This window comes from Gopherus evgoodei, chromosome 7 (genome assembly GCF_007399415.2).
Source record: "Gopherus evgoodei ecotype Sinaloan lineage chromosome 7, rGopEvg1_v1.p, whole genome shotgun sequence".
NCBI lineage: Eukaryota > Metazoa > Chordata > Testudines > Testudinidae > Gopherus > Gopherus evgoodei.
The window spans coordinates 76680178-76824356 of record NC_044328.1 but is presented as its reverse complement, the minus strand read 5'-3'; the positions used below and the strand labels follow the sequence as shown (position 1 = coordinate 76824356).

General features: G+C 46.1%; 2 protein-coding genes across 3 annotated transcripts in view; one reads left to right on the top strand and one right to left on the bottom strand.

Annotated features, from left to right (window-relative positions):
• LOC115654802 (E3 ubiquitin-protein ligase TRIM39-like) overlaps positions 1 to 8604 on the top strand; it is a 26655-nt gene extending 18051 nt beyond the window's left edge. Inside the window, 5 exon segments of the mRNA XM_030569594.1 lie at positions 1781 to 1803; positions 2411 to 2523; positions 6197 to 6256; positions 7027 to 7086; positions 7089 to 8604. Coding sequence (XP_030425454.1) covers positions 1781 to 1803; positions 2411 to 2523; positions 6197 to 6256; positions 7027 to 7086; positions 7089 to 7582 — 750 coding nt within the window. The 3' untranslated portion in view covers positions 7583 to 8604.
• Positions 8605 to 62464: 53860 nt separating this feature from the next.
• Positions 62465 to 135655, bottom strand: LOC115655341. Of its 2 annotated transcripts, none has more exons than XM_030570691.1 (8): positions 135283 to 135655; positions 105647 to 106470; positions 85271 to 85432; positions 80637 to 80790; positions 78415 to 78569; positions 75032 to 75058; positions 73211 to 73329; positions 62465 to 62580 (listed from the first exon to the last, which is right to left on the bottom strand). In XM_030570691.1, exons 1-8 carry the CDS (start codon positions 135329 to 135331, stop codon positions 62484 to 62486), a joined length of 1587 nt encoding a protein of 528 aa, XP_030426551.1. In that variant the 5' UTR covers positions 135332 to 135655; the 3' UTR covers positions 62465 to 62483. The 2 variants fall into 2 exon arrangements, with proteins under 2 accessions (XP_030426551.1, XP_030426550.1); XM_030570690.1 differs by having other exon boundaries at positions 105647 to 106473; positions 135283 to 135654.
• Between the last annotated feature and the right edge of the window lie 8524 nt (positions 135656 to 144179).

The window sequence follows — 144179 nt, the reverse complement described above, 5'->3', positions numbered from 1 at the left end:
CATTAGATCTAGACCATGGACTTGTGGAATGAAAGATTAATGCAAGTAAGTGTGCTCTATCTAAAATTATAGTTTATTAGTTTTAAGCACCGACATAAGCAATAGGTTTAGAACATCCAAATACTTTAAACCTAAAGTCTGGAATGGTATTGAGTAATTAACGGCAGATACGCAGTGGCCAGTTGCTCACCTGTCGGGGAGTAAAAGTGTCAGGAAAATCGTCTCTCTTAGGATGGCTTCAGAGGGCTGTTCCAACGTGCACTCTATTATCTAGACTTTTTATAAGTAACTTCTACAAAACACATAGATCATAATGACCCCTAAGAGATCATTATTTTTCCTAACTTTCAATAAACTTCTAATATCAGCGGCACCCAGACTCAAGGTCTTCCATCCACTTATCTTCCTTCAGGCTCAATTATTTACTTTTTTCTCCTCTCCTTTGAGCTTGCCTCTAAAAAGCCTGTTTCAGATTAACCCTTAACTATGTGGTGTTCTATTTTATTAATTCATGGTGGCTGAATGCATATAATATGGTTCCAATTAGCTCGATCACATACTGGGTTACACCCCCTCCCTCCAATCCAGGGCAACAGCCCTAGCCAACATACATCTCCCATGTAGATACAGATATGCCAACAAAAAAGTGCTTCTGTCGGCGTAGCTCATGTTGTTCAGGGAGGTGGTATTCATATATTGGTGGGAAAACTGCTTCTGTCATTGTATGCTGAGTCTACAAGAGGGGGCTATTCCGGGATAGACTCTGTAGTATAGACATAGCTAAAGTTTGGCTGACTCTCAGGTGAGAGCTGAAAGAGAGAAAGGCAAGGGAACTGCTGATGGAGGCAGGGCAGAGTTGTCTTTCTTTCTAAAGGGAGGTGTCTGTGCGAATTCTATGGGCTGGTCTGCACCTGAAAAGTTACATTGGCATAGCTTCGTCTCTCAGGGGTGTGAAAAATCCACAACTGACTTAACCCCCGGTATAGACAGAGCAAGATAGATGTAAGAATTCTTCCATCAACCTAGCTGCCACCTCTCAGGAAGGTGGATTAACAACAGTGACACGAGAAAGCCTTTCATCACTGTAGTAAATGTCTACACTGAAGCACTATGTCAATGCAGCTGCAGAGCTGCAGCTGTGCCACCGTAGTATTTTAAGTGTAGATATAGCCTGTCACCACCTGTGCTTGAAGAAACAGGGCTTGTGTACATTTGGTAAATAAATAACATCCCAAAAATACCTGGCTCCACATCACCCGTTTCTGCTCCAAATGTGAAACAGACCTGTGAGGCCCCCCCAAATCTGCTGTAGCCCAGAGTCAATGATACTCTTTTTCCATGGATAAAATCACCAAATAGAAAAGGCAATGGGTGGTTATGTTGAAGATCTGCCCTTCTACCAGACTTCATTATTAATTCAACCAATGATCCTCAGACAAATATATATGTTAAGGTGAAGTCATGGTTGATATTACAAATTTCTCAATTAAGAGTAAAAATCCTTCAAAAACATTGTAAGAAAGAAACAAACAAAAACATTAAACAACCAGAAATACAGTGTTAAATGTGAAGAAGCTACTCAGAGTCTGGAAAGTCATAGCAAACACCACCGACTTTAACTCTGCACTTTTCATAATGTCTTGAGAGACTCGGAGCACTGTATCCATCCATAACAAAACTTCACCATAACAATAACCACAAAGATCTGATTTTAAGAACTAAATTTTTGCTAACTACAGCATATACATTGAGCTTCCCTCTCTCTTTCTCTCTCCTCTAGGAGGACAGCAGCGTCTTGAGCAGGTAGGTGTCATCTCCTTAAATGTCAGTAGGATGGGAAGGGTTATTAACATGAAATATTTTCCCAGTAAAGTCCATCCTTGGAGGACTGTCTTCCTTGGGAGTCCAGGGATGAAATATGGGCTTTTCACCTATAGGCCACTGGATCCTGCCCAACTCAGCAGGGATCCAGAATGTTTAGAGAATTGTGAAGTATACTAGGGAGCAGAACTGGGGGGTCTTACTCCAGTACCCGGTGGGCAGGTGTCCACAGAAAAAAAGAGCACCAGAAATATGATAACAGAGAGTGAGAGATTTTTAAGGATGAAAGGGGGAGATAGGCACCAAATTGTCTTTGCTGCCTTTGAAGAGGTCCTCTCATATTATTCGGAAAAACACAGAGCTCAAAAGTAAATTGGCTTTGGAGACTGAATTTTTTTCTTATCCCTAGAGCTGGATTCTCATGGGTAAGGTTGAGGTATCATGATGGGACACCATGGGAAAAGCCTACACTGCAATTGCCTGAGCTATACTCGCTCTAAGGCTGGCGTAAACCAAGTAATTCATTCCCTAGTCTCCTTAGGCCAGTAACTTTCTCTGTCATGAATAACAGTCTTATTATTTTCTCTAGGCATGTGGAGGCGAAGCTCCAGCACCAAGTGGAGATTTCTCCTGAACTGTCTGAGAGCCTCAATACTTATAACCAAAGTGATGCTCTAATGGAGACTCAGGGGGAATTCAAAGGTACCGAGAAGGGGAGCTAGAAGGATTCAGTGGGACTACTCATTTCCTTAAAGTTAGGCACATGCACAAGTTAGCAAGATCTTCTCTTTAGAAATTATGCTGGAAATTTTGGACGTTAGCCTCTCTGTGTCAAATCTTGAAACCTTGGAATCTTGATTCCCACATCTTAAAATCAGTGATGATAATATCATGAAAGTAGCACAGTAGTACAGATTGTGCAGCTAATGGAGATTTAGTGCGCATTAAGGGTTTGCATTTTGCGTGTCAGCCATTTCAATGTGTACTAACTCTGTGTAGAGAAGCCCTTAAAGAATGTTGGTTATCATGTCATGAGCTTAAAAGAAAACAGAAGATCCATTTAAGAGGGCAAGTGAAAGCAACAAGTTAAAGAAAAGAACATATAACAAATGGGATGTGGGAAGGAACTGACATTTGATAAGGGAAGCTACAAATATTCATGAAAAATCTATGACAATAATGACAATCCGAAGGATTTAAAGAAAAATAAAGTAGAAACAAATGAGATAATAGCAATGGTGTAAATCTATAATCAAATGGATATGGTGAAATACTTCATGATAAGTACTGGAACAGGTTACCTAGGGAGGTTGTGGAATTCCCATCACTGGAGGTTTTTAAGAACATTTTAGACAAACACTTGTCAGGGATAGGCTAGGTATTGATTAATTTTTCCTCAGCACAATATGATTCTTGAGGTCCCTTCCTGACTTACATTTCTATGATTCTATGAAACAGACAAGGAAGATGTATTCAGTAAATACTTCTGTTCTTTATTTGGAAAGAAGCTGGATGATATATTCACAGTATTTAATGGTGATTCTAACAGGTTAGAATCTAATGGTGGGGTCTAAATTAGCTGTTACCACACAAGAAAGAGATCTTGGAGGTATTGTGGATAGTTCCCTGAAAACATCCACTCAATGTGCAGCAGCAGTCAAAAAGGGGAACAGAATGTTGGGAATCATTAAGAAAGAAAAAGATAAGACAGAAAATATCATATTGCCTCTATATAAATCCATGGTACACCCACATTGTGAATACTGCATGCAGATGTGGTTGCCCCATCTCAAAAAAGTTATACTGGAATTGGAAAAGGTTCAGAAAAGGGCAAGAAAAATTATTAGGGTCATGGAACAGCTTCCATATGAGGAGAGATTAATAAGACTGGGAATTTTCAGCTTGGAAAAGAGATGACTAAGGGGGAATATGACTGAGGTCTATAACATCATGACTGGTGTGGAGAAAGTAAATAAGGAAGTGTTGTTTACTCCTTCTCATAGCACAAGAACTAGGAGTCACCAAATGAAATTAATAGGCAGAAGGTTTAAAGCAAACAAAAGGAAGTATTTCTTCACACAACGCACAGTCAGCCTCTGTGGAACTCTTTGCCAGAGGATGTTGTGAAGGCCAAAACTATAACAGGGTTCACAAAATAACTAGATAAATTCATGGAGGATAGGTCTATCAAAGGCTATTAGCCAGGATGGGCAGGGATTGTGTTCCTAACCTCTGTTTGCCAAAAGCTGGGAATGGACCACAGGGGATGGATCACTTGATAATTGCCTGTTCTGTTCATTCCCTGAAGCACCTGGGATTGGCCATTGTCAGAAGATAGGAAACTGGGTTAGATGGAACTTTGGTATGACCCAGTATGGCCGTTCTTTTTTTATGTTCTGGGTTCTCTTTCCTTTCTGGCTACTCACAGTCAGGGTAGTTAACACTTGTCTGTCCCCCATTATCCTGGTGTCTGAGCCCCTCACAGTTCAGTGTATGTATCCTCACAGCACTCCTGTGAGATAGGGAAATGCTATTATCTCTTTCTGTACAGATGGGGAACTGAGACACAGAGTGACTAAGGGTATGGCTACACCACAAACTAAGGTGGAACTGTAGCATGGACAGGTATACCTGTGCTAGCTCCAGGGCATGTCTACATGCTGTAGCAATGCACAGAAGAGGGCTGATTTCTAAAACGCACCAATGCTCTGTTGTGCACTAATTGGTCCATGCAGACCCTGCTGGTGCACACTAAATGTTTCCTAGAGCACTCTAACGTAATGCAGTTTGAAACAATAGTTCACTAAAGCACACTAGGAGCGTTTTAGTGTGCACCAGCAGGGTCTGCACACACCACTTATTGTGCAACACACATTAGTACACTTTAGAAATTACGCTCCTGTAGTGTGCATTGATGCACCATGTACCTTTAATCTGCCAAGCGCAGGTAACAGTAGCTGTGAAAACACAGCACCATGGACCAGCAACCTGAGTACATAACTAGGGCCCCCAGCAGGCTTGTACTGGGTGGGGAGCCCATGCTGAAGTCCATGCGACCACATCTTAATTACTCTTGTTGTCCATGTTAGCTAGCCTACCCATGTTACAGTTATACCTTAGTTTGCAGTGCACATGTACCCACAGCGTTCCAAGACTACACAGGAAGTCTAGAGCGAAGCAGAGAAACTAAACCTAGATCTCCCAAGTCCATGGCTAATGCCCTAACCACTGGACCATGCTTCCCCTCACCAAAGCTGTCTCCATTTTTGCTCCAGAGTCTCTCTGTGTATTTTGTCCCTATCTGCTCCTCTCTGTCTGTAACGTGCCTTGCTTCACTTCTGCTATATTAACAAATAACTAACAATAAAACAAAATAAGACATAACTGTAAAATAATTAGGGCTGTCGATCACAGTTAACACAACTCAAAACAAATTAATCCCTTAACTCGATTAAAAAAATAATTGTGATTTAATCGCTTTATTCGGAGTGTTAAACAATAATAGAATACCACTTTAAATTTTATAAATATTTTTGGATGTTTTCTACATTTTCAAATATATTGATTTCAATTACAACACAGAATACAAGCTGTACAGTGCTCACTTTATATTATTATTTGCACTGTAAAAAGATAAAAGAAATAGTATTTTTCAATTCCCCATAAAGAGATTGCACTACAGTACTTGTATGAGGTGAATTGAAAAAAACTGTTTCTCTTGTTCTTTTTTTATAGTGCAAATATTTAATCAAAAATAATAATATAAAGTGAGCACTGTACACTTTGCATTCTGTGCTGTAACTGAAATCAATATATTTGAAAATATAGAAATAATCCAAAATATTTAAATAAATGATATATTATTTAACAGTGCAATTAAAACTGAGATTAATCGCAATTATTTTTTTTAATCTCACAATTGTGATTAATTTTTTTAATCGCTTGACAGCCCTAAAAATAATCCAATGTTCTTCCTCAGTGGAACAATTTAACATGGGGCTGGGGTGGGTTCTCCATCAGCAGAAGAGAGAATGCTATAGTCCAGCCACAAGTTATTGAAACCCAAGTGGGAATAACTGGGTGATGTTCTCTAGCCTGAGTTCTGCAGATAGTCAGACTACATCATCCTAATGGGCCCCTCTGGCATTTTAAATCTATGGGATGCTAGAACGAATGGGGAACTAGAAATGAAAAATTGTTTAATTTTAATCCGGCCTCACTAGAAAAAATTGTCTTTCTTCATTTCTCAATCTCTGTCTGTTTCTTTCTATGCTCCTATCTATGGGCCTCCAAAAGACAAGTTTGTTAATAGAGGGGATAAAATTACAAATGTATCGACATAATATCTGATTTCTGTCAACATTTTTTTTTCCAGACAATCTGACAACTGAATTAGAGAAAAAAATATTTCAATCTATGGGACCAGATGAGAAAGGTAAGTCCTCACGTGGATTTTTTTCTTCAAAATCTGGTAAAATTCTCACAAAAATCCTAATTAATTTATAAATTCCCTAAATACAAATTAAGCTGAAACAGAGCAAAACACCCCACTGAAATTAAAAAGAAAACATAAAAAATTAAATTTTAAGGCAATCATCAGTTAAATTCCCACAGTAACAGACTCAGCTAGCACTCAAACAACCTTAATTCTGTCCCTCTGCTTCTGACAGAGCATTGGGGTAAATGAGCACAGAGTCTTGCTTCTCAAGGTCTGCTACATCCTTCAGTCCCCTTCCTGGACTCTCCCCTGCTCTCTCTCTTTACCTTAGGATTGGAAGAGAAGCTTGGGGTCACTGCTTTCTGGAGTGGGGAAAGGATCTTTCCCCTGTGCCACTTCCTCGGCTGTTTTCCCTGCCCCAGGTATTGCTGGTGGCTTCACTGAATGTTGTAGGCAACTCCAGCTCTGCTACCTCTCAGCTCTGTCTCTGCAGCTAGGAGTGTGGCAGCCCCACAGGGGGAACAAGGAGCAGCTTGAAGGGATCTGCACTCATAACAGCAGCTACAACAGTACCCCTATTGATTGTAGGATGGAAGCTGCAGTGAGATCCCTGCCCAGCCAACCAGGGAGGCAGCTCCCTGTGACAGAAGCAGAAAATCAGGCAGTGTTCCAGTTGGAACAGAGCTGCCAGGGAGTGTGAGAAATGGCCCCCAGCCTCCCCCAGGGCTGAGCTCTGCCTCTAACGCTCTGATTCTCTCTATCCTCAGTGAATGTGACTCTGGATCCAGACACGGCTCATCCCCGACTCGTCCTCTCTGAGGATCAGAAAGCGTGAGATGGGGATTCACACGGCAGAATCTGCCCAACAATCTGGAGAGATTTGACAATGATCCCTTTGTGTTGGGTTGTGAGGGATTCACCTCGGGGAGACATTGTTGGGAGGTGGAGGTGGGGGAAGCAAGAAGCTGGGTTTTGGGGGTTGCCAGAGAGTCTGTGAGCAGGAAGGGAAGGATCAGTGTTAGCCCTGAGCAGGGCTTCTGGGCTTTGCGGCGGAGCGGGGCAGGGTGGTTGGTGGCTTACACTTCCCCTGAGGGGACCCACCTCCCTTTTGCTGATAAACCCAGGAGGATCCGGGTGTCTCTGGACTACGAACAGGGGCAGGTGACATTTTTTGATGTTGATAATGAGGCCCTGATCTTCACTTTCCCACCGGCCTCTTTCTCTGGGGACAAAATCCGCCCTTTTTTCTCAGTTGGGGAAAGAGGAATATACACATCTTTCTCATACCTGTGTGGGCCATCCCATATCACAGTGTGTCCCTGAGACATGAGGGAAAATATCCCAATGACACTCGAGAACGTCACGAGGTGGAGGACTCTAGCAGTCTTCAGTGGCAGAAAATGAGAGAAGTGGAGTCCAGGGAGAGAAGGTGCTATGGGGAGTGTGAAGGTGGAGTGTGGAGAGGGGCAAACCTATAGAGAAGATGTTTGGGAGTGGAGAGGTGAAACTGGCTAAGGAGATAGCAGGGGAGGGTCAGTTACCCAGCAGAACAAAATACACAAACCTTAACATGCATTGGAGAAGGGGAAACCAATATGGAATAAATGTAATTCTCTTGCAAAAAAGAATGGAAAATGTTTTAAGGAAGAAATTAGGAAGAAATCCTTCTTTGAGCCAATTTTATCTTCACTGTACTTTGCTTTGTCTGTATCATTTCAACAGATCTTTAATGTCAAAATAAGTTCTGGCAGTTCAGTTAACACTCTGCCTTTTAGTACCTGGCATGTCTGGCAGTGTCTGTCACCCACCCCCATTCAGCATGGTGCTCTGTCCACTTCTAGCAGTAGCGGGAGAGATTGTTGATCCTGCTACAGCCTTAGCTAACAGAGCTGGGTCTCATAGCTCAGGCAGTGGTGGCTCATGCTTTAAGATCCAGAGAGCACTACTTCCAGCTGACAATAACTTCCCCCCCCACCCCTGCAAGGCATGGCATAATATAAACATAGTGGGCCAAATTCAGCCATTGTGATCAACCTCTTCAGCATCATTGCTGCTGGCAATTGGAGACACTGGGAGGGGAATTTGAATCAAGATTTAAAAAAAAATACAAAAATTCTGGTTTGCTGCAGAGCACGTCTTTTGTGACCAGTATGAGAAAAAGAAGCATGTTCACTTTGTCCAGATGAACTTGAACCTCAAATAAAAACAGACATTTGAAAGTCCTGGTGTCCTATTTGTGATCTCAGGAAATGTCATCATGAGAAATACAGGAGAGACGCTATGTTCTGTGGTAAGGAATCCAGAAGAGAGACTGAGATACCAGACATTATTTTGGAGAGGTACAGCGAAACCCCGCTATAACGCGATGTTTTGGGGTCCAAAAAATTCCATCGCGATAAATGCAGGGTCGCTGTATAGCAGGGTTTCAAGCCGGTCAGTTTTAAGTCAGTGGTCCACAACGCGGTGCACTGATGGCACCGCCTAGTGCCCGTAGTGCCCAGCAGGGAAGAGAAGCCACGGCCCTTTGCCTGCTGGGGACAGAGAACTCCGAGGCCGCGGACGCCAGTGTTCTCTGTCCCCGGCAGGCGCGGGGCCATGGCTCCTCGAAGCCGGAGAGAAGCCGCAGCCCTGCACCTGCCGGGGACAGAGAGCACCGGCGCTCGCAGCCTGGGAGTTCTCTGTCCCTGGCAGGCGTAGGGCCGCAGCTTCTCTCCCCTGCTGGGCACTAGGCGGTGGCACATCAATGTCCCGGCAGGTGCCATGGCGTTGGGGACCACTGGTATTAGGCCTTAAACGGGAGCCAACTTATAATCACGTTATATGCGATTTCACGTTATGGCAGGGCCGTTATTGCGAGGTTTGACTGTAATTACAATTCACAGGAGAATATTCACTTGTCTGGGATAAAATTCACCTTGATCACTGAGTGGAAGGCTCTGGTAACATACGAGGTCTGACAGCCAGGATTCTGTCTGTAGAAACAGACAGCATACAGAGATGGGATCTGCCTGGGTTAGCGTGGCCTCATAGAAAAGTCCTTCAGAGAACACGTTAATGTCGATGCACTCTATTACATCTGAAAGTAAAGACACAGTTGTGAGTCAGATCAGTGGAGACTCTTTTCATACCAGACAGTCCCAATGTAATCAGAGATAGCTGTGAAACAATAGAACAGATTCAGTCATGGTGGCATGCCCCCATCAAAGTATTTTGTTTTTCTGCTGAAATAGTTCCATTTTGGGACATTTGTTTGATGAAAAAATAAAAAAAAGTCATGGAAAGCAGACACTTTTTATGTAAAATTTTTGTTTAATTGAAACCCAAATTTTATCAAAAATCAGTTTTTATACAAAAATTTCAACCAGCCTTACTCATGGGGCCATCCCATGAACCTTTCCATAGGTTATCTAGGCCTGCCAAGCATTTCCATTTCTTTTCATAGCTCACAATGGGCTGGCATGTTCTCAGTGGTGATCCATTGGTGGTTTGTCAGTCTTCTATGTCCAATGTGGCAAAATGAGATTTTCAAAGTCTCCAGTCCTAACGGCTTTGGACACCCAAATCAGCAAGAATCTCACTGCTTCTGTAACTCATGTAAAGGAAGCAAACCACAGAAATGTAGCCACAACCTTCACTCCAAACTATTTTTTTTATTATTATTATTATTATTTTGGTCTGTGGTTAATTAAGTACGGAAGGTGGAATTTCAACAACACCTAAGTGAGTTCAGTGCATACGTCCCATACGTACAATGGGATACGTACAGTGCATATGTACAATGGGATTTGTACTCCTAACTCCCTTAGGTACTTTTGAAAATTGCAGTCGTTAGTTGGGAGCTTCATTTTGAGAATAAGGATCCTGAAGCCTCTTAAGAACATGCTGGTTTTTGTGTATGTGAGTTATCTCTTTGAGTTCAAATTTATGCAACGGAGAAGGGTTTGCAGGGGGGAAATTGAATGGTCACTTTAAAAAAAATGAGAATTTGCATCTGGCAACTTTGCATTTATTTATTCTTTCTTCACATCAGAGCCAGGAGTCAGCACACATGCTAATGCCCTCTTTCATCCCTCCTGTCCCCTGACACTAAACGTGGGGTAAGAGAGAAATGGCTATGATGGGAGTTCTCCCGGAGCAAAGATTTCAGAGCCCATTGAGACAATGTAAGCCGTACTGTGGTCTATTCCCAGATACAGCAGGGAAATGAAACTCAGCAAACTTCACATCAAAGCGTTTCCTTGAAATTATTCTTACAGATGGGAGTTTCTGCTCCATGGATATGTCAGGGATGTTGTCCCACTGTCCCCAGGGCCGGTGCTACCATTAATGCGAACTAGGTGGTTGCCTAGGGCGCCAAGATTTGGGGGCGCCAAAAAGCGGTGCTCTCAATTTTTTATTATTTTTTTTTAACAGCGGTTCCTCCCCGAGCGCGCAGTCGCTGCTCCACTTCTCCTGCCACTCAGGCTTGCAGCCTCAATAGCTGTTTGGTGCTGCAAGCCTGGGAGGAGAATTAGAGCAGGGGCGGCGTGCTCAGGGAGGACGTGGAGCAGAGGTGAGCTGGGGTAGGGAGATGCTGCATGGCTCCCGGGGGGGAGTTGCCGTGGAGCGGGTGCTTCAGGACATAGGGGAGCTGCTACAGGGGGGGCACCTCAGGGTGGAGGGGGGTTGGGGAGCTGCCGCAGGGCTGGGGGGGGCGCAAGGTGGAAGTTTTGCCTAGGGCGCAAAACTTCCTTGCACCAGCTCTGACTGTCCCAAACCCATGGTTTCCATGATCTGTGTTGGGGGAAGAGGGATATGCCGGAGACAATGAATGGAGATCATTGCTGAGGTCCTTTCCTCTGCTCTGCTGTCTGACCTGAGGAGCAGATCTGTGCAGAGGCTGTGCAGCTAGAACCTCAGAGGCAGGTTGCACTGGCCCCTGTGTCCCCACAGAGAAGAGTCTCAGGAGCAGGCTTGTGCAATGCAGGGGACACGTGAAGGCTCCAGGGCTCTCTGCTGGTGGCCAGCTCATATTAAGGGCAATGACGATGGGCTCTCAGTTAGGGTGAAGAGAGTTTTTTGCAAACAAAGTTTCAGCAACAAACTCTGTTGTTTTCTATCACTGTGATTAAAGGAAAGAAAAGCCATTTTGGATTTTTTTCTTTCTGCACCCCAAGGATAATAATTCTTAGCAAGCAAAGGGTTAACATGCACCTTTAGCACTAGCAGTACCTGAGCCTTTAATTGAAGAGCAGCTGGTACTTCATTACTGTTATGTCTGAGGTATTTATGGTTCCTGTGTCTAGAGACAAGTGGAACAGGAAGCAAATAAAAGCGATTTCCGGCTTACTGGTTAGTGCTCTCTCTGGGGAGACCATGGCTCCAGGCCTTGCTCCAATGACTATTTGATAAAAAGTGGAACAGCTCCAAAAGGAGAGACTGCGAGAGCCCCAGCTCCCAGTGGCCAAGGAACTCCCGTCAAAGATGAGAGATCTGGGCTCAGGCCCTTGCTCCAGGCCAGGCAGAGAAGGGATTTGAGGCTGTGCATCCCTCAGGCTGGCTGAGTGTCCTCACTGCTGAGCCATAGATGATAAGGCAGCAGGGGTGAAAATAACTTAAAGGACTTACCGGTATGCCAGAGTCCTGAGCAGGTGCATGGCCTCAACCGGAAGAGGTGGGGCCTTTCAAGATTTAAAGGCCCTGGGGCTCCAGCTGTGGCTGGGAGCCCCACGACCTTTAAATCACCCCGGAGCTTCCAGCTGCAGAGGTGGCTGGGAGCCCTGGGGCTCAGGGACAAATTAAAGGGCCCAGGGCTCTGGCCACCACGGAGCTCCAGGCCCTTTAAATCACCGCGGGAGCCCTGCTGCTGCTACCCTGGGGCAGCAGGAGTTGGGCGGGAATTTAAAGGGCCCAGTGCTCCTGCCACTGCGAGGAGCCCTGGGCCCTTTAAATCGCTGCCAGAGCAGTGACAGGGCTCCAGCGATAATTTTAAGGCCCTGGGGCTCCGGTCACTGCGGGGAGCTCCGAGCTCTTTAAAGCACCACTGACCCTCTGGCAGCGGGGCTCAGGCGCTGCTTTAAAGGGACTGGGGCTCTCCACAGGGGCTGGAGCTCCAGGCCCTTAAAATCCCCGCCCGAACCCAGCTGCCAGAGCTCTGGCGGTGATTTAAAGGGCTCGGGGTACCCCGCAGCGGCTGGAGCCCTTTTAATCACTGCCGGAGAAGCTGGTCCAGTCCGGCACGGCGTACCGGCTCTTGCTGGTACACTGTACCGGACCATACCACCTTACTTTCATCTCTGCAAGGCAGGCAATGGTACCATCCTTCTCATTTCCCATGAGATGGAGTTAACCTGGTGTAGGCCCCTTGCCCTGGAACAGGGTTCATGGCTGTGAATCCAAAGTAGGGAGAGCTGCCTCTCTGCAGTTTACAGCCAGGCACCTAAGTCCCTTTGATGGACGGGGCTTAGGCCACACCGCTGTCCTTGGCATGTCCTATTGTCTGGCTGAGACAGCTTCCCACTCAGAGCGCTGTCTTTTGTGGAATCCCATTCTTAGGCCTCTAGCTCTCCCGGTGCATTGTATAGGGAGCCTGGGTGCCTAAAAATAGGTTAAAAATAGGTGCTGCAATGCTGGGTCTGAGTCCCCTTTGTGAATCTGGCCCTTTCCATCTCCCTCACACAGAAATCCCCAAATGCTGCTGGTCAAGGTTCAGGTGCAGTCCATTTGTGGAATGAAGAAAATGAAACTCAGCTCCTCTCTTCCCTGCACTGGGGCTTCTGAGAATCCAGCAAAAACCTTCCAAGCTCAACTGACCTGCTCCCTTTGCTTGGAGCTGTCCAAAAATCCAGCGAACACAGCTTGTGGGCCCAGTTTCCGCTGTGTCAGTGCAGCGAGATGTTAATGCAGAATGGTCTCACTGTGTGTGATTAGGGTGTCGAGAGGAACAACTGAGTCATAGCCACCAAAATTCACACAAATAGGCAAGACTCTGTCCACTTGGGTCAGCCCTCAGTTTCCCTGATCATAAATAAATCAGTTAAAACTTCCCTTTCTATGTGGAGGGTATTTTCTGTCATTTGTACCTCCTGATCTATTTCAGGGGTGGAATCTGTGACCCAAACACTAATAGGGACGCAGTTCCCCATTCCCAGGCTGCACTGGGGCACACTGCATTCCCAGAGGGAGAGGAGAGGGGGAACAGCAGCCATGAATAGCCTAGAACCCAGCCTCTGGGGGTGAAAAGACAGAGCCTGTGTTGGGGAAGCTGTGGGCTGAGGAGACAGCTAAGTTCAGGGACAGTATCCCCCACTCAGAGAAAGGAGAGCAGATGGGTGGCTGGATTGCAGATCATGTGCAGTGAGACCCCGTCCATGGAGAGTGAGGATGAGGGAGGTGCATGTCTGAGAACCAACTCCACCTCCTCCTCTCAGTGCCACGTCTCTTACACACCCACCTTCATTGACAAGCGACCTGAGCTCCCTGCTATCAAACTCTCCCCTTCCCTCACCCCACAAGACAAGGAGCTTGTCATCATCTCAGATCTCACAACCAGAAGTGCTGTTCTGACCTGCTGCTGCTGCTGCTGTACTGGGGCTGTGTGAGGACTCCTCACTGTGGATCAGAGGAGAAGTGAATCCCTTTTCTGTAACTCCTTCCGGTCTGTCCAGGCCCAGCCACTGAAACCCAGGAACAGGGCTTGGAAGAGACCAAGGAAGGAGTCGTCAGGGGTAGAACTGAGCAGGAATTTTTTAATGAAACTTGTTTTTTGTTGTTAACGAATGCTGATAAATCAAAACCAAACTATTCACACAACAGGACTGAGTTTGACAAATCGCCTGATTTCAATTTTTAAGTTTTGACATTGTTTAAATGTTTTGTTTCAACCTCGTTAGACCCAAAGATCCCAGCTTTCCATTTGAAATGGCTTTGTGTTTCCAAGTTTTAGCTAATTTGAGTAAAAAACACATGGGGTCAACCAGGATGGTGTGAGAAAATCCAAAAAGTTAGGGTTTGAAAAGAAATTCTCCTGTTAAACACTCACCACTCCATGAAAGGGCTCCAGCTCCCTCCATGTCCCTGCCCAGTCCTTTCCCTATTTTTATTTACTAAAACAGAAACAAACCAGAGGTGAAAGATTGTGTCTTGAGGAACAAGAGCGACCAAGCTCATTCCGAAGATCCAGAATGAAAATAAATCACTAAACTCTCTGAGGAGATTTCTTGTCTCAGGAAGCTGATCAGTGAACTAAGGGAGAAGTATCAGAAGCCAGTGAGCAAATTCCTGCAGGTGAGACTGTGTTTGAAACATCCCCGATCCCAACACAGGGACAGGACAGTCAGAGATTGCAGTGTAACTCCGTGTGGGCATTCCTGAAATGTGAATTACTATTGTTCTTTGAAGAATTACAGACAATAGATATTGGAGATGGAATTAGCCCTTTAGCTCAGCAGGGCTCCTTCCCCCCGCCATATTAGCAAAATCCTTTCCAGGGATCCCATGTGTGTCAGGTGGGACTGAGATTCCTGTCGCCCTCACATTCTCTTTCCTTCTCTGTTTTATTTCATTTAATCCAGTTTTGCATATCATTATCTCTAGCATGTGTTTGCCATTCATTTATTTCTCTGTCTCCCCTTAAATATCATAGATCATTCCAACTTTGGTTCCCAGTTTTCTCCCCTGATCTTATTCCTTCCCCACCCGCTTCCCCCTGACCTTTTCCCTTCTCAGAATTGCTTTGTTTTCCTCTTTTCATATCAGTTCCCCACGGCCGTATCCAGGACAGAAAAGCTTTCTGCGACTGGCAAAACCAACCACTATCCAGTCGGAAGCAGAGCACTTTCCATCAGCTCAAAGCTGAAGTTCAAAGGAAGATGTGAGAAATAAAAAACAAATGATGGGAGGACAAAGCAAAAGAATCCAAACATTTGCTGACAGACATGACATGCAGAGGGTTTTTCTTGTGAGACAAAAATCCTGTACGGATCAAACTCATGTAGCCTCACATCTCTGAGATCAGAAGATGGTAGTGCCCTTCTTAAAGATAACAAATCCATCAAAGACTGCTGGAAGGAACATTACCAAATGCTTCTAAATTGAGAATTGACTGTGACTCCCAATACCATTGACTCCATCCCTCAGCACCCAGTCTGGGAAACTCTTGCCAACCCACCAACATCTGAGGTCTGCAAAACAATTAAACAAATGAAGAACAATAAAACACAAAGTCCTGACGGGAAACCAGCCGAAGTACTGAAAGTTGGGGGGGGAGAAACACTGACTAACAAGCTTCACTTGCTGCTTCTCAAAATCTGGCACACTGAAGAAATCCCTGCCGACTTACGTAACGCTAACTTCATCACCATTTTCAAAAAGGGAGACGGGCAACTATCAAGGCATTGCCCTCCTCTCCATCACTGGGAAGATTCTTGCTAGAGTCTTGCTGAATCAGCTGTTAGAGGGCTTATTCCTTCACCTGCTCACTTCCCTGGTCCTTCTCGCATGAACAGAGAGCAACAATACCCAAAGTCCAAAGGTGCAAACAATTCAATGTTTATTGGGGTGAACTTCCAGCAAGCATGATTCCAGTTTCCTTCCTTAGTGTCACCCTTCCCAGCTCTGACACCACAGAGCCTTGCCTGTATCCCTGTTGCCATTTCCTCACCCTTAGCAAAACATGATTCCAATTCCCCCACCCCCATTCCCTGTTCCCATTCCCCCTCTGCCCCTTACTTCCTGATTGACTGCAGACTATGTAGTAAAACTTGAGTTCTGCGTAGCTATATCTTAACCAACCATTTTACTGAAATTTAACTAACCAATCCTAAAATATTGTAACATGGTTATTTATATCCCACCACCTTAATTGGTTTACACCCAAGAAAATTAATTATACAGCAGACAGAAACAATCAGAGAACCAGACAGCGATTATACAGATGTAACCCTTCTGCCCCTCTGAGTTGGCAGCAACAAGGGCCGGGTTCAGTATCCAGGGGTTCCGTTTCAGTAACACAATGCATAACCGGCTCGAGCCCCCACCCAGTGACCTGGGACACTCACATACCACACCCCCTTGGGCGCCTCTAGGAGGCAATACTTCCCCTCTCGCAAGCACGGAGTCTGAGTGTAGCAAAATCTTTTTAATAAAGGAAGGAATTAATGCGGCATCCCATTGGAGAAACACCACAAACAGGGTTATAACACAAACCATAAACAAAAACCCACCTCCAAGTATGTTTGGCACTGTCCTTTTTCCCCTTAGGGTTTTAAGTCCAATCACCCCAAAGTCCAACAACCCAAAAGTCTCTGGTCAATGCCACCCCAGAGTTCGAGAGTTTATCTGTAGAGGTCCCTTCCCCTAGTCTGGGTAGAAAGGGGCACCTTATGTGGTCCGGGGCCAACTGCCCTGCCTCTCCGTGGGTTCTGCTTCCACCTTTTCCACGAACTGCTCTGCTTTACCAGCCGCTCCACGCTGCTCCTCCAGCCATCCTCAGAAACTGCTCCACTACACCAGCTGCTCTGCTCCATGAGCTGCTCCAGTTCTCTCTGCAAACTGCTCGGCTCCGCTCGGCTCCACCCGTCCCACAGCTACTCTGCTCTGCCAGCCGCTCTGCTGCCACTAGCTGTCCCATAATCCGCTCCAGCCATCCCCACAATTGCTCCACTCCGCCAGCCTCTCTGTTCCACAGCATATCTTCAGGCTCCCCCACTAGTTAGCACAGTACTCAGTGCTCTCAGCTCAGTTATTTCAGCTCTTTAGTGATTTCAACTCTTAGTGATCTCAGCTCTTAGTAGGGGAGCCCCAGTGCTAGTGCACCATTAGCCCAAAGTGAGTTGAGTTCAGCTCAGTAACCTGTATTTAGATTTTTGAGGAAATAAAAAAAATCAACTCTGACATTCCACAGTGGAGAGAGGAGGGGGTGGAACTGGTGCTTCTGGCTCCACAAGGAGACTGCACCACTAGGCACAGATACCTATCCCCAGCCTCTCTCACTTCTCTGGGTTTTGGAACCCATGTCCCTTGTCTAGCAAGTACCACCCAACTGAGGGTGATTCATTTGTCACCAAGCAGTCCCACCGCTCAGCAGTCTGGGATAGGGTAGGCGTGCCTATGCAAATACACTCTCTGAAATTCTTTCCACCAGATGTCAGTGTAAAGCTTATCCTGACGCTGCTTACACAGACAAACAGCTATTGATAAGTGAGTTCTTGCCAGACAGAATGCTATCAAACTAAGTTTCCTTTTACATCTTCTAGGCTCTTCCCTTTATCTGGAGGTGATAGATCAGATCACCTTTCTAACAGCTCCAGATTGCCTTATTTCAATGTGACTAGTTTGGAATGTCACTTCCCAGCTTATGGCTGCCTCTGATGTTTAGCCAAAGGCTTAGCCTAAGAACAGGGCCTCAGACAGTCACAATAAGGGAAGGACCTTACACAGACAGATAGTGATTTTGATTCTTTCTTTTATACCTCTAGAACTAGCTTATTGATAAGAATACACCTAAATTCTTAAAGTATAGGCCTTTGCAGACAGGCCTGAATATCTATGCCTGTTCCCTGTTGCTGAGGAAGTACTTCCAGAATCCCAGTGTAGCGTCAGACCATCATGAGGCATAATCGGCAAGATTTCTGCAGCCAGGCAGATCCAGGAAAAATGTCAAGAACACCACCAGGAGCTGTATATGACCTTTATCGATCTGACCAAAGTCTTCGACTCTGTCAACCGTGAGGCTCTGTAGAAAATCATGTCAAAGTTTGGCTTCCTAAGCAAATTTATCACCATTGTAAAACTCCGCCATGACAAGATGACTGCCTCCATCTTGTGTGGTGGCTTTATCTCTAAGGCTTTTGTCATCCGAACTGGCATAAAACAAGGTTGTGTATTGGCACCCACCCTTTTCTCCATTTTCTTAGCAGCTATGAAAACACTAACCCAAGACTTTCTGCCACCTGGCATTGGCATCCAATATCGGTGTAGCGGAGTGGTTCTCCACTGCTGCTCTGAAGGGCTTAAAACAGCCCAGGAGAGGGCTGTGGCTGGGGCAAGAAGCCTGGGTTGACTGGGGAAAGTAGGCTCAGCTGTGGCCATGCCCCAGTCAGGCCCACCTGGCCCCTATAAGAGGCTATGAGCCAAAAGCCCAGGGAGTCTCCCTCTGCCTGTAGAGGGAGAAGGGACTGGCTGCAGGGAGCTAGTGGAGCAGGGCTGGGGAAAGGCAGAGGAGCTGGGGAGCTCCAGCCTGGAAAGCCCCAGGCTGCAGCCTAGCATAAGGCCAACAGGTACTGGGAGCTATAGAGGGTAGCCCAGGGATAGGCCAAGGCAGCATGTCCAAACCCAACCTTTCCAGTGATGAGTAGGCTGATACTGCAGTCTGCCCCAGGGTGCAGGGGCTAGACAATGACTGGCAGTAGCTGTATACTGAGGCAAGGTGGGGATAGAGGATTGGGGTTTCCCCAGGGAGTGGAGACCCAGGTCGGTAGGGTAATGCCAGGGGGCAGCACCCCAGTTAAAGGGTCCGGGGGGGACACAGGGGTCAGGGGAAAGGTGGGTCACCAGCCTGCAGAGGGGGCTCCAGAGCTGGAATGAGCTAATTCCTGGAAGTCACCAGCAGGAGGCACCGCAAGGGTGAGTCCGCACTCTTACAATTGGATTGATGGCAACTTCTTCAACATTTCTTGTCTCTGTGCCAGAACTAAAGTAATATTGGCAACAATAACTGAACTCCAGTGCACAGATGATTGTGCTGTAGTTGCTCACTCAAAGGAGGATCTACAAACAGCCTTAATTGTTTCACTGAAGCTTACAAAAGCTTAGAGCTAATTCTGAACATCAGCAAAAAAAAAGTTTTCCACCAGCCAGTCTCTGGTCAATCATCAGACCTCGCAAGGAAGATCTATATTGACAAAGAAAAACTGGAAAATATAGAATACTTTGCCTATCTTGCCAGCCATCTCTCACAGAGGGCAGACACAGAGGTTAAGAATTCACTGTACCAGCCTAGCCTTTGGCAAATTGTCTTGCCGGGTGTTCAACAATCACAACATCAGAACACATACTAGACTTTTGGTTTATAAAGCAGTGGTAATCCCAACTCTCCTCTGTGGCTGTGAGACTTGGGTGACCTATAGAAAACACCTGAAAAACCTGGAACACCAGCACGTGCACTTTCTTCGGAAAAGCCTCAACATAAAGTGGGAGGATCATCCTCACAGAGGCCAACATCTTCAGTGTTGAGGCCCTGATTATCCAGCACCAGCTGAGTTGGAGCAAGTACTGTGTACTCATGCCTAATGTATGCTTATTGAAACAACTGCTGTATGCCCAACTCACCAAAGGAGAAAGGAAATGAAGAGGCCAAAATAAACACTTTAAAGACACCCTCAAGATAAACATTGATAGATGTGGCATCGACACTGCACTCTGGGAGACAGCAGCTCAGGATAGGGATAACTGGTGAAAACTTGTCAGAGAGGGAACGTCCACTTTTGAGGAAAATCGCCTTGCCCTGATTGCAGAAAAGCACTGAAAAGAAAGGAAAGACAATGGTCATGCAGCAATCGTGATCCAACCCTGTCTTCCAACACCATCTGCAATATCTGCCAAGGAAGCCTGTGGCTCAAGAATTGGACTCTTCAGTCACCAAAGGAACCATGAAAAATAAAATCTGTGAAAGAGATCATCCTTGACCTCGAGGGATCACCAACGATCCCTTTTCCCAGGCTTCTCTGTTTACTCTTGTTTTGTTTCATTATGGCCTGTTTTTTTTCCCTTTCATTTCTTCTCTCCCTTCTAGTTAAACCTGCCCTATACCTGCATCTTCCATCCCCACAGCCAGCTCACCTTCATCCAAATGACATTCCCCCTCCTACACCTCCCAGCAGCTCCTTCCCACCATAACGTCCCTTCCCCAGTGACCTCCAGGTCACAGTCACCAGTCTCTGGGTCTCCATCTTCTCCATCTTCCAGCCACCTTCTTCTCAAACCTCCCAAATCCCAATTAGTTAATTCTGTGTCCCTGCAGCTGGCTTCAGTGGGAAGGGAGTTTGGAGCATGAACTGTGTCTCAAGTGGGGCAACTGGAGGGGGAGCTGCCCCAGGAGCTGGGAGGGTGGAAGGAGGCCTTCTAAGGGAAGGAGGTTCGGGAGCCATTACTTTGTCCTTGGGCTTGAAGAGTTATTATGAAATTCAGGGCCCAGGGAGCATCCCACCTCTTCCCTCCCCAGGAGGGCATCTAAGAGATGGTTCTTCTACCTCTGGGACCCACTACTGCCTACCATGGTGTGCAGACAGTTCCCATGTTTCCCCTCTCCCTCCCTGGCCCCCCTTCTATTCTCATTCTGGTCTCATTATCCTGGAGCAGGCTGTTCTGGGAGCAATCACCAGCCCATTGGCAAGTTTGTTGTCTGCTCTTAAAATGAAAATAATATCACCATTGTTGTTTTTTAATATTGAGGTTAAAAAATGCTGAATCTTTATTTTAACTGGTCCCCCAGGCCTCCTCCCCTTTTTTTTATTCAGTTCAGGTTCCATTGGTAAAACATAATTATGGTTCAGGTTTGGTTCCCATTCAAGTATGAAATACCCGCTTGAACTGGTTGTCCAGTTCCAGTGAGTGACCAGATGGACAAATGACATCAGCATCGGCCTGACTGTCCCTGTGTCAGTCTCTCTCTGTGCTTTAGATACTAGAGCCCTAGAGTTAGCTGCCATTGTGATTTGGGAGCCTGGGCTGAGCAGCTGCTGCTCCCAGAAGGGTCTATGCTAGGACAGACCATCATTAAACGTCCCTCTATGCCCAGCTGAGGGGGGACATTCTCCTGTGGCTGGAACTAGCCCCGTAGGGCAGCCTACAACTTCGCCAGCATTAGCTCCAGATGATGAGAGAGACCTGGGGGAAAGTACTGGGGACAGGCAGGAAAGTAACTCTGCACAAATGGCCCCTCTTCACCCCATCTCTGCCCCTGGGGGTATGTGAGTCCCAGAGCTGCTGCCCTCACTGGCACACCCAGACTCACACACCTGTTAGCAGTGGCAGTAGCTGTTGGAGAGGAAATGCTCACAGGAATGGTAGGACAGTAACCAGTTCTTCCATGCAGAAGGGAGAGAGGAGAGACTGAAAGAAGCAGGAGGAGCAATAAAAGTGTCCCGGTGGGAGGGATCAGGTCTGTGTTGTAATAACATCACTGAGGGTTTTCCTGGCATGGCGGAGTCTAGAGCAGGGGTGGCCAACCTGTGGCTCCGGAGCTATGTGCGGCTCTTCAGAAGTTAATATTCGGCTGCTTGTATAAGCACCAACTCCGGGGCTGGAGCTACCGGTGCCAACTTTCGAGAATGTCAGGGGGTGCTCACTGCTCAGCCCCTGGCTCTGCCACAGGCCCTGCCTCCACTCCACCCCTTTCTGCCCCTCCCCTGAGCCTGTCATGCCCTCGCTCCTCCCGCCCAGAGCCTCCTGCATGCCACGAAACAGGTGATCGGGAGGTGCAGGGAGGGAGGGGGAAGCACTGATTGGTGGGGCTGCCAGTGGGTGGGAGGCTCTGGGAGTGTGTGTTGGGGGGGGTGCTGATGGGGGCTGCTGGCATATTGCTGTGGCTCTTTGACAATGTACTTTGGTAAATTCTGGCTCCTTCTCTGGCTCAGGTTGGCCACCCCTGATCTAGAGTGTCTGTCTGCGGGGAAAGAGCCTTGGGGGAATCAGGGTTTGAAGTGGACTAACACTAATTCAGAAATCTCCCCAGTTGCCCTTCTCACACTGACAGGCTGCAGAATAAGGATCACATTTTCCTCCAGATCATCCCATCTTCCTAAGGGACGGGAAAGGGAAATGTCTGTAGTGGATCAGCTCAGGTAGAGGATTTTGGGTGGAGCTGCTGGAGAAGGTTACTGTAGAGGAGGAGGGGCAGGAAATACACAGGGTGATGCATGGAGGGGGACAGGGTGTGATAAACCTGCGGGGATATGCCTAGGGTCTGATTTTTGAACAAGCCCATTGAGGGGGGAGGTGAATATTCCCCCATTTCTAAAACAGGAAACAACGCCCCTGGACAGTGCTGGGAAAACAGACCAGAGTGTTGGAGCCTGAACCCACTAGGCAGAGACTGAAATACAAAGGGAAGGTGCTAGGATTCTCGTCCATGTTTCCTGCGCAGAGCTCTGCTTCCCATATCAGCCTGTGCTTATTAGTTGGGTGGTACATGAGAAGAACCTGCCCTCCTCTGTCTTCTCTCTGTTCTCTGGTACAGAGCATGATGGGATTCTGCTCCTCTGGCCCTCCCAGAGCTGTCCTATTTTTGTGCTTCTTCTCCCATGAATAGTGGGATTGTGGCTGGAGCAGCAGGCACTGAGTGAGGAACACTTGTTGTTTCAGATGCCAGTGACCTTTGAGGAGGTGGCTGTGTATTTCACCAATGGGCAGAGGGCTCTGCTGGATCCCGGTCAGAGAACCCTCTACAGGGATGTCATGCAGGAGAATTATGAGACGGTGACCTTTCTGGGTAAGGATTCCTGCCCCCACAGCTATTTGAAGCCATATGGCCTGCATTTCTGCATCTGGACAGGTTCTTCCCTGGTCAGTTAGATTAGAGGGGAATGGGTCTCATTGTCCACAGCCCCAGTGTGAGAGTGCTATTCACCTCCATACGTTGTTCAATGGGATAGGGGAGTCCTAGACCTAATGGACATGCTAATTCATCCCCATCCCTCCAACTTTCACGGGGGCAGAAGCAATGTATTATCCTATCTGCATTAATTCTCACTCACACAGGCTCTTTGTGCACCTCCCTTCATGGGACTAGCTCCATTTGTGAGGAGGGCTATGGACAGGGCTGGCTCCAGGCACCAGCCAAGCAAGCTCGTGCATGGGGCTGCAGAATCTAAGGGCAGCATTCCGTCCAATCCTAGGGTGGCACAGCCACACTTTTTTGTTGTTGTGTGCCGCTCTGGCCACCCTTTAGGGGGCGGCGGTGCGGAGGAGGGGAGCGCCCTGCTGGGAGCCAGCTGCGTGCGCTGTCTGCCTCAGCCGGTGCCAGGTTTGCAGCAAGCCTGGCAGCCCACGTCCTTCCCTCCCCGCAGACCGGAGAGGCGCGGATCCCTCCCGGCAGGCGGCGCGGTGCGCGGGGCCAAGTGGTGAGCGCCCTGGCTGAAGGAAGCCCTGGCCGCCCCCTTCTCTCTCTCCTTCCTGCTCCCTCTTCCCTGCTAGCCGGGGAGCACACTCCACTGCCCAGGGCACATCTGCAGCGCAGGGAGTCCCACTAGCCAAAAGTTTGCACCCTGGGTCTGGCCGCCCTGCAGGGTTGTTTTTTTGTTGTTTTTTTTGGCTTGGGGCAGCAAAAAAGCCAGAGCCAACCCTGACTCTGGAGATTTAGACATAGTTTAACACCAAAGCTGTGTGTGCCTCAGCAAGTCCCCCAGAGCCCACAGATCCTGGAAACTCCTAGTGAGAGTGTGACAACTCCCCCTTGTCCAGTCATTGGCCTCTCCCAAGGGGGCTCAGTGGCCGTGTTCCCATCTGGGTCAGTTTAAACTCAAGATGTGCCCTTTGTGACAAATAGTCCACCAGTCCTCAGTGCACTCTGGTCATGCCTGATTTCACCCCTGAGCAGTACTCCCCATTCCAAAACCTGACCTGATCTCCCGGCTGGAAGCAGGGGAAGAATGTTGGGTCCCGGATCTCCAGGCCTCCGAGGAAAGGAAGATCCCAAAACGTACCCGCACAGGGGAGGAGTCAGTGACACTGACACAGAAACTATATGGCAAATGAAGGAAGAAACTGAAAATCCCCAAAATGTGGTTTGAGCACCCTCAGTTCTGCCTCATCCTACCCAGGTCAGGCTTTGGTCAGCAAGTGTCATGTCATTATGGCAGATATTGCTCATGGCTTCCCACCCACCCTGTTAGCTCTCAGGAGTTTTCTCACTGATGCAACTTCCCTGTGAGCATTAGGATAGAATGTGGAGGCAGAATGCACGGGTATGTCTGCACTACAAAATTAGGTCGATTTTATACAGTTGATTGTGTGCGTGTCCCCACTAAGCGCATTAAGTCAGCGGAGTGCATCCTCAATACCATGACTAGCATCAACTCACGGAGCGGTGCTATCTCACAGTCCCTGTCGCAGGTGGTTTTGGGTACATGTCGTCAGTCTCCCATCCCTTCCTCCCTCCATGAAAGCAACAGCAGACAATCATTTCACACCTTTTTTCCTGGGTTACCGAGGAAGACGCCATAGCACAGCAAGCCAGGGCTGCCGGGGGGGGGCAATTGGGGCAATTTGCCCCAGGCCCTGTGCCCCACAGGGGCCCCCACGAGAATGTCAGAGGCTTCCCCCCGCCTCCACCTTCCCCCATCCCCGAGAGCCTCGGCACGCTGTGTCCAGGAGCAGCCCTGGACAGCACTGCAGTGGCGTGGCTTGGGTGGGGCCTGAAGTCGTCCTGCTCGGAGCCACATGGTAAGGGTGTGGGACTCCGAGTTCCAGTGGGCCGAGCGGCAGGAGCTCCAGGACGTGGCTCGCTGAGGATCTGCGAGAGGGGGGAGGCAGGGGTAAGCGGCATGGTAAGCCCCTCTGAGCCGGGCACCCCCCCAGCCCTGACTCCCAGCTCTGAGCCCAGCCCCTCTGAACCGGACACCTGCTGACCCCATTCCCCCCCACAGCCCTGACCCTTAGCTCTGAGCCCAGCCCCTCTGAGCTGGGCACCCCCCCCCAACCCAGACCCCAGCTCCCCACCCAGCCGTGGGCAACAGTAGAGCCACCCCCAGGCAGCGACAGCTCATTGCAACCAACCATCACCATCACCCAGCGACAGCCCATTATGTAATTGCAAATGTATACATACCATTAAAGCATTTAATGTTTTTCAATAATGTATTTTGTGTATTTTCAAATTATTAAAAATTAATTTTTGAATATATTTCACTGGTTATTTTTTACATTTCCAAATACGTTACTGTAGTGTTGCAACATTTTTTTTATGGAAGGGCCCCCCGAAATTGCTTTGGCCCTGGCCCCCTGAATCCTCTGGGTGGCCCTGCAGCAAGCATGCAGACCGCTCAGCTCACCGCTGTTATTGTGAGCATAGTAAACACCTCACGAATTATCCTGCAATATGTGAAGAACCTGGCTAGGAGCGCCAGCACAAGGATGATTGAGAGGAAGACATAGACACAGATGTTCCTGAAAGCACACGGGATGTGGAAACTGGGACATCATGGCGGCAGTGGGGCAGGTTGATGCAGTGGAATGCCGATTCTGGGCCTGGGAAACAAGCACAGATTAGTGGGACCGCATAGTGCTGCAGATATGGGATGATTCCCAGTGACTGTGAAACTTTTGCATGTGTAAGGCCACTTTCCTGGAACTTTGTGAGTTGTTCTCCCCTGCCCTGAAGCACAGGAATACTAAGATGAGAGGAGCCCTCACAATTGAGAAGCGAGTGGTGATAGCCCTGTGGAAGCTTTCAACGCCTGACTGCTACTGGTCAGTCGGGAATCAATTTGGAGTGGGCAAATATATTGTGGGTGCTGCTGTGATCCAAGTAGCGAAGGCAATCACTAACCTTCTGCTAGGAAGGGTAGTGACTCTGGGAAACGTGCAGGTCATCGTGGATGGCTTTGCTGCAATGGGGTTCCCTAACTGTGGTGGGGCGATAGAACACATATCTCTATCTTGGCACCGGACCACCTTGACAACCAGTACATAAACTGCGAGGTGTACTTCTCAATGGTGCTGCAAGCACTGGTGGATCACAAGGGACGTTTCACCGACATCAACATGGGATGGCCGGGAAAGGTGCATCATGCTTGCATCTTTAGGAATGCCAGGCTGTTTGAACATCTGCAAGAAGGGACTTACTTCCCAGACCAGAAAATTACTGTTGAGGATGTTGAAATGCCAATTGTTATCCTTAGAGATCCAGCCTATACCTTGTTCCCATGGCTCATGAAGCCATACAGAGGCAGCGTGGACAGTGTAAGGAGCAGTTCAGCTATAGCCTGTGCAAGTGCAGAATGGTGGTAGAATGTGCATCTGGACGTTTAAAAGCTCTCTGATGCTGTTTGCTAAATAGTTTAGACCTCAGCGCAACCAATGCTCCCATCATTATTGCTGCTTGCTGTGTGCTCCATAATATCTGTGAGAGTAAGAGAGAGACATTTATGGTGGGGTGGGAGGTTGAGGCAAATTGCCTGGCAGCCGATTTTGAGCAGCCAGACACCAGGGTGATTAGAAGAGCACAGCTAGGCGTGCTGCATATCAGAGAGGCTTTGAAAACCAGTTTCATGACTGGCCAGGCTATGGTGTGACAGTTGCGTGTGTTTCTCCTTGATGCAAACCCATCCCCTTTGTTGATTTTAATTCCCTGTAAGCCAACCATCTTCCCCCCTTCGATCACAGCTGGCAAAGGAAATAAAGTCACCATTGTTTTGAAACCATGCATTCTTTCTTTATTCATTAAAAAAAGTCAGATAACTGACAAGGTAGCCAGGGTGGGGCGGGGGGGGGGAGGGAAGGACAAGGGCACATTGCTTATTGTAGCCACTCTACAAATCAAAACTGTTTGAATGATAGCCTTCTGTTGCTTGGGCCACCCTCTGGAGTGAAGTGGCTGGGTGCCCGGAGCCTCCTCCCCTGTGTTCTTGAGTGTCTGGGTGAGGACGATATGGAACTTGGGGAGGAGGGCAGGCAGTTATACAGTGGATGCAGTAGCGATCTGTGCTCGTTTCCTTTCCTGCAGCTCTACTAGATGCCTGAGCATGTCTGTTTGCTCCCCCATTAGCCTCAGCATCACCTCCTGCCTCTTCTCATCGCACTCACTATAGGCCTCCATGCATTCAACTGTGCCCTATCAGTGTGGGAGGACTGCATGAGCTCGGAAAACATGTCATCGCAAGTGTGTTTTTTTCACCTTCTAATCTGCAATAACCTCTGGGACAGAGATGATAGGGAGCAAAGAAACATTTGCACCTGCGGGGAGATAAAAAGGAAGAGTAGAATTTAAGAAGATACCTTTCTGAGAACAAAAGGGAGACTCTTTCACAGTGAATCAAGCAATTCACAGCAGACAGCACACGTGCTTTAGGTACAAGGTCGCATTTTGCCTTTTATATTGAGCGCCTGCCGGTATGGTGACACATCACACACAGCTGGGCAACAGAATTCGGTTTCCAGGCAGCGATAGTAAGCCAAAGGATATGTGGGGTTGGCTTCTTCATAACATCTGGGAATGGTTTCAAACTACAGTGCCCTCCTTTTCCATAGCAAGCATTACTGTTGGGTTTGCCATTTAAAAGGAGGGGCTGCGGTTTTTGGGTGGATGTGCAGCACACCCCTCCCCTCACCCCACCGTGTGGCTATTCTCAGGGATGATCCCTTTTAGCCAAGCGCAAACAGCCCAGCATGAACGAGGGCCTTTTACTGTTCCCTTACAAAAATTTCCCTATTTCAATCAGGTGACCATGAATGACATCACTCTTCTGAGGCTAACACAGAAAGATGTAGACTGAATGTTGCTTGAATGCGACCAAAACCCAGGACCACTTGCTGCCATGCTTTGTGCTGCAATGATTCCAAACTACTTGCTATTGGCATGGTAAAGTGTCCTACCACGGAGGATGAAATAAGGCAGCCCTCCCCAGAAACCTTCTGCAAAGGCTTTCAGAGTACCTCCAGGAAAGCTTCACGGAGATGGTCCTTGCAGATTCCTGCTCCATCCTCAGACACATTAACAGACTTTTCCAGTAGCTGTACTGGCCATGAATGAATCCCAAGTCTTCAGGGCAAATCAAACATTAAACAGAATTGCTTTTAAATCCTGTAGTGTAGTTACAAATTTGCATTCACCAGAGGTGGCTTCTCCGGTTTCAGGGTCCGGGAACCCGCCTTGGGAAGGTATTGGCTCCAGGGTGATGAAAATGGTATTGGCTGCCAGGGAGAACGGATTCTCCGCTTGCCTGCTACACATCAGAGAACAGACATGGGAAAGAAACCGTTTAAATGCTTGCACTGTGGGAAAAGCTTCAGTCATCACTCAGCCCTGATTAGACATGGGAGAAGCCACACTGGAGAGAGGCTATATAAATGCCTTCAGTGTGGGAAAAGTTTCACAGACTCATCAACCCTTATTGTACATCAGACAACACACACGGGAGAGAAATCCTATAAATGTTTGGACTGTGGAAAAAGCTTCAGCTGGAGCTCAAATCTCACTGCCTGTCAAAGATTGCACGCAGGACAGAGAACCTATAAATGCTTGGACTGTGGGAAAAATATCAGTGGACCATCAGCCCTTATTGCACATCAGAGGACCCACACAGGAGAAAAAGCCTATAACTGTTTGGACTGTGAGAAAAACTTCAATCAGCGCACAGGTCTTATTAAGCATAGGAGAACCCACAAGGGGGAGAAACTGTGAAAATGCATCCACTGTGGGAAAAGTTTGTCAGAATTCACACCTTATTAGACATCAGACAATTCACACAAGAGAGAAATGGATGATAGGAAAAGCTTTAATCCCAGGTCATCAGAGAATTTACATGGGATAGAATCTATAAATGCCTCAACAGTGGAAAAAAATTCATTCGAAGATCAAACCTTACTTCACATTAGACAGTACACACAAGAGAGAGAACCCATAAATTCTTGGATTGTGGGAAAAGCTTCAATAACTGCAGGAAAAAATTCAGTCTGAACTCACACATTATTCCCCATTGGATAATTCACATAAGAAAGGGCTTTGAATGTGGGAGCATCTTCATTTGGTGCTCTCACGGCATCAAGCAGCAGCAAATACACACAGGAAAGAGCCCTTTCAGATGTCCTTAGCATGGAAAATGCTTCAGTTGGAGCTAACACCACACTGGACATCAGAGACTCCTTCACACAGGAGAGAAATTATCTCCGTATCCTCATTACTTGGTTGTGTCATTTACAAAAGTTTTAGCAGCATCGTAATGCAAAAAAGAAAAAAAGAAACAAAAACAAACCAAAGTCAAAATCTGCCCATCTCCAAATGTTCTGGACTTGGCTGGAAAAAGTCTAGAAGCCACTTTACCAATAGATGGAAATAGAGATTTAAGCTCAGAAAGCTCAAACAGAGCTTTGGGGTTCACTTGAATTCCCCCTCCAGGTCTGGGAGACTTCATCTCTATCCCTCAGAAGTCTGAGTCAGGATCAAAGAAATCAAAGTGTGATTCCTAAGCATGGAGAGCAAGGAACATTGTGGCAAGTGCCAGGCTGGGAGGAAGGGGTAGAATGGGGAGAGGATAAACTCTCCAAACCTCAGACAGAGGCTGTAGTGTTGGAGTAGAGCATTATAGTGAAGAGGGGAAGAGGAAATCCCTCCATCTCAAATGTGAAAAGGTCACAATTAAGTTACAATTTGGGCATGAAAGATAAAATGTAAAGATCTTGGGAAGGAAGGAGGACACACAGGTGCCAGTACATAATTGGTTACAATTTTTGTTATTTAGGAGTGTGAGATAATGTGATAGGTTCAGTAAATTTGAAGGAGGGAGCTAGTTTTACTTATACAATGTTAATGAAAAACAATGCTCTTTGAGAACCATTTCCAGAACACAGTTCATCATCAAGCTGCTGGAACTCTGACCCCTCTGCACGACCGTGACGTGCAGAGGCATTGCCAGGAATCCCCAGATGAATGAATCCTGACTGGCCATTGGAAATTTGTCTGTATATTGGGAGTGGTGAGAATAAGAGATGTTCTTGGTATATGTATCCTGTGTGTGTTGCTAATAAATAGATGTTTAGAGTACAGCGGTGTAAGGCTCTTTCACTGGGAAAAGGTTCTGCAGACATCTAGAGCCATGAGCCTCAAAAGAAAGGGCAGGTACTTAAATTGACCAGATTTCTTCCTGAGCCGTGTGGGTAAGGATAGGTGCATTACACCCTGAGCCCTCAGAAGGGAAAGGGTGGAGGTACGTAAATTGACTGGTTCATACCTTGAGCCCTGCATAAGCAGGGTGCCCTAAATTGACCAGGTAATGCCTTGAGCCTTTGGTAGGGTATAGGCGGGGTGCCCTAAATGCTCTGCTTATAACATTTAAAGTAGTCAATCAGGAAGTGGGAGTCCAGGATTCAATTTCCCCCTCTCTTTCATAGAGATAAAGGATCTGAACAAAAAAGTCTCCCATATCTCAGGAGAGAGCTCAAACCACTGTGCTAGGAATAAGCTTGGTAAAAGTCAATTGTTACTTTTTAAATAATTTTGATGGATAATATTCATGTTTATTTTTAAGAAAGTTTTTATTATTTTTCGTCAATTTAAATTTTCACCATTGCCCATAAATATGGATTTTGAGCGTTTTTTAATCTATTTCAATTTTCACAGTTGTGAAAATTCTGGGGGGTTGTCAGACAACATAGGTGGGGGTGAGAATTATTTCATGACATTAGACACTGAGATTCCAAATGTAAAAGCTTTATAACAGTGAAAACACAAATGTCACCAACCCATGTTTCATAGACTTTAAAGGCAGAAGGGACCATCATGATCATCTATTTTGAATGCCCCAGCACACTCTTCAAACTAAGTTTTCACTTCCTTATCTAGCACATGGCAGCCCCACTATCTACTCAGGTTTGTCCCTGGCCTGTGCCCCATTTTGGAGGGGGAACGAGGCCAAAATTGGTACTGTGACCCACATGGCACAATGCTACTCACTCAATTTTGGCCCCAGAGGGCCCTCCACCCCCACTGTCATAATGGGGGTGGGACACTGGGGCCTATCCTGAGTTTGCAGAGCACAAGTCCCAAAACCAGACTAGTTGGTGCTTCACTGCTTACCTCGGGGTAGGCAACTTATGGCAAAGGTGCCACGTGAGCTGATTTTCAGTGGCACTCACACAGCCTGGGTCCTGGCCACCGGTTCGGGAGACTCTGCATTTTAATTTTAAATGACACTTCTTAAACATTTTAAAAACCTTATTTACTTTACATACAACAATAGCTCACTTATATATTATAGACTTATAGAAAGAGACCTTCTAAAAACATTAAAATGTATTACTGGCACGTGAAACCTTAAATTAGAGTGAATAAATGAAGACTCAGCACACCACTTCTGAAAGGTTGCCAAGCCCTGTTATACAAGGTGAGAGGTAGCAACTTATGAAGAATGTAACTCCCCCCCATCAGTCACAATTAGCTCTCCATGGACCAGATGACACTAAAGGTGATGGGTAATAAATTAGGACAAATCAGCAAACAACATCCTTATGTATCAGTAATTGCTACTGGTAGCAAATTATGGCCTAGCAGAATTTCCTATCTAGGTTGCACTGAGCATGCTCGCATGAACTGAGCATGCTCAGCAACATCTGCTGAAGCCGCTGCCCTCATTCTGCCCTTACTTGGACTCAGACTCTGCTGCCTGCTCTTTAGAGGGCTTAAAAAGGGGCAAAGGGGAAAATCGGAGGAGAGGGTCAGGGTCAGAGCAGGGGGTAGAAATTTACTGGCCTGGGGGGTCTAGCAGCTGTAAGTAGTGGCAGGAGAGGGGCTGAGGGGCAAAATCAGGGAAGGGGGTAGGAGATGGGGTTAAGCATGGGGGGGAGATGCTGCCAGACCATGGCAAAGGGCAAAACCCCTGCACAGGGAGGGGCAGAGGGGGTAACAGTTACCTCAATGGAGTGAGCCACCTGTCATGTTCGCAAAAATAGGGATGGGAGGGCAGAGGGACTTTTTTTATTTCCCCTCTCACAAGACTCTACTTCTCAGCACAAGCTTCCCAGGGCTGGGTTCTCAAAGGCACAGGCATCCCAATTCCCAGATTGTCAGTGCCTAGGCACAGCAACTCCTCTCTAGCTGATATTATGTGCTGAGGCGCCATTGATGCAGTGCAATATTTCACATATACCCCCTCAAAAAGTTTGTGTCATACATTTTGAGTATTTAAAAGAATCTCTTATCACTTTATATGTCTACATGAAGTCTCATAACAGTTCACAGATTTGTCTTATCTCCTGCTGTGATTCCCTGAATTGCGCTCCCTTCCTTGTCATCCATTTTAATTATAGTTTTGTGCCTTTTAAAATGTTATTACTCTTATTACTCTGACCACTTCATCATTTATCTTTATCATTGTGCATATGCATGTCATTGTGCTATTTATTTTTTATTTTAATAGCTAATACTCATCAAAAATATTTATAAGTAAATAGTTGCTAGTAGTTTTAGAAATTCCATCTGTGTTTCTAGTATAGCACTTGCTATGTTTTTGGAGCTTTTAATTCTAACTTTTTTTCTTTTTATAGCATAAGTTTATTCTGTTGGGTCATGTGACTTCCAGTCTGATTGAAGTCTGGCCTGTTGTCAAAACTTTATTTGCATTTGATCCACCAATGGGGATTGCCTTTTGCTACACTTAGTTTGCCTCTCAGTGCAGCCTTTAGTGCTTTTTCTCCTGTTATTGCTCGTGTGTAGAACTTGATTCACAAATATTCAATAAGGGCATTATACTGTCTCATGTTACATCCTTCCCAAGGGCAAAAATCTTCTACAACTTTTGCTGAACATAACAACGGCTATAGTGGATCCGACCACTGGTCAATCTAGCCAATATCCTGTCTTCTTACAGTCGCCAATGCCAGGTGCTTCAGAGGGAATGAACAGAACTGGCAATCATCAAGTGATTAGGAACATCCAGAGAATGAGGTTGCATCCCTGGTCATCTTGGCTAATAACCATTGATAGACCTATTGTGAGGAACTGATCTAATTCTTTTTTGAACCCAGTTATAGTTTTGGCCCTCATAACATAATGAACACACATGTATAACCCCAAGATAGCTTGACAACCACAAATTTGAAAATCATGAGTTACACACCCACACATCATGATATTATAAAGAAATACACCTCTACCTCAATATAACGCTGTCTTTGGGAACCAAAAAATCTTAACACGTTATAGGTGAAACCATGTTATATTGAATTTGCTTTGATTCACCAGAGTGCGCAGTGCCCCTCCCCTGAGCACTGCTTTACCGCATTATATATCATATAACACGGTAAAGCCGCGCTCCAGGGGGGTGGTGCTGCGCACTCCGGCAGATCAAATCAAGTTCGATAGAATGCGGTTTCACCTATAAAGCGGTAAGATTTTTTGGCTCCCGAGGACAATGTTATATCAGGGTAGAGGTGTATTTAAGAGTTGATTATTGAGATAGCCACAAAGGTTTGAGAACACATTCAGAAAGGCTGCAAGAAAGATATTTTCAACTAACTTATAACTCTGTGATGCTGTGTGTCTGCACATGTGCGGCGCTATCAGTTTTCCAGAAAAAGTAGGGTGATGGCAGTTAATACACATGCTTTTTTTGGGGGGGGGGGAAGGGCAGGGAGAAGGGGACAGACATAGGCAGTTCTTGTTGTGGGCAATCCATCTTCCAGCTCCTTCCTGTGTAGTCACTTGATAGCTGAGCCAAGCAGCTCGCAAGGCAGGGAAATGTAAGAAATCAGTCATCTTAACACAGCCATGTCACCTAGTAGCTCTTCTTCCCTGCAGCAACAAGCACGTCCGCTGAGAGGGCTCATTGGGTGACAGTGCTGCTGTATTTTGAAAAGAAGGAGGAGCTGATGTTGTTATAACAACTGAAGAAGCCAGGTGTGTACAGTATGTATTATGTCCACATTATACTGCAAGGCTTAGGCCTTTTCCTGCAGCCATATTAGGAGAGCACCAGCCATGACCAAAAAAGCACAAAGTCATATCCTCATGTTCCATCTAAATTACAGTAAAATAATATAATATTGGGCAGATAAGGTGCTCCTGTCATAGCACCCACCATCACCGGATTAAAAAAACCCCAGATCTTAAGATGGTTAAAGAAAACGTTGTTCGATGGCATCCTGTTTGGCAAGAAATCAGTTATTTCTTGTGTGGGTGTGAAATCCTCATTTCTTTATTGTTTTGGCTTTATGGTCCCCACTTCTCTACTGTTTATCCATATGGTCTCTATCTGTTACATAATTAATTTTGCTAGGTGTAAATCAATTAAGGCGGTGGAGTATGATTGGTTAAAGAATTGTTTTACACTATGTTAGGATCAGTGGCGTAGCCACATTCTAACATCAGGGGGAGCGAACACAAAAAAAGGCGCCACCTGCCGCCATATCAAATTACTAGTTACATATTTTTAAATTTGTTATACATATTTATTTTGTACTTAAAAAAAACCCCACAAGAATGATATTGTTTTATAAGTACATGTGTTATTTTGCATTTAATATTTAAAAAGGTTTACAGTATTGTATATAAAATCAAAACATAAAAACATAATAGCTATGCTGGCTTTGTGCATCATGAGGCCACTCGGGAAAAAGGAGGCTGTCATAAACAGATAGCTAAGGGTTAATGTCTCTTTCACCTGAAGCCCCTGACCAGAGGACCAATCAGGAAACCGGAATTTTTTTTCAACTCTGGGTGGAGGGAAGTTTGTGTCTGAGTCTTGTTTTCTGGCTGCCTGCTTCTCTGAGCTTGGAGAAGTAGTTTCTACTTCTAGTCTTCTGTTTCTAAGTGTAGGACAAAGAGATCAGATAGTAAGTTATATGGTTTCTTTTCTTGGTATTTGCATGAATATAAGTGCTGGAGTGCTTTGATTTGTATTCTTTTGAATAAGGCTTTTATTCATTATTCTTTAAGCAATCGACCCTGTATTTTGTCACCTTAATACAAAGAGACCATTTGTATGTATTTTTTCTTTCTTTTTTATATAAAGCTTTCTTTTACGACCTGTGAGTTTTCTTTACTGGAAACATTTCTAGGAAATTTGCGTCTGTACTCACCAGGGAATTGGTGGGAGGAAGAAATCAGGGGGGAGATCTGTGTGTGTTGGATTTGCTAGCCTGTTTTTGCATTCCCTCGGGTGAAGAGGAAAGTACTTTTTGTTTCCCCTCTCTGTTCCCAGTCCTGGAGTCACTCTGTTTGGATTCACAGAGCTTGTGTCTGTGTATCTCTCCAGGAGCACCTGGAGGGGGGAAGGGAAAAAGGATATTTCCTTTGTTGTGAGACTCAAGGATTGGGTCTTGGGGTCCCCAGGGAAGGTTTTTTCAGGGGACCAGAGTGCCCCAAAACACTCTAATTTTTTGGGTGGTGGCAAGCAAGTACGAGGTCCCAGCTGGTAACTAAGCTTGAGGTTTTCATGCAACCCCCCTATTTTTGGACGCTAACGTCCAAATCTGGGACTAAGGTTATGACATGGTGTAGCCAGCGGTTGGGAGATAGACAGAATCCAGAAGCCAGTAGGAATATTATATTTTTCTTTTCTCTGCTAAGGGCTTTTAGCAGAGAGAAACAGTTTGGTTTTAAAGGGAACCAGAGAGAATTTTTTTTTCTGCTCTCTCTGGCAGTTTGTGGCTTGCATGTTAAGCAAGAAGCCATTAAGGTGCTATTAAGAGTCTTTTGTCACACAATAGCACTCCCATTGAGAGTCATTACCAGCACTATATATATGCAAATAAAGTGGTTTTTCTAGTTTACGCTAGAGGAAGAAAAGGAAAAAAGTACTGTTGCTAGGCAGACTTCAGGAGGCAACAGAGCCTGCAGTGCAGAAGATAAACACCGGAGGGCACCCCAACACAAGAAAACAGGAACCATGACTTCTAAGGCAAAAATTGAGGCCGAAGAACAAATCAAAGAAGCTGAACACAGGCGACAACTGGAAATAAAACAAAAAGAGATGGAGATGAAAGAAAGAGAAGAACAAATCAAAGAGCAGCACACAAAAGAAACTAGAAGAAGAAGAGGTGGCCTACCGAAGGAAACAAGCAGAAGAAGAGGCGGCCCACCACCGAGAAATGGAAAAACAACAAAAAGAGAATGAAGAGAAGGAAAAACAGAGAAAGCATGAACTGGACTTGGCAAAAGCTGGGCTGCATGTGCCAGCCAACCTAACATCCCGGCGCCAATTATTGCTCCACCGCACTAGGAAATTTTCCCACCTACAAGGCAGGTGATGACACGAGGCTTCTTGGAAATTTTGAAAGAGCCTGTCTTGGTACAACATCCCCGAAGACCAGACATGGTAGAATTAAGGCCACAGCTCAGTGACCTTTAGCAGAGGTGGCAGCTGAAATGCCTAAGCAGCAAATGATATGTACTATAAAACTTTTTTCAAACCAAGGCCAGATACAGAATGGGGATAACCCCAGATCATGCCCGTCGGCGCTTCAGAACCCAAAGTGGAAACCAGAGGTGTCATTTCCCAAACAGCGCTACTACATTGCAAAATACTATGAGGCCTGGATAAAGGAAACAACGTTCAAACCTGTGGAAGAACTGCACCTCCTCATACCAAATGGGGAGCAGTTCTTGGATGGTGTTCCTGAAGACATCACACGGTATATACAAGATGGAAAACCCAAGATCTCGCTGATGGCGGGGGGAGATTGGAGCCAAATGGATGGAACTGGCAGAAAGCAAGAAAGCTACTGTCAAGGGGAACGATTACCCCAGGGGGGCCACACAGACCCTAAACCCCTACAACCGACAACAGCCAAGACCCCACATACCACCCAAGTAAAGCCACAGACAAGCCAGTCTCCAGTAACTCACCTCGGCCCAGTGACCCATCAGATGGAAGATGCTTTAATGTGTAATGAACTGGGACATATCAAGGCCAAACTGTCCAAAGAACACCATGCGAGTGCAATTCATTACACCACTATCACACCAAAGATCCCACGCCCAGAGCCTCTCAATACCCTTGGAGCGAAGGGAAAATTTGAGAGTGGGCGGAAAGAAGGTTACTGCGTGGAGAGACACGGGAGCACAAGTGTCAGCTATCCACCAATCCTTCGTTGGACCCAATTTCCATCTAATCCCAAAGGCCAAAGTTACAATTTACCCCTCATGTCACAAGCTGTAGACTGCCTAGCCAGCTCAACTGCCTGTCCAGTACAAAGGCTGGTCAGGAATGTGGACATCTTTTGCAAGTCTATGACAGTTATCCTATCCCCATGCTACTGGAGGGGACGGGAGACTTGGCCCACCAGGTGAGAGCGGGGCTCAAGAGGTGGGAAGTGGTTACACGTAGCCAAACCAGGCAAGCTTCCAGACACCCATTCCTGTTCCTGAGCGTCCACAGAGGCCCCGTCTGTGTTACCAGAGACCCAGACAGAGGTAGTGGACCGGATTCCATGCCTACCACTGAAACAGCCACAGCATCTCCAGTCCCAGGCCCGGAACTGAAACAGCAACCAGCACCAGCAAGTGCAACCACATCTGCAAACTCACGTCCAGAGGGCGCCAGCGAGCCAGAACTGGCAGAAGCAAAAGACAGCCATACCCAAAAGGCTCAGCCAGAGCCTGAAATACCCTCAGGGCACCAGCAGAGAGCGGTTCACCAGCAACGGAAACAACCCCATCACCTACGTCACTTCCAGAAGGACCAGCCCAAGTCCACAGTCTGAGGAAGAACTGGTGACCCCAGCTTCAAGGGAAACAGTTCCAGTCCTGAAGCAGGAAGCGGATGACAGGCCTTCAGAAAGCTTGGGCGCAGCACGGAGCACCCCACCGCCTCTCAGCTCTTCTAATCGATCCAGGTTTGTTATAGACCAAGGACTTTTATACAAGTGTTCGGGTGGACATCGGGAAGAAGGCAGCCGCAAAAACCAGTTGGTGGTTCCAACTAAGTACCGGGGGAAGCTCTTAGCTTAGCCCATGATCACCCCAGTGGCCATGCTGGGGGTGAACAGAACCAAGGACCGGTTGGGAAGTCCTTCCACTGGGAGGGGATGGGCAAGGTGTTGCCAAGTATGTCCGGTCTTGTGAGGTATGCCAAAGAGTGGGAAAGCCTCAAGACCAGGTCAAGGCCCCTCTCCAGCCACTCCCCATAATGAGGTCCCATTTCAGCGAGTAGCGTGTGATATTCTGGGCCCTTTCCCAAAAAAGGACGCCCAGAGGAAAGCAGTACGTACTGACTTTAGTGGACTTTGCTACCCGATGGCCAGAAGCAGTCGCTCTAGGCAACACCAGGGCTAACACTGTGTGCCTGGCCCTAACAAACATCTTTGCCAGGGTAGGTTGGCCCTCCGACATCCTTACAGATTCAGGGTCTAATTTCCTGGCAGGGACCATGGAAAAACTGTGGGAAACTCATGGGGTGAATCACTTGGTTGCCACCCCGTAACACCATCAAACCAATGGCCTAGTGGAAAGGTTCAATGGAACTTTGGGGGCCATGATACGAAAATTCATCAACGAATTCTCCAATAATTGGGACCTAGTGTTGCAGCAGTTGCTGTTTGCCTACAGGGCTGTACCACATCCCAGTTTAGGGTTTTCACCGTTTGAACTTGTGTATGGTCACGAGGTTAGGGGCCATTACAGTTGGTGAGCAGCAATGGGAGGGGTTTACGCCTTCTCCAGGAACTAACATTCTGGACTTTTAAAGCAACCCTACAAAGCAACCCGCCAGCACGCTTAGCCCTTGCTAGAGAGAACCTAAAGGATGCTCAGGAAGAGCAAAAGGCCTGGTATGACAGACATGCCAGAGAACAGTCTTTTCAAGGTAGGAGACCAGTTATGGTCTTGAAGGCTTGCAACAGGCCCATAAGATGGAAGCATCATGGGAGGGCCATTCACGGTCCAAGAGCGCCTGGGAACTGTAAACTACTCATAGCATTTCCATTCCTCACTAAGCCTAAAGGTACCATGTTAATTCTCTCAAGCCTTTCTATTCCAGAGACTTATAGGTTTGTCAGTTTACAGTCCAGGGAGATGATGCTGAGTGGCCTGACGGTGTCTACTACGACGGGAAAAAAGATGGTGGCTTGGAAGAGGTGAACCTCTCAACCACCCTGGAACGTCTGCAGCGGCGACAAATCAAGGAGCTATGCACTAGCTTCGCACCATTGTTCTCAGCCACCCCAGGACGGACTGAACGGGCATACCACTCCATTGATACAGGTAATGCTCACCCAATCAGAACCCCACCCTACCGGGTGTCTCCTCATGCCCAAGCTGCTATAGAATGGGAGATCCAGAACGTGCTACAGATGGGTATAATCCGCTCATCTACCAGTGCATGGGCATCTCCAGTGGTTCTGGTACCCAAACCAGATGGAGAAATACAATTTTGCGTGGACTACCGTAAGCTAAATGCGGTAACATCGTCCGGGACAACTATCCAATGCACGCACCAATGAGCTATTGAAAAGTTGGGACGTGCCCAGTTCATCTCTACAATAGACTTAACCAAGGGGTACTGGCAAGTACCGCTAGATGAACCTGCCAAGGAGAGGTCAGCATTCGTCACCCATGCGGGGGTGTATGAATTCAATGTCCTTCCTTTCGGCCTTCGAAATGCACCCGCCACTTCCGAGGCTGGTAGATGGTCTACTAGCTGGACTGGGAGAATTTGCAGTTGCCTACCTCGATGATGTGGCCATTTTTTCAGACTCCTGGCCCAAACACCTACTACACCTGGAAAAGGTCTTTGAGCGCATCAGGCAGGCCGGACTAACTGTTAAGGCCAAAAAGTGTCAAATAGGCCAAAACAAAGTGACTTACCTGGGGCACCAGGTGGGTCGAGGAACCATAAACCCCCTACAGGCCAAAGTGGATGCTATCCAAAAGTGGCCTGTCCCACAGTCCAAGAAGCAGGTCCAATCCTTCTTAGGCTTGGCCGGATACTACAGGCGATTTGTACCACACTACAGCCAAATAGCTGCCCCACTGACCGACCTGACCAAAAAAACCCAGCCAAATGCAGTTAAGTGGACTGATGAGTGTCAAAAGGCCTTTACTCAACTTAAGGCAACGCTCATGTCTGACCCTGTGCTCAGGGCCCCGGACTTTGACAAGCCATTCCTAGTAACCACGGATGCATCTGAGCGTGGTATAGGAGCAGCGCTCATGCAGGAAGCAACAGATCACAACTTCCATCCTGTCGTGTATCTCAGCAAGAAACTGTCTGAGAGGAAAAGTCACTGGTCAGTCAGTGAAAAGGAATGCTATGCCATTGTGTATGCCCTGGAAAAGCTACGCCCATATGTTTGGGGACGGCGGTTCCAACTACAAACTGACCATGCTGCACTAAAGTGGCTTCATACTGCCAAGGGGAACAACAAGAAACTTCTTCGTTGAAGTTTAGCTCTCCAAGATTTTGATTTTAAAATTCAACACATCACAGGAGCTTCTAACAAAGTTGCTGATGCACTCTCCCGTGAGAGTTTCCCAGAATTCAGTAGTTAAAAAGTGTTCTTAAAATGCAGAAGTCTGTTAGTTATATATTTAGTAGTATATGTAAAGGTGCATGTGTTGTAGTAATCTGTTTATTTTAAAGTTCTAGAAGGAAATCGCCGCCAGTGAGCTTCCCCACTGTCTGCAATTTGGGGGGGCGTGTCATAAACAGATAGCTAAGGGTTAATGTCTCTTTCACCTGAAGCACCTGACCAGAGGACCAATCAGGAAACCGGATTTTTTCAACTCTGGGTGGAGGGAAGTTTGTGTCTGAGTCTTTGTTTTCTGGCTGCCTGCTTTCTCTGAGCTTTGGAGAAGTAGTTTCTACTTTCTAGTCTTCTGTTTCTAAGTGTAAGGACAAAGAGATCAGATAGTAAGTTATATGGTTTCTTTTCTTTGGTATTTGCATGAATATAAGTGCTGGAGTGCTTTGATTTGTATTCTTTTTGAATAAGGCTGTTTATTCAATATTCTTTTAAGCAATCGACCCTGTATTTTGTCACCTTAATACAAAGAGACCATTTGTATGTATTTTTTTCTTTCTTTTAAGACCTGTGAAGTTTTCTTTACTGGAAAATTTCAGGAAAATTGAGTCTGTACTCACCAGGGAATTGGTGGGAGGAAGAAATCAGGGGGGAGATCTGTGTGTGTTGGATTTGCTAGCCTGATTTTGCATTCCCTCTGGGTGAAGAGGAAAGTACTTTTTGTTTCCAGGACTGGGAACAGAGAGGGGGAGTCACTCTGTTTGGATTCACAGAGCTTGTGTCTGTGTATCTCTCCAGGAGCACCTGGAGGGGGGAAGGGAAAAAGGATTATTTCCCTTTGTTGTGAGACTCAAGGGATTTGGGTCTTGGGGTCCCCAGGGAAGGTTTTTCAGGGGGACCAGAGTGCCCCAAAACACTCTAATTTTTTGGGTGGTGGCAGCAAGTACGAGGTCCAAGCTGGTAACTAAGCTTGGAGGTTTTCATGCTAACCCCCATATTTTGGACGCTAAGGTCCAAATCTGGGACTAAGGTAGCAAGAGAGAGAGGCTGAGGAGGAGGTGCCCTTCCCCTCCCAGCTAGGTCTGTGAGTCCCTGATCTCACAGAGTCTCAGCACTGCAGGCACCCAGCCCCAAGGTACTGGGCTACAGTGCAAGCTAGAGGGGCTGATACAGAGAAGTCAGGACCAGTCAGAGCACTTCCCATGTCATCATGAAAACTCACTCCTGGAAAGCTGGGTGAGGTAATATGTGGGAGAGGGTAATACATATCAAGGTAGCTAAGGTGAAGTATTTTTTATTTGACAAGCTTCTGTTGGTGACAGAGACAAGCTTTTGAGCTTTCACAGAACTCTTCTTCAGGAAGAAGAAAGAAGCTTTGAGCTCTCATGGCGTTCTCTCTCACCAACAAAAGTTGATCCAATAAAAGATATTACCTCACCCACCTTGTGGCTCTAATTTCCTAGGAACAAGAAGGCTACACCAACACAGCATACAAAAATGCAAGATTCACATGAACAGCAGAGTGATCACCATCACACCAGGACACTATTTTCACAATTCATCTTAGCATAATGTCATCATCACACCAAGGAAGTAGCAATATCAGCACAAGGAGATAAATATAGCCACATGTGCATGCCAAAAATTCACAGTACAAGCACACTGGGATCCACACAGCGGGACAGTAGTGTTAGTTTAGCTCTCAGTCTCTGAATCCATCCCCACTAAACTAAGTCCAAAGTTTCAGCTAAACACAAGACAAGGGCACCTGCAAAGAGCTGTACTAACAGCAGGATCTACACTGGCACAATAGGAGGAGTTGCATGTCAGGGCACTAATTCCCAATCTCAGTGCAAGGCAATATGGGATCCAGGTACCAGGTCCTTAGAACCAGAATTTGTATTCACAGGAGAGAGTGGGATGAAATGAGAGAAGTTTCACACGGCAACTCCCAAGAAACAAGGAGTTGACCTTGTTCAACAATCATCATCAGCCATTGTGTGCAGCAACTGAATAACAGTTAGTAACTTAATGACCATCATCACCAGAGAATTACTCAACCCTGGGACTCAGCAATGCCTTCCCCTCCTCCCAACATGATCACAAGCGCTTCCCTTAGGAAACAATTCAAGTTTAACTTTTCCGAGACAGGAGAGGGGAAAATGAGGCTACACCTCCCTGCCCCCCAACATGGTGCCTGGACTTGTGTTTGCCAGAGCACATGGACTAAACTAAACACATATTACCACAGCAGATAGTTCCTTCCAGCCTTCCCTTGGGAGACAATTCCATCCACACCCCCAAAGCAGTGATTGTACTGCTATGAAGATTTCCCGATAGTCTCAGTTTTCCTCTCTTACCCACTCCTATCCCTTCCCCACTGCCTCTTCCCCTTCCACTCCCCTCCCCTCCCCTCCCTGATTAGCTGTCTGCCTCCCTCCTGCTGAGAGACAGCTAATCCGCGAGGCAGGGAGGGGGCAGAGTTTATGCAGCACACTAGGGGAAGCCAACAAAGCCTGCTGGCAGGAGCCCAGCTTGCTGGAGCTCAGTTCTTCTCCCTCCCCCCTGCACAGATCAGCTAGCTCCCTCCAGCTGGGAGACACAGCTGATCGGCGGGGTATGCAGCTAAGCCGGGGCTCTCCGACTCCGAGTCTTCCTCCTCCCACTGACTGAGCCAGCCCAGCTTGCTGCCCCCGGAGCTCAGATCTTCCCCTCCCGAACCAGCAATCAGCTATCTCCCTCCTGCTGGAAGACACAGCTGATCGGCGGGGCGGGGCAGAGTATAATGAGGCAGGCTGGGGGAAATGGGGCAGGCGGTTCAGAGCGGAGCCTGTGAGGCACCGCTTTTTTAAAAATGTGGTGAAGAGAAGCAGGTGCGTCGGATGCATCCTACTAGCTAGGCTACTGGTTAGGCTTGGTTAGTAATATTTTAGTAAAATGATTGGTTAAGGTATAGCTAAGCGAGACTTAAGTTTCACTATACACCTATACCCCGCTATAACATGGTCGTGGGGAGCCCAAAATCCCTACCGTGTTATAGCTGAAACCCGTTATATCGGGGTAGGGGCAGCAGAGCTCCGGCCCCTGCAGGGAGCCCCAGGCCCTTTAAATCGCTGGCAAGCCCTGCTGCCGCAGCCCTGGGGTAGTGGTGGCAGGGCTCCCGTGGTGATTTAAAGAGCTCCAGGCTCCAACCGCTGCAGGAAGCCCAGGCCCTTTAAATCACCAGCAAGTCCTGCTGCTGCAGTCCTGGGGTAGCAGTGGTAGGACTCCAGCGGTGATTTAAAGGGCCTGGGGCTCCCTGCAGCAGCTGGAGCCCTGGACCCTTTAAAGCGCTGCCTGAGCCCCACTGCTACCGTGCTATATGTGAACTCGTGTTATATCGGGTCACGTTATAGCAGGGTAGAGGTGTATAAGCTGGGGTCCAAAAGGAAGTTATTTGAAACCAACTCCAGGACACAGCCCTGAGATCAGAGTTGCCAGACCTCAACACCTTGCCAATCGTCATGCAGAAGCTGGAGTTCCCCAGATGACCCAGTCCTGATTGGGCATCAAAAGAAGTTCATCTGACTTATTGGGAGTGATGGGCATTGAATGCTTAGTGTGTACATTCTGTATTTGTAATTGTTAATAAATAAACATTAAGGGTATTGCTGTGTAAGACTCTTTCACTGGCAAAAGACCCCATAAACCTGCAAAAGACTACACCCTGAGACCTATGAATGGCGTATGGGTGGCTGTAGCAGAGCCGAGACTTACTGGTGAGGAGCCTCCTACTGGTTGTCTTGGGAATCAGCTCTTGTCCAGTCTGGAGTGCCCTCTGCTGGCCAGTGGCTCACCTGCCTTGGGCCCCAGGTCTCTCCGGGACCCCAGTGCTCCTTTACCTTGGGGTTCTCCATGTGGATAGGGGTCAGGACAGTCAGAGGGCAGGAAACAGGGGAGCTGAATGGGGGCAGGGATCCCTGGGGGGCAGTCAGAAAGGAGAGGAGGGGTTGGATGGGGCAGCAGGGGGCATTCGGGGCAGGGAATCTGGGGGCGGTCAGGGGACAGGGGGTGTTTATGGGGGCCATCAGGGGGCGTGTATGGGGGGGATGGGACAGGAGGGGAGACCGTCAAGGGGCAAGAAGCAAGAGGGGTTCAGATATGGGGCGAGGGCCTGGCCACTCCTGGCTGTTTGGGGGCACACAGCCTCCCCTAACCAGACTGCCATACAATTTCAGAAACCCGACGTGGCCCTCAAGCCACAAAGTTTGCCCACCCCTGCTCTAAGTCCACCTTGCCTCAGTGACTACTGCCCGTCATCATCTAGCCCCCTTTCCCTGGGGCAGACTGCAGTCTGTAAAGGCTGCTCATCATTGGCAAGAGGGTTGAATCAGCTGCCTCTGCCTCTGCCTTACCCCAGGCTGCACCTCTGCAACCCCAGTACCTGCTTGGGCCTTTAACAAGGCCCGCAGCCTGGGGATTTGCCAAGCTGGAGCTCCCCAGCTCCTCTTGCCTTTCTCCAGTGCTGCTCTACTCCTGCTACCCTGAGCTCCCAGGCAGCAGGGCTGGCGCTTCCATTGAGGCTAACTAGGCAATCGCCTAGGGCGCCAGGATTTTCAGAGGGCGGCATTTTGCCGGGGGGGGGCAGCAGGCGGCTCCGATGGACCTGCCGCAGTCATGCCTGTGAAGGGTCCATTGGTCCGCGGCTTCGGTGGAGCTGCCACAGGCATGCCTGCGGACGGTCCGCTGGTCCCGCGCAGCTCTGGTGGACCTCCCGCAGGCACGGCTGTGGCAGCTCCACCGGAGCCGCGGGCCAACGGACCCTCCGCAGAAATGGCTGCGGCAGCTCCACCGGAGTTGCGGGAGCGGCGCGCGGAGCAGCAAAATGGCCGTGTGCCTAGGGCGCAAAAAACTCTAGCACCGGTCCAGCCAGGCAGCCAGGTCCTTCTCTCTCCACCGCTAGAGAGAGACTCCTCCTCAGCTCCTCCTCCACAGCCCTCTTACCAAGGCCAGCTGGGCCCTGTTTGAGCTGTTGGATCATCTGACTTCCAATCTGACTGAAATTCTGGCCTGATCTCAAGACTTTGTTTTCATTCAATCCACCAATGGTGATTGCCTTTTGCAACTGTTATTTTGCCTCTCAATCCAATCCTTAGTGTTTTTCCACATGCCATTGTGTATAACTTGATTCTCAAATTTCAATAAAGGCAGTATACTGTCTCATGTAACATCCTTCTCAAAGGCAAAAATCTATTGTAATTTTTCTTCTGACAGCATGGAGTGCCAGGTTCTTCAGAGTGAATGAACAGAACAAGTAATCACTGAGTGAACCATCCCACTGTCCACTCTGGAAGTCAGAGGTTTAGGGACGCCCAGAGCATGGGGATGCATCCCTGATTGTCTTGGCTAATAGCTGATGCATCTATTCTGAGAACTGATCTAATTCTTTGTTGAACCCATTTATAGTTTTGTTCTTCAAAACATAACACACACACACATCTACAACTCCAAGATAGCTTGGTAACCACAACATGAGTTATACACCCTGAAATAAAGAAATTTTAATAAATACATGATATTTTGTTCTTATGTGCCTCTTTGTTTCTCAGCCTTTAGGGTACAGTAAGCAGGGCCGTCCTTAGGCATAGGCAAAATAGGCAGCCGCATAGGGCCTCACTCTGCCTGAGGGCACCACTCTGCAGGCAACCCAGACAGTGTAGAAGCAGGGCTGCTGGGTCCTAGAGAGAGCCGAATGCAGCACAGTCTGAGGAATGGGATTGGCTGCTGGGGTCTCTGGGAAGGGGAGGGCGTAGGGGTTGGGGAAGGAGCTCACCTGTGAGTGTGACTCTTTTTACCCCCGGCTGAGGTGAGGTGAGGCAGGCTCTGTGGCTCTGGAACCAGTATCCTTTGTTGTCCCCCATAATATCCATTCTTCTCCGCCCCGCCCCACGGAGCACCCCCTCCTTTCTCCTTTCTCCCCAGGAGCACCCCTCTCTCTCTTCTCCCTCCCCTCCATCAGGGCTGGGTTGGGTGAGGTGCTGGGGGATAGGTGGGGAGAGGGCTGGCTGACTGCCTGCTGAGGAATGAAAGTGAAAGTAACTCACTTACTCGGCAGGCAGCCAGGATTGGAATGTCACACAGGGCTTGGCTGGGGTTTGCCAGATGTGTGAAAAATCAGGATAGGGGATTGGGGTACAGTGATCAGATATCCCTATTTTATAGGGACAGTCCAAATTTTGGGGTCTTTTTCTTATATAGGCTCCTTTTACCCACCCCCCCATCCCTGTCCTGATTTTTCACACTTTCTGTCTAGTCACTCTAGGTGGGGGTAATTGGTGCCTATATAAGACAAAGCCCCAAATATCGGGACTGGCCCTATAAAATCAGGACATCTGGATCTGGCCACCCTAGCTGGGGAGCGCCTCTCCCCAGGGCTGGCAGCTGCCAGCGATCCATCTCATCCGGGGGGAGCTGCATAGGGCAGGATGAGCTGCTGTGGCTCCATGGATGCCCCGTCCTTGAGATCAGATGCTGTGCTAACTTCACCATGGTCCGTAAGGCTGGTGGTGGTGCCCATTGGCATGTGATTGGACCTGAGGGTTTGCTGCTGCTGTTGCCACTCTGCACCCCAAGAGGTGGATTTTGGGGTCCTGCAGTTTTCCACCTATCTCCTCCTCTACTGCAGCTGTTGGACCAGCAGGCTGGGGGGTGAGCCAAGCATGAAAGCAGTACTGTGTTGCCATTTAGATTGTCATTTAACAACTTTGTTTGCCAAAAATTCTTGCTAACAATCCTGAATCCAATTTCAATATTTTTTTTTTAAAAAAATCAATATCTTAGCCAAAAACAGAAAATTAAGTTGTTGACAATTATTAGTGACAGGTTTGGTTTGAGGCAGGGAGTGGGCCAGTTTTCATCAGAGAAACAAAAAATGTTGACAGACTTTCCTATAGCCTGTTACTCCTGATAAGACCCTCCAACAACTGTAATATGCTCATCTCCTTACTAGTGTATAAAGCAGGGGTCGGCAACCTATGGCACACGTGTCAAAGGTGGCAGGTGAGCTGATTTTTGATGGTATGCAGCAGCAGGCTGAGTGGCTCAGCCCATCACTGCTCTGGGGTTCCGGCTGCTGCCCTATTGCCAGCTGGGATACCAGCAATTGGCCCCACTCAGCACCTGCTGCTGGCCTGGGGACTCCCAAGGAACCCCAGGCTGGCAGTGGGCTGAGCAGGCCAGCTGAACCACTCAACCTGCTGTCAGCCTGGGGTTCCATTCACTCATCTGGCAGCGGGCTGAGTGGGCTGGTGGCGGGCTGAGCAGGGCCGGTGGGGGGTTGAGTGGCTCAGTCTGCTGCCAGTCTGGGGCGCCAGCAGCACTCAGCCTACTGCTACTCCGGTGTTCCAGCTGCCGACCCCTTGCCAGTCAGGAGCTCAGCCACCAGCCCCACTCTGCCTCCTGCCAGCCTGGGTGAGCAGAATCCCAGGCTGGTAGTGGGCTGAGGGGGGGTTGGCGGCCGGGATCCTGGCTGGCAGGAGTTGGTGGTCAGAACCCCAGACCAGCAGTGGGCTGAGCAGGGCCTGGGATCCTTGTCTAGGATTCCAGCCACCAGCCTGCTGCCAGTTTGGGGTTTCATTTACTCAGCTGGCAGTGGCCTGAGCAGGACCGGTGTCCAAGACCTCAGAAAATAACAATAGTTTATTTATATAATATAGACATAGAGAGAAACCTTCTACAAACATTAAAATGTATTACTGGCACGAGAAACCTTAAATTACAGTGAACTTGGCACACCACTTCTGAAAGGTTGCCGACCCCTGGTATAGAGTGACCATATGTTGTACTAAGATTCTCCTGCTTTTTTTTTCCCCTGTGAGTCAGTATAACTTTTGCCAGCCCAGAAGTTGGGCAGCCAATGTTTTACATTTTCACAATGTTTTCTCCAACTTTCATAAAGTAAATACATAGTTAATGGAACTTGGACTTCAGCCAATGGCCTGGATACCCCAGCGACTGGTGACCGGGAGGCCCAGCTTGGGAGTCATAGCCAGTTCTGGCAGTGAGAGGACAATGCGCTGTGGAGAGAGGACCCTGGTGACCTGACCAGCCGGTTCTGGCCAGAGGGGTCAAAAGACGGCTGAGAGGAGAGAAGGCCCAGGTAACCCAGCTGTAACAGAAACTAACCCCAATAAACATTGCATTGTCTGCGCTTCAGACTTCTGGTCTTTTGCTGCTTGCTGTCTACGTGACAAAAATCAGGGAAGTGGGAGGGTGAAAGGAAAGCCCTCTAAAAGAAATTATGAATTTTTGCGGTGTGGTTGTTACTGAAATATTGTTGTCACTGAAGTAAGTTTGGGAGTTGCTCTCCAGTGACAACAAAAGAGGGAATATACAGCCGGGTGGGCACTGAATGATAGTTGCCAGCCATTACTCGTTAATTGGAGTTGTAATCCAATGACAGACCATACCAGGGGTATTTATGAATAATTTCACTCTGCAAAGCCCATCAGCACCTGTCTGGGCAAGTATTTTCGAGGCACATGTACTTAAGCTCATGCATTCACCTCAATATCTTCACCCACCTTTGCTGGAAGCAACTGGACACTGGGAAGACAAACACTTCAGATCAGGAGACTGAGAAGGAGAGGGATCTAACATTATCAACCACTGAAGACTCCAGGTGTGTGCAGTATATGTTATGTCTACATTATGCAGACATAGGCCTTTTCCTCACTGATAAAAAACTAATGAAAACAAGACAAGTTAATTTTTAACAGTGAGGGAAAAGGCTCAAGAAAATGTCTCAAAAATTAAATCAGAGAGCAATGAGGCGACATGTGAGTGCCACCGTTCTAAGTGTAATTTTATGGTGATATCTTGTTGCTCCATATATGTGTAACAGTGACAAAAGTGGAAGTCTGTATAAAGCAGGGGTCGGCAACCTTTCAGAAGTGCTGTGCCGAGTCTTCATTTATTCACTCTAATTTAAGGTTTTGCGTGCCAGTAACACATTTTAACGTTTTTAGAAGGTCTCTTTCTATAAGTCTATAATATAAAACTAAACTATTGTTGTATGTAAAGTAAATAATGTTTTAAAAATGTTTAAGAAGCTTCTTTTAAAATTAAATTAAAATGCAGAGCCCCCTGGACCGGTGGCCAGGACCTGGGCAGTGTGAGTGCCACTAAAAATCAGCTTGCATGCGGCCTTCAGCACGCGTGCCATAGGTTGCCTATCCCTGGTATAAAGCATGTCAGATTTTCTGCCTATAAGTTCGCTTTCAAAAGGAATTCATAAGTATTTCAAATACTATTTATAATGGTTTTCACAACTCTCAATGTTTTGTATGCATTCAATGTTTCTTTACTAATAGACTGTATGACCTACCATGCCTTGGAAAGGGACTAATACAAAGATTTCTTTTTAAATGCTTCAACTTTCATTAAGGGTTTTTCATTCAATAGCTATGAAATTCCACTTACAAAATGTGTTTTAAATAGTTCTGAAAAGATATGAATGTGGGCTTGGTTCTCTCTACTCCAAACATTTGTTTGGTATCAAGTGTTGCCTAATAGGTACTGTGAGGATGTTGTCTAAGCATCTTCTCATATAGCTGAAGTGTCACTTATGATTTATTGAGTAATAAACATCATGCACATAAGGCTATGACACTCTGATCCCGAACTCCCCAATTAAGAATTGTCATATGATTATGAGATTTTTTTTGTACAAATGCATGCTTTTGCTTTTTAAAGGCTTTTCATGTCTGTTATCATCATGTTATCAACAGTGTGTGTTATATGGGTTTATGTATTTCAGATCCTTTCGAATTTCAGAAAACTGATTTTTCAAAAAAACCTTGACTAGGAAAGAAACTCCCTGTAATAAACATCAGTATGGCAGATAAGATGGGTAAGAAGAGGGTTTCCATATATATTTTGTTGATTTCTGAATATATTAAACAGTGTCTGCAAACATCCCTGCTTGTGGGTTTTTTTTTTTAAATTCACATTCTTGTGCTGTTATATTTTCTATCCTGAGTTACTATGATTTTACTTTGTTAAAATGTTACTGGTGATCTCATTATTTCAAGTGAAATGTGATTTCCATGGATCAAATGCTGCCAGGCTTTGTAAGCCAGAAATACTTTGAACTTATGCACATAGCTCAAATGTATTTATTTAGCCCTAGTGATTGGCCAATGAGTGATGCTGTATTGTGGAGTTTATTGAGTTTGGCTTTACCTGCTTATATGTCTGCAATTTTTATGGCATCCGTACAATGTAAACGCTGATTATTATATGCATAGATATTTGATGTTTGCAATTTTGTGAATGTTAACAGTGTGTAATGTTCTCTTCTGTGATCAATACTTAGTGAAATCTTTTGAGGAAAAAATTGCAAAGGTCTGGCATTTAAGAGGAGCAACACATATCCTGAAGGAATGAATAAAGCAGGCAGACTTAACCTGCCAACTTTTCTTTGGTAGGTAAGCAATTCTTTTTCTCATGTAATAAAGACAGAGTACACAACAGAATCTTCAGCTTACCCATGATGGTCCTGATCCTCCAACACTGGGATTATTTGAAGTGTTAAATTTACCTTCACTGGGACCAGGATTAGGATCACTAGTTTTCTTCACATTTCCAAGAAAATCTCCTTTGCCTACATATGTAGGCACTGTAACAATGTATTTCTCCGTTACATGACAAAAGAGTATGAACAATAAATATTACCAAAAAAGCCTAAATGTTTTCTTTATTTCTCAAGTATATTATCCACTATAGCCTACAAACAACAGTCCATATATGTTCATTGAGCAATGACTTCTAGTTTAAATTTTTATTTCAACATCTACTTATAATGATATATTGAAATCCCCTCCCCTCATTATCAAAGGCAGGATGACCCGTTCTGTATTCAGATATCTTGTATACGTGTATGCCTTATAATGAATCTCTGACTTTGAAAATATCTGATAATTTCTTAAGCACAACAGTTGATGTCATCACCACATCTCCATCTTCTCTGATTATCAGAGGAGACACTATTTCATTCCTCCAAAGGAAGAAAAGTTGTCGTTGTGCACACTGTGAAACAAGTCCTATAACTCTTTGAACAGTATCATGATAGTCCACGGGGTGGACATCAAGGAATAATCAAAAGTCCCACTCCCTGCAAGTCCCACTCCCTGAGCTCCTTTGTGGGTGGGGGGCAAATTCATCAACTTGCTGGCTAACCCACTTGACACATCCTATCATGTTCCAATTTAGGCCATTTTGAGGCTAAGCCAATGAAAGACCAGTATGTCGCCGATAAAATCGGCCAAGTGTGGAAAAATACAGAAGGGCATGGGAAAAAGAAAAGGGGTGATTTGGGCACATCATACAGACCTTGTGCAGCATGCAGGAACTGACAACCCTAAAAGAAACGCAACATCGTTTTCTTCTATGTGCCTCACAGCTGTTGGTTTTATGGTACTGAAACCATCAATCATGATGCACCAAGTGGAGCTAAAACTGGCCTGCTACATTGCCTGGGACTCAATGGTTAGTTCTGTGAATCACCTCGGGGAACTTGTTGGATCAGCATTGGAGAGAGCTGTAAGTCTGCATCACACAAAATGCACAGCATTAATAAACAACCATATTGCTCCCTGCATGTTCTCTGATCTCATCAAAGACATTGGTGAGTCTCAGTATTCACTGGTTATAGATGATAGCACAGACATTGCTGCAGTAAAGCAGCTTTGCATTGTATTGTGCTACTTCAGCTCCTCTTTAAACAAAATTGTGTCTACATTTTTAGGACTAGTCATTTTGGAAAGTGAAACAGCAGAAGCAATTGCTACAGCACTGATTCAGTTTCTTGCCAGTGTTGGTCTGGATTTCAGCAAGTGTATTGGGATTGAGACTGTCAGCTGTAGCATCATGGTCAGGAAGGAAAATTCCATCTACATACATCTCCTCCAAAGGCATGAGAATCTTAGGCTGGTCAAATGTGTATGTCACGCAATCCAGGTGTGTGCCAATAAAGCTGTAGAAACTCTGCCATGCAGTCTAGAGCTTTTAGTCTCCCATTCCTAAAGCTGATTTTCTCTGAGACACCGTGAATATGTAAAGATAAATCATGGTAACAAGCCACTGAAGTTCGTTCAGCTATCAGCCACTAGATGGCTCTCCATTTATGATTGTTGTGTGCACGTACTAGATCAGCGTTCTTCAAAGTTTGGGTTACGACCCAGTACTGGGTCACGGCATATAAGGCACTGGGTCGCTCTGGTCAGCACCGCTGACTGGAACATTAAAAGTCCCATTGGCAGTGCTGCCTAGCTAAGACAGGCTAGTGCCTACCTGTTCCGACACCACACTGCACCCCAGAAGTGGCCGGCAGCAAGTCCAGCTTCTAGGCAAGGGGGCCATGGGGCTCTGTGTGCTGCCCCTGCCCTGAGCACCGGCTCTGCACTCTTGGGGGCAGTGTCTGCAGGTGAAACCTCACAGAGCTGTTTGTGCACTCCGCCTGGGAGCCAGACCTCCTGCTGGCTGCTTCAGGCTTCAGTCTGCGGTGCGAGGACAGGTGGGAAGCCTGCCTCCACACCCCTGCTGCGCTGCTGACCAGGAGATTTGGGAGGTAAGTCCACCCCCCAAATCCTCGCCGTAGCCCTGAGCCCCCCAAACCTCTCATCCCCAGCCCCACCCCAGAGCCTGAACACCCAGCCCAGAGCCCTGACCCCCTCCCACACCTCAACCCTCTACCCCAGCCCTGAGCCCCCTCAAACCTGGAGCCCTTCCTGCACCCCAAACCCCTCATCCCTGGCCCCACCGTGGAGCCTGCACCCCAGCCCTGAGCCCCTCCCATACCCCAACTCTCTGCCCCAGCCTAGAGCCCCCTCCCAAATCCTGAACCCCTCATTCCTGGCCCCACCCTGCAGCCTTCAGCCCCACACCCCAACCTTCTGCCCCAGCCCTGAGCCCCTCCCACACCTCAAACCCCTCATCTCCAGCTTCATTGGGTCATGGGGATCAACAATTTTCTTCAGTTGGGTCCCCAGGAAAAAAGTTTGAAAACCACTGTACTAGACCATTGGGACAAGTTAAAGTTGCATTTCCAAGTGAGCAAAGATGAACAACAATGCTACAATGCAGAAGTTCTGTATCAGATGTATTGTGACCCTGCTAATAAATTGTATTAACAGTTTCTAACACCAATTCTGCAGGAATTTGCTAGAATCAATAACCTGTTCCAACTCGAATCTGGTGGTAATGCCTTCCAAATGCTGGACTTCCTCCAGCCTTTCTTTCGTACTCTTATATCAAGAGTGTCCCTTTCAGAAAGGATCCCTTTATCTGATGGCAAAATCCTTAAAGTCAATTTGTGTGACCCATGCAGCCACTTGCCACTGTGTGCTGTTAATTTTGGCATACTGTTTACTGTTGCTTTAGGAGATGCAAAGCTTGACAATACTGTTGAAGCTAATGTAAAGAATAGATGCCAAGACTTTCTGCTTGAAGCTGCTAAACAAGTGCAGTCGAGATTTCCAGCAAATATTAATCTGTGGAAATCTAGGTCAGCGTTCAGTCCGTCAGCTGTTCTCTCTCAGGGAAAACCTCAACTAATGACCATCTCCATGCTGAAAATTTTCAAAGGTGACTTGGGGGCCTTGGATGCACTGTATCAAGCCATCAGCTTCCAGTAATGGAAGAACACGGATGACAAAAACACAGAGCAGTTCTGGATGGAAGTATACAAATTTCAAGTCAGTAGTGGTGAATAGTGCTTTAAAGAGCTAGATCTGTTTGCACTTTCCTTGTTTGCCATGCCTCTGAGTAATGGTGATGTGGAACAAGTGTTCTCCCAGATGAACAATGTGAAGTCCAAGCACCGGAACAGGATAGATCACCAGACTCTGAGCAGTTTACTGCATGTCCGCTATGGATTAAGAAGACTGGGATTTTGTTGTAAAGATTTTGTCTCACACAGAGAGAAGCTTCAATGGTTCAACAAGGGAATGTACCATACTGAGGCTACCAAGACCAGAGAAGATGGGGAGAGCAAGGATGACCTTTTTTTGTTCTAGTTCTAGTTTTTGCTGCACACAACATTTAGTTACATATTAAAAATACGAAAACACTACATTTGTGTGTACTTACATTATTTTAAAAAAAATGGAATTCTGCTCCCTGTGGAAAGGGCTGGGCTTGTTTTTGGCTTGCTTGAAAGGGGTGGGGCTTATTTTGGGCTAATTTGGAAAGACAGCTCAATTTTTTATTCTTGCGATTCTTGGCAATGTTTCATTTGAGTGCACCCATTGACCTATTGGCTTCAATGCACAATTTCCGTTAATGCTGAGAGAAGATGCCCATGCCCAGGGGATGTGGGGCCCCCAGGAGGCAGGGTGTGGGGCCGGGGGCTGCAGTGCAACCAGTAGATCGCTGGGACCCAGGAGCCACTGGGATGCGGCTCTGGAAGCGAAGGCTGGGGTCACTCAGTCCCGGTGGCAGGAAGTCAATCTCACTCCCTGCAGTGACTGTGGGATGCTGTGGGGAGGCCACTTTTCTTGCAAGATCCCTGAGTCCCATGGGCTGTTGCTGGGGACCCTGAAGCTCTGGCTGTTGCCGAGAGAGGTGAATCTCAAGCAGTAACGTTCCCGCTGCTTCAGTGCAAAGACCCCAGCCTGGTCAGGACACCCCTTCCTGAGCCTCAGCCCCTGCTCCCAGGGAGGGCACCACTTGCAGATAAGGTAAGAGAGACCTTTCCAGTCCCCCACCCCTGAGCGGTGTCTCCCTGGCTGCAGGGGAGGGTTTGCCTGGCTTGGCTGGCTGCTCCCAGCTGAGGTGGTTGCAATTCCTTGCCCTGTGCCCAGGAAAGCTGCCACCAGCTCCCATTCTTTGCAGGGTGTGTGAAGTCAGCCTGCACAATCCACCCCACACACTAATCGACCCATGCACCCTCCACCACCACACACCCACTGTCCCCCACCAGTACATCATTTCACCTTTCCGCACTCATACACAAATACACCCATCTCCCTCCCCAACCCATCCACACATACACCACCTCCACATTCACCCATCCAACCTCCTCACACATTGACATATTTACCCAGTTCCACACATACACCCATAGACCCTCGCCCACCTATCCACCTTCCCTCACTCATACACCCATCTGCCAATCCAACTCCCCCACCCATCCACTTCTCCACCCATTTATCTTCCCCAATTCATACAACCATCACCCTCCCTCACCCATCCCCCAATACACATTTGCCCACACATACAGCCACATATCCTCTTCCACCCATTACATTCATCCACCTTCACCATACATCCACCCATCCACCTATCCCCCACCATTCAACCTCCTCAGTACACATTCACCCTGCCCCAACCATCATCAACCACCCACTCCCACATCCCAATACACATTCCTCACCAATCCACCCATCCCCATACACTCTTCTTCATGAATACACCCGCCCCCACCCATACACCACCCATATACCCTTCCTAATTATCCCATCAGTCCCCATCAACACTCTTCCACTAGTCCTCCCATTCCCCCTTCCCCAACAAACCACCCTGCTCCATACACCATCCCTGTTGCATGTACCTTCCCCTTCCACCCATCAATCCCCATCCACCCTATCAAACCTATCCACTCTTCCACCCAGCTACCCTCTTCCACCATCCAACCAAAGATCCTCATCCATCCATGCACCAATATTCTCTCCCACAACCATACACCCTCCCCTACCCATACACTGTCCATCACCTATTTCACATCTCCTCCCACCCATACACCTGTACCCATCCACTCATACACCAATAAATGCATCCAAACATACACCCACATACATCAATCTACCCACCCACCAATCCATGCTCCCCCACCCTCTGACCTATCCGCCAACTCCCAAAGCAACCATCCATCCATCCGTCCACTTAGTTACCTATGCACACTCCCCATCCCCACCCATCCACCCTCACCCAGCACCAATATCCACCCACCCATGCACGCTCTGCTACTCATCCACCTATACACCCATCCATCTTTCCGAGGTGTAACCCATAACCCCTCCCCCAACCATCCACTCATATCCATCCACCCTCCCCACTAATCCCCCAAATCACCCTTCCCCATCAATCCACCCAAACACTCATCTGCAATCCCCCACACTTACCCTCACACTCAGATTTTCCAGCAACTTTGTCATCCTAAACTATCAGTTGTACTTGGTTGAAGTGAAGAATTTTGATGAGAGATCACCCCTGAATTGTCAGGAGAGATTCCTAGTTGCTTTGAAATGTAGGTTTGCTGAGGACTTTTTGGCCCTCAATAGTTGCTTGGTTGCAATGAAGAACTTTCACGAACCAATATCCACCGAAATGGCAGGAGAGTATCTTAATGCTTTGCAATGAAGATTGAGAGCTTTTCAAATACGTGATCAACAGAGAATGATTGCTTGGTTGCAATGAAGAACTTTGATGACACACATTGTCTGAATTGTCAGGAGAGATTCCTAATTGCTTTGCAATGAGTTCTCTTATAACAGTGGTTCCCAAACATTAACAACCTGTGAACCCCTTTCACTAAAATGTCAAGTCTTGCAAACCCCCTCCTAAAAATGAATATTTCCAAGGGTTTTCTCCTTTACTTAAGTATAAATTATAAAAGAAGTGATCTTGGAAATATAAAATTTGTTTTTATGACATGCTCATTTCACACTATTAATTATTATTCCTCATTATAGTACTTTTATTATGTTATGAAAATGGCAACGCTTTTCCAAGATCTCACTTTCGTAGCTTGTATGACTTTGAATAAGCCTGTTATAAGACAAGGCTCCTATGTTTCATCAAGGGGTATCAGATGTGAAACAGCATGAAGGTATTTAAGAAGCCAACTCAAATTGTTCCTCCTGCATAAGCATTCAGGTCTTGAGCAGTACAGGTAAACAACACACATTACAACAAAGCTTAAACTTGTTCTTCATAATAATTTTTAAAATGATACTAGCTGCCTATTTAATTTTAAAAACAGCAAAAAATATCCACCTCCCTTTCAATTTCTTATAAGGAGTCATGAAGTTTAAATCTCCTCAGTATGATAGATATGCTTGATTTGATCTGCTTAGCTCTTGGAAGTCCAGGGACTCTGGGCTGCTGGCCCCATGCTGCCCAGAGTTCCTAGGGACAACTCTGTCTGCCATTAGGGAATTTTTCCCCAAGAACCCCCTGTAACATTTTGCGATCCCCCAGGGGTTCATGAACTCCAGTTTGGGAGCCACTGTCTTAGAACTTTGTCACCCTGAAGGTTCAGCAGGGATTTCTTTTTTGTTTTTAATGAAGAATTTTCATGAATCGATCACGTCTGTATTGTCAGGAAAGACAGCTAAGTAATTTCCAATGATGAACATATGGGAAATTTGTCCCCTGACAATCAGGAGTGACTCGTGGCTTGGTTATAATGAAGCATTTTTATGAACTGGTGGTGAAGGGATGAATGGAAATATGGCTGGATGGGCGGATGAAGGTGTAAGAGTGAAAGTGGAGAATGTGTATTGGTGGATGAGGGAAGCAGCCTTCTACTCAGAAAGGGTATTGTGACATCAGTTAACAGAAACATGAGACTATTGCTTCTTGTCTCATCTCTTGCTGTAAAAGGCTGTTCCGTAGCTGAGCAATAACATTGAAACGTACAAAGGTAGCTTCTAATTTTGAGCGTCTCCATTTCTGGGTTCCCCTGTAAGATGCCTTGAACCTTATTTTCAGAAATGTGCAGCAGCATCCATCGCTCCCATTGGAATTATGGATGGTTCATATTTTTGAAAATCATGTTCAAGATGGGTATCTCAGATGAGACACTCAGAATTAAAAAAATGTATCCTTCAGCTTCCCAACACTTTCATCCTGTTTCTATTTCTCTCTCTTAAAAATGCTATGATCAAATGTATTCCATAATAGCAATGTTTTTATTAAGCTCCTTACATTTGTATCACAATGCATCCTAGGATGGGGAAATACACAGTATGTTGCAGGGAATAAATATGTTTATTGCTGAGAATGTAAGAATATATTTCATATAACATCATAACAGAAGAGTGATAATTCATTTTATAAAAACTATACATAAAGTCATTTAAGTGTAAAAATACCAGTTCATTATACTGTTTATTATAACATGCATGGCTCAATTCTGCCTGGAGTCAGTGAGATTACAGAGGCTGTATATTAATGGAGGATTTGGCCCGCTGCATTAATAAAGACACAATGATTATTCACAGAATAATCAAGATAAAACCTCCCCAGCTCTGGATAAAACTGGCAGGACGTACACTGACTAACTGAAAACCAGAGTGGCAGCTGAGTTTGTTGCACAGCTGAAAGATCTATCAGAGCACCTTCTTTTGAGTGTGTTCATTTTTGGATGCTCAATCTGAGACAGTTTGTGCCCGATTTTCAGAGGTACTGAGCTTCCCATAGCTTCATATGAGTTCCCTTGGAGTTGTAGGTGCTCAGCACCTTTGAAGGCATCTCAAGATGCTCCCCCTGCCCCACCAGATTACAGAACATTCTTGGTATTTTTGGCCTGTATGTGCAAAGAGGTTCTGATAAATAACAGCTGTTTCACCTCAGGTCATTGTCTGTCATGAGAACAAAATTCTTTATAAAATATTCTCAAGTATTTGTATTAGAAATGGGCCAAAACCAGCCACAAATATGGAGTAAGTTTGGATCCAGAATTTTGTTACTAGGTTCTAAATCTAGATAAGCTGCCTGGATTTAACATCTTCTTCCTCCCCAAGTCTGGATCCTGTTCAGACTTTTGCAGCTTGGGTCCAGCTCTAGGTTGGCTAGCTTACTTTATTTACGTCTTTGGCTCTGCACTTGGGCAGAAATACTGGCAGATCCTGTCCTCCAGAGAGTTCTAACCCAGTTTTGTAGAACCAATACGTTCCTGATAGCCCAGATGAGCAGAGGAAATTCACTTAAGGTTTTGGAGAGTTATCCAAACTCTGAATCTTTTGAAGTTTGCCTGTTAGTTCTTGAGAGTGTCCTAGGGTTCCAGATATATGTGAAATTGGGGCTTTAGTTAACGTGCGCCTGTGGACTTTGTTTGCTAAACAGCTCAGCTGTCTAATTCCAATTTAGCAGACAGAATTCCCTTCTCCCAGTAGGCAAAGACTAGTTTTCACTCCATGTGGGTGAGTCTTTGGATTCTGAGCTTGTAGCAAAAAAGAAATGTGCGTTTATAGCACATGCACAGAGATGCTGCTCTAGTCATGGCTTCAATGGGACCTTTTTAACCATGGTCTGTGTCCTCTGAATCAGTTAAAGGTGGGCAATGGATGAGTGGCAACAGTGCAGCCTCCAAACAGCTGGGCATAGCCTTAAAGCTATCTAGTAGATAACAGAGGACAGGCCTATAGACCTTAGCTGGAAAAAGAACTACCCTGGCTTGTAATAGAGACTTAAAACTTTCCTTTCCATCCCCAATCTCCCCATTATTCTAACTTTCCCAGCAGAGGGAGCCCCAATCCAGCATTTGATCCACAGGCAAAGGTTTAAGTTCACTTGTCTTTTTTGCCTCTTAAATGCTATGGCACATGGTGATGCACAGGCCGCCAAACAGACCAGGAGCCTTCACCCAACGTGGCCATAACCTTTAAAAACAGGAGCCTGCATTTGGCTCCTAATAAAGTGGCCTGGCTTTCCAAAATCCTGAGTACCCAGTGGAACCAAGGACCTGGATGGGCAGCTCACTCAGCCCTTTTAAAAATCAGGCCACTTATTAGGTGCTGAACGGTTGAAGGCCCCAGTGTCCTGCAATAATCTCTGCATGGCTGTAGCCCTCTGTCTGCGTGGGGACCCACTGAGGTCAGTGAAGCTCCAGACTGGCAAAGGGGGTCACACGCACAAGACTGGCACCTAACCTTGCACTTACAAATCCAGCTTTAGAAAATCTTGGCTGGTGGCTTTGATTGAGTTGACCATTGCATGGGACCTCAGTAAAACTCCCCAATCAGTCACTGCTGGTGGAGATACCTTCAAAATGTGCAGACTTGTTAGTAATACCCACAAGTGGAGATACAAAAAATCCCTTAAGTCTTGCACTGTTGCCCATACCCAGCACTGTCTACTATATGTAGTCTCCCAATCTTTGTTTTTCCTTAAAGCACTGGTATTCTATGAGGGTCTAGCCTATTTCTGCTGAATAAAGCTCAGGAAATCAATAATACTTCACAAGCAGGAGGACTTAAGGTAGCTTGTTTATGAAATTGTATCAAACCTGCTTGATTATTATTGCTGAGATGGTAACTATATTCCTGGTATATAGCATTGTTTTAAGTTCACTTTTACATTCATGTCAAGAGTAAACTCTACTATAGCTGAGCACCCCGCCCTTCAGCAAATCTTTCTTTTACCTCTCCTCCCTCCCTGGCACCTTGATGCTGATCCTGCTGTAGAGCATAGTCTGCACAATGTAGCCTCGTGGTTTTCAATTTCATGTCCAACAGCTTCCCAGCTCATTTACCTCTGAAACAAGAATGTAGGCTGTGGAATGAAGCAGCTCATGGGGGAGAACAGAAAGGGAGGCACTCTTCTCCCTTACAGTCAATTGCTTTTCCATCACTGACCTAGAGGATGGGGTGAATCTGTTTTTATTCAGGTTTGAATATAGGGATGCTCTCAAGTGCTGAGGGATGGGGTGGATTCTCCATCACTGGATGTCACTCTGAAATATATGCTCTAGTTCAATGGCAAGTTAGTGCGTTTAATGCAGGGATTGCTGGGTGAGTATCTGAGGCCTAAGTTGTACAGGAGGGCAGACAATATGGTCAGAATGTTCATAGAATCATAGAAGATTAGGGTTGGAAGAGACCTCAGGAGGTTATCTAGTCCATCCCCTGCTCAAAGTAGGACCAATCCCAACTAAATCACCCCAGCCAGGGCTTTGTCAAGCCTGACCTTAAAAACCTCTAAGGATGGAGATTACACCACCTTCCTAGGTAACACATTCCAGTGCTTCACCACCTCCTAGTGAAACAGTTTTTCCTAATATCCAACCTAGACCTCCACAACTGCAACCTGAGACCATTACTCCTTGTTCTATCATCTGCCACCACTGAAAACAGCCTAGCTCCATCTTCTTTGGAACCCCCCTTCAGGTAGTTGAAGGCTGCTGTCAAATCTCCCCTCACTCTTCTCTTCTGCAGACTAAATAAGCCCACTTCCCTCAGCCTCTCCTCATAAGTCATGTGCCCCAGCCCCCTAATCATTTTCGTTGCCCTCCAAAGGACTCTTTCCAATTTGTCCACATCCTTTCTGTAGTGGGGGGATCAAAATTGGACACAATACTCCAGATGTGGCCTCAGCAGTGCAGAATAGAGGGGAATAATCACTTCCCTCGATCTGCTGGCAATGCTCCTACTAATGAAGCCCAATATGCAGTTAGCCTTCTTGGCAACAAGGGCACACTGCTGACTCATATCCAGCTGCTCATCCACTGTACTCCCCAAGTCCTTTTCTGCAGAACTGCCACTTAGCCAGTCGGTCCCCAGCCTGTAGCTGTGCATGGGCTCTGCACTTGCCCTTGTTGAACATCATCAGATTTCTTTTAGCCCAAATTTTCAATTTATCTAGGTCACTCTGGACCCTATCCCTACCCTCCAGTGAATCTACCTCTCCCCCCAGCTTAGTGTCATACATGAACTTGCTGAGGGTGCAATCCATCCCATCATCCAGATCATTAATGAAGATGTTGAACAAAACTGGCCCCATGACAGACCCCTGAGGCAACTAGACATTGAGCCATTGATTACTACCTGTTGTTCCTTAAAAATCTAGACAGTTTTACCTTAAATTAGTCTTCATTTTACAATAAATATACATGGGCCATATCCTCAGCTCTTGTAAATGATAGTAGTTCCATGGGCTTAGTTACTGGGGCTACATACAGCAATCAGACCTTACCCAAGTCTTTGCCCATGGAAACATAGCTTGGTAATGGGATGCAAAATCACTTCTCTGCTGGAGGAAGGAAAAAGCCTCCTCCCTGATAACTCTTTTACCTTGGTCCATTGGATTCAGATGCTCAGAAAGGCCAGATGTTTTCATTTTTTGTGCTTTGTCCCAGAACAATCATGGAGTTCCTCTCCATCTTCCTCCGATCCGAAGTCTTAACATCTGGCCTAAACCAATGGGAAAATGCTATTAATGTTTATAGGACTCAGAACATGTGGTTGTGTTTTTGCACATATTACACTGGGCCTACATGCACACATCTGAGCTACATCCAGATCTGTTATTTTCTCTAGCTCCAGTCTAAATTTCCAAAACACATGCTGTCAAAATATTTGTGGCAGCATCCAAAAATGGAGGCTATAAAATGTTCTTGCTTGGCCGTGAGTCCCAGCAAAGCAAACAGGCTGACACATCTGCAGGAAAATACGTAGTATGTCCCCACATGAGGGGTGGGGAGTGACAGGCAGAAAATATCAAATCAACCCTATTAATGGGAAGTTTCCCTTTGAAAATCCAGTTCTTTTGGTGGGCAGAAAAATGCTCTTTGGAAGGGCAAGATATATGATGTTTTGGATCAGTCTTGGCTTCAGTTTTTTTGATGTGTGTACAGCCTGATTGAAGGACCCACTGAAGTCACCATAAAGATTACCACTGATTTTGCTGGGCTTTGGATCAGGCACAGTGGGCTGGTGAAAGATTGTGGCTGAGCCAGCTGAAATTTTTTGAACTTTTTTTAAAGACTTCTTTTGAAAATGAAAATGTTCATATGTACACAGACAGAAAAATCAGTAGTGAGTGGGTCATCTCCCCCCACTCCCCAAAGTCACAGATCAGATCCAGCTCTAGACAGGATGAGTGAGGTGTGCACCTCTAAAGGCTTGTGGGTTTGCATCAGAAAAACTCAGATGCCCCTGAAAATAGCTAGGGAGATTCCATTGCTTTTAATTTTCGTGGCTGCTTCTGGGATCTAGCCCTGAGAGAAGCTGCTCTTGCTATATTTGTAGCTCTCCCAGAAGCAAGACGTATTGGCGATGCTGTGAGAGCCTATTCTGTCACTTTGCCTATCCTCAGTGGGCTAAGGAAGAGTAGGATAGAAAGCAGTCATGCTATGGAACCCTACTTGCCCCTGGAGTGGGGGAAGAGGTTAGGATGACCAGACGTCCTGATTTTATAGGAACAGTCCCGATATTCAGGGCTTTGTCTTATGTAGGCGCCTATTACCCCCCATCCCCTGTCCCCATATTTTACATTTGCTATCTGGTCACCCTAGAAGAAGTGACTATTCAGATCAAATCATAGACTACTCCTAAGGGCTTTACAGTGTTATATGGTGATGGGGGCAGATACAGTGCTCAGATACCATGGTGATGGGGGCAGTAAAAATAACAAGGCAGATTTCCAGCCCAGCTTTCCACACCTAAGATTGGATTCTACCCATAATTTTGGAAGAAGCACCAATGTTTAGCTATTTGTCTGGAGCAAATATTAGACTGTGTGAAGTTCACACATGACTTTAGAACATCTTAAATCCAATAAACCAGCCAAAGAGAAAGAGATTAGGAAGGATCTCTTCACTCCTTTGCTGAGGACCAGACCCAGGTCTGTGCACCACTTGAGTTCCCTAGTGATAGATAGGCTATGTGCACAGGGGTGAATTTCACCCTATGTGTGTAAAGAATCAGTATGAGAACTGCAAATACAAAAATCAGTCTGTTTTGGACATTATAAGGCACAGCACATTGCTCATGGCCTGGGATTTGCCTTGGCAGGAGCCCATCTCTTGCTATGTAAAGCAACGGATTCCTTTTCTAATAGGAGAATTCTTTTGCAGTTGTGAAAACACCTCAGAGCAGATTATTTATCATAACCAGAATGGGCCCATGAAAGGGGATTTGCTTTGACCTAGGTGGAAAAACAAAAACAAAAGTGACTTTCCCTATTTGCCTGAATAACTCAAGTGGGACTAAGTGTAAAAAGCTACCAGTCTTCACTTTCCTGGGAGCTATCTGTTAGTAGAGGAAATTAAGGTCTACCTTACTTCAGTTCGATATCACAGGGGACTTGTGGATGCTGGAGAAGTTAGGATAAGTGAAGATTAGATCATCACAGTTTCACTGTATTTACAAATGGGATAAAGGTCTAATGCTCCGTTTCCCATAGCTGTGGTCCCAGTGGAGACTGGGCTGGGGCCAAACCCCAGGTGTTTGTAAAAGAGCCCCCAGATTTTAAAAATATAAAAAGACTATGTTGTTTATAAATGCTGGTCAGAGATAAACTCTGCTCTTCCACCAGGAGAGGGTGCTCTGCCTTTGCTTCTGAATCTAGCCTAGCCATCTCTTCTTGCTGTGCCATGTCACCGCCTCCATCAGTGGCTGCAGGAAGTGCATCCGCAAAGAGCGCAGGAGAGATGTCTGAGTATGGTGAGAAGTGGGGGTGAAGGACTGAGAGTAGATGGGGAGCTGGAAATGGGGCGGAAAGGGGTCAAGAGTGGGCTTGGAGTGGGAAGAGGGATTTAATGGAAGGAACAGGACTGGAAAATCAACATATTTCTGGCGCTTCCCAGTTCTATCCAGATGAGACGTACTGACTGTTCTTGAGGTATCCCAGCATTTCCACTGGGTCCCAGCTGGGACCAGTAAGTGCAGCAGTGATAAAACAATTGTATAAAGAGCTATGGGACCCAGTCCTCAGCTGCTCCCATTGCATTCTGATGTACACCAGCATAATTCTTATTTATGGAGCACTGGTGATACTCTCAGCACTGCACAGAGCAGGGCAAAGACCAGGTAGGCTCTTACAGTCAGAAAGAGACAGATGTAGCCAGAACTCTTTTGAACCCTAAATGCAGTTTGGGTCCAATTCAAGTGTGGAGTAAAGATTCGGGATGGGTTGTGTTTTCTCCCTGGCTGATTTGCCCATGCCACATACTTTAGCTGAAGCTGTTTGATTTCTTCCTGCTTTGTATTTGTTTCGGTTTCCCAAAACAATAGCAGGAAGCTTGCCTGTTGTGTGGATTTGGTCCCACACTAAGTTTTTTCCAGCTGGGAAAGCCATTCTGTGAACCATTAGAGGATTTTCCAGCTGTAACTACATGGATCCTAATTCAAATATGTCTTCATAATGTAGGTGCACCCTACCTTCCAGAACACTGGGACATTCCTGAGTTAAACAGCTGTTCTGCCCGCTGAAAATTGAAAATAGCCTGCATTCTTTGCAGCAATTGCTGTCAATACTACTGAGTCCCCAGCTGAAAAAACATGGGAAGGTTGCACAGTGCCATGAAATTCTCCCGCTCTTAAGAGTAAGATATCCAGGCTTTTCCTGTTACCCAGTTATATACACAAAGCAACAGAGATTCATTGGAACAGATGAGAGAGCTTGGAAAATTAAAGGAACATCCGTGCAAGAGATGACTGGCAGTGGTGTCATAGGCCTGGTCTACACTGGTCAGTTATTTTGGAATTAGTCGAGTTAATTCGAAAAAAAAAATATTCCATCCACATGACTAAACTGTTTATTTTTTATTTAAAGGGTTATTTAATCTGATTTCTGTACTCCACCTCGGCAAGCGGAGTAGCACTTAAATTGAGATCGCAATCCCAGGTTAAAGGTATTGTGGATGCAATTCAATGTTATTGGCCTCTGGAAGCTATCCCAGAATGCGCCCTTGTGACCGCTCTGGACAACACTCTCAACTCCGATGCACTAGCCAGGTGGGCAGAAAAAGCCCTGGGACCTTTTGAATTTCATTTCCTGTTTAGTGACTATCAGCACAGGTGACCATCAGCACAGTCCACCATCACAGGCAACCATGTAGAGTCCACCATCACAAGAGATCATGCAGTCCCTGATTCGCAGATGGGCTCCAGCATGGTCCAAATGGGAGGTACTGGATCTCATTGCAGGTTGGGGAGACGAATCTGTTATGGCAGAACTACATTCCAAAAAAAGGAACGCAAATACATACGCTAAAGTCTCCAGGGCCATGACGGAAAGAGGCTACTCCAGGGACACAGAGCAGTGTCGTACAAAAATCAAGGAGCTCAGGCAAGCGTACCAAAAAGCCAGGGAGGTGAATTGGTGCTCTGGGTCACAGCCCCATACATTCCACTTCTACTGTGAGCTGCATGCAATTATGGGGGGTGACACCACCACTACCCTACCGCTGTCCGTGGACACCTGCAAAGGGGGAGTTGCACAGAGCGAGGAGGATAAGTTATTGGAGGACGAAGAGGAGGAGGAGGAGGACAGTACACAGGCGGCAAGTGGAGAATCTGTTTTCCCCCCTAGCCAGGAACTATTCTTAACGCTGGAGCCAATAGCCTCCCGCCACTCCCAAGGCAGGCTCCCAGACCATGACCCTGGAGAAAGTACTTCTGGTGAATGAAAGCCTGACTGGAGTCACGTGGTGGGGTGGGGACTGGGCTGTTCGCGTTTAGTTTAAAGGGCTCATCCCTGCTCAGAGCCTCATCGGAGCCACACGGTGGGTACAGAGCGGGAGGGGGAGTGTTGTGTGAAGCGATTATCCCGGAGAGCCTGCAGGCCCTCCCTTTATATGGCAAATCCACCAAGCATTGCTTGCTATGGGAAAGGAGGCCTAGCAGCATTGAAAGCATTGAAATGAATGTGGAAGAAGCAGAACCCCACATGCCCCTAGACTGCCTGCAAGCTGAATTCTGTTGCCCGTGTGTGATGGCTTACTAACACCAAAGTGGCAGGCACTTCAGTATAAGAGGCAAAATGCTAACTTGTACAGAAAGAACATCTGCTGTGTACTATGAATTGCCTGTTTCATGATGAAAGGTATCTTTTAAAATACTACCCTCCCTTTTTCTCCTCCCGCAGGTGCATATGTTTCAATGCGGCCCCTATTTACTCCGTCCCAGAGGCTGGTCCAGATTAGAAGGCAGAAAAAATGAATTTGGGATGACATGTTCACCGAGCTCATGCAGTCCTCCTGCACTGATAGGGCCCAGCTGAATGCATGAAGGCAAACAATTGCGGAGTCCGGTAAAGCATTACAGGAACACAAGGAGAGGAGGGACGTGCGCAATGAGAGCAGGCAGGACGCTATGGTCAAACTCATGGGGGAGCAAATTGACATGCTCCGCTGTATGGTGGATCTAATGCGGGAAAAGCATTAAAGCCATCCACAATGGTCTGCACGTTTCCCAAAGTCACTACCCTTAATAGCAGCTGGTCAATGATTGCCTTCGCTATTGCAGCACAGCAGCCCCCACAGTAGATTTGCCCACTCCAAACTGATTCCCGACTGACTAGTAGCTGTTGGGCGTTGCAAGCTTCCACGGTGCTATGGCCACATGCTTCTCAGCTGTGAGGGCTACTCTCATTTTGGTGTCTTTGCACTTCAGGGCAGAGGACAGCAAGTCACAAAGTTCCATGAAAGTGGCCCTATCCATACGAAAGTTTCGCAGCCACTGGGAATCATCCTATACCTGCAACACTATGCGGTCCCACCAGTCTGTGCTTGTTTCCCAGGCCCAGAATCGGCGTTCCACAGCATGAACATGGCCCAATGCTACCATGATCTCCCAGTTGCCACATGTTGTGCTTCTAGGAATGTCTGTGTCTATGTCCTCATCAGTATAGTAATCGTGCTGTTGTTGCTTCCGCACCCGCTTTTGCAGGTACTGCAAACACTGCTGGATAATGCGTGAATTATTTACAATGGTCAAAACTGCAGCGGAGATCTGAGCAGGCTCCATGCTTGCCGTGCTATGGTGCCTGCTCGGGTAATCCTGGAAAAAGGGCGTGAAACGTAGGAGAGCTGTTCGGTTCAAGATGGCTAATAAAAGGCGGTAAATGGTTGTCTTCTGTAGCTTTCACAGAGGCGGGAAGCTCGCTAGAGCTGCAAGTGTGGGAGAGCAGAATTTGCAGCAGAAGCTGTGTGGCTTAGTTCACGATGGCCAAAAAACAGTGGGAAATTGTTGCCTTTTGTAGCTTCCATGGGAGCCCAGGACAGACAACATGGAGAAATTAGCAAACGCTGCAAGAGCAGGAGAGCAGAGTTTGCAGTGGAAGCTGTGCTGCTCGGTTCACGGTGGCCAAAACAAGGTGGGAAATGGTTAGATAAAAGAGTAGATAGAAAGACGAGAGGACATGCGAGGTGGATTCATAGTACCAGGAGACAGGTGGTGCACCATACTGCACCATCTGCTGGCAGTATGGCATCTGCCATAGCTTTCACAGAGGGAGGAGTGAGTGATGACACACACCCCAAAACACCTGCGAGAATGTTTTTACCCCATCACGCACTGGGAGCTTAACCCAGAATTCCAGTGGGCGACGGGGACTGCGGGAACTGTGGGATCGCTACCCACAGTGCACCGCTCCAACATTCAATGCTAGCCTCGATACTGTGAATGCACTCTGCCGAATTCACATGCTTTAGTGGGGACACACAACATTGAATGTATAAAATCACTTCTGAAAATTTTAATAGAATAATTGTGAATTAATTTCATACTGTAGATGTACCCATAGTATTTGACTCATCCATACTGCATGGTGATATGTAGAGATAGGCCATGTAATATAAAGTGAATGTGTTATTAGTGTCCATCCAAGAGATCAGCACAGGTTACCTAGCAGAGGTGGGATGCTCTGCTTTCTGCCCAATTACCCAACCATAACGATGAATAGAAACCATCCAAGTACACACACAGTCAGCAAATGATTATCTGCTTCTCAGTTGAATGGAAATCTTTACACCAATTCTGATTTTTCCACTCTGCATCTCTAAACTAGGTTGGGTACAACATGGGGTTACCATTCCCTTTGAAGGGAGACACATCGGGGGACTGAAGGCAACATATAGCTCAAAAGGATTTGGAATAAAAATTAGTGTATGGACTGGATTTGAATTGGCCCTGGCCAGTTATGTGCTGTATGTCTCAGGTGAACTGTCCAGGAGTCTGAAGGTTCATAGAATCATTGAATATCAGGGTTGGAAGGGACCTCAGGAGGTCATCTAGTCCAACCCTCTGCTCAAAGCAGGACCAATTCCCAACTAAATCATCCCAGCCAGGGCTTTGTCAAGCCTGACTTTAAAAACCTCTAAGGAAGGGGATTCCACCACCTCCCTAGGTAACCCATTCCAGTACTTCACCACTCTCTGAGTGAAAAAGTTTTTCCTAATATCCAACCTAAACCTACCCCACTGCAACTTGAGACCATTACTCCTTGTTCTGTCATCAGATACCACTGAAAACAGTCTAGATCCATCCTCTTTGGAACCCCCTTTCAGGTAGTTGAAACCAGCTATCAAATCCCGCCTCATTCTTCTCTTCTGCAGACTAAACAATCCCAGTTCCCTCAGCCTCTCCTCATAAGTCATGTGCTCCAGCCCCCTCTGCCATGCTAGGAAAAAGGATCTTTTTTACAACACTTCAGTGTTATCCAGTGGCATTCACCCGGCACAGCAGGAAATCTTTACAGGCCAGATAGAAATTTAAATCCGCTGGACAAGAGAAGACACATATAACTTGTACCTTTACCAGAACTAACAGCAAACTGCAATGGCTAGAGATGAGGAGGGAGTTGTCAGGTTCAGAAAAGTACTCTCCTGCCATGATGCTATTCGAGGAAGGACTGCTAGGAACAGATGGTGTTCACCTTTTGAAGAGGGGAAAGGCCTTATTTGCGCACAGACTGGCTAACCTAGTAAGGAGGGCTTTAAACTAGGTTCGACGGGGACTGGTGAGCAAAGCCCACAGGTAAGTGGGGAACAAGACCTGGGAGATGGGTTGGAAACAGGAGGGAGCACGGGCTATAATGGCAGAGAGGAAGGAGGATCAGGGCGAAGCTGGGAGGCGAGATCAAACCAGTATCTTAGATACCTATATACAAATGCAAGAAGTATGGGTAATAAGCAGGAAGAACTGGAAGTGCTAATAAATAAATACAACTATGACATTATTGGCATTACTGAAACTTGGTGGGATAATACACACGACTGGAATGTTGGTGTGGATGGGTATAGTTTGCTCAGGAAGGATAGACAGGGGAAAAAGGGAGGAGGTGTTGCCTTATATATTAAAAATGTACACACTTGGACTGAGGTGGAGATGGACATAGGAGACAGAAGTGTGGAGAGTCTCTGGGTTAGGTTAAAAGGGATAAAAAACACAGGTGATGTCGTGCTGGGAGTCTACTACATGCCACCTAATCAGGTGGAAGAGGTGGATGAGGCTTTTTTCAAACAACTAACAAAATCATCCAAAGCCCAAGATTTGGTGGTGATGGGGGACTTCAGCTATCCAGATATATGTTGGGAAAATAACACCGCGGGGCACAGACTATCCAATAAGTTCCTGGACTGCATTGCAGACAACTTTTTGTTTCAGAAAGTTGAAAAAGCTACTAGGGGGGAAGCTGTTCTAGACTTGATTTTAACAAATAGGGAGGAACTTGTTGAGAATTTGAAAGTAGAAGGAAGCTTGGGTGAAAGTGATCATGAAATCATAGAATTTGCAATTCTAAGGAAGGGTAGAAGGGAGTACAGCAGAATAGAGACAATGGATTTCAGGAAGGCGGATTTTGGTAAGCTCAGAGAGCTGATAGGTAAGGTCCCATGGGAATTAAGACTGAGGGGGAAAACAACTGAGGAAAGTTGGCAGTTTTTCAAAGGGACGCTATTAAGGGCCCAAAAGCAAGTTATTCTGATGGTTAGGAAAGATAGAAAATGTGGCAAAAGACCATCTTGGCTTACCCTTGAGATCTTGCGTGACCTACAAAATAAAAAGGCGTCATATAAAAAATGGAAACTAGGTCAGATCACGAAGGATGAATATAGGCAAATAACACAGGAATGCAGAAGCAAGATTAGAAAAGCAAAGGCACAAAATGAGCTCAAACTAGCTATGGGAATAAAGGGAAACAAGAAGACTTTTTATCAATACATTAGAAGCAAGAGGAAGACTAAGGACAGGGTAGGCCCACTGCTCAATGAGGAGGGGGAAACAGTAACGGGAGACTTGGAAATGGCAGAGATGCTTAATGACTTCTTTGTTTCAGTCTTCACTGAGAAGTCTGAAGGAATGTCTAGTATAGTGAATGCTTACGGGAAGAGGGTAGGTTTAGAAGAGAAAATAAGAAAAGAGCAAGTAAAAAATCACTTAGAAAAGTTAGATGCCTGCAAGTCACCAGGGCCTGATGAAATGCATCCTAGAATACTCAAGGAGTTAATAGAAGAGGTATCTGAGCCTCTAGGTATTATCTTTGGGAAATCATGGGAGACGGGGGAGATTCCAGAAGACTGGAAGGGGGCAAATATAGTGCCCATCTATAAAAAGGGAAATAAAAACAACCCAGGAAACTACAGACCAGTTAGTTTAACTTCTGTGCCAGGGAAGATAATGGAGCAGGTAATCAAAGAAATCATCTGCAAACACTTGGAAGGTGGTAAGGTGATAGGGAATAGCCAGCATGGATTTGTAAAGAACAAATCGTGTCAAACTAATCTGATAGCGTTCTTTGATAGGATAACGAGCCTTGTGGATAAGGGAGAAGCGGTGGATGTGATATACCTAGACTTTAGTAAGGCATTTGATACAGTCTCGCATGATATTCTTATAGATAAACTAGGAAAGTACAATTTAGATGGGGCTACTATAAGGTGGGTGCATAACTGGCTGGATAACCGTACTCAGAAAGTAGTTGTTAATGGCTCCCAATCCTGCTGGAAAGGTATAACAAGTGGGGTTCCGCAGGGGTCTGTTTTGGGACCAATTCTGTTCAATATCTTCATCAACAATTTAGATGTTGGCATAGAAAGTACGCTTATTAAGTTTGCGGACGATACCAAACTGGGAGGGATTGCAACTGCTTTGGAGGACAGGGTCAAAATTCAAAATGATCTGGACAAATTGGAGAAATGGTCTGAGGTAAACAGGATGAAGTTCAATAAAGATAAATGCAAAGTGCTCCACCTAGGAAGGAACAATCAGTTTCACACATACAGAATGGGAAGAGACTGTCTAGGAAGGAGTATGGCAGAAAGAGATCTAGGGGTCATAATAGACCACAAGCTTAATATGAGTCAACAGTGTGATACTGTTGCAAAAAAAGCAAATGTGATTCTGGGATGCATTAACAGGTGTGTTGTAAACAAGACACGAGAAGTCATTCTTCCGCTTTACTCTGCACTGGTTAGGCCTCAACTGGAGTATTGTGTCCAGTTCTGGGCACCGCATTTCAAGAAAGATGTGGAGAAATTGGAGAGGGTCCAGAGAAGAGCAACAAGAATGATTAAAGGTCTTGAGAACATGACCTATGAAGGAAGGCTGAAGGAATTGGGTTTGTTTAGTTTGGAAAAGAGAAGACTGAGAGGGGACCTGATAGCAGTTTTCAGGTATCTAAAAGGTTGTCATCAGGAGGAGGGAGAAAACTTGTTCACCTTAGCCTCCAATGACAGAACAAGAAGCAATGGGCTTAAACTGCAGCAAGGGAGATTTAGGTTGGACATTAGGAAAAAGTTCCTAACTGTCAGGGTAGTTAAACACTGGAATAAATTGCCTAGGGAGGTTGTGGAATCTCCATCTCTGGAGATATTTAAGAGTAGGTTAGATAAATGTCTCTTAGGGATGGTCTAGACAGTATTTGGTCCTGCCATGAGGGCAGGGGACTGGACTCGATGACCTCTCGAGGTCCCTTCCAGTCCTAGAGTCTATGAGTCTATGAGCAGTCATAAAGAAATCTTCATTAAGCCCCCTCACTGCATCCTCTCAATTACAAACCAAAGACTCCCATGAACACCTCAGTCCTGGCAGGAATTACCTGTAGAGCTGTGGGCAGGACCTCTTCAGAGCTGCCGATGACAGCCCCAACTTGCTCTGGTTCCTCAGCCTGGTCTTCTTCATGAGATCCCTCATTCTGCCCCAAGCGTGGCTTTCACCCTGGGCAGTGCAAACCAAACCAAAACTTAGGCTGATACCTAGAGAAAATTCCCTGTCCAGTGGGCAGTACTAAAGGGTGTTTCCAGGATGACTGATTCAGAGGGGAGATTTCTGCTTAAAATACTAACTTAGCCAGAACATCAGAGTTATTGTCCCTCTTGGTGCCAATACAGGACTATTCTTTTTTCAAAAAATTAGTTGTCTAGTTTCAGGTCAAACTAATTGATTTATAATAGTCCTTGGGAGATTATTCCACACACTTTATAGTTAGCAATTTCCCCCCCTTGGTATTCAGTCTGCAGTTATGACCATTATGTAGTGTAGTTTGAACATGACACGGAAGTAGAGGTTCCTGTAGCCTCCAATAAATTTCTACTACTGTCATTTTCTCCCAGTTACATTGCTGTGCCCATGATAGATCTTTCCAAGTTAATGTTTTAGAGAGTGAAAGGTATTTGGTGGTTGGTGGTGGTGCTGGGGAGCTGCCTTAAGGCACATTTCACCTCATTGTTTAACTCTCTGAAGGACAAAAATAATTTGACTGATTTGGTTCCTTGCCCAGGGAGGCTTTACAAAAAAAAAGTCATCCTAAAAAATCACAGCCTGACTCCTGTTTCATTTACACTAGTGTTGGTTACACTGGTATAACTCAACTGCTTTCAGTAGAGCTGCTCCTGGTTTATACTGATGTAAATGAGATGAAAATCAGGCCCAGATTTTTTCCTTTCATATCAGCAACCAACACCAATTCAAAACTTCATTTCTAAATGCTAATTACAATCTGTTTTTATTTTTAACAAATCAAGGCCTGTTGTTAACAGTTTTCTAATGTTCATCCTGAGTTCACATGGGGTACCCCTTTTGTTACTCCTGTTTCAAAAGCCTTGATGTCCAACACCACCTTGTTATAAAATTCCCAGAGCCATTGCTGGGAAACCTTTGGAACAGAAGAAAAATGTTTCCCATGTTAATTGAAAGGCTCCTGAAGTGCTTTAATATGCTGTGTAATAGAGTGAAGAAAGCACTGAATTGCAGCCATCTCTGGAGTGGAATCAAACAACTATTCACCAGCACATACCAGTGCTGCACAACAAGTTCAGGAGAGGAGACTTTATCACTGTTAATCTTATTCGGGGTCTATTAAGTTTCATACCATCTGTCGTAGATTCAGATGAGGACTGAAATATTAGTTTCACTGATACCAAGTTAACTTTTCTAACTGAGGCCAGGATATTAGCTAACGTAGCAAATCACCATTGCTATATTGTAGTAGGCTCTGAAGGCCTCAGCTAGGTTGGGGCCCCATTGTGTTAGGCAATGTACAAACACAGAGTATATGACAGCCTCTGCTCAGAAGAGCTTACACTGTCTACATTAAAGAAAGTCCCAATACAAATTGTTCAATCTCTTTCCTTGTGAAGGATGCATTGGACGACAGTGTTATCTGTCGTGAGGATGGAGGACGGCTGAGGCAACTCCAGTGAAGAACACTCTGAAAGGGTAACAATCAGCAACTGGGACGATGACACTACTGGCTCTATTACTAGGTTGTAAACTTTTGGGGACAAAGATTGTCTTTTTTGTTGTGTGTGTGTATGGCACCTAGCACCATGGGTTCCTGGGCCAGGACTGGGGCTGCTAGGTACTATGATAAATAATAAACACTGATACTAGAAATACATGTAACGACGTCAGTACTTACTGGGATACTCTTGCCGAGGTCAGCCCTCTGAAAACAAAGGCAAAAGAAAAATTAGAATTAGCCAGAGAGAAGGCTGATCTTGGGGAAAGGGCACTAGCCTGGGCTCAGTTCCCCAGCTCTGCCACACACTCCCTGCTTCACCATGGTCAAGTCAATCCATCTCTCTGTCCTCCATCAATAAAATGGGGATCATACGCCTTCCTTACTCCCACCCTTTGTCTTTCATGTCTGTTAGGACGGTAAGCTCAAGTATAGAGTGCCTAGCACATCTTGGATGGCTCTACCAGGCCCTGCTAACATAACTACAAAAACGTGAGTGTATCCTAGCTCTGATTTTTCACTTTACTTTCACTTAGATTGAGGATGAAGTACTTTCGGGTGACTAATGAAGATCAGCATTTACCATCTGCAGTTACATTTAATGATGCATTTCCCATTCTGATTGCTGGGTATCCCATGGAGGCCATAGAAAGGTGAAACGTCGTGGTGTGGAAAATGCTGCTTGTGTTTTAATGGCATCCACATGTCAATAATAGTAGGCTCTCCAAACAGTTCTGTTTCAATAGGCACCTAAATTGTGAGAGCCTGATCCTGCAGCCCGCTGAAATCACAAGGGCTTCTCATGTGCTTAATGTTAAGGTTGTGCTTAAATGCTTTGCTAGGTCAGGGCCAGAGCATGCAGCACTTTTCAGGATCAAGCCTTGAATGTGTCTCTGGCTATGTCTACACTACGGGATTATTCCGATTTTACAGAAACCGTTTTTTTAAAACAGATTGTATAAAGTCGAGTGCACATGGCCACACTAAGCACATTAATTCGGCGGTGTGCATCCATGTACCGAGGCTAGCGTCGATTTCCGGAGCGTTGCACTGTATGTAGCTATTCTGTAGCTATCCCATAGTTCCCGCAGTCTCCCCTGCCCACTGGAATTCTGGGTTGAGATCCCAATGCACGATGGGGCAAAATCAGTGTCGCGGGTGATTCTGGGTAAATGTCATCACTCAATCTTTCCTCCATGAAAGCAACGGCAGACAATCATTTTGCACCCTTTTTCCCTGGATTGCCCTGGCAGATGCCATAGCATGGCAACCATGGAGCCTGTTTTGCCTTTTGTCACTGTCACCGTATGTGTACTGGATGCTGCTGACAGACGCGGTACTGCAGTGCTATACAGCAGCATTCATTTGCCTTTGCAAGGTAGCAGAGACATTTGCCATCCCTATTGCATCGTCTGCCATTGTAAATTGGCGATGAGATGATGGTTATCAGTCATTTTGCACTGTTTGCATTTGGAAATTGGCAATGACGGTTATCAATCCTTTTGTACTGTCTGCTGCTGTCATGGGTGCTCCTGGCTGGCCTCGCTGAGGTCGGCCGGGGGCACATGGACAAAAATGGGAATGACTCCCCGGGTCATTCCCTTCTTTATGTTTTGTCTAAAAATAGAGTCAGTCCTGCCTAGAATATGGGGCAAGTGTACTAGAGAACCAGAAAGCACAGCTGCTCCGGGTCAGAGCCCCAGAGATCCCACAGAAATGATGAGCTGCATGCCATTCTAGAGGGTGCCTCTGCAACAACCCCACCCGTTGCTTCCTTCCTCCCCCAACCCTCCTGGGCTACCGTGGCAATGCCCCCCCCATTTGTGTGATGAAATAATAAAGAATGCAGGAATAAGAAACACTGACTTTTTAGTGAGCTAAAATGAGGGGGAGGCAGCCTCCAGCTGCTATGATAGTCCAGGGAGTACAGAATCTTCTTTAGACATGAAGGTGGGGGGGCTGATGGAGCTCAGCCTCCAGCTGTTATGATGATGATGGTTACCAAGCCTTCTGTATCGTCTGCCAGGAATGAAAGGGAGTCATTCCCATTTTTACCTGGGCGCCCCCAGATGACCTCACCAAGGCCAGCCAGGAGCACTCACAGGCTGATGATGACAATGGATACCAGTCATTTTGCACCATCTGCCACCAGGAAGGGGATGCTGGTGTTCAGCGCTGCAGCACCCCATCTACCAGCAGCATGCAGTAGACATAGGGTGACATTGAAAAAAGGTGAGAAACGATTTTTACCCTTTTCTTTCAGGGAGGGGGAAGGGTGTAAATTGAATACATACACCCTGAAACACCCGGGAAAATGTTTTTGACCCTTCAGGCACTGGGAGCTCAGCCAAGAATGAAAATGCTTTTTGGAGACTGCAGGGACTGTAGGATAGTTGAAGTCCTCAGTATGCCCTCCCTCCTTCCATGAGCGTCCATTTGATTCTTTGGCTTTCCATTACACTTGTCACGCAGCACTGTGCTGAGTCCCTGCTGTGGACTCTGTATCATAGCCTGGAGATTTTTTCAAATGCTTTGGCATTTCGTCTTCTGTAACGGAGCTCTGATAGAACAGATTTGTCTCCCCATACAGCGATTAGATACAGTATCTCCCATACAGTCCATGCTGAAGCTCTTTTTGGATTTGGGACTGCATCGCCACCCGTGCTGATCAGAGCTCCACGCTGGGCAAACAGGAAATGAAATTCAAAAGTTTGCGGGGCTTTTCCTATCTACCTGGCCAGTGCATCTGAGTTCAGATTGCTTTCCAGAGCAGTCACAATGGTGCACTGTGGGATACCGCCCGGAGGCCAATACCGTCGAATTGTGGCCACACTAACCCTAATCCGACATGGCAATACCGATTTCAGCGCTACTCCTCTCGTTGGGGAGGAGTCCAGAAATCGGTTTAAAGAGCCCTTTATATCGGTATAAGGGCTTCGTTGTGTGGATGGGTGCAGGGTTAAATCGGTTTAACGCTGCTAAATTCGGTTTAAACGCGTAGTGTAGACCAGGCCTCTGATGCTCATGCAAACAATCTGAACCACATAGGTGTGCAACATTGGGCTGGAAACTTCCTACAGGCACTTTCCTGTAAGATTCCCACTGCTTCCTCTCTCCTGTGAAGCTGTAACACTGTGATTACAGCCTCTCGCCCAGCATCCCAGCACTTCTGATCCCCGTGGGAACCTGAAAGTGCAGAGATGCTGTAAACAATGGAAAAGCACTGAAGAGGAAAAACACCCGCTCAGAGTTTCTTTGACTTCACAAGGGTGTCACATCAGCATGGGTTGGGTTTGAATTTGGGCTGGAAGCTTGTTGTTACACCACCACATTCCAAGCCACAGATAAAGTGTATTGATGTCTTCATTTCAGGCCTGGTGCTAAGCACCCACAGCTCTTATTTACTCCCATTTCTCAGCAGATTTTTCTCAGTCCCTAATTCTGTACAGTCTCCAAAACCCCACTTTGAACCCCTAGCATTTGGCTGGTGGTTGCTCCCCTTGCTGTCTCAGCCCTGTCATCACAGCTTTGCCAGTCTGTCTGAGCTTTAGCTTATCAGTCACCTTTTTCGTAATTGGGTCCTTTAGCAGGAAAGCTCGGCCATCAGTCAGATTATAGGCATCTCTGAGTTCATTCTCCTCATTGCTCCTTTTACTCCAGGTCTTCCTGAGCCCCAGCACCAGCTGTCTATCTCCTGATTCCAGGTGTGTGTCACTTCCTGCAATTCAATGCTCAGATTTATACACAGAAATGGCCCAGTAGGGTCCCTATGGGCAGTGTTATCAGCAGGCTGTGAACTACTAGCCTTGGAAAGAGAACATTCTTTCCCACTTTAAGTGCCCGAGTTCCTTGTCTTACAAGAAACAAGAAATGTCCTAGCTTTACTGCTGCAGTCCCCTATGAAACAGGTATGGTTCTAAGGTAGGAAAGATCTGGATAGCTTCTCCCCAACCTCAGAGGATTTTGGAATTCACTTGGATATAAGGCATGAAATCCTGGCCCTGTTTAAATCAATGACAAAGCTTCCATTGACTTCAGTGGTCATAAACTACAAATGTGTGTGTGGGAGGGAGGGAAAACCTGGAACATTTCAGAACCTTAAAACTGGAGATGGACCTGGACTAAAACCCCAGATAAAACATTCCCTGGATTCACATGTTCTGTCTCGGGCCCATCCCAGCTTCAGAATGTTGGGTTCAAGTTTCATTCTAGAAATGAGTGATAGTTTGGGAGATTTCTCAATTGTTTCCAAACCAATTCAGTCTCCTGTGGTGTTAATCTAGACAAACATCCTTCCAAACCAGGGGAGCAGAGTAGAGCTTGCTTAAAAGGGCTCTTCTCTCTGTTTAAATACATCTGAGAAGGCTCGTGTCTGTTGTGTGCAGGGGTTGACTGGCAGTGGTGTCATAGTCTGAGACATGGGCCTAAGCCCAAACAAACTTAACAGTGAAACCAAACAGCCTCAGAATTTGGGTTAGTTCAGATCCTCCTATGGATCCAAACTTCTCAGCTGACTGTGTTCTTCATAACAGGCTGAGCCCAGTCCCTCCAAACCTGTGGGAAAGTTTGCATTGGAATCCAAACTGCACAGATAGGGCTTAGCTCTGCCTCAGCTAGGATGTGCTCTGTGCCTGTTTGAGATGGCAGGATGCTCATAACCGGGGGAAGTGGATAAGATTTCCCACATTAGGTCAAATCATATCTTGTTTTGGGTATCTTAAGGTGCCAATGAAGAACTGTCCTAATACATGGGCTAAGGAATGTTGGATTCCTTGAAAGGACAGTTTAGTGAGTGCACTTCCCTTAGCTCCTCTCACCATGTCTACATGTTAGCTAACCCATATTAAAATCCTAGTGTAGACAAGGCAACTGTAGTTTTAAAATGTTAGTTGGTCAAAGTAACACCCTAGGTTACCCCATAGGATTTACCCCAACCAGCTAATATGGTAAAACTACACTAGGCCTTGTGTACACTAGGAGAGTGATTCCCAAAGTGGGGTCCCTGGCCTCTGGGGATCTGCAGTGGGTTATGCTGGGGTCTGTCCCTTGAGCCAGGGTCAGAACACATCTGAACAGTGGTCTGGCACTTTTGCCCCCTGGAGGCTCCATTTTGTTCTCAAAATGGCATCCTACATTCAGTGTGACTTTGCATGTACTGGATAGAAGAGGTCAAGCTGGCAAGGGTATTCCCACACTGGCAGGGCCATTCGGGTAGTACCAGAACTTGCCTGTTCGAGACTACACCCTCTCTGTGAGGGGTTAGAGGGTGTCAAGACCCACAACACTTCTACAAGATAGGAAAGTAATGTCCCCATTTAGGAAAAACAGAAGTACAGATAGTGACTAATAGAATAATAGTAACATGAAACTTGTGTATAAAAAATGAAGGGAGTCCGGGCCAATAAGTTAGGTGCCAAACGGGCCCTTGGCAGTAAAAAGTTTGTGAAGCACAGCAGTAGGATTTTAAGGTGGGATAACATAGGTAAAAATTACACCATTTTGCCTAATGAAAATAAAGCTACAGATTCAGGGACCTCCAACTTCCATAAACTTCAGATTATCCCACTTGAGCACAAAGGCAGGAGTGAGCCCTTTGGGCCTGATTCTCCATTGTCTTGTGCAGTCATTTGCACCTGTGCAAAAGCAGTGCAAAGCAGTGTGAAATCCTAGCCACCTGATTTAGCAGTATTTTACCCCCACTCGGCACAGGTGTTGATGACAACACAAGTTGCAGGGTGGGTGTGAATGAGGGCCATGAGACATCAACACCAATACTGAAACCCACCTCTTTCTGGGATGATCGAAAGGTCGGACTGGTTTCCACTCTGAACCAAGAGACTGTGCGGTCTGCTCCTCCCAATAAAAAATTTCTTCACCTCCTGGTATGAGTTGAGCAAGATGCTGGCAGCTCCACAGGAACAGTGCTGCAGAAAATACTCCTACACCAGACAAGGAGAAGGTATGCAGGCTGTTACACTGCAGTGGCCCAAGGTAACTGGGGCAGGGAGATATTGCGGACAAACAGTAAGCATTCCAAACTAGAGATGTCCAGGGCTATTCCAAGACCTGTCAGGATCCAGATAAATGTATCTAACTCATTCTAAATGGCCTAGGAGCAGGGAGGCTGGCTGGAGCTAAGTTTCTTCGTAGCATGGAATTTCATACTTCAATGATTTTGAATCATTTCAAGTATCAGCTCACTGTTAACATGCTCCCTGGGCATCCAGCAGATAAATAAGCTTTAACTAGCCTTCTTCAAAATTATTTTAAGCCACTGTGAAGGCTTGGCTGCTCCTGGTTCTCTAGTAATACCATGAAATGCAGCATTCTGGGAAATCACAGAGACCAGAACTACCAGCAGTTGCATTGACTTCTGGGGCAAGGAGTTCTGGTGAAATATATCAGAGGAGGAACTGTCCCTAGACATCCCAAAATGATTCATTTTGATTAAAGATAGATCAGAACCAAACCCTCAGATCCAAATAGCCCTAAACATTAGAGTTTTGAATCCAAATCTGGATCCAGATTTGAATTTTTCAATTGAGCACAATCCTAATAATGGGTCGAACCAAATACAGACAGTATTTGTATTTTTAGTAAACCAAAAAAATCCAGAGAGAACTCAGATTTTGTGAAGGCTAAAATGAATTTTTAAACAGCTGAGGCAAAAGTAACTTAGTATACTGTCTCCCAGCATTTCTGGGCATCACTACATTCCTAGCTTGGTTTTGTAGTTCACTTTGAAATTGGATGGCTACTTTTGACTTGTGATAAATTCTAAAGTGATTTTAGAAAGTAAAGCCATAATTTTCTAAAGTGTCTTTTGTTTATGGTGGCTCAGATTTTAGATGCCCAAATTGATACATCTGAATTTTATTAGGCCACATCTTCAGCTGCTGTATATCAATGTAGCTCCATTGACTTCAATGGAGATATGCCAGTTTACATCAGCTGAGCATCTGGTCCATTATATCTTATGATTTCAGCTATTTTGATTCACACTCCAAAAGTGGCTTTGTTCTGAAACATGTTTTCTCTTGCAGCTGATCCCTAAAGACTCTGAGTGCTTTGGAAATAGTGGTTTGTACTAACGGCCTGACAGGTGTAAGTGTACCTGTCAGTGATTAATATTTTGATCTCTGCATCAGCATCCCGTTGAAAACTTATAGATGTTGATTGATAGTCAACATATTTTAACATCTCTTTCAAAAAGAAATTGAATTCACATTTCCAAATTCACAGCTGCTCAACCAAGACACAGTGTGTGTAAATAAACAAACCCCACTATAAAAGTGACTCACAATTTAAGATAATATTATTTCTGTAGGAACATGTACAAACAATAATATCTTGTGTTTTTATAGATAGGATGCCAGAGTCAGATAAAATGTTGCAAAACAAATATGCTGCACGTGGTATTCAGTTACTTGCCAAAGCAGTGATATCTTGATTGCTTGTAACTGACTCTATGAAGAAGTTTCATGTATCAGTGTAAGGCCATTTTGCACCTTAGTGAACTGTGATTTTAAATTCAATATAGTTTTCTTCATACTTTATAGATTAATCTTGTCACGTGTGTGGAATGTGGTCATTGTTTAACAATGCCCAGGAATGCTACACAAGAGTTTAGGACAGCAAGTGAAGAGTACTTTATCCATTTGCAACTGCAGGGGAATATAACTAGGTAGAAGTAGATCCTTATTGGTGTTGGCATTTGACCAGGACACCAGGGTAAGCTCCTTTTAAGAATCACAAGCACCCAAGTTAACCCTACGCTAACCCTCTCATCTGAAACCTGTTTCCCCAATGCTGTATAATGCCTCCAGGCTGGGATGCTGCTTTGCAGAGCAGAGGGAAGAGTGCTGGGATTTTTCACTAGGGCTTAAGGAAATTCCTTGCAAGTCAGTGGGAGCTGGGTGCCTAACTCTCTTAGCCCCCTTTGGAAATCCCAGCTCAAACAGCACCCCTGCAGCATCGGCTATGGATATTCTTTGGACACATCTTTCCCAAGCACTGTTTGTGGCTGCTCAGCTGATGAGATCTGCTAGGATCCTAGAAGGTGGTGCAGGTAGCATTCTGTCGCTCTTTGATATTGCACTGGGCAATACAGCTCTTTCTCCAGGAGTCCATGTGTCCTCTAACTGATGTGTTGCTTTTTCATCTCTTGGTGTTTTCCAAAGGATTAAAGGACTCTCTGGGGAGGAAGAGCTTAGAAGACTTATGATAAAAACGGGGCTTTCCTGTCAGATCTCTTGTGCATTTAGGACCCAATGCTGTGAGCTGCTGAGCATCTTCAACTCCCAGCAGAACCTAATAAATCAGCAGAGTTCTGACTTCAATCGGACATAGATCCCTAAGTCACTTGGGTGCTTTTGAAAATGTTACCCTTAGTCTCCAGTTTGGGATAACAGTATTTCCTACATCACAGAAGGGTTGTGAGGATTAATACATAGAAGATGGTGAGACGTTATGTGTTGGGGAGGTCCCTTAGATACCAAGGGCAGATAATTAGTTAATGTTTGTAAAGTGTTTTGAAAATGCAAAGAGCATATTACTACTGTGAACTAGATATCCCAGCGGTGGGTGCATTACATTTGCAGACAGGGAGATTCTGCCAAGGGATCTTTGAAAATACAAAACGCATCTAGGTTGAAAATGTAGGGCCAGATCCTCAGCTGGTATAAATCGGGGTGGCTCCTTTAATGTCAATGGGGAGACTACGCTGAAGATTTGGCCCTCGTAATGCAGATGGAAAGGGTTGCTGCAAACAATGACCCACAACTGTAAAGTTTTCAGAAAATGTGCTAACCATTCCCAGGCTCTGTGTAGGAGGCAGCATTGGTCTGAGGGAGAGATTTGGGCACAAGGAGATTGCTGGATGTGCCGTTTTGCTGCCTCACAATGCTGCATTGACTTTGTTTCTGAAAGGGGAGAAAGACACCTATTCCAGATGCTGCCCAAGCAGGTGGGTGAGGAGCACAGGGGGGTGGGGGAAATGTAGTCAAAAGAACAAAGGAATCAGCTTCCTCCTCTGCCCCCCTTGCCCCCCCATGAAAACAAATTGCTGAGCACTGAATCTGACAATCTCTGATATTGATTTGATGGTGATAGGTTAAAAAAAATGTGGAAGGATGATCATACGGCTGAAGCATGGGACAAAGTTAGGAGGTCTGTTCCTAGTTCTGATGCCACCTTCCTGTGAGACCCTGGACAGGTCACGTCATCTCTTTACCTCCGTTTCCCCCTATTTAAAGTGGGGAAGATAATGCTAGCCTGCCTCACAGGGGAGTTGCAAAGCTTAATTTATTACCATTTGTAAATCACACTGAGATTCTCAGAGGGAAGCACCCAGCGATATAGCTGGTTGTGAAATGGTGTTTCAACCCCCACTCCACCCCACCTCCCCGGCCAAACTGATGAAAAAGAACATATTTTCATTTTTGTTTGGCAGCCAAACACCAAAAAAATCTTCAGTTTTCAGCAACCAAAAACAAAATGTTTAGGTTTAAAGCCAAATATTTGGGAGTGGGGGGGAGGGGGATGGGGGAGTTGGATGACAACCCAAATACTTTTGACAAAACCAGAAACTTTTCCAACAAAATTTCCACTTAGTCAAAAAGCCATATTTGTCCCCCCAAAATAAGTTTCAACAGAAAAATAATAATATTATATAATATTAATAATATTATTATCCTGACGTAAATAAGGAAAAACCCCAGTAACTGCAGCTGGAATGCGGGGGCTATAAATCCCAGAATTCTGGAGGATCAGTCTGGATAAGTGCCCAAAAGTTAGAATGTTCCTGCAAAATTGAGTTGGAAGTCTCATGAGAGAAGGTCTCTCGGGAAAGATTTCTGCTACCTATTGTGAAGACTGGGGCTGCAGCCCTGGTATTTGTGGCATTTCTACTATTGGTTCAGGCACCTTTAATCATAATATGATCACGGATGGGCATCAAAATACCAGATAATGAAACCAGTCTATACAACAACAGCCCAAGTAGTCAGTATCCCTAACCAAGAGTTCTAGGAAGATCCCAAAGCTATTGCCCCAGACACCCCACTCAATGAAAGAAACAAGCTCCAATCAATATAAAGACTGGAATGAAAAGAGAAGTAGGGGGCAAATCTAGAAAACAATGAGAGCAAGAGAAGATGAATAAAAGCACCCAAGGATGGGATGAACTCTCATTATTATTTGGGCAGGGTATAGTCCTAGTGCATAGCCTCTGGCTGCCACTCCCCTCCATCACCCATGCTCACCCTGTAGACCTGGGACCCGATTAACACCCCAACCCCCCGTTTTGGGTGAAACTTCGGGAGTTATAACACCTGCTTTGGGATTTTATACCCTCGTGCTAGGGCTGAGGTTGGCAGCATTTTCCCCTCATCCAGACAGCACCTGATTATCTGTTCTTACCTCCTTTATCTGGTTCATCTTCTGCTCCTTCTGCAAACCGCACACTTGCTTTTGGAGTCGCAGATTGTGCTCCTGTAGCTGCCCGATTTTCTCTATCAGCTGGCAGATGTGTTCCAGATACCCCAAACCTGAGCCGAGAGCCTTGGTGTTCCCTTGGTTCACCTGCAATGACAAAGTCATTCAGAGCACAGGCCAACAGTGGCAAAATCATTCTGAGCAGCTATTGCCCTGCCTCTCCTGTTACAAGAACAGGAGTACTTGTGGCACCTTAGAGACTAACAAATTTATTTGAGCATAAGCTTTCATGGGCTACAACCCACTTCTTGGGATGCATAGAATAGAACATATATTGAGGAGATATATATACACATACAGAGAGCATGAAAAGATGGGAGTTGTCTTACCAACTCTGAGAGGCCAATTAAGTAAGAAAAAAGCTTTTTAAGTGATAATCAAGATAGCCCAGTACAGACAGTTTGATAAGAAGTGTGAGAATACTTACAAGGGGAGATAGATGCAATGTTTGTAATGGCTCAGCCATTCCCAGTCCCTATTCAAACCTCAGTTGATTGTATCTCGTTTGCATGTCAATTCCAGCTCAGCAATTTCTCGTTGGAGTCTGGTTTTGAAGCTTTTCTGTTGCAAAATTGCCACCTGCAGGTCTGTCATTGAATGACCACACAGGTTAAAGTGTTCTCCTCGTGGTTTTTGAGTGTTATGATTCCTGTTGTCAGATTTGTGTCCATTAATTCTTTTGCATAGAGACTGTCTGTTCTGGCCAATGTACATGGCAGAGGGGCATTGCTGGCACATGATGGCATATATCACATTAGTAGATGTGCAGGTGAATGAGCCACTGATGGTATGGCTGATGTGATTAGGTCCTATGATGATGTCACTTGAATAGATACGTGGACAGAGTTGGCATCGGGCTTTGTTGCAAGGATAGGTTCCTGAGTTAGTATTTTTGTTCAGTGATGTGCGGTTGCTTCAGGTTGGGGGGTTGTCTGTAAGCGAGGACAGGTCTGTCCCCCAAGATCTGTGAGAGTGAGGGATCATCTTTCAGGATAGGTTGTAGATCTTTGATGATGCGCTGGAGAGATTTTAGTTGGGGGCTGAAGTTTCACAGGCCACCAAAAATATACCGGGCGGGCAGTGTGGCTAAAATGAGAACTAGCCCAGGCCTTTATCCCAACCCCTAACCTTACCTTTGAGGTTAGAAAAAGTCTGTTTGGTTCACTTTTTTCAGCCCACGCTGCACCCCCATCTCTCTCCCCAGCAGTGCTAAGGTTTTCAACGCTACCTAAAGCATCCCAGTAAAATGAAATCTCACCTTATTATAGCCCCAAGATGCCTCAGTGGGCAGCCAAACGACTAGGTGCTCATCTGAACTCCATATATTTCATTTACAGCCATGGTTACCCTGCCAGAGTGGTGTAAAAGTCCCATAGCATAAGTGAGAATCTGGGCCTAGAATGTATGCCGTTACACTCCTGGGGCCAAATTCATCCCTGATGTACCTCCACTGAAATCAATGGAGCTCACCTTGGAGCTCATCAATGGAGCTCACATCAATGTGAGTTGCATCTGTCTGCATTAGGGCTGAGTTTGGGCCCCACCAAATGTCTGATCATAGAATCATAGAATATCAGGGTTGGAAGAGACTTCGGGAGGTCATCTAGTCCAATACCCTGCTCAAAGCAGGACCAACCTCAACTAAATCATCTAAGCCAGGGCTTCTTCAAGCTGGGCTTTAAAAACCTCTAAGGATGGAGATTCCACCACTTCCCTAGGTAACCCATTCCAGTGCTTCACCATCCTCCTAGTGAAACAGTGTTTCCTAATATCCAACCTAGCGCTCCTCCACTGCAACTTGAGACCATTGCTCCTTGTTCTGTTTTCTGCCACCCAGGAGCAGCGCCAAGGTTTTTGGCGCCCTAGGCGGGGGTTCTTCCATGCTCCCAGTCATTGGCGGCAATTCTGCGGCGGGGGGGGGGTCCTTCCGCAGCTCCCGGTCTTCGGGGCACTTTGGTGGCGGGTCCCGGAGCGAGTGAAGGACCCGCTGCAGAATTGCCGCCAAAGACTCGGAGCATGGAAGGACCTCCCGCTGCTGAATTGCTGCCGAGGGTGGCAAAATGCCGCCCCCCCAAATCCTAGCACCCTAGGCAACCACCTAGGTCGCCTAAATGGAAGTGCTGGCCCTGCTGCCACCACTGAGAACAGCCGAGCTCCATCCTCTTTGGAACCCCCCTTCAGGTAGTTGAAGGCTGCTATCAATATAGCTATGGGAATAAAGGGAAACAAGAAGACTTTTTATCAATACATTAGAAGCAAGAGGAAGACCAAGGACAGGGTAGACCACTGCTCAGTGAGGAGGGAGAAACAGTAACAGGAAACTTGGAAATGGCAGAGATGCTTAATGACTTCTTTGTTTCGGTCTTCACTGAGAAGTCTGAAGGAATGTCTAACATAGTGAATGTTTATGGGAAGGGGGTAGGTTTAGAAGATAAAATAAAAAAAGACCAAGTTAAAAATCACTTAGAAAAGTTAGATGCCTGCAAGTCACCAGGGCCTGATTAAACACATTCTAGAATACTCAAGGAGTTAATAGAGGAGGTATCTGAGCCTCTAGCTATTACCTTTGGAAAGTCATGGGAGACAGGAGAGATTCCAGAAGACTGGAAAAGGGCAAATATAGTGCCCATCTATAAAAAGGGAAATAAAAACAACCCAGGAAACTACAGACCAGTTAGTTTAACTTCTGTGCCTGGGAAGATAATGGAGCAAGTAATTAAAGAAATCATCTGCAAACAATTGGAAGGTGGTAAGGTGATAGGGAATAGCCAGCATGGATTTGTAAAGATCAAATCGTGTCAAACCAATCTGATAGCTTTCTTTGATAGGATAACGAGTCTTGTGGATAAGGGAGAAGCGGTAGATGTGGTATACCTAGACTTTAGTAAGGCATTTGATACGGTCTCACATGATATCCTTATCGATAAACTAGACAAATACAATTTAGATGGGGCTACTATAAGGTGGGTGCATAACTGGCTGGATAACTGTACTCAGAGAGTAGTTGTTAATGGCTCCCAATCCTGCTGGAAAGGTATAACAAGTGGGGTTCCACAGGGGTCTGTTTTGGGACCAGCTCTGTTCAATATCTTCATCGACTTAGATGTTGGCATAGAAAATACACTTATTAAGTTTGCAGATGATACCAAACTGGGAGGGATTGCAACTGCTTTGGAGGACAGGGTCAAAATTCAAAATGATCTGGACAAATTGGAGAAATGGTCTGAGGTAAACTGGATGAAGTTCAATAAAGACAAATGCAAAGTGCTCCACCTAGGAAGGAACAATCAGTTTCACACATACAGAATGGGAAGAGACTGTCTAGGAAGGAGTATGGCAGAAAGAGATCTAGGGGTCATAGTGGACCACAAGCTAAATATGAGTCAACAGTGTGATACTGTTGCAAAAAAAGCAAACGTGATTCTGGGATGCATTAACAGGTGTGTTGTAAACAAAACAGGAGAAGTCATTCTTCCGCTCTACTCTGCGCTGGTTAGGCCTCAACTGGAGTATAGTGTCCAGTTCTGGGCACCGCATTTCAAGAAAGCTGTGGAGAAATTGGAGAGGGTCCAGAGAAGAGCAACAAGAATGATTAAAGGTCTTGAGAACATGACCTATGAAGGAAGGCTGAAAGAATTGGGTTTATTTAGTTTGGAAAAGAGAAGACTGAGAGGGGACACGATAGCAGTTTTCAGGTATGTAAAAAGGTGTCATCAGGAGGAGGGAGAAAACTTGTTCACCTTAGCCTCTAATGATAGAACAAGAAGCAATGGGCTTAAACTGCAGCAAGGGAGATTTAGGTTGGACATTAGGAAAAAGTTCTTAACTGTCAGGGTAGTTAAACACTGGAATAAATTGCCTAGGTAGGTTGTGGAATCTCCATCTCTGTAGATATTTAAGAGTAGGTCAGATAAATGTCTATTAGGGATGGTCTAGACAGTATTTGGTCCTGCCATGAGGGCAGGGGACTGGACTCGATGACCTCTTGAGATCCCTTCCAGTCCTAGAGTCTATGAATCTATGAATCAAATCCCCCTTCATACTTCTGTTCTGCAGACTAAACAAGGCTAGTTCCCTCAGCCTCTCCTTGTAAGTCATGTGCCCCAGCCCCTGCTAATTTTCACTGCCCTCTGCTGGACTCTCTCCAATTTGTCCACACCCTTTCTGTAGTGGGGGGCCCAAAACTGGATGCAATACTCCAGATGTGGTCTCACCAGTGCCGAATAGAGGGGAATAATCACTTCCCTCGATCTGCTGGCAATGCTCCTACTAATGCAGCCCAGTATGCCATTAGCTTTCTTGGCAATAAGGCCACACTGCTGACTCATATCCAGCTTCTCATCCAGTGTAATCCCCAGGTCCTTTTCTGCAGAACTACTGCTCAGCCAGTGCAAGCTACAGTGCTTTGCCACTCTGGGACTAACCTAGTCTGGGGGACAAGTTCTCTGCTGTCTTTGCACCTTGCAGAGTCATTTGGAGCTATGCAGAGTGGGTGGAAGACACTATCCCCAGTGTAAGTGAGTAGGGAAGTCTGATTGGGTGGCATGGCATAAGTGTATGGACAAGGACACAATGTCGAAGGCAACAGAGAACCAGGGTCCAGGTGTGTAACCTATGCCAATATCTACATCACTTCTGATTTAGCCTCATGTCACCAGTTAGGGAGTGAACTTCTTCTGGGCCTAACTCAAGCCACTGAAGTCAACGGGAGTCTTTCTGTTGGCTCCAGCAGGCTGTGGATCAGCTCCCCTGAGTGCCTTATCCAGGTGGCAATGGACGCTTGTCTTGAGGAAAGTATGCAGGACTAGGCCCCCCATATGGTTATGGCAAGAATTAGATGAGTCTATTCCGCTGTCAAAGGGTGACTGGCCCTTTAATGGGGGTGGAGGGCAGTGCATCTGTGACTAATTACCTGCCACCCAACTGAGCTTAAAGGAAGGCACCTTGGCCTCATGAAAAGAAAGACAACAGCTGGGGGAGTTGCTGAAGAGTTCCTGAAGGAGGCTGCTGGAGAAATGGCTGAGAGTCCAGAAACTGGCACAAAGAGTCCTGTGCAACACCCTGACTGCAAAGAGGAGAGTCTACAAGCTGGGAACGGAGGCATCTAGGGTGGATTGAGTAATAGAGCCCTGAGATGGCTCAAAAGTGTGCCTGGAGGAGAGGCTTGGAGCCAGCCAGACCTCAGGGAGGAAAAGAGGCCGTGGGAGACTGTGAAAGGAATAGATGAAAGAGACTTTGCTTTGGGTTTACTTTGCTTTATATGTTAACAAACCAGTCCCCAAGAAAGAGGTTTGTTATTGTATATAAATCTCTGTGAATTATTCCTGGGACTTTGAAAGGGAAACTGAGGCAATCGGCTGCAGAGCCACATTTGGCCAATAGGGGGTCACTACAGAGGAGGCGCACCCTTTGACATACACATAAACTTGCAAGTTCCATTTCTTAGCATGTGAGTAAATGTTCAGTCTTTGGACGAAATACTGTATTGTTGTTACGTTTTGTTATGCCATTGTCCTTTGGGAGACACCGTGACCAATAGCAAAGGTTTGCCCTCTGCTTTATTCTCTATATTTGGTGGCAATTCTTGGGCCAGAGCAGCTTGAAGCAAGCATTGGTGGGTGAGCTGTAACATCTGGAAGAGGGGATTGTCTACATGCTGTTTGTGATTGCTTCTATTCCACACTATGTAGCAAAATAGACTCAGACTATAACCTGATTATGCATTACTGATTTCTCTTCCACTGGGAAGCTTACTTGGAAGGCCCCACAGTTCCACTGTCACTCAGCAGAGGGGCCACTCTGATGCCAGCGTCAGACGGCAGTGTTGGAAGAAAGGCAACAATTTTGTCCAGTTGCATTTTCTGCATCTGGCTGCCTTGTCTGGCAAACACATTAGTCATATTTATTGTAAGATTAACCTGTTGAACATCTCACTAACAAAGACACACAGAAGCTCATTTACACATTGGCTCTGCCTGTCGATGGCATGTGATATCAGTAAGTAAAATAAACCCAGATTTTTACAAAAGCTCTGCTTTAAAGTTTATCTTACGTCAGAAAGTTAGTTGCCTTTACAAAAGTGGGAAGCTCACTCTGTGTCCTTTCTCACAGCAGTACACATTTTAGGAGGGAAATACAAACCTCGAGTTTCTTCCTGTCTTTCTATTATGTCAAAAAGTTCTTGGTGGGTTCAAAAAATAATCAGCATCAGGATTATTTTTAAATAAACAATGATATAATGTTATTTATAAAATCTGGTCTTATGTTCAGATGGGTTTAGGTCTGAGTCCATGATGTAAATCCTGTGAAACTGTATTAAATAATGTGACACTGAATAAATGAGGAATAGTAGCTCACTTTCCTTATGATTGGTAGCACTCTTTTATGGACAGAACTATTAAAAAAGGAGTCAGGATGGATTTTGCTCCAATATAAAAGATGTATCTTTAAAACATCTGTGCAGCCGGAGGGAGACAGAGATCCAAGAGCATTCAGAGAACATAGAATCAATGTGTTCCATTTAGAAAAAAATAAAAAACTTGTGTTCTATGGACTCTAGCCACAATTTTCAAAAACGACTAGTGATTTTTGGGTGCCCAACTTAAGACACCCAATTTTCAGAAAGTGCTGAGCACCCACCCTCTGAAATCAGGCTCCTTTAAGGTGCCTCAAGATGGGCTCCTCAAAATTGCTGGGCACTAGACCTGGTTGACACTTGAAATATGTAGTTTGCAGGAAATTTTGACACTGAAAACGGGCTTTGGTCCAAATCAGAACAAAACCAAATTTCGCTGAAATTTCCTGCAAATTAGAATTTCTGAAAAACTTCAGTTTGGGAAAATTTTCCAAATTTATTTTTTTGCTAAGACTTTCCCCCATTTTTATATTTATTTCCTACCATATCAGTAGTAGTGCATAATATGTCAGTTGAAATATTCTATTCTTTTTGTTTTGTTTGTAAAATCATTAAAGGAAAGAAAGAGCAAAGAAAACCCTGATGCTCACATACTGCGTGCTTGGAGCAGGAAGGAATCAGGAGCCAGCTGGCTTAGATTCTCAGCTGGGGTAAATTGCCCTACCTCCATTGACCTACAGAGCTGTGGCTGGAGCACACTGCACTACAGCTATTCTCTCCTTTCCTGGGCTCATGGGAAGCCATGCATTTGTGCTCCTTGTGCTATGGGGCAGCCAGGGGCCTACCTGGCCCTCGGTGCAAGTCAGAGCAACTGTCCTAGGGTGATTGTGCCCCTTTAAGGGAGAGGATCTCAGTCCTTCTGTGAATGAGCAGGTGTGCCCTGGCTAGACCCAATTAGCAGGCAGGGTAGCACCTAGGCTCAAGAATAGGGTTGCCAACTTTGGTTGGACGAATTCCTGCAGATTTCATCACATGATGTAATCCTGATGATTCCAGGACAATCCTGGAGCATTGGCAACCCTACTCAAGAGCTATATAAAGAGTCTTGGGAGTCAGGAAGAAGGAGAATAGGCCAGGTGCAGGGAGGCCTGCCGATGCCATCCGACTGCCGATGCCAGTGCCAGAGGAATGCCCTGGGGAATGGGGAGATATCCTAGGAAGGCTGTGATAATAACAATAAGCCCGGGGTGGCAGATGCTATTAATGTGGATCCTTCCTTTGGCCCATTTAAACTCTAGCAGAGGCTTCTGGGGCTGAGCCTTCCAGGCTGAAGGATGAGTCAGACTGGTGAAGAACCTGGAGTCACAGAAGGGGGAGGAGCCAGAATCTTTTGAGTTATGGCATTGAACTTTATTTTGTGATCTGAGATCTGCATATTAGTGGGTTTTCTTAGCCTAACTGAGCACTGGAGGTGGGGAAGCCAAGGGAGGGGGGGCGCTCTGAGATGGTGACCTTATGGCAGCACCCTTGGAGTGCTAAAACTAATGCTCTGCTGCCTATGAGCCCTCGTGGGCCCTGGGAAGGAGAGAATAGTTGCAATGCAGTGTGCTCTAGCCACACCCCAAAAGGTCCATGGAGCTAGGGTGACAACCCAGCTGAGGATCTAAATCAGATTAAAAATCAGACCCAACTTGGCTGGCATGCTAGGCACTCAGATTCCCAAACAATTCTTCAGAGGGTAGGTAATCTGAATTATCCTCTTAGGTAATCTTCAATTTAAGTGATTAGCATAATCCTATAGCTATCCTAGCAAATGCAAATGAAGAAAAGATGATTTATCTAACACCCTAGTACACAGGGCCTGCTACTCCTGTCAGCAGAAATTAAACATTCTGCTTTTATGGGTTTTTAAGGTCAGAGCCGAAGCCCCTTGAAATCATTAGAAGGCTTTCTTTAAGGGGCTTTGAAAAGGTCTTTAGTTTTCAATGTCTCTCTTTGCTAATAGCTCCCAGAGCTTCCAGTGATCCCAAAACATTAGTTTACCAAAGGACAAAATGAGGACTGAAGGATTTTAAGCATCAGGCAAGCCCTATATTTATTACAACTGCCCTGCAGTTACAATGCAAGTTCACTGCCTCTGTCCTTCGGCAGTGGGGTATATACCTAGAAATGGGCACCTTCGCTGCACTGCTGTGCAATACAACCAATTTGGATTAGGGTTATGTCTCAGTTAATTTTTTATGTGCCTAAAACTGACAGAGCTGATGTCAAGTACAGAAAGTTTTTGATTGGGCAATAGAGCAAGTTACCTCCTTAATGATTGCTCAACAAGAAACACCATGTGGCCTTTCCAGGAATTTCTTTCAATAGACTGGAAATATTTAAGCAACACTCCCTAAATATCATCATCCAGCTCATGCAGTGTGCTGCTCGGAACCTGCTGTATGATATCCTGGGGTCAATCTTTCTAAAGGCTAGAGAGAGAGCTAGGCTAGTTCACTGTTGTGCCACTCTGTGATTTGTGATAGACCCAGGCCAGTTGGGAACAGCAGAGTAGTAGAAGGGAGATATACTGGCCACTGGATAAGCAGTTTTCTGTTCCCTGAGTGACCAGAGCAGGGGCTACTCCAGGCTAATGAGAACACCTGACTCCAATTAACCTGCTAAGAGTCAGGTGAGACTGTTAAGCACCTGACTCTAATTAAGGCCCCTCTAATGCTATAAATGGGCTCACTCCAGAGGGAGCAGGGAGCCAGAGGAGAGGAGGTACATGCGAGGAACTGGGAGCAAGAGGTGTGCAAGAAGTGGAGAGTGAGTAGGCATACTGCTGGAGGACTAGAAGTACAAGCGTTATCAGACATCAGGAGGAAGGTCCAGTGGCGAGGATAAAGAAAGTGTTGGGAGGAGGCCATGGGGAAGTAGCCCAGGGAGTTATATCTGTTGCGCAGCTGTACCAGGAGGTACTCTAGACAGCTGCAATCCACAGAGCACTGGGCTGGAACCCGGAGTAGAGAGCGGGCCCGGGTTCCCCCCAAACCTCCCAACTCCTGATCAAACACAGGAGGAATTGACCTGGACTGTGGCTTCTACCAGAGGGGAAGGTCTCTGGGCTGTTTCCTGACCCACAGGGTGAATCTGTGAGGTGAGCAAATCTGCCAATAAGCACAGGACCCACCAAGATAGAGGAGAAACTTTGTCACAGATTACAAAACAGATTCCATTGCAAGTCCCCTCCTTCCAATTCCATATGATTCTAGCTTCCTTGAAATATTCATCATCAGGGCTCAAATATTCCATTATTCCTACCTGAAGGTGATTTTTTTATAATGTTTGACCAAGCCATTTTTGACACGGTGATAAATATATAGCAGTAAAAAATATATCCACTGCTGTTCTGGGGTGAGGAGACAGGGATGGTTGGACAAGGGCCAAAATAAAAAACATTTGACTTTTAGGAATCTAGAGGGGACCAAATCCTGCTTTCAGATACATTGGCTTAAATACTGAGTGGGCCAGATCCTATGCTGGTATAAATCAACATGACTCCGTTGACTTTAACAGAGCTATGCTGATTTATACCAGCTGAGGATCCAGCCCAGCAACGCTACTGTGAATTCAATGGCATTATTCCAAATTTAGACTGATTGATGTAACTGAGAACAGAAGCTGGCCTATACCTCCTCACCAAGCCCTAAACATAGAATCATAGAATATCAGGGTTGGAAGGGACCTCAGTTCTCTTTAGAACCTGTTTTCAGATAGTTGAAAGCAGCTATCAAATCACTCTTCATGCTTCTCTTCTGCAGACTAAACAATCCCAGTTCCCTCAAAGCAGGCTTAAAGCATGACCAATCCCCAACTCAATCATCCCAGCCAGGGCTTTGTCAAGCCTGACCTTAAAAACCTCTAAGGACGGAGATTCCACCACCTCCCTAGGTAACCCATTCCAGTGCTTCACCACCCTCCTAGTGAAAAAGTTTTTCCTAATATCCAACCTAAACCTGCCCCACTGCAACTTGAGACCATTACTCCTTGCTCTGTCATCTGCTAACACTGAAAACCGTCTAGATCTATCCTCTTTGGAACCCCCTTTCAGGTAGTTGAAAACAGCTATCAAATCCTCATTCTTCTCTTCTGAAGACTAAACAATCCCAGTTCCCTCAGCCTCTCCTCATAAGTCATGTGTTCCAGCCCCCAAATCATTTTTGTTGCCCTACATTGGACTCTTTCCAATTCCACATCCTTCTTGTAGTGTGGGGCCCAAAACTGGACACAGTACTCCTGATGAGGCCTCACCAATGCTGAATAGAGGGGAATGATCACATCCCTCAATCTGCTGGCAATGCCCCAACTTATACAGCCCAAAATGCCATTAGTCTTCTTGGCAACAAAGGTGCACTGTTGACAGCTTCTCGTCCACTGTAATCCCTAGGTCTTTTTCTGCAGAACTGCTGCCTAGCCACCCTAGTCTGTAACAGTGCATGAGATTCTCCCATCTTAAGTGCAGGACTCTGCACTTGTCCTTGCTGAACCTCATCAGATTTCTTTTGGCCAAATCCTCCAATTTTCTAGGTCCCTCTGTATCCTATCCCTACCCTCCAGCATATCTACCACTCCTCAAAGTTTAGTGTCATCTGCAAAGCTGAGGGTGCAGTCCATGCCATCCTCCAGATCATTATGAAGATATTGAACAAAACTGGCCCCAGGACCAACCTTTGGGGCACTCAGCTTGATACTGGCTGCCAACTAGACATGGAGCCATTGATCACTAACATTTGGGTGCCTGATCCTCAGCTAGTGTTAATCAACATAGTCCTTTGGATCTGGCCCTTGTTTTTAAAATGAGGTTATAAATATCTGAGGATCCACAGGGAAAATGTTTAAGATGATAGCTACAGTCTCTGGGCAAGATCTTCAGCGGATTGTGTGCAACTCACCCTAGCTCTTTGGACGTTGGTGGAGCTACATGAGCTGCAAATCTGTCCCTCAGTCTCTAGCTATTTGCCTACCACCTGTGGCTGGTATATAGCTGCTGTAAGGGGTTTAAGCGCAGTTGGTGCTGCCAGGGGACAAGGGCTACCCTTGCCTAATCTAGGTGTAATCAGGACTTGTAATTGTAAGCATCTCATCAGTGCTCTGTCCTGCTCTGGGCTCTATCATGGGCTGTTAATTTGGTGCATGCCCTGGGATTTTCTTCCATTATGACTCTTTGGAGAGTACTATGGGGAAGAGCTGTATCTTATGGCATGATCTGAAGTTGGAATGGGGAGGCTTTTCCTGGTCTCCAAAGGGAGGATGTTCTGGAGTCCTGAGCCAGCTATATAAAGGTCACACAAGGCTTGTAAACTTTGCGTGGTGTGTTGCATGTTAGGGTGAATGTGAGTGAAGGCTACACATGGATGCAAGAAAAGTCAAGTGCTAGGCACCACCCACAGCAGTGAGTTATAGTGCTTCTGCTCTCTTACTTCCCAGAAAACAGAGTCAAATATGTGGATGTGTCTGAAGATAGTGAAACCAATGGGTTTGCAGCCCTCTGGGAAAGAAATGTGGGCCAGCAGATAGGGCATTGAACTACATGGGAAGTCAGGACACTTGGATTCTAATCCTGGCTCTGCCACCCATTGCCGTTCTTGTCTCTTGGGACTGTAAGCTTTTCGGGCACAGAATGTCCCTCATTGGGGTTTGTACATCACCCTCTACAGTCGGGCCCCAATCAAGCTCAGGATCGTCAGGTACTAACATAATAGTAGGTGTCGCCTTAGAACATAAGAACAGCCGTACTGGGTCAGACCAAAGGTTCATCTAGCCCAGTATCCTGTCTAGTGACAGTGGCCAGTGCCAGGTTCCCCAGAGGGAGTGAACCTAACAGGCAATGATCAAGTGATCTCTCTCCTGCCATCCATCTCCACCCTCTGACAAACAGAGGCTAGGGACACCATTCCTTATCCATCCTGGCTATTAGCCATTTATGGACTTAACCACCATGAATTTATCCAGTTCTCTTTTAAATGCTCTTATAGTCCTAGCCTTCACAACCTCCTCAGGTAAGGTGTTCCACAAGTTGACTGTGCACTGCGTGAAGAAGAACTTCCTTTTATTTGTTTTAAACCTGTTGCCTATTAATTTCATTTGGTGACCCCTAGTTCTTGTATTATGGGAATAAGTAAATAACTTTTCCTTATCCACTTTCTCCACATCATTCATGATTTTATATACCTCTATCATATCCCTCCTTAGTCTCCTCTTTTCCAGGCTGAAGAGTCCTAGCCTCTTTAATCTTTCCTCAAATGGGACCCTCTCCAAACCCCTAATAATTTTAGTTGCCCTTTTCTGAACCTTTTCTAATACCAGTATATCTTTTTTGAGATGAGGAGACCACATCTGTACGCAGTATTCGAGATGTGGGCGTACCATTGATTTATATAAGGGCAATAATATATTCTCTGTCTTATTCTCTATCCCCTTTTTAATGATTCCTAACATCCTGTTTGCTTTTTTGACCACCTCTGCACACTGAGCGGACATCTTCAGAGAACTATCCACGATGACTCCAAGATCTTTCTCCTGACTCGTTGTAGCTAAATTAGCCCCCATCATATTGTATGTATAGTTGGGGTTATTTTTTCTAATGTGCATTACTTTACATTTATCCACATTAAATCTTGTTTACCATTTTGTTGCCCAATCACTTAGTTTTGTGAGATCTTTTTGAAGTTCTTCAGTCTGCTTTGGTCTTAACTATCTTGAGCAGTTTGGTATCATCTGCAAATGTTGCCACCTCACTGTTTACCCCTTTCTCCAGATCATTTATGAATAAGTTGAATAGGATTGGTCCGAGGACTGACCCTTAGGGAACACCACTATTTATCCTCTCCATTCTGAGAATTTGCTATTAATTCCTACCCTTTGTTCCCTGTCTTTTAACCAGTTCTCAATCCATGAAAGGACCTTCCATTTTATCCCATGACAGCTTAATTTACGTAAGAGCCTTTGGTGAGGGACCTTGTTAAAGGCCTTCTGGAAATCTAAGTACACTACGTCCACTGGATCCCCCTTGTCCACATGTTTGTTGACCCCTTCAAAGAACTCTAATAGATTAGTAAGACACGATTTCTCTTTACAGAAACCACGTTGACTATTGCTCGGCAGTTCGTTTTTCTATGTGTGTGACAATTTTATTCTTAACTATTGTTTCGACTAATTTGCCCCGTACCAATGTTAGACTTACCAGCCTGTAATTGCCGGGATCATCTCTAGAGCCCTTTTTAAATATTGGCATTACATTAGCTAACTTCCAGTCATTGGGTACAGAAACTGATTTAAAGGACAAGTTACAAATCTTAGCTAATAGTTCCACAACTTCACATCTGAGTTCTTTCAAAATGTTTGGGTGAATGCCATCTGGTCCTGGTGATCTGTTAATGTTGAGTTTATCAATTAATTCCAAAACCTCCTCTAGTGACACTTTAATCTTGTGACAGTTCCTCAGATTTGTCACCTACAAAAGGCAGCTCAGGTTTGGGAATCTCCCTAACATCCTCAGCCGTGAAGACTGAAGCAAAGAATCCATTTAGTTTCTTCGCAACGACTTTATCGTCTTTAAGCGCTCCTTTTATATCTCGATCATGCAGGGGCCCCACTGGCTGTTTAGCAGGCTTCCTGCTTCTGATGTACTTAAAAAACATTTTGTTATTACCTTTGGAGTTTTTGGCTTCTTCAAACTCCTCTTTGGCTTTTCTTATTACACTCTTGCACTTATTTTGGCAGTGTTTATGCTCCTTTCTATTTGCCTCACTAGGATTTGACTTCCACTTTTTAAAGGAAGTCTTTTTATCTCTCACTGCTTCTTTTACATGGTTGTTAAGACATGGTGGCTCTTCTTTGTTCTTTTACTGTTTCTTAATTTGGGGTATACATTGAAGTTGGGCCTCTATTATGGTGTCTTTAAAAAGCGCCCATGCAGCTTGCAGGGATTTCACTTTAGTCACTGTACCTTTTAACTTCAGTTTAACTAGCCCCCTCATTTTTGCATAGTTCCCCCTTTTGAAATTAAATGCCACAGTGTTGGGCTGTTGAGATGTTCTTCCCACCACAGGGATGTTGAATGCTATTGTATTATGGTCACTATTTCCAAGTGGTCCTGCTATAGTTACCTCTTGGACCAGCTCCTGCACTCTATTCAGGATTAAATCTAGAGTTGCCTCTCCCCTTGTGGGTTCCCATACCAGCTGCTCCATGAAGCAGTCATTTAAAGTATCAAGAAATTTTATCTCTGTATTTCATCCTGAAATGAAATGTTCCCAGTCAATATGGGGATAATTGAAATCCCCCACTATTACTGAGTTCTTAATTTTGATAGCCTCTCTAATTTCCCTTAGCATTTCATCGTAACTATCACTGTCCTGGTCAAGTGGTCGATAATAGATCCCTAATATTATATTCTCATTAGAGCATGAAATTTCTATCCATAGAGATTCTATGGAACATGTGGATTCACTTAAGATTTTTACTTCATTTGCTTCTACATTTTCTTTCACATATAGTGCCACTCCCCGCCCCTCCTACTCTCAGGCAGGATTAGTTTGGAGGCTGCGCTCTTACTACAGGCTTTGATTCTCCTCTGCTCCTTGCTCGGCTCACCCTTTCTATGGAGTGTGGCTCTTTTACCCACAGAGCTCCAGGATCCCAAAGAATGTGCAAGGCAACATTTCAACAGCCCTGGAATGTTATTGCAAACAGCACATCCTGGGCTTGGAATACTCATTTAGTGATGTCATAGGCTGAGTGGAAAACACTTGTCAGTGGAAGCTGATGACTTTGTTAAGACTCCTGAATAACAGGAAGCAGAGGAATCATTCTGTACTTTTCTACTCTTCCCCACCCTGTATTTTACATTGCTTTCCAGGAACAGCCGTGCTCACTGATAGCTTGCAGCTTCCTCTGCATGGCACACACATGCTATGGAAGTGGTACTGGACTGTGATGGCCTCCTGTGGCTTTCTCCTTCTTGCTGTACCATACCAGTGTCTAAAGAGAAATATTCCAAGGGACTGGGTTGACTCAGGGGATTGGTAACACTGTAATCAGCTTGAGTTGATGAGATGAATCCAGACAAACTCAAAATTCATCACCATCTGATATGGCTGTTTGATGACTTGTAGCTCACTTCTCAGTGGACAAGTGTCCACGTCACAAACACTACCACCACAGCTACCCCCTATGTTAGCAGTTGCAGTAGCTGAATGAACAGGCCACGGAGACTGAGGTGGTCCCTCCAAGGAAGGTTTGCAGAAGAGAGTACGCTTGGGTTGCTGCTACCCAGACTATGCTTGTCCTGTGGCTACATGGAGGTGCAGGACTATCATTCTGGCACTTTTCACCAGCATGAAATAGAAGAACCAAACCAACCCCCTCATTCTATTTAGAATTGGCCCAACAATAGGGGGCTCACTTTGCCAGGCTAGTCAAGCAGATCAGGATACACTGGAACAGCCACTGGAGGTATCTTTCTAACCAGGAGATGGCATTTAAAGGACATTTGGGTCAGTCTGGATCTAGAGTGGAGTTTGGATCCTGAGCTCCATGCTGTATCCAGGGCACCTTGATCAACAAAACAGAGGTCGGAAGCCACAGGCTCAGTTGGTGTAAATACAATCTTCAATGGGAGTACATTACTTACAGCAGCTGAACATCTGGGCCATGGCTTTTAAAAGGTTTTCAATCCATCCTCCATTTGTTGCACAAAACCTGCCTTATGGCCTAACATACTGGACAGTCTTTATCTTGTATCATTCTAGTTCTAGTAGCTGCTGTTCTTGACATGCTGCAGTATTTATCTGCTCCATTAATATGCCCTGTACCCTCTTCTAGCATAAATCACTGCTGCATTCGTACAGCTACAAAAAATTAGCTTCTAGGCATTGACTTAGAGCTTCACCATCAGCCAGTGAGGATATTAAAAAAGAAGAACAAACCACAGAGACGGCTTCATTTCCTCTTAAGCCTCTTTAGAATTTACTCTTGGGTTTATGTCAATGTTCCCTTTAGTGGGAAACTGAGGCTCCATTTCACAAAGGATTTAAAGTACTTTTCAGACAGTTAATGTGGTTGTCAGATGGGGTCACCACTCCAGTTTTTGCAGAACTCTCCTGCTCTTGTAGTCACCCCTAAGCTCCGTGCCCCGAGTTGGCCTGTGCTAGCCCCTTTTGAAAGATGCACCCAACTAGTAGGCCTCTGTTACTTTAGACAATATTGCTTAATGTGTTTTTATATTGGTGCCTTGTGAGAGAAGGGAGCAAGGGGCTGTTCAGTCCTACCACATGGCATGTATGCTGTGTACATCAAAGAGGGGAATCTGTCTTGTACTGAGGACTGCTGGAATTGCAAGTTGTCACTTTAAGAGTGGGCAGGGGTCTGGGGCTGTTTCCTGGTCTACCTGCAGGCTACGCAGCTGAAGCAAGCAGGCAGTCAGCTTAGAATAAGGTGGGGAGAGCTGTGCTTCTCTACCTCAGGAAGTATCCAGCTTTGTGTCTCTGCTTTTGATTAGCGTGTGTTATGGTTCTGGATTCTAAAAAGTAAAGAAGTGTTACAGTGCAACCGTCCAACAGGAGTATTTGACATTTTTATCTGACTTCTCCGCAAGTATGCCATGAACATAGCTGGATCCTTTCAGTCAGTCTGTTATGAACTTCCTCAGTGTTCAGGACTGTCTGGCTCATTATGGAGACAGACGATAGCTGTAAGGTTTGAGTACAGATCTTAGCGGTCAACAGACAATATCTTTAGGAGAGTTCCAAATAAAATGTGTTTACTATGTATGTATACAGCACCTAAGTCAGTGGTCCCCAACATTTTTCATCTGGCAGACACCAGACGACGAGCCACGGAGGACCGTGGCAGCGGACAAGCATCTGCCGAAATTCCGCCAACAAGCGGCAATGTCAATAGGTGTCACCGCCGGAGTGCCGCCGACAAGCTGCATCATCCACGTTGGGGACCCCTGACCTAAGTGGTGGGGAAAATGCAGGTGTAGGCTAAGGCCTTGATCCATCATTACCTTTCATTTTAAATGCAGTCTGTTTATTAGATGCCCCATTGTGCTAGGTTCTGTGCGCACACATCATGAGACGACTGCCCCAAAGACCTCACAATCTAAGTTTAAAGACTAAGATCCCTGCAAATTGATTAGCGATGTAGGGTGCCCAACATGAGGCACCTCATGGGGCTGGATTTTGATAGACTGAGTTCACAGCACTCTCTGAAATCTCAGGTCCCTTTAAAAGCAGCAAAGGGTCCTGTGGCACCTTATAGACTAACAGACGTTTTGAAGCATGAGCTTTCGTGAGTGAATACCCACTTCGTCAGATGCAGGTGGGTATTCACTCACGAAAGCTCATGCTCCAAAACGTCTGTTAGTCTATAGGGTGGCACAGGACCCTTTGCTGCTTTTACAGATCCAGACTAACACGGCTACCCCTCTGATACAGGTCCCTTTAGTGTCTCAAGTTGCACCCCCAAAAAATGGAGGCACCCAGAACCACTAGTCACACTTGAAAATCTTGGCATGGGTGCTTAAACCCAGATCTCAAAGGGATTTAGAGATCCAACCCTCACTAGAATCAATTAGAATTAGTCAAGTGGCAGGTCTTAGCACTGTTCTGGTGCTTGTCTAAGGCCATGTCTACACTATAAAATTGTCTACCTAACTTACAGCAGTAGACAATTTTAATTTTAATAACTGCAGTGCAGTTATTAAATCTCTTGTGTGTGTACACTTTTTGGCTTCTTGTGTTGGTGGTGCATGTCCTCACCAGGAACGGTTTTATTGATTGTATTGTTAATGTGGGCGGGGCCAGCTCCTGTGTTTTTGCCACCCTCAGCAGCGGAAAAAAAAAAAGCCGCAATCGGTGGCACTTCGGCAGCAGCTCTACTGCCACCGCTTCATTCTTCAGCGGCAATTCAGTGGCAGGTCCTTCCCTCCGAGAGGGACCAAGGGATCCACTGCTGAATTGCCACCAAAGACCCAGACATGCCGCCCCTTTGCGTTGGTTGCCCCAGGCACCAGTGCAGCAAGCAGGTGCTTGGAGCCAGCCCTGAATGTGGGACATTGTGGGATGGCTCCTGAAGGCTAGTAACAAGTTGACGTACAAAATGCAGTGCCCACACTGACACTGCGTTGACCTAACTACATCATCTGTGATTCTACGCTGCTCAGGGAAGTGGTATTACTAAATCAGCGTAGAGAGGCACTTAAGTCAGCAAGAGCCAAATTCAAGCGAAGACACTTCCATGGCTAGGTTGGCACAAGGCAGTGTACATCAAGCTAACTACGTAGTGTAGACTAGGCATAATAGACGAGCTGTTGGGAGCGAGAAGGACATCAGTAGAAGAGTTTCTCCATTGTGCATCTTTCAGCATGCTCGATGTGTTTGCAGGATTATTATTTGACAAGGCCGTATAGCTCCTTCCTTTTGATCACAGTACACTTTGGTCTCTCTCTCTCAAGAATTAATTACTTGATTATATTTTCTCATTGCTGGATCTTGAAAGCAGATGCACAAGGTAGCAAGTCAATAGTCTGTCAGCACTTGAAGCAAAGCACTAGAGCAAACTCTTGCCAACAAAGAGCAGCTGCACAAAAAGTCATCTTGTTCTCAGTGACTGAAACACTTTTCTAGCTGCATTTCAGACTCAGCAAGTGCACATTCTATGCTGTGATGGAGAAGCAAATAAGTCCATGAAACTGGCCAAGCTTTCGAGGAGGAGAATGCTCTATGCCAGGGGTAGGCAACCTATGGCAGGCGTGCACTTGAGCTGATTTTCAGTGGCACTCACACTGCCCAGGTCCAGACCACTGGTCCAGGGAGCTCCGCATTTTAATTTAATTTTAAATGAAGCTTCTTAAACATTTTAAAAACCTTATTTACTTTACATACAACAATAGTTTAGTTTTATATTACAGACTTATAGAAAGAGACCTTCTAAAAACATTAAAATGTATTACCGGCATGCAAAACCTTAAATTAGAGTGAATAAATGAAAACTCAGCACATCACTTCTGAAAGGTTGCCAACCGCTGTTCCATGCATATGCAGCACCTTCCACCTGCTGATCTCAGAGCACTGAGGTTCTGCTGCTCTTGCGTGATATTCGCTAGTTAAAATGGGACCTTTGTCTTAAAGTGTGAATGTAAGCAGCTCTGCAGTGTTCCTCTCATGCATTTAGTCCACGTTCACTCACTATACAAAGGAGCCACTGTTTCCAGTAATAGAGATGACCAGGCCCTGAAGTTGCACTGTATTATCAATTTCTAGGCCTGTGACCTCCACCCCATAGTATCCCAGGTGGTGCTATACCATGAGATGGGCTAGCATGCTCACCACTCCACCACCCCTTCAAAATGTGTGTGTCTGTGTGTTTAATAGCAGCAGCAACTCCACCCTTCAGTGCAAGACTCTCTGAGCCAAAGCCTTAGCTGGTGTAAATTGGCCTAGCGCTATTCACTCTGATTTTCACCAGCTGAGGCTCTGGCCCTTATGCTCATAAGTTCCTAAAAAATGTCACTTCATGTAAATTACAGTCCTGTAAAATCAACTACAGTTTTCTGCAGACCATAATACTTCAGAGTGGGGGTTTCCAAAGCACTTACAGTTGGCCTAACTCTGCTCCCATTGAACTTCATGGGATTTTTACCTGTGCAACTTAGACTAATTTTGATTACTCTGGAATGGGTTACCTAGGGAGGTGGTGAAATCTCCTTCCCTAGAGGTTTTTAAGGTCAGGCTTGACAAAGCCCTGGCTGGGATGATTTAGTTGGGGATTGGTCCTGCTTTGAGCAGGGGGTTGGACTAGATGACCTCCTGAGGTCCCTTCCAACCCTGATATTCTATGATTCTAATTTGAAAATCCCCCATGTAGCATTCCAATTTGCATGTCTGGTTTCTTACCTCACTTAATCGACAGCATTCATCCATGTACTCATCCAGGCTGTCGCTCGTGGGATACTTTTTGAGCTGATGTCCATGGAGCTGAAGTTCTTGCATCCTCCCAAAGGTCTCTTTGTAACGGTTGGTGATTGGCCTTTGCTCTTCAATGTGGGCAGCAGCTGGAGCAGTTTCTTTAATGGAAAGGTCTATCTCTTTCCTGGGTTTCTCTTCAAAATATTGTCCTTCACTTTGGCCAAAAAGTTTATTAGGACTTTCTCCCTTCTGACGGTCACTGAAATCTTCCAGGGAAGCTGTAGGGATCTGCACCATGTCTGCTGCCTGGCTGTAATATTCAACTTGCTTTTCACTATCTGAAGCACACTGGCTGGTTTCTCTGATGTCTTTACACTTTCTCATTATGATATGGTCAATTCCTGGAGAAGAAGAGGTGCTGAGCACTCCAGAGTCACAAGACGAGTCTCTGGTGTGAAGCACAAAGCTCTTCTCTGAGCCCGTTGGTGTAGATGGAGAATTGGCTCCACTTGGCAATTCAACCCCAGAATCCTCTGATTCAAATTTGGAGAATCTGTGAAGCTGGCACTTGGATTCTAAGGTGCTGAGGTCAGACAGGGTGGCCACATAGTCTGGTTTTGAAGAAGTGTCTCTTGTGCCCAGATTTCCCTGGCATTCTAATGGGATGTCGACTTTGGGAAGCCTGGATTCCTCTGGAAAGTCCATGGCTGCAGGTGGCTCTCCTGTCAACCCCTGGGTTTGACTCTCTTCGTTGCTCAGTATCTTCATGTTGGTCAGCACTACCTTGCCCTTGGATGGTGAGTTCTTCTTGCCTGCTAAAACACAAACAAGCTGACAGTCACAAAGAATTGCAAAATTCAGTCTGCTCCATAAAGCTTCCACTGTGGGAAGCAATGGCAAATCGTCTCCTTACCCTCTTTCGAAACATATCAATAGTGGGCAACACTTATTTTGGAAGTTACAGCTTCAGAATGTGTCTCACCAGCAACTGCACACCGCACCATAGTAACTCTAGCTCAGGAACCAATCCATGCAACAAACCTCAATGCCAACTCTGCCCATATATCTACACCAGCGACACCATCACAGGACCTAACCAGATCAGCCACACCATCACCAGTTCATTCACCTGCACATCCACCAATGTAATATACGCCATCATATGCCAGCAATGCCCCTCTGCTATGTACATCAGCCAAACTGGACAGTCACTACGGAAAAGGATAAATGGACACAAATCAGATATTACGAATGGCAATATACAAAAACCTGTAGGAGAACACTTCAACCTCCCTGGCCACACTATAGCAGACCTTAAGATGGCCATACTGCAGCAAAAAAACTGCAGGACCAGACTTCAAAGAGAAACTGCTGAGCTTCAGTTCATCTGCAAATTTGACACCATCAGCTCAGGATTAAACAAAGACTGTGAATGGCTTGCCAATTACAAAACCAGTTTCTCTTCCCTTGGTTTTCACACCTCAACTGCTAGATCAGGGCCTCATCCTCCCTGATTGAACTACCTCATTATCTCTAGCTTGCCTACATATATATACCTGCCCCTGGAAATTTCCACTACATGCATCTGATGAAGTGGGTATTCACCCACGAAAGCTCATGCTCCAAGACGTCTGACGTCTGTTAGTCTATAAGGTGCCACAGGATTCTTTGCTGCTTTTACAGATCCAGACTAACACGGCTACCCCTCTGATACTTTACAGCTGCTTGTTACATTCATGGCTTATGCAGACACTTCAGGTGCCTGAGAGTAAGTTCCAATAATATGTGTGAGTGAGAGAGACTTTTCCCAGCAAATTCTATTATATGCATAGAGAAAATGTCACATACCACAAAAACAGGTTATTAGTATGCAATGCAAAGGCTCACTACAGTCACACAGTATTAGGGGCAGCACAGGTCTGTGTACCTAGAGTCTATAAGCAAGCCTCTTATAGCCCTGCTACATCAGCAGTCTTGTGTTTTATGGACACAGTATCCTTCAGGGAGAGTCATAATTGCATATAATGTTCCCAAATGCTGAATTTTTCATGTGGTTATAGGACTTAGCTGACAGCTTAGCTGTGAAAAAAACGCATGTAATCAGATAACCCCATAGTGATTATACACATGCAGATGATGATGAGCCCAAGTAATTTAAGCTAAGATCTGCATTAACTTAAACTCAGAATTTTTCCTCCTATTCACCTCCGTCTTTGTCACACCATAAAAGCAGGAATAAGCATGACGAAATCTGGTTCTTCTGGCCGCTCACATGTATTTTGGGTTAAAATGAATAATTTGCAAGCCATTTGGGTGGCAGTGTGGATAGCCATAGTAACAGGCAGTGACTTGGAAAATGAACCATGTACTTTGGGTGCTTGCTTCTCTCTGTATGGTTTAGGTATGAAGTTCTCCCCAGGAATGAGAGTAGTTCATTTAAAGAGAAATGACATGGGAGCAGACTTGACCACAAGTGTTTGCATATATATGAAGAAGCTTTGCTTTCATGGAGAATGTTTCATAGAGTGAGAACATCCTAGCAGCAGGATTTATTGGACTGTGGAATTGTCTCCGGAGGGCCATGCTGGAAACCCATCTCAGGAGTCATTTCAAAATAGACTGGTCCAAATGCTAGGAAATATACTGACGAACCCTACGCCAGTTTAGGCTCCCTTACATTCAGTTAAACCCATTTGTTGACATAGGGGATCCTAACTTTACATGCTTTTATATCTTCTCTGGGCACTGCACTGAAGCATGAGCAGGGCCTGCTCTGGCTTTTTGTCGCCCCAAGCGCAAAAAAAAAAAAAAAAACCAGGGTGCAGGGAGGCCGGAGCAGCGAGCCAGAAAAAAAACAGGGTGTAAACTTTCAGTGCCACTTACTTGGCGGGTCGTGGCTGCCTCCCCTGGCTGCACTGGTGAGCCTCTGGGCAGGCGGTGGCTGCACTCTGGCTAGTGGGACTCCCTGCGCTGCAGACATGCCTCGGGCAGCGCAGTGCATGCCCCAGCTAGTGGAGGGGAAGGAAGTGGGTGGGGGGATAGAGAAGGGGGGTGGCCAGGGCTTCCTTCAGCTGAGACGCTCGCCACTCAGCCCCTCCCGCCGTGCCACTCCCACCTGCAGGTGAATTGAAAGTCAGCAGTTGGCGGGGAGGGAAGGATATGGGCTGCCGGGCTTGCTGCAGACCTGGCACCGGCTGGGGCAGATGAGCATGCAGCCGCTCCCAGCAGGGTGCTCCCCTTCTCTGCAAGCACCCCCAACAGTGCCACACTGAAAGTCATTGGCAAAACAAAAGAAAAAAAAAACCACCACGGCGGCCGGAGCAGCAAACCAGAAAAAAAAAAAAAAGGCAGCCATGCCACAGTAGGATTGGACGGAATGCCACCCCTTAGAATCTGCCACCCCAAGCATGAGCTTGCTCAGTTGGTGCCTGGAGCCGGCCCTGCTAGGGAAGTTTCCAACCTCTCCAATCACAGACAGAAGTATTAACCCTTGGAGGATACTCAGAAGGATCCAGATAGAAATAGAAGGAGGGATCTTTGAGCAAGTGGGAATAGGTCACATGCCTTAGGGGAATTTTCATCGGTATGATGGCCTCAGGCTGTGGAAGAGAAGATATAATCTCTTCCTACATGAGGGGACAGGGTAGGGAAGCCAGAAAACTCATGGTTCATGCATCCAGTGCCACACAAAGAGCACCTTCAGATCAGAGCCCCACAACTTTCCCCTTGGAAGTGAGAGACATTGTTCCCAGACATGGGGTCAGGTTGTGATACTTCCACATACACTGCACAGGACCACACATCACAGATAGCTTCCCTAATCAGTGTTGGGGTATCACAGTGTCCTTGATAAATGACCTTTGGCAACTGGCAAACTCAAAGGAAATTTGCCTTTGATACCAGTCATTATTTTACAGTGGGAACAATACCTCTTAATGCCAGTCAATGGCATTTAGGCCCTGGTTCTCCTCTCACTTTGCTCCAGATTTGCACCACTGTAAGTGAGAAGACAGTCAGGTCCCAAGTGTGTAATGAAAAGGTCACTAAGATTGTCAGCTCTTTGCTGCAGGGACTATCTTTTATTCTGTGTTTGTACAGAGCCAAGCACAATGGGACCTTGGGCCATGACTGGGGCTCCTCGTGATACAATACCAATAGTAAACAGTGATAGCTATAGCAAACAGAGTCTGGAGGAGAAAATGAAATGTTTGTCACAGTCTAGAATTCACACACTTTTCACTTCCCCTCTGCATCAGGCCCCCGCTGGTATAAATCCACATAGCTTTCATGGGAGCCGGGCTGACTTGCACCAGCGGAGGATCTGAACACCCATTTCTTCTGTGTCTTTCCAGCTAACGTTTTACAACCCAAAATGCCCATTTCAATCCAAGATGGATGCAAACTAAAGCCCCAGGTCCAACCCCTGGTGAACTCTGCAAAAGCCCAGATCCTACATCTGTCACTGAACCTTGCCTCTTGGGGCCATCACTCATTGAAATACAATGTTTAGGTCATTGTGACACAGCATAGAGAGGGACTACAATACCCTACTCCACACATATATACTCCTGACATTATACATCCTGTTTCATTTCCTTCCATTCCCCGTACTCTCTTCCTTCCTTTTTTCACAAACCATCAGCCATGTCAGACTCCTTTTCCTGATGACGTGATGGTTCTTCACTAGAGAGGAAGGGAACAAAAAACTACAGCTACAAGGAGGAGAGTTCAGTAGACACGTCTCAGAATGACCCAGAGATCCCATCTCAGCACCCTGCTCTTGTTCATTCCTCCTCCTGCTTTGCCCCATCACTCCAGCTTTCCCTGCTAATAGAGTCACTGGGCCTCAATAAGGCCAAGCTGCATATTACAAGAACTTTTTTCAGTTTTACTGATGTGCCTTCCATTTGCTGTAAAGTATCCATCAGGATTCCCTGCTCCAGTTTAATAACATCATCTGATATTGTATATATAGTAGCAGTTTTGGTCACTTCAACCTGAGATTTTCAGTGGTGTTTAAGAGAGTATGGGGTCCAATCCCATTGACATCGAGGAGGAATTGGGTACTTAACTCTAGTCCTCTCTGAAGATGCTGGTGTTACCAACTAAGGAACTGAACCTATACCCACTGAAGGCAATGGAGGCTTTGCCACTTGTCCCTGGCCTCACTCACTTGCCACTGAAATGCAGCTAGTTCTGGGATGGAGCCTGGCACCTATGCAGCAATGTACAGCAACACTACAAAGTGATTTAGGACAAGAGGAATGCCATATCCTATTGAAACTCCAGGGGAAACTTAGCAGGGAGCTGCCTGAGCTGGGCTAACACCCTTACTCTTGTCCCAAATACCCCAAGAATGTAACTGACCACAAGGGATCAGGAACTAAGTTTTATATGTCACTCAAATAAAAGCACTTCCAACAACAGAGTGCCTCACATCACTGAGCTGGGGAAAGGTTGATTCACTGCTGCGTCGGAAGTGTGCCACCTTCTCAACCACAACCTCCTCTTTACTGACCCAAAGACATTGCACCATTATCGCATGTGGAATAAAAGGATAGTGGGCATAACTGATGGCAGCACTATGCCGAATGGCACATTAAACCCCAACATAAAAACCAAGTCAGAATCAGGAAGAGAGGAAAGTCAGTGCTGGGTTTTATTTTTAAGAACAAATTATGCAGCCATCATCTTTCCACCAGGGAGAAAGAGTTATTATGGACAATAACATTCCTTTCCAATAGGCTTCTGTTAATCAGGCCATGCATTTGCTTCACTAGAGAGTCCCTCGTTTCCCTTTGTCGGAAATGGGGAAGTGCCATAATAAACTGAGATCTCCCTTGATACCAGAGTTGCTGCAGATGTGCTGATTCATAATGCTAGATGGCTCTAAAAACACTGTGTAGTGTGGACAGGCTGGTGGTGGCAGAAGCAAATGAACAAATACAGAAGATGAAATCTGACCATTTAGGGTGCTTATGGGGCTCCTGTCACCATAGAAGCTGAGCCTGAGCACCTCAAAATCTCAAATGGATTTTCGTTCAATCTCCCTCACAGCTAGGAAGATGCTATCCCCATTTTACAGATGCAAGACAGAGACTCAGGCTGTGGCTACAGGACAGAGCTTACAGCAGCGCAGCTGCAGCACTGCTAGTGCAGATGTTCTACACTGAAGAGAGAGAGCTCTTCTGTTGACTTAAATACTTCAGCCCCCACGAGCGGCAGTAGCTATGTCAGTGGGAGAAGCTCTCTGCTAACATAGCACTGTCTACACCAGTGCTTAGGTCGGTGTAACTTACGATGCTCATGAAGGTGGCTTATTCACACCCCTGAGTGACTGAACTTATACCACCGCAAGCTATAGTGTGTACATAGCTTCAGTAACATGCTCAAGGTCCCACAGGAAATCCCTTCAGGCAGAGGCAGGAATTTACCCCAACTCTCATGCATCCCAGGCTAGCACCTCAACCACAAGATCATCCTGTTTCTCCTTTCTGGAGAAACAATTTCTTTTTCATTTTCACTTAATGGTTCTGAGCCTGAAAACCTCATCCTTCGAAGGAGCCACTCTATTTTGCCAAAAGAGTGGAGACCCACACAGACTTTTCTGCTTCTCAGAGCTTTTAAGCAACGAACACAAGAGTGGTACAATCACAGCTCATATGTTTGAATATTAGCATGGGCCAGATCTTCAGCTGGTGTAAATTAACATCATTCTATTGAAGTCAATTGTGCTGTGGTAGTTAACACCAGATGATCATCTGGCCCACTAAGACTCCAAAGTAAAGTAGAGAAGATGGATCATTCACCTACCTCTGTAACAATGCACCTCTGGGACAGAATGGGGCAAGGTCTTGGTTTCAGATCCCATCTAAGATATTGTGTTGCCAGACACACACAGCCTTCTACCAGGAGGCTGTAGCATTGGTTCAACACTGCTAGAGAGAATCCAACCAATGATGATAGAATATTGTCTGTACCTGCTTAGTTACTGATGCCACTTCTTGCAGTGATGACATTCCTTGGAGAGACCCTAGCCAAGTATTGTCTCAGCATAATTTGTGCCAGGGGCAGTATGGTCTAGTGAGTAAAGCATGGTGCTAGGAAATATGAACTCCTGAGTTCTGATACTGTGTCTGCTATGGATATATATGACCAACTCCCTGAAATGTCTGCTTCTTCAAAATTAATGGGGGTAATGATAGAATCATAGAATATTAGGGTTGGAAGAGACCTCAGGACATCATCTAGTCCAGGGATCCCCAGCGCAGTGCCTGCAGGCTCCATGGTGCCCACGGGGGCATCTAAATGACCCCACATCCTGGCCGGTGGTGGAGCATCCGCCAAAATGCCACCGACAAGCGACGTCATCGAGAGCCGTCACAGTCAAAATGCCGCAAAAATTCGGCAGCATTTCAGCAGATGCTCCACCACCGCCATGATCCTTCGTCTGGCGCTCGCCAGACAAAAAGGTTGGGGACCACTGATCTAGTCCAACCCCCTGCTCAAAGCAGGACTAACACCAACTAAATAATCCCAGCCAGGGCTTTGTCAAGTTGGGCCTTAAATACCTCTAAGGATGGAGATTCCACCACCTCCCTAGGTAACCCACTCCAGTACTTCACCACCCTTCTAGTGAAATAGTGTTTCCTAATATCCAATCTAGACCTCCCCCACTGCAACCTGAGACCATTGCTTCTTGTTCTGTCATCTGCTACCACTGAAAACAGCCGAGCTCCATCCTCTTTGGAACCCCCGTTCAGGTAGTTGAAGGCTGCTATCAAAACTCCCTCACTCTTCTCTTCTGCAGACTAAATAACCCCAGTTCCCTCAGTCTCTCCTCGTAAATCATGTGCCCCAGCCACCTAATCATTTTTGTTGCCCTCCAGGAGACTATCTCCAATTTGTCCACATCCCTTCTGTAGTGGGGGGACCAAAACTGGACACAATACTCCAGGTGTGGCCTCACCAGTGCCGAATAGAGGGGAATAATCACTTCCCTTGATCTGCTGGCAGTGCTCCTACTAATACAGCCCAATATGCCGTTGGCTATCTTGGCAACAAGGGAAAACTGCTGACTCATGTCTAGCTTCTCATCCACTGTAATCCCCAGGTCCTTTTCTGCAGAACTGCTGCTTAGCCAGCCGCTACCCAGCCTATAGTGGTGCATGGGATTCTTCCATCCTAAATGCAGGATTCTGCACTTGTCCTTGTTGAACCTCATCAGATTTCTTTTGGCCCAATCCTCCAATTTGTCTAGGTCACTCTGGACCCTATCCCTACTCTCCAGTATATCTACCTCACCCCAGAGCTTAGTGTCATCTGCGAACTTGCTGAGGGTGCAATCCCCCTGGGGCACTCCACTTGATACCAGCTACCAACTAGACATTGGGCCGTTGATCACTACCTGTTGAGCCTGACAATCTAGCCAGCTTTGTATCCACCTTATAGTCCATTCATCCAATCCATACTTCTTTAACTTGCTGGCAAGACTATTGTGGGAGACCGTATCAAAAGCTTTGCTAAAGTCAAGATACTTACCTGCCTACCTCCCAGGGCTATTATGAGGGTTGATTAGTTAATAATTGAAGATATTATGCATTACAGGCTCTGTGCAAACTGCAGTGAAAGGAACAGATACCTCTCAGGTGATTCACTAGCACTTTACCCCTTGCTGTCCGTTTCAAATAACTAAGTAGGATACCTACCTGTGGGCTGTCAGTTTGTAAACCCCTGGAAGATGAGGTCAAGACTTTTCAAGTTAGAGATCCTCATTACAACTCCAGCTTCAAGGCTTCTCCCTCCATTAGGCCTTGTCTATACAACAAAGTTTTGTTGACAAAAGGCAGTTTTGCCAGCAAAACAGTGAATGTATACACACTGCAAGGTGACTTCTGGTGGAAAAAATGGCCTGTTTTGGCGACAAAATAAAACCACCCCAACGAAAGACATAAGGCTTTTTCCTCTAAATTTTTGTTGACAAAGCGCCAGTGTAGATACCACGCTTGATTTTATCGCTTTAATTGGCCTCAGGAGGTGTCCCACAATGTTCATCGTGACCACTCTGGTCAGCAGTTTGAACACCACTGCCCTGTAGCCAGGTAAACAACCATCCACTCCTCCCTCTTAGAAGTCTTGGGAATTTTTAAAATTCATGGAGAAGTCTCATAGCATCTTCCCAGGTGACCATGGCAGGTTATTGAATCAAACACTCTCCCGCTTGGATCACTATGGAGCTGCTGGATCTGCTCATTATTTGGGGAAAGGAGACTGTGCAGTCCCAGCTGTGCTTGAGCCATAGAAATTTTGATACCTACAGGCAGATTTCTCAAGGCTTGTGTGAAAAGGGCTATGATCGGGACACGCTGCAGTGCAGAATGAAGATAAAGGAGCTGAGGCAGGTGAGGGAGGCAAACCATCACTACAGTGCTTCACCTAAGACCTGCCAGTTCTACAAGGAGCTGGACACTATCCTTGGTGGCAACCTCACCTCCATTACCAAGAGCCCCGTGGATACTTTGGCAGGCTGGAGGTGGTGGAAAGAGCACCTCACCCAGATGATGAAGAATTGATGAAAAAATGGAGTTCAGATGACGATGTGGAGCTCTTGGTGGGGGCGGAGGTTGTCCAGTGGGGCAGGCAGCCAGGAACTGTTCAACACTCCAGAGGTGTCTAGCCAGTCTCAGCAGTTGCTCTCCGGCGAGCAAGAAGCAGGAGAGGAGACACCTGGTAAGTGGCTGTGGTTTGTGTAGAGTGGAGGTGGATTTAGGGTGTAGAAATGTAGAGGCTGTCTGTGTTTCTGTGCGTTGGACATTCCCCAGTGTAGCTAATCAGTATAGTGGAACGGGGTGTTGATGCACATCAAGGTCTCACGGGAATACTCCAGAGTGATCTCCAGGAAAGTTTCCTGGAGGTACTCGGCAATCCTCTGCCACAGGTTCCCTGGCAGAGCTGCTTTGTTCTTCACCCCATAGTAGGAAAATTTCCCATGCAGGGACCAAAGTGTACACAGGCGAGCAGTATAGGGAACAGGGTGGAAGCCACAAATATGTAGTAAATGTACCCTCGCTTCCCTGCTTACCCTTAGCAGTGAGATGTCTGCTAGAATGACCCCCTCCTGTGGACAAGTGTGGGAGAATTTTAGATTTTTTTCCCCTAGTCAGCTGCACCACAACTCTTTCATAGCACTCTTTTCCCCATGTGGAACGCCCCCTCCCCCGCCACCTCCACTCACCATGCTTTGCAGGTTCGCAGAGATATATTTCTGCCAAGCGTCAGTGACAAAGTGATTTTTATGTTGCAAAATTTTTTCTGAAGTATTTCAATGCTGTGTGTGAATTTAACAATCCCACTTCTGTGCATCTTCCCCTGTGCTTCAGCAGATGTGGTCTTCAGGAACACCCCACACACACCAGCAGAGTGTCTCCACTAGATAAGAAAGCTCCCAAGATGGAGCAAAGAAGACATATTCTGGGGGGTATTACACTTCTCCAATGCAAAGAAAAGGGAACGCAAGGAGTCATGGGAAGCTGAAAAGCAGGACAGAAAAGAAAATCAGGAGTTTCAGAATGCTACTGAGCAGATGATTAAAGTAATGGAGGAGCAAACACACATACTGAAGTCCTTAGTAATGCTGCAGACTGAGCAGATCCATGCCCATCCTCCCCTGCAGCACATTCGGAACCATGGGCAATCGGTACTGTAGTCAAGGGGAGGCTTTGCCTTTCCACACAGCGTACCGTGGCCCCACCCCCACACCAGTGTGCCTCCTGCAGGGACGCGAGGCTGCCAGGGTGGTTGGTGCTAGGCCGTCCTGCCTGCCCAGCACTCCGGTGCTGGCTGCCTGAGCACTGGAGCTGTGGGCGTGGCAACCGCACTGACTGGCTGCCTGAGCACCAGGGCTAGGAGTGCGGTGGCTGCACTGCCCAGGGGCTGTGGGTGTTGAGGCTGCAGTGCACTGAGGCTGGGGCCTTGCCCCCGTGCCCCTGGCCATCTGGTGCTGAGCCTGGGGGGCTGTGGTGGGGGTGATTTGGGGTTCTGTGGGAGAGGAATAAGGGAAGTGGTGGGGCCTCAGGCACAAGGGGAGGGGGCAGGGGTTAGCCTCCCCAGGCAGCCAGGTCACCGGCCACCCATATTCAGAACTCTTTTCCAAACCCCCGCCCACCTCAGCCTGCACAGTCCTTTCCACTTTCTGGGAATTCTCAGTTTCCCCTTCAGTCCACCCCTTTGGACAACTTTCAAAATAATAACTGGACCCACACAGCTCTGAAAGTCTGCCCTTCCTGGTACCTCCTTACCTACCAAGCATCTCTGTGTGTATTGTTTCTTGTGCAACAAAAGCAAAGTTTTTGAATAGTAACTCATCTTTATTTGTTTCCTACCAATACATATACAGGCCGTTAAATAATTTGCTTACTGGAATGTAAGGCCCCAAATGTCACCATTACTTCTTAGGAAAACTACATGTAATATAACATTGCAGCACCAATCACAGAGATATACGTTATTGTTTCTCATTTTCAAAGTGGTGTCTTAAAGCCTCCCTGATTCAAATTGCCCCCTTCTGGGCTTCTCTAATAGCCCTGGTATCTGGCTGCTCAAAATCAGTGGCCAAGCGGTCTGCCTCAGCCCTCCACCCCTGAACAAACCTTTCATCCTTAGCTTCACAAAGATTAGGCAACATAACAACATGTGACTATGACCATGGGATTATTATCCTCATTGAGGTCTCACCTGCCATAAAGGCATCACCAGCATGCCTTTAATCTGCCAAAGGCACATTCCACTGTCATCTGGCACCTACTCAGCCTGTTGTTGAACCACTCCTTACTGCTGTCCAGGTTTCCCATGTAAGGTTTCATGAGCCATGGCTGTAAGGGGTATGCAGGGTCTCCCAGGATCACTATGGGCATTTCAACATCACCCACTGAAATCTTCTGGTTTGGAAAGAAAGTCCCCACTTGTAGCTTTCTATACAGGCCAGTGTTACTGAAGATGTGTGCACCTTCCCGGACTATCCCACGTTGATGTTAGTAAAACACCCATGGGTCATCCACAAGTTCCTGCAACACCATGGAGAAGAACCCCTTCCTATTGATTTACTCAGTCGCAAGGTGATCTGGTGCCAAAATTGGAATATGTGTGCCATCTATCACCCCTCCGCAGTTAGGGAAACCCATTTTGGCAAAGCCATCCACTATTTCATGCACATTTTCCAGAGTCACAGTCCTTCATAGCAGGATGTGATTAATTGCCCTGCACACTTGCATTAACGCAGCCCCAATGGTCTACTTCCCAACTCCAAATTGATTTGTGACCGACCAGTAGCAGTCTGGAGTCATCAGCTTCCACACAGCAATCACCATGTGTTTCTACACCAGCTCTCATTCTGGTGTCCTTGCACCACAGTGCTGAGGTGAGCTCCACACACAGTTCCAGGAAGGTGGCTTTCCGCATCTGAAAGTTCTGTAGCCACTGCTCACCATCCCCCACCTGCATGTGGATACAATCCCACCATTCTGTGCTTGTTTCCCAAGCCCAAAAGTGATGGTCCATCCTATGCACCTGCTCTGTGAATGCCAAAAGCAATCTAAGGTTGCTCTTATCCAGATCACACAAAATGTCAGGCAACTGGTAGTCTTCTTCAGTTAGGAACTTTGTGATTAACTGCTAGTTTCATGACAGTTAACAGAGCATAGGAAAGCAGGGTGGGATCCATCCCTTCATAAAAAAATGCCGGAGTGCACAGCAAAGAAGGGCAATTCAAAAATGCCACAAAAGAAAGCCAGAAGCCCATGGAGTGCTGGGACAGAAAGCGATGCAGCATGGGACATTGAGCCTGGTTCCAAGATGTGCCGCGAACCACTCCGCCTTCCCACCACACAAGGTGTCGAGCTGGACTGTGGAATGGGTGCCCACAGTGCATTGCTCACACTGTTGATGATAGTGCCCCAACTGTGGACGCGCTCTGTTGACAGAGGGAGCAACTGTGAACATGACATTCTGATTTTTATTATGCCAATTTTTATGTGTCAACATCACTTTTGTCGACAAAACTTGGTAGAGTAGACAAGGCCTTAGTCTCCTTTTCCAAGCATATTTTTCCCTCTTAAACAATAACCAGTGACAGGAGGGGCACAGCCAAACCCAAGTGCATGGGGTGCACTCTGAGCAAAGGAACAATGATATTCCTACACGTCTAGGCAGGCAATCACTATCAAGCTGTTTTATTTGTTTCTTCAAATAAAGGGGGAAATAACTCCTGGGCCTGAACTGAACCCCCCTGGTCTGCTGTCACCAAGGCACTCAGAATCCACATCCAAATCCAACTCTTGCTAATGGCCTCTAGCTTTATACTGGGCCAAGCCAGAACCCACATTGAAATCCACAAACTTGGAAGAGTTCATAAACCAGATCCAAAGTGTGCACCTTCAGTCTGTCTCTAGAGGAAAAAAATAAAGGCCAAATTCTGCTCCCAGTGACACTAGTGCAACCCCAGTGAAGCTAACGGGGTTCCACTAGGGGAGGTGAGAGCAATATGTGAGGTTATCTCACAAACTATAAAATCCCCCCACTACTTTTAAATGTCTGGATAGAGTAGGCGTCTGTGTAGGGCTGGGGTCACCACATTAGAATCCATATGCTTTAGCTTGATTTGGGCACTTCTTCTTTGAGACCCCATTATTTTTACACCTGTTCTTCCTTAAATGTTGCCATCCTATATATGTAGAAATGATAGTACCTGAGTCTCACAGACCTGAGTGTTCACACTCCACTTTGTACAGGTGTGCATTCAGCCCCGGCGAAAGGTACCCGACAGGCAATCTGATAAGTACCATAAGCAGTGGTGGCAGCACACCAGTGGGTAGGCAACTGGTGTGCTGTGATCTGTGTTCATAATCATCTCTCTGGTGCCTTGTGCACACCCCACCTGTTTGCTGTGTCCACCCACTGTCTCTCGTTACACTGCATGCAAGTGCTTTGGGACAGGGATCAACTTTGCAGGTGTTACCGTAATACAACTAATAAATAGCACTTATAATCACCACCCTAGAGTGATGCACTCATCTTAGCTACAGAGCAAGTACATCATTGCCAGCTTCCCACACACTGTCCTAGTGTATGCCTCATGCCTTTCCCGGAGGCACCGACCCTAGGAGTGAGGGGCTGCTTCAGTCCTTGGCCATTATGCTGATGCTGCCATCAAAGGCACATCCTCTGTTGTGGCTGTTGCTTACTAGGAGCTGAGTTAAGACCCCTTACCTCCATCTATCACATCCAGTAGCACCCCCCAGCAGCCCCGATCCCATCCCCAGCAGAAGCCCCGGGGTGAGGAAAGCCCAGGCATCCCCACCCATTCCAGGCACAAGCCGTGGGGTGGCAGGGGAAGCCCCCTTGCCCAACCCTGCTTGCCAGCAGAAACACTGGGCAGGCAGGGCAGGAGAAACCCCAGGCCCCAACCCTGGTCCCCTGCAGAAGTGGTGTGGGGGTTGGGGGAGGGAAGATCCAACACTGGGACCCCTGCTACAGCCCTGGGACTGGAGGAGCTCTCACTTCCCGCTGTGCCCCAGGGACAGAGCTTCTCCAGTCTTGGGGCTGCAGTGTGGGGGTGAAAAATGAGCAAAAGGGGTTGTGGGGTTGGGATGGAGGGACCCTGGTGGAACAGGGGCAGGCCCCAGAGAAGGGGTAGTGGGCGGGGCCACAGGCAGAAAGGGGACCCCCATCTGCTCTGGCCCAGGACCCCTGGAAATCTTAATCCACCTCTGATCACATCCCAGGTAACCCAGTAAATAAATAACAATCATACCTAGCTTCCCCATCAGCAGATCTCAAAGTGCTTCACAGAGAAGCTTATATCAGTATCTCCATTTTACCAATAGGGACCCTGCAATGCCAAGAGAAGAACTGACCCAACAAACTAGGGATGATGCTAAGACTAGAACGGAGGTCTCCCACATCTTTATCCAGGGTGCTTTTTGCTAGGCCACACAGCTGCACTTGTGCACAGCTTTCTGCAGATGGTGAGGATGTTAAGTCACTAGTGACTCAGATTCAAGTGACTGACCTAGAGGTGAAAGTCTCCATTTCCCATTCCCATTCCTCTCAGCCATCCATTTCTCTTTTCTTTTAAACACACTTTATCCTTAGCTTCTTATTCCCTGTCATGTGTTAGGTTTTCTTTAATTTCTCTGTCAGAATTTGGCATAGATGGCATTTCCCTTCATTAAAAGCCCTTTCATCCGAAAAAAATGGAATTCCCCCCTGCACCCAAACAATGAGATCTGCATTTCCTAGGATTTTTTTTAAAGTGTCATTTCCTTTCTGAAACAAAAGGCATTTTTTGCCTCTGACTGCCTTCGCTGTATGTGCTGAGAAAGGGAGCAGGTTTGAGAACCACAGTCCTAATAATAGTGTTTACTGCCACAGTGCATTTTAACCACATAGTGTAGTATGTTTGCAGGATGTGAATAATTGTGAATATTTACACCAGAAACCTAAGTCTGAGAGTTATGCTCATCCAATCAGGAAACCAAGATAGATCGTGTAACTGGTGTCCAGTCAAATTAGCTCAAACTTCAAATTCAGAATAAATCATTTTGAGAAGATGGTGACTGATTTACGGACCAGAGGCGAAGAATGAAATTCACTAAATGATTAATTCAGAGTGAATTTCAGAGTGTTACAAGTTGGTCTCTCAGCAAAGATAACATAGCACTTTGGGGAGAAAGATGATCTCTGAACTGCCAACATAATTTCTTGTAGGTCCAGGGACATAATGATGCTGCTTGGTTCACAACAGAGCCACACTTGGGGGACAGTGTTAAACACAGTGTAAAATGGATATTGATAAATAGAGGGGGAAATAGGGATTTCCCTACACTGCCCCTGAATTTCCCCAACAGCCTCCCAGCACTCAACTAGCTACATTTACAGTGTTGCCAATTTAGTCATTGATTGGACATCTGAATTGAAATTGAAACATTAACGTGCACTTTAAAAGCATGTACAGTGTATGATAAAATACTTGTTCTTAAAAAAGCATAATAGGTTTGAAAAGTATGAACAAAGACTGGCTTCCTCAAACAGCAGTTGTTTTTATGACAAAGTCGGTGCATTCGTTTTGGTGATGTTGGCCAACCTAATAATGTCAAGTTATAATTTGTAAGCAAGGTCTGAATGAGCTCTTCCCTGACAGCAAGTACTGAGCCAGGGGGAGGAGGGAGAGGCTTCAGGACCAGACTGTATTTAGATGAACTCACCTACTCCGCCTTGGTATCCACCAGACAGAGATGGGTTGCCCAAGAGATCAGTTTTAGCTGGTGTTGGGTTACAAATCACTTTAGTACTGAATGCAGGGGTAATGAAATGTTGTTACTGTATGAGTAAAGGGCAGCAGAACTGTTTACTTAGCCTGTACTGGTTGAGGGGGTCACATTTGGTGCTTAATTTATGCCAAGCCGAGCCCTGGCACATCTAGACTTGGTGTTCATAGCCCCAGGACCTCTGGGCTTGCCACATCAGTAATGAAAGTAAAATCCTTGCTTGAGCCCTGGCACCTCTTTCATTACAAATTAAGCATTGGTCATGCTTGACTGAACTGCACTCACTATGCAAGGGTTTTGGATGGTGGAGAGAGAGAGAGAGGGTGGGGACAGGTGTTTTTTCTTGGTGGTGTGGGCTCTGCCTAAGAGTCACAGGCACTATTTAACCTGCCCCTAATCATTTTAGTTGCCCTTCTCTGTGTACCTTTTCCAACTCCATTATATCTTTTTTGAGATGGGGCAACCAGAACTGCATGCAGCATTCATGATGTGGGCATACCATGGATTTATATAATAAAAGTGGAAGAGCTTGGTTTGCCAGACAGATCAGCAAACCAGTGCTGACAACCTAGGTGAAAAGGCTGCAAAATACCAAGCGTTTGGACTGCATCGACATGCAGAAAACTTTATAAGGCAGTCACTGTCAAAGCCAATTTTAGAAGTACTTAATGAGGCTGTTAAGAATGCTAGAAACACAACACAGTTTATACAGACAAACATGTCTGTCACATCATACTTTCTATTTAGGCAAGAGATATCACACACTACAAACTGGAGGTCAATGTTAAGTGCATTGTTACTTGTTAATCCTGAAGTTGGACACTGGTTCTGACCAAGACCGGCAAATGCTCACTATCTTTCTGCAAGAAACTTAACTGACTGGTTAGAAGCATGGGATGTGACAGTGAAAGACTCAGCAGTTTAAAAAGTGAAGAACTCTCTCACCACATTCAGAAAATTTGCATATGTGGCCCAGGAATGCACCAATGTAAATGATCGTCAAGTATTAAGTCATTGTGTACATTATTTTGATGTCAGTCATAGGCCAGTAGATGCATTTCTAGATGTTCAGGTTATGGAAGACACATCAGCTGCATCTGTGACAACCTACATCTTAGAAGAGTTAAATGCTTGTAGATTGAACCCCAAAGAGATGGCTGCTTGTGCATTTGATGAAGTTGCAAACTTCTCTGGAAGACAGTGGAGTACAACCTTTGGTCAGAGAAAAGTGTAACCCTAATCTCTCCTATACACACTGCAGAGGCCATCTATTCCAAATAGCACTAGTACGAGCTGAAGAATCTGCAAAAGACATTTTAAAAGACATAAATTTAATTTCTTCATTATGCTTTTTTTTTTCAGCAAGAGTCCAAAAGGACTGAACATGTTAAAGTTCAAATGAGTCCAATCTGGGAAAATCTGCAGGCTTTCTCATAAACGATCTGTGGCTGTTGTCTTAAAATTATTGGGATGGATCTAAGTAGTGAGGCTGGTGTGCTACTTTTGCTACTAAGTTCAGAGAAGACTTTTGCCAATGTCTCTCTTGTAAGTCTACTGTTGAAACCACTTGGGTCATTAAACAATGCTGTCCAGGCATCTGCCACAACAGTAGTAGATCTTTGTCCAGCAATAGAAGCTACACTTGGATCAATCAGAGAGATAGCCATTGAAAATGTACTGGAAGAAGCAAGGATTTCAGTTCAGAAGTTGACTAATTAAGGCACTTAATATTGACTCCTTAAGTGAAGAGAACAAATGCTTCTTGTCAAGCCAGCTGAAAAAGTACACTCATTTGATTCTTACAAATCTACAACAGCAACTTTTGAATTCTACTCAACCTTTACATAGCTATTACAGATGCCTGTCTCATAAAACACTGACAGTTGCATGGAGAGTGAGGCACCACCAGCAATGGGGATGCTATGTAATCAGGACAGAATAAAGAATTTGAACACAGAGTGGAATATCATATGATGAACGAATGAAGATTTGACTTCAACTTCTTTATTATCATGACCCAAACCTTGAGCTATGTTTCCTGGAATGAAAGAAGTAGGAATTCATCTCTTGCTACTCCCAGGCATAATAGTTACAGCTGAGCATTCTTTTTCCTCATTGAATAGAATTTTGTGTTTGAAAAGGAGTCACCTTCCAAGTTCTGCCTGATCATGAGCATATCATGAAGGGCTGGAAGTATCAGATACATGAGAAGTCACCAAAGATGAACACACTGCATTTGAGAAGTTCATTAACAGAGTTGTGCAAAATTATAAGAAGAAACCAAGAAGGATGTAGATATAGTGCTTCATAGTAGGCTTGAGTAGTCAGCTTTAATTTGTGTGATGACTTTAAAACACAAGTTAAATCTAATAAAATGGTCGTGAAACATTTTTCAGATTTTACTATCATGCCATGCAATCCACCTGCACCCTCACAGTCTCACCCCTCATCAGCCATCACCCTTTCTATATATTCAAACACCCCCCCTAATTTCAATTCCTGGGGAAAACACTAGGGAGAGGGGGTTAGTGAAGGACGACAAAAATAATAAGGGAATTTTACATATGAGGTGTTAAGTTAACAACATGTACAGCTTACAAGAGACTGAGAGTATGTCTACACTACAGGATTATTCTGATTTTAGATAAACTGGTTTTGTAAAACAGATTGTATAAAGTCAAGTGCACGCAGCCACACTAAGCACATTAATTCGGTGGTGTGTGTCCATGTACCAAGGCTAGCTTCAATTTCCGGAGCATTGCACTGTGGGTAGCTATCTTGTAGCTATCCCATAGTTCCCGCAGTCTCCCTCACCCATTGGAATTCTGGGTTGAGATCCCAATGCAAAAACAGTGTCGCGTGTGATTCTGAGTAAATGTCGTCGCTCAATCCTTCCTCCGTGAAAGCAATGGCAGACAATCATTTTGCGCCCTTTTTCCCTGGATTGCCCTGGCAGACGCCATAGCATGGCAACCATGGAGCCCGTTTTGCCTTTTGTCACTGTCACTATATGCGTACTGCATGCTGACAACAGATGCGGTATTGCAGTGCTACACAGCAGCATTCATTTGCCTTTGCAAGGTAGCAGAGATGGTTACCATCCCTATTAAACCATCTGCCGTGCCATTGTAAATTGGTGATGAGATGACGATTATCAGTCGTTCTGTACCGTCTGCTGGGTGCTCCTGGCTGGCCTCGCTGAGGTAGGCCGGGGGCACATGAACGAAAATGGGAATGATTCCCTGGGTTATTCCCTTCTTTATGTTTTGTCTAAAAATAGAGTCAGTCCTGCCTAGAATATGGGGCAAGTGTACTGGAGAACCAGAGAGCACAGCCGCTCCGTGTCAGAGCCCCAGAGATTCCGCAGAAATGATGAGCTGCATGCCATTCTAGGGGGTACCCCTGCAACAACCCCACCCATTGCTTCCCTGCTCCCCCAATCCTCCTGGGCTACAGTGGCAGTGTCCCCCCATTTCTGTGATGAAATAATAAAGAATGCAGGAATAAGAAACACTGAGTTTTTAGTGAGATAAAATGAGGGAGAGGAAGCCTCCTGCTGCTATGATAGTCCAGGCAGTACAGAATCTTTTCTTTAGACATGAAAGGGGGGGGCTGATACAGCTCAGCCTCCAGTTGCTATGATGAAGATGGTTACCAGCCATTCTGTACCATCAGCCAGGGATGACAGGGAGTCATTCCCATTTTCACCCAGGCGGCCCCGGCCGACCTCACTGAGGCCAGCCAGGAGCACTCACAGGCTGATGATGAAGACGGATATCGGTCATATTGTACTGTCTGCCATCAGGAAGGGGATGCTGGTGTTCAGCGCTGCAGCACTCGTCTACCAGCAGCATGCAGTAGACATAGGGTGACATTGAAAAAAGGCGAGAAACTTTTTTTTCCCTTTTCTTTCGGGGGCGGGAAGGGTGTAAATTGATGACATATACCCTGAAACACCCCGGAAAATGTTTCTGACCCTTCAGACATTAGGAGTTCAGCCAAGAATGCAAATGCTTTTTGGAGACTGTGGGGACTGTGGGATAGCTGGAGTCCTCAGTACCCCCTCCCTCCCTCCATGAGCGTTCATTTCATTCTTTGGCTTTCCATTATGCTTGTCACACAGCACTGTGCTGTGGACTCTGTATCATAGCCTGGAGATTTTTTCAAATGCTTTGTCATTTCGTCTTCTGTAACAGAGCTCTGATAGAACAGATTTGTCTCCCCATACAGCAATCAGATCCAGTATCTCCCATACGGTCCATGCTGGAACTCTTTTTGGATTTGGGACTGTATCGCCACCCATGCTGATCAGAGCTCCACGCTGGGCAAACAGGAAATGAAATTCAAAAGTTTGCGGGGCTTTTCCTGTCTACCTGGCCAGTGCATCTGAGTTCAGATTGCTTTCCAGAGCGGTCACAATGGTGCACTGTGGGATACCGCCCGGAGGCCAATACCGTCAATTTGCGGCCACACTAACCCTAATCCGACATGGCAATACTGATTTCAGCGCTACTCCTCTCGTCGAGGAGGAGTACAGAAACCGGTTTAAAGAACCCTTTATATCGATATAAAGGACCTCGTTGTGTGGACGGGTGCAGGGTTAAATCGGTTTAACGCTGCTAAATTCGGTTTAAACGCATAGTGTAGACAGGCCTGAGAGAGTGAAGATTGTATACAAACACTTGAGAGGCCGTGACACTGGGGAAAGGGAGATCAAAAGTTTATAGGCATAGATAGATGGTAGAATAAAAGAGGAAATGGCTTCCTGAGTGGAAAGCCCACTTGAGATTTTTCAGCTGGCCAACAAGTTTCTTGGAGCAGGGTAATGGGTCTGTTGAGTTACTGACCCTCTAGCTGAAGCCATCAGTGACAGCAGGAACCAACACTGCTCAGCTGGATTATCCTATTTATTACTGGAATAAGCCTGAATTTATTGATTAACAGAGTCATCGCTTTTAAAGTTAGACGGGCCTAATCTAGTCTGAGCTACACCATAGAACCTCACCCAAAAACTTCTGCATCAAGCCCATCATTCATTTATTTATTTAGATCTAATAATAATGAAAAAGACTCCTAGATGCCCTAGCACATCATTAACCCATACATGGAAATGCCAGCAGCATGACAGCTTCAACAGGGGCTCAGCCAACCAGCCAGTCACAAAAATTCCCTTCTTCCCATTCATTGTGGTGGGAAGCACATAAACAGGCATCACCAACTGTGGAGCCTAGTGGAATTTCCACTAAGTGAGGGTTTGCTAATTTAAACAAAGGAAATGGGTAGAATGGGCTGGGGGTGGGGACAGGGACTGTGATGCACAATGCAAAGTAATGCACATTGGAAAACATAATCCTAACTATACATATAAAATGATGGTGTCTAAATGAACTGTTATCGCTCAAGAAAGAGATCTTGGAGTCATTGTGGATAGTTCTCTGAAAACATCCACTCAAAGTGCAGTGACAGTCAAAAAAGCGAACAGAATGTTGGGAACCATTAAGAAAGGGATAGATAATAAGACAGAAAATTTCATCTTGCCTCCATATAAATCCATGGTACGCCTACATCTTGAATACTGCGTGCAGATGTGGTCACCCCATCTCAAAAAAGATATATTGGAATTAGAAAAGGTTCAAAAAAGGGCAACTAAAATGATTAGGAGTATGGAACAGCTGCCATATGAAGAGAGATTAATGAGACTGGACACTTCAGCTTGGAAAAGAGATGACTAAAGGTGGATATGATAGAGGTCTATAAAATCAGGACTGGTATGGTGAAAGTAAATAAGGAAGTGTTATTTACTCCTTCTCATAACACAAGAATTAGGGGTCACCAAATGAAATGAATAGGCAGTAGGTTTAAAACAAACAAAATGAAGTATTTTTTCACACAATATACAGTCAACCTGGGGATCTCCTTGCCAGAGGATATTATGAAGGCCAAGACTATAACAGGGTTCAAAATATAACTAGATAAGTTCATGGAGGATAGGTCCATCAATGGTTATTAGCCAGGATGGGTAGGGATGGTGTCCCTAACCTCTGTTTGCCAGAAGCTGGAAATGGGCGACAGGGGATAGATCACTTGATGATTATCTGTTCTGTTCATTCCCTCTGGGGCACCTGGCATTGGTCACTGTCAGAACTAAGACAGGATACTGGCTAAATGGATCTTTGGTCTGATCCAGTATGGCCATTCTTATGTTCTTATGATGGGTGTGGGGGGACGGCACTGGAATAATCTGCCCAGATATGTCAGTGAGGCACCATTGCTGGAGGAATGTAGAGGGAGCACATGAAGGACTAGGACAGATAAAACTCTTACTCTGTGCTTGATGCCAGGGTTAGACAATCTGGAAGGTCTTTCTGATTTCCCCAGTCCTGTATGACTAAAGCTTCCTGAATTCACCATAAAATGAGAGGGGGAGCAGAGGCCTTTTCAAGGTTAAGAAACAAGAAATCAGTGCAAGCAAATGTTCTGTCTCCTTAACTGGGAATGCCATAGGGACCCTACAACTCCCTCCTCACAGCACCATGGTTGCTCTACTTAAACATGCAGGTTGGCAATTAATGGACTCTGAAACCCATCTCCTATTACCCACAGACCTAGCTGTGCAGCGGTATCTCCTCATTCAGCGTGTGACAGACTATACCCGTGGCAGGGCCATTTGGAGTTTGGCTTCAGGTAAAGGAAGCACCGAAAAGTTTGAATGCGGTTATACTGAGGTAAGTTAGTGTGGACCGAACCTCAGCATGGTGTCTTACTTCAGAGAAGAGATAGACCCTCAGTTCTCATGAGTACAAAGGGGATTGTTGCAAATTGTCTTAAACTGCCCTTTGAGGGGGGTACCACCAGTATTACTACTGCTGCCTTGTCCGCTTCCCTGGGCCTGTTCCTTAAAAGGGATGGTTGTGATGTGACAGAGATTGAGATTGGTGTATGCTAGAGAGTAGCTGGATCTGTCCATGCTTTTCTTCACAGCATTAAGGATTTTGAGGGCTTAAGCCAGGGTTAGTTAGCAGGACTGTAGGCGAAATCCAGCCCTCGAGATGCTTTTGAATGGACCGAAATCTTTTTATTTACTTATTATTATCATTATTGTTATTTTTTTATTATTATTTTCACTGGAGTCTGGACCTTGACTATACCTTGACCAAGAAATTTGGACCTTGATAAAAACAAACTGACTATCCCTGGCTTAAGCCTTTTACCTTTCTCCACTAGCCATCATTCTCTGCTCCTCACACACCCGTTCACTTTCACTCACCCAGCAGCATCTAGCTACTGACAGGTGCATTAGACATGCAGAGATGACACCAGCAGGCAGCAATGGAGAGGTTTGGGTTTCATTCTCTCTCCAAAGCTGTGCTCATAGATGTGGCTTTATAGCCCTGCCACAGAACTTCCAAGAAACACAGCAAATTCTTGGCTGCTCTTACCAGAGATGGGACCCAAGTCAGGGTACTGAATCTGAATCACCACTATTCCCTAAGCCTTAGGGAAATTCACCTTGGGTGTGAGCTCCACATCTTGGGCCCTGTCTGTAGCTCACAGAAACTGACCAGGATTTTCTTTCAATGCCCTGTGTGAGGGGTCTGTTTTCCTGCCAGGATCTCCTCCCACTCATGCACTGGAGTCCATGTGGTGAGTGGCACTTCTATGGGGATTAGTAATATTCCCTTCTTGCAGAATTTGCTGTGTTACAGTCACATGATAGTTTCGGGAAAGAAAACCTGGTTTATGGACAAATTACCCCCAGGCAAAAAAGTATAATTCACACAACATTGTAAGTGGCTACAATTCACACATTTTTCAGGTTTCTGGGTGGGGCTGGGATCCTACTCCCAGCAGTAACACCAGCATTTGCTCTAGAATCTCTTCAATAAAGCTTTCTCTACCTTTGGGTAAACACATTCTAATGTACGCTGGCCTAGCAATGTGCTCCATCAATCATAGAATCATAGAATATCGTGGTTGGAAGGGACCTCAGGAGGTTATCTAGTCCAACCCCCTGCTCAAAGCAGGACCAGTTCCCAACCAAATCATCTCAGCCAGGGCTTTGTCAAGCCTGACCTTAAAAACCTCTAAGGAAGGAGATTTCACCAGTGCTTCACCACTACCATAGTGAAAAAGATTTTCCTAATATCCAACCTAAACCTCCCCCACTGCAACTTGAGACCATTACTCCTTGTTCTGTCATCTGCTAACACTGAAAACAGTCTAGATCCATCCTCTTTGGAACCCCCTTTCAGGTAGTTGAAACCAGCTATCAAATCCCCCCTCATTCTTCTCTTCTGCAGACTAAACAATCCCAGTTCCCTCAGCCTCTCCTCATAAGTCATGCGTTCCAGCCCCCTAATCATTTTTGTTACCCTCCACAGGACTCTTTCCAATTTTTCCACATCCTTCTTGTAGTGTGGGGCTCAAAACTCGACACAGTACTCCAGATGAGGCTTCACCAAAGTCAAATAGAGAGGAATGATCACATCCCTCGATCTGCTGGCAATGCCCCTATTTATACAGCCCAAAATGCTGTTAGCCTTCTTGGCAACAAGGGCACACCGTCAACTCATATCCAGCTTCTGTAAGCTGGATACAGGTCTTTCTCTGCAGAACTGCTGCCTAGCCATTCGGTCCCTAGTCTGTAGCAGTGCATGGGATTCTTCCATCCTAAGTGCAGGACTCTGCACTTGTCCTTGTTGAACCTCATCAGATTTCTTTTGGCCCAGTCCTCCAATTTGTCTAGGTCCCTCTGCATCCTATCCCTACCTGCCAACGTATCTACCACTCCTCCCAGATTAGTGTCATCTGCAAACTTGCTGAGGGTGCAGTCCATGCCATCCTCCAGATCAGGAATCTGCAACCTACGGCACATATGCCAAAGGTGGCACACAAGTTGATTTTTGATGTCATGCAGGGCGGGCTGAGCCACTCAGCCCACCACCACTCTGGGGTTCCCACTGCCAGCCCCTTGCCAGCCGGGGTCCTGCCGCTAGTCCCACTCAGCACCCACTTCTGGCCTGGAGGAAGGAACCCCAGGCTGGCAGTGGGCTGTGACCCCACCTGGCAGGAGCCAGCAACTGAAACCCCAGAGTGGTGGCAGGCTGAGCGCCGCTCTGGGGTTCCCACTGCTGGCCCCTTGCCAGCTGGGGTCCCACCACTGCTCCCACTCAGCACCCGCTGCTGACCTGGGTGAAGGAACCCCAGGCTGGCAGTGGCTAAGACCCCGGCTGGCAGGAGCCGGCAGCTGAAATCCCAGAGCGTGGCGGGTGGAGATAGCCCACTACCGAAACCCCAGAGCTGGGTGGGCTGACCCACTCAGCCCACCCCCGCTCTGAGGTTCCAGTTGCTGGCCAGCCGGGGTCCCTGCTGCATCCCCACTTACCTTGCTTCCAGTTGGAGTTCCACTCAGGCCCCCTGCCAGAGAGGGTCCAGGCCTCCAGCCCTGCTCAGCCCTACCAGCCGCCTGCTCCACTAACCTCAACTGCCGATCTGGGGTTCCAGCTGGTTAACAACTGATCACTCAGAAGCCTCTGTGCAGTTTAAAGTATCCAAATTCGTGTCACCAGATATTGGAAAACTCAGCAAGGAAAAACAAGGGCAAAGATCACACTAAACTAATAAGATCTGCATTTTAATTTAATTTTAAATAAAGCTTCTGAAACATTTTGAAAACCTTGTTTACTTTACATATAACAGTAGTTTGCTTGTATATTATAGACTTATAGAGAGACCGGCACGCGAAGACTTAAATTACAGTGTATACATGAAGATTCGGCACACCACTGCTGAAAGGTTGCCGCCCCCTGCTCCAGATCATTAATGAAGATATTGAACAAAACTGGCCCCAAGACTGACCCTTGGGGCACTCCACTTGAGACCGGCTGCCAACTAGACATGGAGCCATTGAACACTACCTGCTGAGCCCGACGATCTAGCCAGTTTTCTATCCACCTTATCGTCCATTCATCCAGCCCATACTACTTTAACTTGCCAGCAAGAATACTGTGGGAGACCATATCAGAAGCTTTGCTAAAGTCAAGGAATAACACATCCACTGCTTTCCCCTCATCCACAGACCTAGTTATCTCCTCATAGAAGGCAATTAGGTTAGTCAGGCATGACTTGCCCTTGGTGAATCCATGCTGACTGTTCCTGATCACTTTCCTCTCCTCTAAGTGCTTCAGAATTGATTCCTTGAGGACCTGCTCCATGATGTTTCCAGGGACTGAGGTGAGGCTGACTGGCCTGTAGTTCCCCGGATCCTCCTTCTTCCCTTTTTTAAAGTTGGGCACTACATTACCCTTTTTCCAGTCATCTGGGACCTCCCCTGTTCACCATGAGTTTTCAAAGATAATGGCCAATGGCTCTGCAATCACAACCGCCAATTCCTTTAGCACCCTCAGATGCAGCGCATCCAGCCCCATGGACTTGTGCTCGTCCAACTTTTCTAAATAGTCCTGAACCACTTCTTTCTCCACAGAGGGCTGATCACCTTCTCCCCATACTGTGCTGCCCAGTGCAGCAGTCTGGGAGCTGACCTCGTTTGTGAAAACAGAGGCAAAAAATCATTGAGTACATTAGCTTTTTCCACATCCTCTGTCACTAGGTTGCCTCTCTCATTCAGTAAAGGGCCCACACTTTCCTTGACTTTCTTCTTGTTGCTAACATACGTGAAGAAACCCTTCTTGTTACACTTAATATCTCTTGCTAGCTGCAACTCCAAGTGTGATTTGGCCTTCCTGATTTCACTCCTGCATGCCTCAGCAATATTTCTATACTCCTCCCTGGTCATTTGTCCAATCTACCACTTCTTGTAAGCTTCTTTTTTGTGTTTAAGATCAGCGAGGATTTCACTGTTAAGCCAAGCTGGTTGCCTGCCATATTTATTATTCTTTCTACATCTTTGTTCCTGCAACCTCAATAAGGATTCTTTGAAATACAGCCAGCTCTTCTGGACTCCTTTCCCCATCATGTTATTCTCCCAGTAGATCATGCCCATCAGTTCCCTGAGGGAGTCAAAGTCTGCTTTTCTGAAGTCCAGGGTCTGTATTCTCCTGCTCTCCTTTCTTCCTTGTGTCAGGAACCTGAACTCGACCATCTCATGGTCACTGCTTCCCAGGTTCCCATCCACTTTTGCTTCCCCTATTAATTCTTCCCTGTTTGTGAGCAGCAGGTCAAGAAGAGCTCTGCCCCTAGTTGGTTCCTCCAGAACTTGCACTAGGAAATTGTCCCCTACACTTTCAAAAAACTTCCTGGATCCTAGCTAGCAGATTTGCTCTAGGGAACTATTATCCACCAGGGCTTATTAGAGCAGCAGTCCTGACCACCCGTTGGGGTTCTAACTTGCATTAGGGCCAGTTTGGTCCCTGGCAGCCACCAGGATGGGAGAGCATCCCAGCCACCAATGCCACAAGCAAGTGAGCAGCTACATTCTACATCAGCTGCAGCTAATGCACTCATTGTGGAGTGCATTGGAGTAATCCAAAGTCCCAGAAGTCCCAGAAGTTTGGCTCACTGTTATGGAGTGCATATGAGAGGGGAATGGAGCCAGCTCTCAAGGACTGTAAGTCAGCCTAGGACTAGAGGTCACACTAGACTTACTAGCCTGCAGGAGTTTTTGCACAATACATACTTAAATGCAGGTAACCTATCTCCACAGCCACCTCTGTTTTTTCCACTTCCTCAAACAATTTCATTATCTTTCATCTCTATTTTTAACAAGAGTTGGCTTTTGGTGCTGATGAAAAGTGTTGCCTTATCAGTGGAATAGCTCAGCTATCAGCTCAATCTATTGACTTCAATGGAGCTATGCAGGTTTAAGCCCAGAGTTTCCTGGTAAATGAGGCTGGAATAGTATTTCTGTCCCTGGCTCTTACTTGTGGATCTTGAAGATTACAAAATTCAGTAACAAATGTTAGGCAAACTCCATGCCTCATCCATCACATCTGAACTCAGCTTCAGCCATGGCCATCTTACCTGAGTCCCAAAGCACTGTGCAATCAGGATAACTGCACCTTTTTTGTGTGAAAGTGACATAAAGCAGTGTCTAATTTACTATGGTACCCCAACTGTCTCCCCCAGTGTATGCCTGGCATACACTGAACAGAAGGGCTGAGAGAATAGACTCTTTTGGAATTCCCTACAAGTATGCTTGGAGCACACAAGCAATCAGGCAGTGCCACCCTGAGAAATACATAGTATTAGTGCCCAGTAGAGTACCTGGGGCCAGATTCTGATCAGAGTTACATTGCCACAAAACTCGTGGTACATCAGTATAGTTACACCAGTGTAAATCCAGAGGAAGACAGTTTGGATTCTAGTCCTATATTTTTATCACCCTAGGCTGCTGTTTGTTTGGGGGTAGGGGGGCTCTTTAGTCACCTGGAGTGATACAACCACCTTAATCACTTCCTGCATTTTAGTTCTAACATTAGTTACAAAACCCTGCCATAGACAGAAAGTTATTTCAGTTTGAGCTGCAAAGTGTCTGAACTCAACCATTTGCTTTTTTCTTTCTCCCCCCTACTCCCTTGCAATCCTAAAATGGTCAGGTTTTTTTGTTTTTGTTTTCCTGGGGGGGGGGAAGGGGTGTCCACCAATTTTGTTCCAAGTTATCTTTTAAAGAAAAAAACTTCTCTCTAGTGCTGGCTCGTGTCCGGCCAGGGTTCACAAGCTCACGTTTCTACGACTGCGTTGGAAAGCCCTGAGCAAATGTTTGTCATGCAGGTGGTGCTGCGGCATGGCCCATGCTTCACCTGGGCTGGGACAAAGCCAGTCACAAAGCCTCCGCCACTGCAGCGTTTAATGGGGAACTAGATCTACAGCCAGAAGGTTTATTGTCATCAGCCACTCCCGGGCCGGGACCCTCTTTGTCAGGCCCGACTCTGTAGAAAGGTAAGTGAGAGGCTGGTGCTGGCTGTCAGGCAGCCTGACCCAATCCCAAACCCCAGTGCAGTCAGTGGCCAGGCTCGCGCTGGTCCCGGGCCGGTGCAGTCTCGGCGGCTGAAAAGGCAGCCGGGGCGGGATATGTGCCTCTGGCTCTGCTCTCGGACCTGAGCACACGCCTGGAATTCGCTTCTTTTCGGACCAATCCGGCCAGGTGCTGAGCGCAATTATCAGTGGGGCTCGCAGGCGCTCAGACCACCTCCCCAATCTGCCTTTCACTGCCGCGTTGCTAGGCTACGCAGCCGCTGTCTCTGCCACAACACCCGCAGCCGGGCGCGCCCCGATCGGCTTTACCTCCGTGCCGCGGCCTCGCTCCGACCTCCGAGGGCTGGTGCGGGCCAGACCCGGACTCACCTTGTCTCCAGGGCGCTCCCAGGGTGAAGCTCTTGTGCCAGCTGAACATCCCGGCCGCAAAGCTTCGCTCCTTCACTGACAGCTGGGAGCGGGGGCGCCAGCCCGGGGCATCCTGCCAGCGCTCTCGCCTTGCGTGGAGCTGCCACGGTTTGCTTTCAATTCAACCGGCCCTGGGCTGGTCCTGACTCCTGTCCCATCGCTGGGGCTGGGGCTGGGGCAGGACCCCCCTCGGGAGGGAGGGAGCGAAGAAACCCCTCCCCTTTGCAGAGCTCTGCAGGCTGCAGCTGAGCCCAGAGGAAATAACCCGAGTGGCAGCCGCAGCAGCAGCCGGGGTTGTTCTCGCCGAGGTTGCTGAACTGTATATGGGCGTGCAGCCAGCAGGGCCTGACATTCCACAGGCTGCTCCCTTTCCATCTCCTCGGGCTGATAAGCCAGTGTGACTGGAGGGGGTGATACCTTCCCTGTCCGAGCACCACCGGGAAAGAAATGCCTGAGCGCTTGCATAAGGGCAACAAACAACCCACATCGCCAGTGGGTTTCGAAGAGGAGAGCAGGGAGGGAAAGCATGGAATGTGATTTGGGCTTTTCTCCACAGTGTGTTCCTGGGTAATACAGATCCCTGCCTTGATTTAACATGCCTACAGGACGCTATTAAGCTGGGGGGGGGGAAGGGAGCAAGAACTAAATTAATTCTAGTTCCACTGGCTTTGATGGGGGGCAGCAAGAACTAAATTAATTCCAGTTCCACTGGCTTCGATTGGAGAGTTCACTGCAAACCTTAGTGATCCAGTGTTTGTGGAATGATCATAAAACTTCAAGGTGAGCTGAAGGGCTCAGGTCATAACCAAACAGTTACAGTGCTAATCTGTAGCTTTCCTGGAGAACTGCATAGCTGGGAGCCGGGCCCTGTGATTTGTACCTGACCAAAGCTATATGTACAGGCCTAGTGTTGTCCATGTGCATGTCTCAGACACTGGATTAAGACAGTGCAAAACAAACCACAAAGCAAGGAAACCCTAAAATCCACCTTAATCCAAACAAAGCCTCTCCTGTATATTTGCTAAGAGATTGCCGCAGTCCACATCCCTCTCTGACCCAACTCACATTGACTTCAAAGCCTTTGGGATGTATTCTGCCATTACACCAGTGTCAAACCAGAGTAACTCTGCTGCCTTCCATGGATGTTGTGCCCGAATGAAAATTGTTAGGGCCAGACCCAGACAAGATCTGTTGCTAGGTGTATTTTTCCAGTTGCTGAATTTGGGCTGGGTGTGGTTGGGGGCCTCAGATGAATTAGTAGTTGCCAATGCATGGAAAAAATCAAACAGGCAGGGAAGTGTTGGAAATGATCCAGTCCAGCTGCCCCCCAGCTCTCATGTCCCTCTCCCCCAGATGCCTTTCTTTATCCCTTTCCTTTGAAATAAACATCACGGGCCAGATCCTTTGCTAGGGGAAATCAGCTTATCTGCATTGAAATCAGTAGAACTGTGTTGATTACACTAGCTACACTTTTATAGAGGGCATTACATGAAAGAAAATATAGCTTTCTGTTGCAGAAACCAAAGGTCTCATTTTAGTATTGTTATTGCTCTGAAACCAATGTCAGAGCTCCGTTAATCACAACCACCTTCTTCCTCACCCAGACACTAGGTGAGCCTCTCAGACCCGACTGCAGGGAGTCAGCACAGCTAGCACTCGCCTAACACCAGACCTTTTTAAAATCTGTGGCAACAAGATCTGTGCTCCATGGGCTGGGAGGCAAGTGTGTAGGTGCACCCAGCACTAATGGGTGCATTCTCTTCTAATAACTACGGGAACATTCTACATAGGCAGAAGGGAAAGGGTGCAAATAACCTAAGCATGAGTCTTAAGCTGTGTCTAGACTGTGCAGCTTAGAGTGGCACAGCTGTGCTACTAAAGCCTTGCTGGTGTAAGGCATGCAGTGTAGCAGCTCTTTGTCGGTAGGGAAGAGCTCTCCTTCCAACAAAATAACTCACCCCCCACAATGAGGGGTGGTAGTTTTGTTGGCAGGAGATGCTCTCCCACTGACAAACCACTGTCCACACCGGTGCTTTTTGTCATTAAAACTTTTGATGGTCAAGGGGGTGTTTTTTTCACACTGCTGACCAACAAAAGTTTTAACAACAAAACTGCAGTGTAGGCATAGCCTAGGGATTAATTACAACAGTAAAGAATGTCCATGGTCTATGTCTAGGGCAGCCCAAACAGAGCTAGGCTAGTCCCTTAGGTGCCTTCACACTGTCTCTTAAGGCTATAAGGGTGGCCATACTGGATCAGACCAATGGTCTATCCAGCCCAGTATCATCTTCCAACAGGGGTCAGTGCCAAGTGCTTCAGGGGGAATGAACAGAACAGGACAACTATTGAATGATCCATCCCCTGTCATCCAGTCCAAGCTCCTGGCAGTCAGAGGTTTAGGGACACCCAGAGCTGCATCCCTGATCATCATGGCTAATTGCCATTGTTGGCCCTATCCTCCATGAGCTTAACTAATTCTTTTTTGAACCGTTGGCCTTCACAACATCCCCTGGCAACAAGTTCCACAGGTTGACTTCCTGTTGTGTGAAGAAATACTAACTAATGTTTGTTTTAAACCTGCTGCCTGTTAACTTAATGTGCTCCAGCAATCATAGAATATCAGGCTTGGAAGGGATTTCAGGAGGTCATCTAGTCCAACCCCCTGCTCAAAGCAGGACCAATCTCCAGACAGATTTTGACCCCAATTCCCTAAATAGCCCTCTAAAGGATTTGAGCTCACAACCCTGGGTTTAGCTGGCTAATGCTCAAACCCCTGAGCTATCCCTCCTCCCCCTCTGGTGATCCCTGGTTCTTTCAGCACCCCCACTATTAAAAATGTTCCAGTGCCACCAATCCCATCATTTTATATGTATAGTTGGGATTATGTTTTCCAGTGGTCATTACTTTGCATTTATCAACACTGAATTACATCTGCCATTTTGTTGCCCAGCCACACAGTTTTGAGAGAGACCTTTGTAACTCTGCACAGTCTGCTTTGGACTTAACTATCTTGAGTAATTTTGTATCATCTGAAAATGTTACCTCTTCACTGTTTACACCTTCTTCTAGCTCACTTATGAATATTTTGAACAGCCCTAGTCCCAGTACGGATCCTCGCTATTTACCTATCTCCACTGTGAAAACTAACCATTTATTCCTGCACTTTGTTTCCTAACTTTTAACCAGTTACCAATCCATGAGAGGACCTTCCCTCTTATCCCATGACTACTTACTTTGCTTAAGAGCCTTTGGTGAGGAACCTTGTCAATTACTTTCTGACTGTCCAAGTACACTGTATGCACCTTGTCCACATGCTTGTTGACGTCCTCAAACAATGCTAATAGATTGGTGAGTCATCATGTCCCTTTACAAAAGACATCTCAAAGCTGCCTCCTTCAGTACCATCTCTCTCTGGTCTGTTGAGAGAGTGTTAGGCCCTCAATCCCACAAGTGTACCATCAGATGTCATAGTGGTTGCCCTGGGGCCTGCTCTGTGTTCTCTCCCTGTTGCTTTGCTCTGCCATTAGTGCAGCCTCCCTCTTTGGACAGCTTCACTTCCTGTGGGCGACAGACTACGCAGCCCTACAGAGTCTTTGGCAGGAGGCTCCTCCTATACCCTGCTTGGCCCCACCACCTATCCCTGCTGTTGACTTGCTTCTAATGAGGGATATCTCTCCACTGCATTGTAAACCCAGCTCTGAGGACCCAGGCTTCTGGACTAGGTGTTTAAAAGTCACAGTTGAGCATCCACACTGCATCACAAACCTGGGCTCACAATTTCTGGACCCAAGTCCCACAGCCATGCTAACATGTCCACACTTCAGGGCCTCCCAGAGGATTCAGGGGCCTGGGGTCTTCAGCGGCTGGGGGCCTGTGCTGCGGTGTCAACTCAGCAGCGGGGGGTCCTTCCACTCTGGGACCTGCTGCCAAAGTGCTCCAAAGACCTGCGGCGGGGGCCCCCCCGCTGCCGAATTACCGCCAAAGACCCGGCACTTCAGCTGCGGGTCCTGCTTCGGTGGTAATTTGGCGGCGGGAGGTCCTTCTGCCCCAGGGCAGAAGGACCCCCAGCCACCGAAGACCCAGAGCAGAAGAAGCTACAGGGGCCCAGGCCTCATGAGAGTTTTTTGGGGCCCCTGGAGCAAGTGAAGGACCCTGCTCATGGGGCCCTGAAAAACTCTCATGGGGGCCCCTGCGGGACCCGGGGCCTGGGGCAAATTGCCCCACTTGTCCCCCCACCGGGCAGCCCTGCCACACTCGACTACACAGGCCTTCTGACTAGGGTCTGCATTCACACTACAAAATGACAGGGCTTGGATCCGAGTCATAGTGGGACTCAGGCTCTGACCCACCCCCCAAGTAGCTCCTAGGATCTGGGGCTGGAGTGTTGCTGACCTGAGTTACACTGGTTTGTGTGTGGACAGAAGTGGGGCTTGGCCTCAAATCTGCATCAGAGCCCTCATTGGATATGTCTACCTTGCAGTGTAAGCCCAAAGTTAGTAGAACTTGAGTTAGCAGACCCTGGTTTGTTAACCAAGGGCTTGAGTGTCTACACTCATTTGTAGCCAAAGGTTACAAATTGGTGAAACCTGGGTCCCAACCTGGGATGCTATCATTTACACCACATTATGCAGGCCCAAGTTCAACCACCCATTCCCAGACTTCTTAATGTCCTCCCCAAATATGGCCACTCTAGCCCTTTGTTTGTGGTGCAGTGTGGGAAACCTTGACTGGCAAACAAATTAGACTGGCTAGAGGACAAAGAAAGGTGGCTTGTGGAATAATTTTGGCAGACTCCCAGAGCATGATGAGTCCAGTGGGGCTGCGTCTACACTGCAAAGCAACAGGGCTTGAATTCTGGTCCTGGCTTGACTCAGGTTTGGACCCTCCGTCCCTGTGGGGTCCTGGACCATGGGTCTGAGCCCTAGGTTAGCGCAATTTGTGTGTAGACATAAGGGGGGGGAGTAGGCTTGAGCCTGAGTTTGAACCCTGGGCTTACTCTGCAGTGTTCACACCCACAGGCTCCCTGCTAGAGCAGCTTAGAAATTTTTCATGAAAACTTTTTTAACAATTTTTTTTTGTCAAAATCCTAACATATCCATTTGGGCAAAATTTTGTTTAGAACTCCTCCCCATCCCCCTGTCCCCAGAAATGAAGTATTTTGATAATGTCAAAATATCCCATTTGGGCATTTTTGCAATGGATTGTCTTGATTTTTCATTTTGCAATGACAATTTGAAATAAAATTTATAATTTTTATATTACAAATTTTTAAAATTTTAAAAGTTCAAAATTGGAACAAATTGTACCAAACTGAAATGTTTTGATAAACCCAAAATGAAACTTTTTTTAAAAAAATTGTTTCTTGGGAAACTTGTTTTTTGTTTTATTCTGTTTTGAAATGGAAATATTTTTGCAATCCCAGACTTTTCCACAAAACAGAAATCCACTCCCCTCCACCCCCATCTATTCCTGACTTTCTCCCAACACATCATGTGATGCACAGCTGCCTCTCTACTGAGCTACTCACCTCTTCTCTGCCTTGTTCTATGTCTGCCTCAGTACAGCGGCTGCTCCTCTTGACCCCAGCTCTTCTGGATGCTCTCTGAGGCTGACCTTGGGCACAAACATGACCCGATGAGCTCAAACATCTGGGAGATTGTGATTTGGCCGTTGCTGATGGTTCTCTGGCGGGGTGCAGGAGGGCTGGGTGTAAGGCTCAGTAATTTTCCTCTATTCCTGCCAAGGACCACATAACGCAGGTGAGTGATGTTCAAATTGCCTGAACAGTGAGTAGAGGTTATAACTTACCAGGTCAGATCCTCAGCTGGTGTAAATCAGCAGAGCTCAGCCAACCTTGATGAAGCTACCTGGATTACACCAGCTGAGGATACACCAGCTGGCCCATTGGATACAAATGGAAGTTTGCAAGGGAGAACTTAGAAATAAACAGTGGCTTATATGTGTTTTATAAACTGGCCCGTGCTTTAATACATTCCTAGCTAGCTTTCTGAAGGCTGTTCTCTGGCTCCAGACATGTTATGTTGATGCCAGACCCTCAGAGTGGCACAGAGGGCTTTGAATGGTGCAGCCTACTGGGAACTCCGTGGCGTAAGATGCTGTATCTCTTCTGGGGGCGGCGGGGGAAGGGGAGGGGAGGAGAGGGCAGGAGGGAAAGAAATGGTGGAATGGTGAGTTGTCTGAGCAGCTGAATGCTCATTTGCAGGTGCCTTAGAATGACATCACCAGCATTGTTTATTGCCAGCCAAGTTTTGGAAACAAAGACACCCCCCCATCACGGCACATAGCTCCCCTTTCCCCAACTCAGTCACTCACTCACTTTGTTTATGGCTTCATAAGCTCATTTGTTTTCTCCACAATGTGAACACCCCCAGGGGCCTATTTTCAAAGTAATTAGCTTGAAAAACGAGCCGTGGTGCTGAAGTCTATTTGTGATTGTGATTCAAAGGGCTATGGGCACTAAGCACAGCATGTGATTATGGTTCCACACCCTGGCATGGCATATTGCCTTTTAAATAATATTTAGGCTTGGTCTACGCTACCACCTTGTGTCGGTATAACTACGTTGCTCAGTGGCGTGGAAAATCACACCGAGTGACATAGATATACCAACCTAACTGCTGGTGAACACACAGAGCTGTGTCAATGGGAGGGCTTCTCTCCATCAACATAGCTATCCCTCTGGGGGAGGTGGAGTACCTGCACTGATGAGAGAGACTCTACTTCACTGCAGTGCTGTAAGTGAAGACAAGCCCATAGGCTTTTCATCCCATGCGAATGTTCTCCAGGCCACATCCAGCCCTTCATAAAGAGACACTCTTTCAGGTCACATTTAGCCCCAGATTCAAGGCCAAATCGGAGAGGTGCTAAGAACCTCAGCCAAGATCCAAAAGTGACTCATGATTTGGGTGTCACAGCTGTTGGGTGCTCAGTTTGAGACCAATGATCCTGACTGGCGGAGGACAGATGCTCAGCACTTTGTGGAAATCAGGCTCCTTTAAGATATCTCAGGTTGGGAACCCAAAATCTCTAATCACCTTTGAAAATCTTGGCCCAGACGATTTGCCCCTTATGTCTAAGAAACTCCTAACAACCAAGGGAAATTATTCAATTTTTTTTCTAAATTCCAGTGGCACTAGGTTTTAAAAACCAAAACAACAACAAATATTCCTCTACAGTGCTGACCACCCACACAATTCGGAAATAATCTAGTGCCTGAGAACCTGAACGTGAAAATGCATAGACACTATCAGGAGTGTTCTATATCCAAGGTACATGTGCAGTAGAACCTCAGAGTTAACAAACACCTCGGGAATGGAGGTGGTTTGTAACTCTGAAAAAAAAGTTATGGTTTTTCTTTCAGAAGTTTACAACTGAACACTGACATAATACAGCTTTGAAACTACTAGGCAGAAGAAAAATGCTGCTTTCCCTTTATTTTTTTAGTAGTTTACGTTTAACACAGTACTCTACTGTGTTTGCTTTTAATTATTTTTTTTCTCTACTGCTGCCAGGGTGGATTTGATTTACTAGTCAGGAAGACTCGATTTAGTCATGGTTTTCTACATAAGAGTGCATTCTTGTTGGTTGTTATAACCTTAATACATTTTCTTTACAACTCAGAGATAGATGTAGGTTTCATTTTTAAACAGTGATTTATTTTGAAAACTTTTCAGATTAGTTTTCCAGCTATATCAGAAAATGAATGATTCTTTGATTATTTCATTTACCAACAGTAATTGAAGCAGATATTTATGAAGTCATTGGGAGGTGAACTATCTCCAATTCAACAGGTTAATCATTAATATTTGGAGGATTTTCTCACCATGCTGTATTAGGAGGAGAACATCACCAGACAGACATTTAAAATGTTTTATTTAACTAAAACAACAACATTAAGTATTCTGAATTTTTTCTTCAAGAACAAACATATAATGTTTTAACAAAACAAGCATATATCCCTCACGTCTCACATTTATCTCCAGACTTCTTCTCCTTGTCCAGATCTATTCCCCCCCGCAACAATCTTCTATACATTAAACTTTTTGAAATTTTGCACTCTTAGAGAGAGGCAAGGATTGACTCTGTGTACACAAATTTGCAGAGGGACAATAGATTTGAGGTCTGTTATTTTCCACCACTATATATTATTTATTTAATTAAAAACATTTTTGCTGTTAACAAGCATGTTACCTCTGGAGACACAAATCCACAGTTTGAAAACTGCAAAACTAAGCATCTCTGAGGTTACATCTACACTACGGGATTATTCTGATTTTACATAAACCAGTTTTGTAAAACAGATTGTATAAAGTCGAGTGCACGCGGCCACACTAAGCACATTAATTTGGTGGTGTGCGTCCATGTACTGAGGCTAGCGTTGATTTCTGAAGTATTGCACTGTGGGTAGCTATCCTGTAGCTATCCTGTAGCTATCCCATAGTTCCCGCAGTCTCTTCTGCCCATTGGAATTCTGGGTTGAGATCCCAATGCATGATGGTGCAAAAATAGTGTCGCGGGTGATTCTGGGTAAATGTCATCACTCATTCCTTCCTCCGTGAAAGCAATGGCAGACAATCATTTCGCGCCCTTTTTCCCTGGATTGGTCTGGCAGACGCCATAGCATGGCAACCATAGAGCCCATTTTGCCGTTTGTCACTGTCACCGTATGTGTACTGGATGCCGCTGACAGAGGCGGTACTGCAGCGCTACACCGCAGCATTCATTTGCCTTTACAAGATAGCAGGGCCGACTTTAGGAAGTGCGGGGCTGAATTCGAACACTTTCAGCGGGGCCCTGGCAGGGATGACTTAAAAAGAAAAAAGTGTAAAAAAGAGCCT

Excerpts from the sequence above, each read along its gene's own strand:
- LOC115655341 (XM_030570690.1), bottom strand. The coding sequence starts at position 135,331 with ATGTTCAGCTGGCACAAGAGCTTCACCCTGGGAGCGCCCTGGAGACAA. Across the intron at positions 106,474-135,282 it reads GGGAGCGCCCTGGAGACAAG|CAGGCAAGAAGAACTCACCA; the intron begins GTGAGTCCGGGT and ends TTTGTGTTTTAG. Across the intron at positions 62,581-73,210 it reads TCCTGCCCACAGCTCTACAG|GCCAGATGTTAAGACTTCGG; the intron begins GTAATTCCTGCC and ends CCATTGGTTTAG.